The following is a 126,768-nucleotide window of genomic DNA, read 5'->3' as shown; positions in this document are numbered from 1 at the left end:
CATTTCATTAAATCTGCAGAGACCATTTTGGGAAGAAGCAATAACTCTCAATAGTTCATCTTTGAATCCATGAAGATGGTTTGTTTTCTACTTACTTAGCTTCTCAGTGTCTCTCAGCAATGTCTCATAGACGTCTATCTAAAAGCTTTGCACAGCATTGGATTTATTTCTTGCCATTTGATATAATTGTTTTTAACCTTATTTAATGGTTGTTTGCTGCTACTAGGTAGCAAAAGAATTGACGGCTAGGTAGTCAATAGAATTGACTTTTGTGTCTTAACCTGAGCCCAGAGGCATTGGTAAATCAATAAATTAATTCTAATAGTTTATGTATAGATTCGTTTGGATTTTCTATCTATTATATGTCATTTGGAAATTATAATGGTTTTATTGACTCTATGCTAACTCCTATATATTTCATTTCTGTATTTCTTTATATAGTTCATTTCACTAACTTGGGACTTCTAGTACCATGTTTAGTAGCAATGCAAATAGTGAACATGTTTGTCTTATTCTCAATATCAGAGGGGAAAACAATTTTGCCACTTATTACAATGTTTGCTGTATTTTTAATTGGATAAAGTTCCATTCTATTGCTAGCCTAAGAGTTTCTTTTTAAAAATTAAGAGCAAATATTGCGTTTTACAATATACTTTGCTTCTATTGAGGTGAGAATATGATTTTTCTCCATCAAATTAACTTGATTGATTTTCAAACATGAAATTAATCTTGCAACTTGATCTTGACAGATTGCCTGTTATAGATTGCCAGAGCTAAATTCCATTTGCCAAAATTTTGTACAGGGTCTTTGGATGTTCAAATGACTGTCATTCTCCTTTCTCAGTTAGATGGAGAAGATCACTTCCATCTGTTCGGGGACTGAGCAGGTTTAATGCTGGCTACTGTGCTCATGGGTCAGCATCCTGCTCTGCCTTCCTCACTGCCATGATCTGGGGCCAGAGACATGCCAACTGTCTACACAGAAAACTATAAAGGCAGTCTAAAAACTGCATCAATGGAAGAACATACCATATTCGTGGGTTCAAAGACTAAATATGTAGGGTTATTTCTTCTTCCCCAGTCAGTCTGGGGACTTTTTTGTCTTCCTCCCAAAGAACTAGGAGTACAAAGTGGGTGCCCTCCTCATCAACATATCCTGAGCATCAGTCTTTGTCCCCTGGATCCAGAGTGCACCCAAGCCTCCAGAGTGTCTCAGCCCAGCGCCTGCCCTTGGCTCTGGAGCCACTGCGGTTGATGCAGGTATGTACCTGGGTGTACATTGGATGCTGCGATCCCTGCCCCTGGATTTTTTTGTGGTCTTGTCTGTTCTCACTGCCTTGGCCAATATCCTCTCCTGCAAACACATTCTTGTTTTGTCTTCTATTCTGTCCAGATCTTCTAATTGTTTTTGGTGGAAAAATTGGTCCAAAGAGTGCCAGCCAATACTACACCATCCTTCCAACCTACAGCTCCTTCCTCCACCCTCCACCCTTCACCCAAGGTCTCCATGGGGCAGATTAGTGAGGCCTCTCCAGCACCTGACCTCTTTGCTGCTGGTCACGCAGCAAACACACACGAAGTCCTCCTTTGGGGCCAGGCTTCTGCACTGAGCCCCCACACCAGAATAAAAGTCAAAACGGAGCCATGCCTGCCACAGTTCTACGTCATCAAACAGAAAGTAAGCTGTTATCCGACCTGCCAAGAAACAGGAGAAATGAGAGGTAACAGCCAAATTTTCCAAACAGGCCAGTTCTTGTTGGTAAGACAATGAAGTTCCCTGTGTAATCCTTACATAAAAAGATAACCCAAAGTAACCTGATGCCAGCCATGTTTTCTATTTTTCTGACTCCTGGACAGGACAGCAAGAAAGTATCTGAAATGACCACTCTGCTTGTTGATCTCTATCTTTGCTTTCTTCAGCCCTATTCTGCTATAAAACTTACCTCCCTGCTTGGCCATCAGAACCCTCATTCTACTCTGTGGAATGTTGTGTTGCTGCATTCTAGAATCACAAATTAAGCCTACTAAGATCTTTAAGTTGTTGCAATTCTGTTCTTTGAGGACCCCTTTTCCCTACCTACCCACCACAGAGAAGCATCAGGCCCAGGTCATGCTCCTACTGAAAGACTGTGATGATTCCCAACAGCCTGCAGGATCAGCCTCCTTTTCTAAGCCCTGAACTCAAGGGCCTCAAGAAGATGGTGCCCTCCATCCCAATGCTGCCAACCTCTGTCTCCCTGCCACCAGCTCCCTGCAGCAGCCTCTGCTCTGGTTCCTGGGCTTGCATATGAGAGCCATCACCTGGCACCTGGCAGTAGCCAGCAGGACTCACTTCCACAGAGCAGCCTGCAGGGCAGATCTCACCCCACTGCACAGGCCAGGAGGCACTGTTCAGAGAAGGTACCTATGGGCTGGGTTGGGAGACGTTTGGCCCTGGTATTTACAAGCACACACTGGCTAAGATTCCCTTTAAGATTAACTTGTGCAAAACATTATCCAAACAGCAAAATGCTGCTGGCACTGTAAAAATAATATGATGTAATGTGCTTCCCATTCAATCAAAAACACTTTTTTCTCTGTTGTTTTAAATTATCTATTTTAGCCATGGAGTGATCTGCTCCATTTATGAAGCAGAGCTGGGCTGACAGGAGGCAGTGGGGAAGGCCTGCTTCCTCTATCAATGCACTACTGCCCTAGGTCCTCAGGACAGCCAAACCTAGCCCATTGGACCCAGAGGGCACCAGGGGGCTCAAGGCAGAGAAGCTGGGTGGCTGGGGCGGAACCCAGCTCCTCTTGCATCCCTGAGGGACAAGAGCACAGGTACTCCGAGGCAGCACGGAGAGGAGGGGACAAGAGCACAGGTACTCCGAGGCAGCATGGAGAGGAGGGGACAAGAGCACAGGTACCCCGAGGCAGCACGGAGAGGAGGGGAAGGAGGAAATGTGGCTGCCCTCTGATCCCACTAAGCAGAGATGCCTCTGTGCGTGAACTGTGATAGAGAGGACATAGGGAACTCGGGATCAGTATGCACCCAGACAGGAACTCAGCACTCAACTATGAGCCAGGTGGTGTACCCACATCACACAGTACTTACAGACACTCCAGCTCTCCAAGAACTGTGTCCAGGTAGGAGGCCAAACAGGGCCAGATGCAGCTGGTGTCTGCTAGGATAGCACTGTGCACATGGTGCTCAAATGTTAGTGGTCAGAATCCTTAACCCCACCCAGAGTCAGAAGATAATCCCTGCAGGATATGACCCTTGAATTGAATCTGAAGAGACTGGAAAGGTTGAAAGATGAGCAGTGGAGAGGATGTTGGGGTGGACAGTGTTGCCACAGCTGGGGCTTACACCACAGACATTTGTGACTCACGGTCTAGAGGCTAGAGGTGAAGGTGGAGGAGAGCCCAAAGTGGAAGTGTTGCAGGACTGGCTCCTGCTGAGGCTTCTCTTCTTGCCCTGTTTCCCCCCATGGCCGTCCCTCTGTATGTGTGTGCCCTCGTCTCCTCTTATGAAGACCCATCACTATGTGTCAGGCCTACCCTAGTGACTTCAGGCTAACTCAATGACCCTTTTAGAGACCCTGGTTCAGGCATATTCTAGGGCTCAGGATACATGAATTTTGGTGGACACACTCAGTTCAAAACAATCAGGGTGTGAGTGGCTGATGGCTCCAATGGAGCTGATCAGAAGACACAGGTTGCACAGGTCCCCCTATGCCTCACAGGGTGCAGGGGGACCAGAACTTGCTGTGCATGGTAGCAGCCTGGAGGGCCTCAGAGCTCAAACTCAGCCCACATCTGACCATTGTTCAGACCTAGGGGAGCTTCTGTCCCAGTGGGGTTCATTATAAACATGAAGTGGAAATAATTTTAAAGCAAGTCAGGGTCTGGCGAGTGACAGCTCACAAGACGGGTCTGAGAAGGAGAGTGAAGCTGGCACCAGAGCCAGGGAAAGGCTACAAGGCCCTGTGTGGAGGCAGCAGTTGAAATGCAGACCAGGTGCCAGCACTGCCTGGGACAGGCAGCATGTGGACTTCAGCTGAGATCCCCACAGGTGCTGGGCACCACCCTACTTGAGGCAGCACTGCTCTCATGGTCTGTGGTCACCTCTTCAGAATCGTCATACTAAGTGCAGGCTGCCAGGCCTGGCTCAGCCTTCTCATTCTGAACAGGAATCTTCACATAGAAGTCATCCCGGGTCTCAGCCAAAAAACCGCCTGGAGACCACAAAGGAGAAGTGTGGGTCCTAGTGTCCATGCCTCTGATGGGATTCTGTCCCCAAAGGATAGAGAGGAAGCCCCATCTCACTGTGCCTCCTGCTCTGTGAGTTTCAACGTGATGAGTGGAGAAGTCTCAGGTCCTGCTGGGCAGACAGCGGAGCGCCTGTGCTGATGCTGGCAGAACTGTGAACATCGGTGGCAAAGTGGAGCCTTTACTCATAAAGGCTGGCAGCTCCCCAGGAGCCAGATTGTGGGGATCTGCTGGATGCTGGCCTGCTTGTTTGAAGGGTTGCAAGATCACAAGGGACCATGCTAATGTCTCCTTCCAGAAACTTAATGAGCAAACTATTACAATTGGTCCAGCCTAGGTGGCCACCCACTGGTCTGGTCCTTCAGTTAAGCTGCAATATGATGTCCCCAGATGTCTCTCACACAGCAGCATCCACAGGAATTCATTTGCTCTGAGTCATTGACCTACTTCCTTAGTTCTCGGGGAAATGATTCAGATGGGGTGGAGCCTCGCCTTGAATCAAACAGCCACTTCTGTTCAGTGGGGAAAGAAGGAAGGGAAAGGCAAAACCTCTTCTCAAAAAATAAGGGCTGTCATCCCCTCACACACACACACACACACTGGTACACGTGTGCACACACATGTTGACATGCATGCATGGTGCACATGCAGTCACAACCCTGACCAACGCTTGCTTCTCATGGTAGATTTGCAAGGTCTCTAGCTGAACTCTGCAAGCCTGGAGCTGTTCCTGGCTGCTGGGTGCCTTCATGTCACTTGTGAAGAGTGGTGAAAATTACCCCTAACATGCACATGACCAGGGCAGACTGACATGGGACCCAGGATGCTTGTTCTGTGCCTTCCTGTCTGCTGCCCATTGCAAGTGGATTCACATTTTCCACCTCACGCTCCACATGGTGTCCACTCAGCAATGTGTCAGGAGCAAGTCCAGGACAAATGGCATTTCTTAAACAATGGAAATCTTTGTGTCAGAGCCTCCTCATCCAACACCCCTCCCTAGTTTGTTCCTACTGCTCACCACACCTGCTCCTTCCTGGCCATGAGAGGCCTCTGTGCAGTCTGAAGGACTGTGGTCAACCTCACACCACCCAGCATGGCCAAGAGTGTTCTGAGACAGGCAGCTCCAATGCCCAGAGGAAGCAGCTGTGGACCCTGCATAAGACGTAGCCACCTCCATGCAATCACACCCAACTGAGGCATGGCAGGACATCAGCTAAGACTCCTTACACAAGGAGGACAAAATATTTCTATGATTGAAACTATCTTAACGGCCAGAGGTGGGCTGAGCACTGTTAAAAACCTACGGATGAGTCTAGGTTCTGACCTTCAGCAGACAGACAGATAGATACCAAATGGGAGAAAAGCACACAGAAGTGGCAGCTGCCTCAGTGTTGGGCTGGGGCCACCCCAGTAAACACAGAGCAGAAACTGTCCAAGGCAGAGGGTGTAAGATTTTCCTGGAAAGGGCCAGATAGCCACTATTTTAAGCCCCTTGGTCTTTGTCCCAACTCTGACAGTGCAGCCTGAATGCATCATAGGATGACCAAGATCATGTCCCATAAAACTACCAAAACAGCAGTGGGCTGTTGGCTGCCAGTCCCTGAGCTAGATAGACCATTTGTATGGGCTCTGGGCAGTTCTGAAGGAATCTTGAAAATAAATTGTATTACTAGTCTCTCTGCCTCTCTGTTATTACTAATCTACTAAAATAATATTTTTACAATGATCATATTCTTTCCCTTCTTAAAAAATTATGAAAGAAACACATAGTACTATAAAGTTAATAGAAAAGAGAGATAGGCAGAATAAATAGTCAAAGGTGGCTAGTATCCACCTTGCTCTTCCTTTCTCTGCTTACAAACATCCTCACCATCTGACAACTGCCAGCATGGAGACACTCAGTAAATGGAGAAACAGAAGGTGACCTTGGCCCACAGCGAGAATGGATTCCTCTGGTGTAAGAGAGGCTCGTACCTCTGTACTGGGTGCCCCGGGGCTCTGTTCTAGTCCGGGGCTGCCTTCCTCAGCCTGTGCATGGACCCTTGGGTCCCCGGATGTGGGTGCTATTGTCCACGCAGTAGGAATTCCTCCTGAAGCCACTTCAGAAATGGAGCCTGTCCAGTGCCATCCTCCTAATTCATTCAATCACCAAGAGTCTATGGTACCAGGCACTGTGCCCCTTGGCCAACAAGACAGACTGAGGGGACTTTCATTGTTGTTAGGGAGGTCAGTGATAGGCAGACACACACTGCAAAAATGGTTAATCGTGGATGGTAATGGCTGCAGAGCCAAATGGGAGTCCTTTGGCAGAGAGTCAAGTACAGGAGGGAGCAGCCTTTTCCATGAGGTCAAGGAACCCTCTCTGAGGAGGGAATGATAATCTGCTGGCCTTGAAATATCCAGGCAGAACAAAAAGCAACTGCAAAAGTCCTGTGGCGGGATCAGGTTTGTGTGCTCAGAACAGACAGAAGCCCTGTGTATTGGGAGTGATAGGCTCAGGACAAGATGGGCATCAAAAGGCAGGAAAGGCCTCCACACTGTAGTAAGGAGTCAGGATTTTATCTGTCCAGTCTGAGTTACATTTGCAAGATCAACTGTGGGGATGAGAGGCAAAGCAGGAGATGCTGGGCCAGGGCTCCTCTGGGGGAGGTACCGATGGAGAGGAGAGATGGATCCGAGCCCCTGGAGTGAGAGGAGACAGTAGATGTGAGGGAAGATGGTGCTCACTGCAATGGAAAGATGAGGTCAGCCAGCTGGAAGGCCACAGCGTGGATGCTGGACAGGACAAGATGGAGGTGCCTATGAGCATCTGGGGCCAGTCAGGAGGTCCACAGGAGGACCTGGCCAATCTTGATGAACATCAGCACTGTGGTAGGCTTAGGCCCGCCCTGTCCACAGTGTCCAGGCCTCCTGTCTTCCTGTGTGCTGAGCCTGACCCAGCACTGCTTACTGGCCCAAAATTCTCTGCCAGGAGTACCAGCCCTGCAGCTTTCATTGCCTTCAAAGTCCTCCAGCCACCCCAGGCAGGATGTGACACAGTTACAGACCAGCGAGGGAAGGGACTTACAGCTCCTCTGCAGGGCATCTGGGCCCCATGTGGCTCTTGCAGAGGACACTTTGACACTTTGCTCATCAGCAGCAACACCAAAGTCTTGCTCACTGCATTTGCAAGATCAGCGAGTACTTGGGAGCTCCCTGCCTTCTGCATATGCCTGTGTGTTTCTCCTCCACTCCCACAGCTGTGATGGTACCCAAAAGACCTATAAATCATGGGGTGGCTTCTGTGTGGCTACTCTCCTCCCTTCTGGTGTGAGGCCACTCATGGGACAGCTCAGCGCTGCTCCAGAGCCCACTGCTCAGAAGTTGGAGCTGGGGATGGTGGTGGGGAGGGGACCTGGGCAGGGCAGTTTCCACACAAAGTGTGGGGGTTAGGGGTATGTGCCTGCCAATCGGTTCCCATACGGATCTATGGCAGGACAGCAGGCAGGTCTTTCCTAAACTTCACCGGCCTACGAGAGAAAAACTCACCCCTCCTTATGGCCTCTCTCGCTTGCCCTTTCTCCACACTTGGCCCAGACCCTGAGGTTTATGGGCCACATGGCAGGAAGTCACAACTGCCATGCTGACAGAAACCAGAAAAGAGTCATTTTCTGGAAGCTTGCCCTTGTACAGGCCTGACAAGAGGACGTCACACATCACAAAATTCAAGGAACTCACAAGGACTATGGGAATTGGGTTACTCAATGTCTTCATCATGACTGTGATGTTCCCAGAAGAGGGACAAAGGCAAAATGGGACAGCTTCCTGACTCTTCACCACAGACCAAGGTGCAGAGGTCACTTTCAGACTGCACATACTGTCAGAGCCTCCCAGGCCAGGGCTGTCCAGGCTGTATAGGCTATGGCCCTTGGAGGGGTGAATCTTGTCCCCACCACCCTGTGATGAAAACATGAGGCTTCCCTTGAGGAGAACCTGCTCAGGGATGCTACAACCATATGCACCCCAGCAGGGTTCCCAACTTGGGGCGGGAGTTCTACCTGGTGTGCACACCTGTGTACCTCTGTGTGCATACACATGTGTGCCTGTGTGTACATGCACTGTGCACATATAGTCATTCTGTGCATTCATGTTTGCACATATGTTCATGTGTAAGTGATGGAAAAGTATTAGTTTACTCTGCCTAGTGTCTGAGCCATTCTCAGAATCCTTTGTTGATCAAGGAGGCAGAGGAGGACAAAACTCACACATTGTACCCCAATAGAATTGAGTGTCCAGAAGTAAACCTCAACATTTATAGTCAATTGATTTTCCACAAGGGCACCAAGATAATTGTATGGAGACAAGAGTTAAATTTTCAACAAATAGTGATAGATAATTGGATGTCCACAAATAAAAGAGTAAAATTGGCTCTTTACCTCACACCATACACAAAAAATTAGTTCAAAATTCTCATAGACATAAGGAATTTATACTTCCTTATTGTAGAGATTATTTCATGTATCCTTTCTTAGGTGGAGGGAAAGAAAACCACAGAGATCAAATGATTTTCTTGGGTCACATAGAATATTTGCAATAGAGCTGGAATGTGTAATTTAGCTGGACTCACATATCCAAACCTGGAAAAAAGATTGTCTGATTCATATTAGAAATCAGATCAAGTATAAAGAAAACAGAAATATAGGCCAAAGTGCTCCAATTATATTTCATGGAAATTTGACCACTCTCATTAGGTGTCCAAATTCTGAAGCATTAGTTCCAAAAAACCCCCACCCACTCACTGGCAGAGTGGCTCAAGTGGTAGAGTGCCTGCCTAGCAAGCATGAGGCCCTGCCCAGTACCACCACCAAAAATTTAAAAAAAGGGGGCTCCCCAAAATCTAGACCAAGATTTGAGTTTAAGGAGACTTAAGTGGATGCTGAGGAATGCTAATTAAGAAGTGTTAAATAAATTTTTAATAAAAGAGTTACATAGGCAAATATGTTTAGGAAACTCTTGGTAAAAGAATCAATGGGTTCTTTACAGCAGGACTTCTGCAGTGCTGAAAAGCTCACAGCACTGGTGTCCTCCAAGAATAAGGTAAGACGAGAGATTCTGCACTTATTTGCCTCAGAACATTTTTCACCAAATACCTAGTGAACTGGAGGGGTTGCCAAAATGCTCTTCATATTTTTCCAGTGCATCCAAATAACTGTGGTCCCACCAAGTAATGGAAGAGGGGCAGGACCTACAGATCATCAGATTGAGGAGCTCTGTGCATCTGTTCCCCCACAAAATAACCAGAACCTGGGAAAATAGTCAAAATCAATTTCTTCAAAACTCTGGAAACTAAATGAAGGCTTACAACAATCTGGGGAATATTTACATTACATTTACATAAGGAAAGCATATGAAAGCACCAAGATAATTGAATGGGGAAAACAGTTAAATTTTCAACAAATAGTGATAGACAATTGGATGTCACAAATAAAAGAGTAAAATTGGCTCTTTACCTCACACCATACACAAAAATTAGTTCAAAATTCTCATAGATATAAATACACAAGTTAAAGTAATAAAACTCAGAAAAAAAAAAACAGTGAATCTTTGTGACCTTAAGTTAGCAGCAGTTTCTTCATATAACATCAAAGCACAAACAACAAAAGAAAAAAATTAAATAGTTGGACCTTATCGAAACTAAAAATTTTTATGCTGTAAACAACACTACCAAAAAGGGAAAAAAAATAACACACAGAATGAGGGAAACATTAACAAATTCTATATATGATAAAGGACTTGTATCCAGAACACATAAAGAACTTTTAAAAGACAAGCAATCCAATTAAAAGTGGGCGAAGGATTTCAGTAGACAAGACTCCAAAGAAAATATATGAATGGCCAATAAGCACTTGAAAAGATACTCAGTATCACTAATCATCAGGTGATATCAAAACCACAATGAGATGCAACTTCACCTCCACCAGGGTGGCTATCACCAAAAAGACAAATAGTAACAGTATTGCAATGATGGAGAAATGTGCACTATGTGGCTGGTAGGAATGTAAAATGGCACAACTATGGAAAACACTTTTGAGATCTTCAAAATATTCCACACAGCATCATGCATGGCCCAGCTCTCCACTCTTGGGTATATGTGCAAGAGAAATGAAAACCTATTTCCATGTGGAACTAGTACACAAATGTTCACAGCAGTATTACTCATAATAACCAAAAATGAAGACAATCCAAACAAAAGGCAGTAAATCCATGAAATGGAATACTATTCCTCAATTTAAGAAAAAGAGTGAAGTACTGATACATGGACGAACCTTAAAAACATCATGCTGAAAAAAGAAGCCAGACACAGAGATTTACTTTATATCCATTTACAGGAACGGTCCAGAATAGGCAAACCCGAAAAGACGTAGATCAGTAACAAGTGGTTACCAAGACTTGGAGTGCACCGGAGGGGGTGAGCACTAATGGGATGGGGGTTTTTTTTTGGAGTGATGGCAGCAATTTACTTTAGATTGTGCTGGTGGTGCCACAATTGAATATACCAACCACCACTGACTTTTGCACTGTAAGTGGGTAGATTTCATGGCATGTGAATTATGCCTCAAAAAGCTGTTCAAAAGTAACGGAAAGCTTGGTTCAAACCAGCTGGATTGTTCTTTTATCACACGCAACATGTCTGTCCATGGAGAAGAACCTGTTCCCCTTTGACACACCCTCTAAAATCATCATGAACTTGTGACCAGAGTCATTAAGAAAGCAGCCCAGAGCTTCTAAGAGCACAGACTACAAAACCGCACTTTCCCTGGTATTTCTCACTGGCACTCTGTCTTTGGTTTTTTCTTTTTCCTCTTCCAGCACTCTCTTTTTATTTTCATCTCAAGCATATAACTCTATTAGTTCTCACTGAGTATTTCCATAAGTAAGGCCTGCTGGCTTGCCCCAATGAAAATAATCAGCAGCATTTGTAGGAAGTATGTTTCTTGCATCCCTCAAAAAATTACTATAATGAGCCTTCCAGGAAATATCTACATGTTCCCTCTTTGGCCATTGGACATCTTAACTGCCGACGTTCCTTTGTTCAGTACGCCAGCTCATCTGTGCACCGAGGGGTCAGGTTCTGCAGCACACACACTCCACACAAGTCAATAACAAGTGCTACAATGTTCCAGCCCACGGGCTGAACTGTTGGCATTCTATAGATTGTAAGGCAGCACTGTTACAGGAATCTCGAACAGAGACACAGACACCAAGGCTCTTCAGGAAGCAATATTTATTAGTGTGCTGGCAGCAACTCAGTGGATTCACATCCAAAGCCTGAACCCCGAGAACAAAGGGGTCTCACCTTATATACCCTTGCAAGCAGGTTACAGAAGCAAAAAGCAAGGTTTAACCCATATATGGTTTCATGTAACACTTCCAGTGCTACGTGACCTTCTTCACGTTTAGATTTTTTAAGTTTTATCTCTCTGCTATACCATCCCCTCCCTCCTGCTACATTATCAGAACACAGACTTGCTTGTTTCTTTTTTCTTGGCCCTCCTCCCTGCTACAGCCCAACTTTGTGCTCAAATGCATTTGATCTTAGAAGACATTTCTGCGGCCCCAGCAGAAATGGCACAAATCTCATTTCCTGATTTCTTAAGCTCTTCACATGCAGTGATCTGCTCAAGGTGCCAAGGAAGGTGGTGGTTCTAAGGTGGCTGCAAACCTGGTGTTCTTCCTGTGGAGCCCTCACTGGGGAGGGTGGACTGGTGACACTGGGCTTCACTGTCTGGGGCAGAGGTGCAGCTGTGGGCCTCCAAGTGGGTCATAAAAGTCAGGTGGCTTCCACCGTCTCCGTAGGCCTCCCTGTTGGAGCCCTCACTTGCACAGTGGAGGGAGGACTTCCTAAAGACTACAATGCTAAGGAGTCCCCAGTCCATGGAGGGATCATGTGGACAGAGCCAAGCAGCAGGCCAGGCTCAATCCAGGCGTGGCAGCTCTCCAGTTAGAGCTTCAGCCACACAGGGGTCAGAGGGATGAGGGCTCCAGTTCCTGGTCAATTGAGAGCTCAGCCAAGGCCTGAACACACTGGTCACCCTGGTTCAGAGACCAGCCAGCTCATGTCTGTCCTTCCAGATTTGTGAGTAACGGAATTTTCAAGGACAACAAAATGGCTATTGTGTTAAACACTAAGTTGTTTTTCTTTTTGATTTTTGGGTTTTGTTTTGTTTTATTTTTTCTCTTGGGTTAGGGGGAGTCTCTGGACAGCAATGGGTGGCTCGGGGTACTTGGGGAAAGACTTCTCCATGGCAGCATCATAAGGAGGCTGATGCCAACCAAGTTAGCATGCCACTAACTCTCTGGGAGGCCATCAAAGCCCATGTAGAAAGCTATCTTCATAATAGAATTCATGCCCATTTGCTACAAGGAAAGATTCTAGGCTCTTCTTAAAGCTATTTGTACATTGATACAGCTTTTAATTTGCAGAACATTCTTAAATTATTTATGGAAGGCCTCCCAGTTTTTCCAAGTAGATTTTAAGTGCCTGGGAAAGAGGAGCATCTTGTTTCCTATATTCTCCAACACCCTGGTGGATCAACTGCAAAGCCCGACACCCTTGGCTCCTCGCAGGCCCTTGGCCATGGGCTGCCAGACCTTGGGGGATTGTCTTGTGCTCAGTACCCACTGCTGCTGACCTGGGAAGCAGCTTGCAGGCAGGGCAGGAGGCCTAGGGTTAAACCAGGCTCCTGACACCCAACATTTCCCGGTCTTGTCAGGTACCAACATCTTGAAGCCTCATTTCAGCCTAAGAATTGGGGTAATAATTCATCCCAGAGATGTTCTGAAGTTCGAGATATAGGCGAAAAGGCTTCTCAAGTAGAAATCACCGTGCAAATAAAAGTGGAGCAGAATTACTACCTGCTGTGTGCATTTGCATGAATCAAAGTCTCTGGCCTCTGTGGAATGGGGATAATAACAGTTATTACCTCTTACCAGGATTACTGAAACACCCTCCTAACTGGTCTTCTTAGTTCTATTTTTGTGCTTTTAAAAGGCATTCTTCACACAGCAGCTGGGTGATCTTTTTAATATGCAAATTAGACCATATCCTTCTGTCTTGCTGTGGTTAAAATAAACACTAAACTCCAGCTCAGAGCCTCAGCAGTCCCTCTCCATCTGGCCCAGTCATCACTCTGATTCTGCCCTTTGCCCTCTGCCATGAGCACCCCGTGACCTGACATATAGCTTCATCTCCGACCATCAACCTCACCAAGGTCTTCACAGCCCCTGGGGCCTTTGCTCATGCTATCCACTGAGTGGTTCCATCTCAGGCACTGGCCCAGGTGTGTGTCAGCCCTGGAAGAGGCTTTGACCAAGCTCTGAGCAAACTTGTCACATCTGCTGACTTGCTGTCTGTTCCCCACTGCTGAGTGAGTAGCCTTGCCAAGTATAGCACTGGCACACAGTAGACCTTCAATGGTTATCTGTTTTGTGAATGAGTGAATGAGTGAGAAGCTCTGAGGTGCAGAGGTGTCATGGCTCAGCAAATTGTGGAGAAGACAGTGGGAGTGTGATTGTACGAGGAGCTGTAGGTACCAGATGTGAGGGATATGGGACTGACACCAGCCCCCACCTGTTGGCATGGACTGGGGTCACCCTTATCAGCAAGGACAGAGCCCAGCTGGATTTCCTTGACCTGCAGTCCTCTGGGATCCTCAGCTGAGATGCTAACTGCCAAGAGCTTATGCCTCACTGACGTGCTGGCCCACAGGACTCAAAGTGATTCCTCTCGAGATGTTTCTATGGTGATTCATAGTCAGCACAGGGCCCCTGTCCTTAGGCAGGACTTGGATGTGCAACAGGCAGATGAATCAGGAAGTAAATGCTAAGGAGAGGTGGGGAATGGGGCCTCCTGCCATGGCTGGTCCTGTGGTCACCACACCCACAGCCTGGCTTCTCCCCTTGGTGAGAGACACAGCCAAGCTGACATACAAGGGGGTCAAAAACAGAGCATGGGCAAGGCTTCTACAGGCCACAACCCAGGGGCCCAGTGACCCTTCACGAGCCCCCTCACATGAACAGGGAGGGTCAGCCCAGTCCTTCCAAGGACGTAATTCAGATGAGAGGCCTGAGTGGGCTGTGGCAAGCTCTGCTGATGCTTGGTGGCAGGGGGTGGGTGGATTCTGCTGAGGACAGCAAGAGTGAGACTCAGTACAGTCCCTGATGCTCCTCACTTCCAGGCAGCAGCTAACCAAACTCAGAGTGTATTCCGCTTATTCACAAAGTGCTTCGGATGGGCCCAGCTACTAACTACTGCACATCTAAGATTCCTTTGCAAATATATCTCAATATTCAGTTCTAGAAATCTCTGCAATTTTTGGTTTCCTACACAAGCGCTTTTGTTTCCATTCACTGAGACGAATGTTCAGAGAGCTTTCCACAAGAACCCCTGATTCCCTTTTCCTGTTTATCTAAAGTAGGATTCAGATAATGGGTGACTGCGTAGACACAAATGCTAATGGAAAAGCAAGAGGGAGGGGGATGAGGGAAGAAGAAGGAAGCACAGGCTGTGGAGGTGAAAGACACCAGGAGATGAGACAGGAGGTGCAGCTGTGCTCACAGCCTCCTCCAGCAGCCAAGGCCTTTCAGTTCACAGGACGGTGAAGGCGGGTAGGTGAGGGAATGCAGCCTGGCGTCCGCAGAACTTGCTGCAGGCTGGCTTCTGCTTTTATCTCTCAGCTCTCTGTTGAGAAAACATGCTTTTTAAAAGGAAATTAATCTTTGAAAGCAGTGGTGAGGGACTTACTGAATCTCAGAAAGAAAGTCCTTCTCTTTATAAACCCTGAATAAAGCCAAAAATAAGCTGTTCCTCTCAGGAAGCTGTTGCCCTGTCCTGCTGGCCACCATTCTAGTTTTGGAATTTTCTGGACGAGAAAGACTGGAATGGCTCCCAAGATTTGCCTGATCTGCCCATTGCACAGAGGGTCTTTGTCCAGGCTGTACTGAGACCCTGCCAGGATATCACCTGGCTCCCTGCAGCAGATCCATTCCCCCTCTGCAGGTCCAGAAACCCCATTTTACCATTGTCATGCATCTTCCTCTTCCAGCTGCTGCCTCTTCTCTCCAGTGGATCACACACTCCTGTGGGCCAGGCAGGTGTCTAGCCCTCTTTTGCTGTATCCATCTGTCTGTGTAACTCTGAACTGACAAGTGGTGAGCTCTCTTCCTGCTCCTAAGGGGCTATTCTTCATGGGGGCCCTCCACCTCCCTGCTCTCAACCTGTGACTGCATGTATCACAACCCTCCCCAAGGTCTTGCCTTCGTTTGATACTCTCCTGTTGCCAGCTTGAAACTTTTAGCAGCTTCTCCAGCAAGGGCCACACCTTCATGCTGCATTTCTGCCTCCAGACATATGCCCACCTAACTTCTCCATTCCTGTCTTTCCCAATCATAAACAAGCATATGCATCCCAACCACCAAGGCATTCTAATGGCAAGAAGGCACACATTCCAGCACAGGTGCTTTTTCTAAAACGTATGGCTGTGTTAGCTAAAATACATTTTGGTACACTGAGGAAGTCACTCCAAATAGAGGGAGTTAGTGAGCTGGTGATAAAGGCATTGTCAGCTACCCTGCCTTCCACAGGAAGGTCCCTAAGTATAACTGTGTACGCTACATCCTGGCCATTCACATTCACGGATGTCCTCAACATGTGGTTTGCTGAGGGTCAGAGCACCTTCTTGCTGCATCCTCATGTGGGGGAGGGGCTCTCTGGAGCACTTGTGACCTCATCACCTTGAACCATGATTCTCCAGATCTCAGTCTCCCAAGTAGTTTAGGATTACAGATGTGAGCCATCAGTGGCCAAGTTTTTTATTGTTGTTCTTAATCGTGCTCCTTGTACTTACTGAAAATAAAAAATGTTTATTACTTAACAGGGTTCCATGTAACTCACACAGCAGCCTTGCACATATCTGTTCACCAAGCCTCTTCATTCATGGACAGGCCTTGTCCAGTCACCAAACTGCATCACCTAGGTGTGTGGGGATGCCCACCACAAAGCATACAGTGATAAAACCGCCCAAGTATGGGTGCCCTCCATGATGTTTGTACAGCACTGAAATTGCCCAAGACTGCATTTCTCAGAACTGTCCCATTGCAAAGGATCACATTTGACTCAAGATTTGAAGAGAGCTGCATGCTGAGATTGGTTGAAGTGTCTATGAAGTTCTTTAAAGCCACACACCCTTCTATTTCCCCCAAATTCTCAGTGAAGACCCAGGAGCGAAAAGCCAGGTTATTTGCTCAATGAGTCCCCAAGGTCCAGTTTGCCAGGGGCTCCTTGGTGTCAGTTAACATGTTCTTCTGACCTTGAGTTTTAAAAAACTGGCCTGAAATATAAAACAGGTCATGTTAATGGGCACTAGTGGGAGGGAGAGAGCAAATGAAGAGGGTAATGGTTGAGGTGCTTTCTACACATGTATGAAAACAAAACATTGAAACCTATTGAAGTTATTCTAAGAACGGAGAATAATGGAGGGGATGAAACAAACCAAACTGGGGTGTATGTATATATGGAAATGTCACAATGAAACTCCCTGTATAACTATCACTTACTAATAAATTGCTTAAAAAAAAAAAAACTGGCCTGAGACTGAAGATCTCGGTCACACTCAACAGTGGGTCTCTCCACCAGGACAGCCCTCAGCTCTTCAGACTCTCCCGTGAAGACAATCCCAGGACAGACTCCCCTTGGGGCCTGTTAAAGGGAGTCCCAGGCTAGGATGTCAATAGACCCCGGTTCTGTCTGTGTGTGACTCTGACCGTGACTCATTCCACTGGCCTGAGTCAGGCTGGAATGGACTGTGTGACAAATCAGCTCTGTAGAGAGCAGTTTTTGTGAGAAGTGCCCAGCACCACAGCAACAGGAGGCCAGCTTCATGCATATTTGCAGCTTGCCACACAGGGGCATTGTGCCAGGTGAGAAGCAGAGAGCACAACTTACGTTTCACTTATGTGAGGTCTATTTCACATGTCAATGTGACATTCCTAGAAGCTATAGAAGGAGTCCTGGGAACACCACTCCAGAATATGACACTCTGGTTATTCCAGAGGTCCTTGGAGGTCATGGAGCTGAGGAGGCACTGCTGGGATGCTCGCAGCTCTGCCCAAGAACAAGCATTCCACAGAGAAGAACAATGACCTGGCGCCAGCCCTGAGGTTTCATTAACTGTCTCAGAAGGGGAACCAGGACTGTTACTCACCTGAAAGACATCGTCACAGGGATTGTCTGTCCCAGGCCCAAGCAGTTTCAAGGAGAATCACTTATGAACAATTGCCCATTCAGTCCCTCAAACCTCGTACTGCCCCTCAAGGTTGCCTGTGCTCTCTGTGGTCCACTCCTATGAGAAAGGACTTTTTGGGGTCTCAGCCTGGCAAGTGCTCTGAGCACAAGGGGAGACCTGCACACCTGTCCTGCTGTCAGTCTGTCCACAGTCAGTTATCAGAGGAACTGAGAGGCCCCTCTACCCCTTCAGAGCCATTAGGAGTCACCCATGCGGGTGGTGAGGTTTCACTCACAGAAGACCCTCCTGGATAGACATCACAGAGCCTCACAGGCCTTAGCATCAGAGGGACAGGGGTTCAAATCCAGCTTCTGCCACCTTCTAGCTGGGTAACTTTAGACAAAAGCCTTGGTCTTGTCATCAGAAATATGGAGATACTGTCTTTTACCTGTTGGGTTGTTGTGAACAATAGAGAAAACATCCATATGGTGCCTCTCAGTGAACACAGATGTGTCTTGGTGCCTGGGTCCTCATGGGTCACAGCTCCAAGATTTGATGGCATCAATGTGGGCTTCCTGCTGGGCTTGGGCAGGGTTAGGAATAAGAATGCTGGAACCACCCAGATATACCAAGTTATCAAAGGTGAGGGGTAATTGGCCATCCTGAGAACTGAGTGAGTTCCCCCCACTCCATTCCTCCTCTCTTCTATCCATCTGTGCAGTCAGCTGATGGGATGGGGTATCCAGTGCATGCTGCCCACACACACACTGAGTGAGGACCCAGAGGAGGATGGGAGGCTCACTTCTCCCTGTGATGACTGTCTGGCCTCTGGTAGCAGGCAGCAATTGTGAGGCTGTTAGCAGGAAGGGAGGAGCTGACTGGTTCTCTTGGACAAGTGCTGCTCCAGGGAACTGTAACATGGGTACACATGTCATCTCAGGCTTTCCACTAACTACACTAAACAAAGAGAAAAGAAACAGAAGAAACTAACCAGTGATGTTCTGTTTAACTATACTTTAAAAACAGTATCATTCCAACATGTAATCAATATAAAACTATTAAGATTTTTGCATTTCTTTTTATGGTAGTGAGCATTTGAAATCTAGCATGTATCTCAGGTCAGCCCCACCACAGTCAAAGCCCTCAATAGCCAAGTGAGCCTGTGGCTGTCATTAGAGCAGCCATTCCAGTTTTTCACCAGCCTTGGACTGATAGACCAGGCTGGAGGCTAGGCTCAGAAGAAGCCACTCTGTGCCACCCATAGCCCTTACTTGCTGTCCCTTACGGTGACTGGTAAGGGGAGATAAATGTAGAGGAACTGGAAGGAACAGACCAGGACTGAACATATGAGCAGCAGTCAGGCCACATGGCTGCCCTGGTGGAGCCCAGGCTGACCACATGCAGGGCCTGACCCCATTACCTGCAGAGAGCCACACAGGAAGTCTCCTTGTAAACACTGCTGGGCCAGTGGGTCAGCGACAGCTGAGTTAAATCACCCTGGATATGGCCCACAATGCAGCCACAAAGGCAGTCTCCGAGGCACCCAGCCTCTGCCCTGGGACAGCAGACTGCGGATTGACAATTCAATACAAGCGCATTTCATTAAGAGCAATCAGCCATATGGCACTTTGTGACGAGCAGACGTGTATAGCCCACTCTGCCCTCCCTTAGAAGAACCCACTTAACTCCTGCAAGAGAGTCAGCTTTCACGTCAGGGACACCTGTGAGCAAAGCATAGACCAGCTGTCACTGCGAGTATGGAGTTCAGCTCCAGAACCCGAGAGCTGGGAGAGCCTGGGTTCTCTCTTAATCTGAGGTTTTGAACACTTGCTTCCCAGTCCAAACCTTTCAAAGGAAAGCTGATGGGAGCCCTGGTGAGAGCAGGTTCTTCTGCAGGGGCTAAAGGGAGTTCAGTGCTTTCCCTCCCTCCCATCCCCTCTGTAGCCAGGCTCCCTGGAAAGTCACAGCTTGAGTCAGCCACCATGGCATAGGTCAAAAGGCAGAGCACACAGCGGCTGTGCCTGACCAATCACACTACCTGATGAAAGCAGTGCCAGAGTCCTGTCCTCAGTTTCAGAACCATATTGTTTTCCCACAGAGTTCTATGGAAGACCTTTACAAATTCATGAGTGATCTGGTCTTCTAAAGGATTGTTGGAGCTTGTTGAGCACTACCTAGGATGGCCATGTGGTGGACTCACATATGTCCTCTGATCCTCATAACGATCCCGTAACTTGGCTGGCTTCATTTCCAGATGAGGGCCTGAGGCTCAGTCCTGCAGTCCTGAGAGTCCAGTAGACAAATTGAGCTCCTCTGACATAAGCCCTCAGCAGCTGTGCTGCTGCCTCCCTCACATCCCTAAGCATAGATCAGGTGAATAAAGCACAGCATATTTTCTCATAGGAAGGTATTCTTAGTGGTAGCTAGATTCCACACCAGCATACAAGAATCAAAATGCAACCAGAATGGTGTTATAGCCCCAGCCCAAACACGCTTGTCTGCAGCGGCCCTCAGGACCAGGAGCTGCTGTAAGCTCCAAGCCTCTGTACCCAAAAGGCCCAGGCACAGAGGGCTCCCAAGTTGAGCTCTGCAACCCCAGCCTGCAGAGCTCTGCAATGGCTCTGCTGCTGGGGCTGGAAAGGAGACAATGGGAAATGACAAGCAGAAGCCCCAGGGCCTGCAGCAGAGGAGGGTTCTGGACAGGGTGCACATGTCAGGGAAGATGCAGGTTAGGTGGAAGGGCAGATTCCAGCAAATGGAGCAGACTCATGACAGTCAGTGCCAAATTGGGGAGCCAATGCATTGGGTGAGAAGTGGGGTGTGGCAAAGGCCTGGTCAGAAACCTGGATATGGCCACAACATCAGCTCAGAGAGACTTTCAAGGACTTGTCACCTCTTCAGTCTGCCTCTCATCTGCTCAGACCCTCTCTGACCCAGCTGCCCCTGCTGTCACAGTTCAGTAGAAGAGCAGAAGCCAACAACAAAGACCCAGAGATGCAAACCAGGGCTAGCGCAGGACCAGCAGGCGTTGCTAGACTCCCCCTGGGAGCTGCCCAAGCCTGGGGCCAGCTGGCCAACTCTTTAAAAGGCGTGGGACTGGGTTGTGCTTCCCCTCTACTCTCCTGGACAGACCTGGGAGATTAGCCCCTGGTCCGGGTCAGGGGATGGAGCCAAGACCAATGTACATGAGCTCACTGGCCTGAGGCACAGATCAGAGGTGCAATCAAACATGAGGGTTTGGACTGGGGTCCTAACTGAAAAAAACAAGCATGAAATACTGAACTGAAAGAAAATGCTAACTGGAACCATTTCAGGTATTATTTAAAGCTGTTCAGCCCCCAAACACTGCTGATGGCAAAGCCAAGATTTAAATGGGTCCTTTGGGAGCAAAGTAGAAGGGAGGGATTCCCAGAGATAGATGAGGAGGTTAGAGTCTGCAGAACATTAGCATTTTAAGGAGATAGAAGATAAAACCAGTCCCTGGGGTCACTGTGACCTCTGACATGCAGCCCACAGTCCCTCCCCTCTGTAGTTCCAGGTTTCCAGGGCTCAATCTCCCTCCAAATGTTGCATTTTCTTTCTGTCTTTGTGGCATGGGATGGTTTGGAAGGTGGGAGGCAGGAGTTAGAGAGAAAGGACTAGAGAAAGTAGGGAGACTAGTGCTAAGTGGGGCAGCAAATACCCTGTCCCCAAAGAAAGTGGCTCAGAGAGGGGCTCATCAGAGCCAGGGCCAAGGCCAGGGCACCAGCAGGGTGAGCCTTTCAGGGTAGTGTTCATGTTCTCGCTACTCTGTGCATCTTTCCCTGTCTAGGGAGATGGCAGCTAGGGGCACAAGTACCCAGGTGAGCAGTGAGGCTGGAAGGTGAGTTGAGCCACAGAGGTTGGGAGGCTGTGAGAGTTTGGACCTCATCCTGTAGGTGAACATGCTGATCACAGACAGATGTACGTACAGCAGTCCTCAGGGAGTTTGTATTTCAAGAGACAAGGGCGGTTCCCTAAGCAACCGCCCTTAACAGCAATTCAGCCCCAACAGGACAGGTGTGACCTGCTGCTTTGACACACTTAACAGGACAGACTGCCTCTGTGGAGACAAAAGGAGAAGCCTCCAATTTGGGAAGGAGCAGCATGTACTTAGTTCTGAAAATGCTGACCTTGAGTGGCTCTGAGGACACCAAGTGGCCAAGTTCAGCCTCTAGAAGAGCCCAGGAAAGAAGCAAGAGTACAGAGGGTGAAGCCCCAGACACTAATAGGTGAGATCAGAAAGAAGAGGTATAGAATGATCTTCTTTGATAACACTGAGAAGGTCGAACAGGAAGAGTCACAAACGAGCCAAGGAAGGCCTGCATCTGATTCGTTGACCACAGGCTGAGCATCCCAACCCAAAAGCCCAAAATAAAAAGTGGTCCACTTAGTTCTGGGATCTGGACCATTTTGGATTTCAGACTAGGAATGTTCAACCCCTGAGGTCTATGCAAATATCCCCAAATCTGAAAACCTCTGAAATCTGAAGGACTTCTGGTCCCAAGCATCTTGAATAAGGAAACCCTGTACTGTGTACCCGGGGCAGGTCTGGTGCATCACACATAGTGAGAATCAGTAAATACTGAGTTGATGCATAACCTATCCTGGCCATCTTCCATGTGAATGAGCTGTTGCTGGGATGGAGCTGGGTAACAATGGCCCAGAGCTCAAGACTCAGTGTCCTACTGGGGCTGAGTCTAAGGGGCAGCCTTACTCCTTCTTGCTCACGGAAGAGCTTGCAGAAAAGCACCACCAGGACATGTCCCTACCCATATCCCATGGCGGAGCAGTAGCCAAGCTCAAAGCCAGGGGGCAGTTGGTAAGGAGAGAGCTCTCCAGCTCCACAGTGTGGGGTTTGGGCTCAAATTCTGGTTCTAAGCCAGGCATGGTGGTGCCACACATATAATCTCAACACCCAGGAGGCTGAGACAGGAAGACTGTGAGTTCAGGGACAGCCTGGGCTATATAGTAAGACTGTTTCCAAAAAAAAAAAAAAGTACTGGTTCTACTGCTAATAAATACATGAACTGAGTCAAGTTACTTACCCCATCTGCACCTCACTCTCCTCACCTTTAACACGGGTATAACAATGGATTCTCCCAGCACCCTTGCAGAGTGGCAACAGAACCCACCCAACCTCACTGAGACACACATGGGACAGGAAGGAGCCCTGGAGGGGTGTGGTGCCACTCCTTCAGTTACCAAACACCTCCCAGATTTGATGGGATTGATGCTCAGTCTCCATCCAGTCCAGGCCCTCGTTCTTGCCAGGGCTGTCCTCACAAGAAGTCCTCTCATTGTCCATGCCTGCCTGTGGCTCTGCATGTGTTTTGAGTGAGACCAAACTATTAATCATGAATAAAATTCTTCAGGCATCATCTTTTTCTAGTAGGTCTTTTCCAGATTACATTTGAACTAGACCTCAGCCTGAAAGCATTAGCCAGAGCTCATCATAGCTGGCCTGGTAGCTGGCCAGGCTTTTTCCCTGAGTTTATGTGGAGATGAAGGGTTTACCAAAGCTAATGAGTGTCTGGCACCCATCCACTGTGGCCGTTTCTCTTCTCTGTATCCACTGTTCAATGGATTGTCCAAGTGGCTGCCAGGAAGTAGATGCTGAGTGCTGTTGTAGTCATCCTGATTCCTAACGACCACTCAGTATTTGCCTCTAACCATCAAGAGAAGTATCTCTACAGTTCAGCATTCTCCATTAGATCTCAGGCAGCAGGTTTTACTTGGCATTAATTCATTCATTCTGTGAGTATCTACTGAGCACCTGCATGTGTCAGGAGTCATGCTGGGGGCAGGGCTTAGCAGTATATAAACATGCAGCCATGGTCACGTGAGAGAAAGAGGCCTCAATTGACACAGTCATGCCACATGTGTGACTGGAAGTGGAGTCACATCTTGAAGGCACCAGCTACACTTGCAAATCCTCACGACAGGTGAGAACAGGCAGCACTTACTCAAAACTTACCAAGAATTTCAAGACAGCAACAGCCAAGTACCAAACTCCTCCCAGAGTCCTTCTGTCCCTTTCCCACAGCACTGGCCCTGCTCCCAGAGCCCTTGTGGTTTTCTTCCAATTCCACAGTTCAAGGAGTGTGGAGGAGAATGGTGCACGGTGAGGATGGAATCCCCTGGCGCCTGAGTGAAAAGCAAGCAGGAAGTTCATGTGTGGAAATTCACATATGGCCTTCTGTTGGCCAGCGCGTTGTCAGCTAAGTGTTAGAGCCCATCAGGTAACCTTTAGCAGCAGACACCCCGCCTCAAGCTCCCCAAACTCCTCTCACACACAGAGGAGCAAGGATTTTTGAAACACACTTGTCCACACTTGGATTCTGGGGAAGACGTGAACAGCCAGTGGCCTTTGTCTTTCCATCTGTGGAAAGGATGTCAAGTCCTCTGAACCAATCTTCCAGTGACCCTGGGCAAGTGTCATTGCTCCCAGGAAAACCAGGCACAGGTATCCTTCATACATACAGCAGGTTGGTTCCTGGACCGTCTTGGATACCAAAACCCAAGAGTGCTTAAGCCCCTGATATAAAATGGCACAATATTTGCCTATAAACTGTGCACATCCTCCATATACTTTAAGCACCTCTAAATTACTTATGCCTGGCACAGTGGATCCTTGCAAATTGTTAAGCTATATTGATTTTTTTTTTGTGTATTACTTTTTATTGCTGTATTGTCACTTTTTAAAAAATTTTTAGAATGCTTTAGATCCATGGACGGTTGGATGCAGAGATGTGGAAGTCCCAGACACTGAATGCTGAATACCCAAGATCTGATGAAGCAGGATTCAGTTGTATAACAGAGCCAACTGTTGAATGCGGTAGTGATCCAATAAAACTTTATTTGCAAAACAGGTGTTGGGCCAGATTTCCCCCACTGTTCAGAGTTTGTGGACCCTGTGCTCTGTAACCCTAAATAAAACCAGTGGGAATGCTCTGCAAACACAGCCATAGGACAAGTCGCTCCTAACCCTCTGTGTAAATGCTGCCTTGGTCCTGCAGAACAACCCTAGCACCAGCTGAGGCCTCTGCACCTCACTCAGGGCATCCCTTGAGCAGGGGCAGCAGGGGCCAGTCCTGAAGACAGCCAGAGGGCACAGTGGCAGCTACTCAGAGAGGAAATCAGTTTCCTGGTCTTTCTCCAGAAAAGTGCATGGATAATAAGCAGATTAAAGCCAATTAAAACAGGAAGGAATTGCTGGCTCCATCCCAGTGACGAGCTGGGGCAAGATGTCCTGACTGGAAACCACCGGCTGTGTCTCCCCACTGTCTGTGCAAGGGGAGAGGAGGGTGTCAGGCCACCAGGACCGTCCACACCAGGACTGCACTAGACAGGAAGGTTATGGAGGAATTTTGTCTCAGGATGCTTGGTTTCGGGAAAGGGCTACACAGTCTCACTTTCTTGAAATTTTCAGGAAAACCCAGGTTTTCACTGTGTAGGAGGAGTGATGGGAACAAGAGGCCCTTTAATACTGTGACCACCATCAGGGCCTAATGGAGGCTACTTTGTAATTTATTATGAGCTTCCTAAGTGCAGACCCTGAGCCAGATGTATGATCTCCAGGAAACTGAGAAGGAAGCAAAGCTTTGGGACAGCTTGTCCAAATCTCCCAATAGATTGAAGGGCTGGGGTTTGAACACAGACAAACAGAACTCAGAAGATGTGTGTGTGTGTGCATTTTGTGTAATATAATATGATTACACATATTGTAACATATTATAGTAATATAACCACATTATGATAGATATTTTACTTACATATTCAAAGGGAAGGACAGAACTTATTTTAAAGAATTCGCCTATATGCCAGTGTAGACAGGAGGAAATTTGCAGGAAAGGCCGGCAGCCTGGAGACACAGGGAAGAGTTGATGCTGCAGTTCAAATGCTGGTCCACAGCACCCACTTCAATCTGTTAGTATCAAAGATTGGACAGATTAGCTTTCATCAGTATTAAATTCACTGTAGTTCTCTTGGCCTCTAGGTACCAAAGAAAAGAAAAACAGAAAAATAGGCCCAAGGCCAAAGCACAGGCTTAGAGCTGTGCAAGGAGTTCATGCTCTGCAACACAGAAGGCTGACAGAGAGGACACGGTATTCAGTGAATTTCTACCCAGTTGGGATCTTAGTACTTTTCTGAAATGGGTCATCTAAACCAAAATGTGGTGTCTGGAGGGCTGGGGGTCCTGCCTGATGAGATACTATGTGTGAGAACCCACTGCTCACCACTGGGCTTTCATGAACAAGAAAAACAGTGTTCACTGGAAGGAAATCCAGGAGATGGTTCAGGTTCTCACTTTGAAGATCAAGTTCTAAACACCTGTTCACTAGCTGATGACTATATTGCAAAAGCTCCAGCAAGCCAGCTAGGAAAATGGCTCTTCCTATAAGAGTGGTCCCTTGAGGAGTCAATCCTGCCTTGATCAGTGGTCTGCTCTCTGATCTGAGCGCTCTGTGGAAGCACCAATGTCAGGCCAGTGTCCTATGCTTTTAGTTAGTTTGTTTGGTCTTGGTTTTTATGACAGAGTCTTGCTATGTGGTCCAGGCTAAAACTCAAGATCCTCCTGCCTCAGGAGGTCTCCTGGGTGCTGAGCTTTTAGGAGTATGCCATCATACCCCATTTCTTTGCTTTTATGTTCAAAGCCAGAGAAGACCTAGTCAGGATCTCCAGCAAAGAGGCTGCAGCCCCATCAGAGATGCCCACTGTGCCCCTGAAGACAGGGTAAGGTGGGCAGCTCCAATCACTGATACCCCTTTTGGGTAGGTGAGAAAGAGTCCAGGAGGAAGCACTAGACAGATGCTGGAGAGAGTGTGGGGTGGAGTCAGGGAGGCAGAAATGAGGCCAGCATGGAGGCACCACCCGAGAGCGTGTCCTAATAGGCGGTAGAAGGGGCTGTGCACAGAAGGTGCAGGGGCTCAGCTCTGCCTTTTTTGGTGCCGCCCAAGCTTAGCAGCATATGGAAGGATTTGGTTTCATCTCGAATGCTGATGCTAATTTTGAAATCTTTCTAACAAGACATCAAACTATATAACAGGAGAGTTCGCAGATTGTTACCCAAGTAGCAGCTTTCAAGAGCAGTGCCTGTGTGCTCTGCGTTATGCTGTTCTAAAAGCAAGTGCCGGGTGGGATGGGAGCTGCCTAGGCTGCCATAGGCTGCAGCCTGGGCTCACCCCAAATCTTTATGCCCTTCCATCCAAACACCTACACCAGGTAGGAAACCAAATTGTAGCATCTTCTGAACAGCAGGACCAAAGCAACACCTCTCCTTTGCTGATGCTCTAGGGAAATCCCTGAGTGTCCGGCAGCCGAGCAGCAGTGCAGGGAACGTCACAAGATGACCCTTGATCACCATGAATTGCACTGGGTGTCAGCATTGTGCACAGGATGAGGGGTGAAAATAGGTAGAACTTGTCAGAGCCTCCTGGTTGAAGAGCTGGTCTCCCCTCCATACACACTTCCTTCCCCGGTGTGTCCTGATAGTGTCAGTTTGCAGTTTTACACACAAAATGAATTTTCTTCTTCAATTATAAGGTGGCCACCCTCATAGATCAGAGAAGGCCTGCCTGGACATTGCTGTCATCCACAGAGTAAGGTGCCTTCAATTGCAGAGTCCACCTCGGGCAACCTCCACCCCTTGGGCCTCCAGGTACAGCTGAGATTGTGAACATAGCTTGCGGATGCCTCTCAGTGTGGCCAGGCCTCCAGTCCATCCTTCCCTTTCCAATCAAACCTTCACCCAAACTCACAGCGCTCTTCCCCCAACCTGGGCAACTTTCCCTGAGTTGCTGGACATGAACAGCTGAACCACACAAGCCTCTCCACAGAAGCAAAGTTGCCTGCTCTCCAGAGGAGCTGACCAGGACAGAACCCTCTCCAGCCTCACCAGTCTCCAGAGGCCGAGACTGAGCCTCAACGAAAGCAAGCAGGAGGTGCTCTCTAGCACCCGCCCCAGGAAGAAGTCTCCTGGTCTGGGAGCCAGCTGGTGGCTTCCCTTTTTCCCACCCAACTTGTTCTAGGAAGACCCTCATGCCCCACTTCCAGGCACTGCCTAGATAGGCTTTGTAAGAATAAATATCATCACAGCTGAGGCCTGTTCATCATCCCTGTGCAGCCCTGTCCTCAGCTCTCTGACCACATCTGCTACAGACTTGCCACCAACAAGGAGGTGAACAGCACCATCCTGCAGAAGAACTAGCTCAGGACCTTATATAACACCTGAGATGTCGAGGTAGTGGAGCAGAAGTGTCTCAAACCCAGAGCTCCAGATCCTCCACCCTGCATTAACCCTTGGGGAGCAAGCCCCGCCACCCCACACATAGAGCCTCCCCACTGTTGGCATCCCACACCATGATGGTTCATTTGCTACAACTGACCGGCTCACACATTGTCACCACCCAGAGTCTGTGGTTCCCCTGAGTGTCACTCTTGCTGCTGTACATTCTATGGATTTTGACAAATGCATAAGACACAAACCCATCATTGAAATACCATATGGAGCAGCTTCACTGCACTGAAAGCTTCTGTGCTTCACCTGGTCATTCCTTCCCTCCTCCAGCCTCTGGCAACCACCAATTATTTTCTGTCTCCACAATTCTGCCTTTTCCTGGATATCATAGAATCACAAGGTGTGTGAACTTTTCAGATCAGATTCTTTCACTTGGTACTACGCATTCAGGGTTCCTCTGTGTCTTTTCATGACTTGATGGCTCATTTCTTTGTATTAAAAATAAGATCCCATTGCCTGGATGGACTGCAGTTCATTTATCCAGTCTCCTACTGAAGGACATTTTGGTTATTTCCAAGTTTTGGCAATGATGAATAAAACCACCATAAACATTTTTGTGCAGGTTTTTGTGTGGACATGAGTTTTCAATTCCTTTGGGAAAATACCAAGGCATGCAACTGCTGGATTGTAGGATTGTACAGTAAGAGTGTGTTTGGTTTAATAAGAATCAGAAAAACTGCCTTCCAAAGTGGCTGGTCTATCTTGCATTCCTGCCAGCTATGAACAAGAGTTCCTTTGCTCACATCCTCACCATTATTAGGTGTTGTCAATGTTCTGGATTTTGGCCATTCTGACAAGCGTGTATCTGCCAGTCCCTGATGGTGTGGAGTGGCACATCTTCCATCTCTACATAATCCTGGTGAGGTGTTGTGCAAGTCTTTTGCACACTATTTAATTGAGCTGTTCATTTTCTTATTGACTTTTAGGAGTTCTTTGTATATGTTAGACACTGGACCTTTATCACAAATGTATTGGGCAAAGATTCTTCCTGGTCTGTGGATTGCGTTTGCATTCTCTCAAAGCAGAAGTTTTACATTTCAGTGAAATCCAACTTACCAATTTTTCTGTCATGGATGGTACTTTTGGTTATTGCTAAACCCAAAGTCACCAACTTTTTCTCCTGTGTTACCTGCTAGGAGTCTTTGCCTCTGACATTTAAGTTTATGATACTCCTCAAGCTAATTTTTGTGAAGGATATTTGATCTGTCTAGACTCTTTATATAATTTTTTTTCCATGTAGCTGTCCAACTGTTCTGGTACCATTTGTTGAAAAGTCTGTCCTTCTTCTGCTAAACTAAATCTGGCCTAAAGCTGCTGCCTCACGTGGTAAAGAGCAATCTAACTCAGAATGCAAACAAACCACAACCTAAGAGAGCACCCTGGTATAAAGAGCTGAGTCTCAGCCAATCACAGACCATGTCCACAGAGGAGGCACCTGCAGAAGGTGACCAGTCTATCTGGTCCTGTGAGTCACATAACTCACTTACAAGTTTGAATTTACAGCTCAAATTTTACTAAGCAATCAGGATAGAGGACATTGATACCATGGGGCCATCTTATGTCATGATGTCACCATACCAGCTGAAATGGGGGTGCCTAGAAGAAGCAGCATCTCTCCCATGCACTTGGAGCTCTTGGATGCACTTGGGAATCTGTGGGCACAGTGAGGTGTGGCCCTTGAAATGAGATTCTGCTGGTCATGTGTGCACACAGGTGCTTTTGGGAACATTCTCCATAGTACTATGTGCACAAGTTTAAAAATGGGTGAACAAGCTGATGCCAGTAGCTCACACCTGTAATCCTAGCTACTCAGGAGGCGGAGATCAGAAGGATCGCGGTTCAAAGCCAGTCCAGGCAAATAGTTTGAGAAACCCTATCTGAAAAAAAAAATCACAAAAAAAGACTGGTGGAGTGGCTCAAAGTGTAGGCCCTGAGTTCAAGCTCCTGGACTGCACACACACACACACACACACACACACACACACACACACACACAAAAATGGATAAACAACTCATGGAGAATATTAGGAGAGGTTTCCATCAGCAGTGATGGCTTGGCCACCTACAGCTACTGGTGCTGACACAGATAAATCTCAATACAAAATAAGTTTAAAGAGCAGGTTGCATCCACCATATAGAGAAACCAACTCAAAATGAGTTAAAGACTTGAAAGTATAAACTTCATACACAAGGGAAAAGCTTCATGATGTCAGATTTGGCAAGGGATTTCTTGGATGTGACACCAAAAGCACAGGCAACACAAGCAAAAATAGACAAATGGGATTTCATCAAATTACAAAACTGTGAAACAATCAACAGAGTGAAAAGACAGCCTATGGAAGGGAGAAAGTATTTGCAACCACATCTGATGACAGGTGGATATTCAGACAATACAAAGAACTACCACCCGGTGACAAAAATCAAGTAAGTAACCTGACTTTAAAAGGCAACGGACTTAATAGATGTTTCTCCAAAGGATGCATAAAGTGGTCAATAAGCACAAAAAGAAACTCAAACACGACCTATCATTAGGCAAATGCAAATCAAAGCACAAGGAGATACCGCCTCAGATGGCTGCTATAAAAAGAAAATAACAAGTGTTGGTGATGTGAAGAAGCTGGAACCCTTGTGCACTGTTGGTAGAAATGCAAGCGCAATGGTGATTATGCAAGCAGTATGGCAGTCCCTCAAAAAATAAAAATAAAACCCCATGACTCAGAAACCCCTCTTCTAAGCACATACTCAAAAGGTCTGGAATCAGGGACTCCAGATGGTATTTGTGCACCATGTCCCAGCTGCCTCAGTTGCGAACTTCACTGGGGCCAAGAGGACAAAAGCCAAGTGTCATCGACAGCTGAATAGATAAACAAGATGGGGTCCATCTTCAACGAAATATTATCCAGCCTTTAAAAAGGAAAGCCTGTCACATGCAACCAAGTGGATGAATCTTGAGGACATAATGTTAAGTGAAGCCAGCCACAAAAGGACAAATCCTAAATGACGCACTCAAGAAGCATTGAGAGCAAGTCACAGGCACAGAGAGTGGTGGTGGGGCTGGGAGGGGCCCAGGAGCTGTTTTCCCAGGTGGTGTGGAGTTTCCATCCTGCAGGATGTGAAGTTGCAGGACCTGTTGCACAACAGAGCTCCTGTTGTTGATAACATCATATAGCACATTAGGAGTGTTGGGAGGGTGAATTTTCTGTTGTATTTTTGCTTGTTTGTTTGTTTATTTGTTTGGGACAGTCTTGCTATGCCAGCAAGATTCTCCTGCTTCAGCCTCCAGAGTGTTGGGATTTCAGATGTGCACCGCTATATACAGCTTTATGTTATGCTTTTTGCCAGGACTTTAAAAAAAAAAACCCACAATTTGCAGAAATATATGCACACTAGAAAAATCATTTAAAGAAAGTTTAAAACAATGTCATATCTGGTTTATTTGCAGATGTTTACCTCTGTGGCCAAGCAGTAAAGCAAGCATGAGAAAGACAAACACAAACTTCCCTGGGGAGAGAATTGTAGCATGTGGATCCAGCTTCTGGCATAACAATAATGTTTTATTTTTATTTCCTAAGACCTGGAGTGACGTGGGCAAATATCTTTAAGATTCATTTTTAAGATTATTCTTTTTGTATTTGTTTGAAGGGTTTGATGATTTAAAATAAAAATCTGGCTCCTCCTTCCTATTACCTGTTGCCCTGACTTTCCCGCCTACTCCCTCACACAGGGACTAGCAGGGGCTGCTAGCTCCTTCTGCCTTTGTCACTGCAGCTCTGCAAGCTGGCACGCGCTTGTGTTTCTTGGACCTGGTACTGGTTTTATTTATGCCACAGGCATACTTATCTCCCTTCCTGGGAGACAAGACATGGCTCCAGAATGATTTGGGAAGACAGGCATTTGGGGCACAGAGCGGTCCCTCCTTCTGCAGACGATCCCAGTGGAGAAGGGGAAGACAAATAAGAACAATGGAAAGACACAGGCTCAGCCAGGTCTGAGCTGGGGGAGTTGTGGCCAGAGTCAAACCAATCCAGAACACCTACCCTATCATCTCTGTTTCCCCCATGGACTTCACACTAGGTGAAACAACTCTAGGTAATTGTAGGTGAGGTTCAGGATACAGGGCCTGGCATTCCTAACATTCCTGTCCTCCTCACCTGGCTGTGGGGTCATCATCCTTGCTGTGACACTGGGCTCCCAGGCAGCTCTGGATAGATCAACCAGGCTCCAGGACCTGACCCCCACCTTAAGTTTCCATCCTAGGCCAGCCCCTCCCACTGTAGGTCAGGGGACAGAGGAGACAGACCCCACAGCTACCACATCCACTGACTGTGCCAATGTCTGTCAGCTATCCCAGAGACTATGGTGCCCTGGTTTTCCCACGCAGAGCTGATGGCCCTGAAGTCCTGGGCCCAGCCTCACTGCTCCCCCTCATCCATACCCTTCTCCTGCATACTTGGGAGGTCACCCCAATTCTCTTGATCTCTACTTGGCACCCCTGGCGTGCTCCTCGGACACCTGCAGGTTGGAATGAAAGGCTCTGGCCACCTCCCAGCCCAGACTTTGGCCTAGTTTCCCCTGGAGGACTCACAGGAACCAGTTTGCACATGAAGACCCTCCTGCTCAGCTGTGTCCAGGTATAAAAACAGCCACTGGCCCAGATCCCAGATGTGAAAGGAATCAGAATAGCTTTGGAGAAGGAGGGAGAGGACTAAACACAGAAATAAAGCCATTAGAAGGATATTTTGCCAAAAAGCAGATAAGGAGAGGAGGAGGGAGCCATTTTTATAGGGGGTATTGGGCAAGGCCTCTCTGGTTACCTGTCATTAGAGCAGAGACCTGAAGGAGGTGAGGGACCTCCTGGGGGTTGGGGTGTGGATGGTGGATGCTGTGCATTGCAGCCAGCTGCACAGGCCTAAGGCTGGCAGTGCAGCTACCCAGGTCTGGAATGAGGGGGCCATAAACCAGACTGCAGTAGTGAGGCTGCTGGGTGGCTCTCCCTCCTACGAAATCTCCCTCTGCAACTCTGAGTTCAGGGCATGCACAGAGGTGTCTGGGGACAGCCTGGGGGGTGGAGCTATCACTCTAGAAACCAGCTTTGACAATACAACTCAGTATAAGTATTTATTGAGTGCCTATGGTGTGCAAGGCCCCCTCCTGGGAAGCTGCATGGCTCACACTGTATTGTAGCAGCTTTTTAGCAGGGAGTGGAACCCCAGGAAAATATTGACATTCCCAGTCTGCTGATTGCTCATGGCCTCCCCACCCCTTCCTCATCAGACTCAATTCTCCACCCACTTTGTCTTCTGGGTCACCTAAAGCCTCATTCCATTTTACAGTCACTATTTTCCAGGCCGTCTCTGCCAGCAGATGTGACTGGAGCACATCTATTTTTCAGATTGAATTGTCCAGGAAGGATATTTGACACACAAAGGGTTGTTTGTTCTCTCCAACCCCACACACCCCAGTTCACTCTAAGCTCTTATATTTTGTTTATTAAGCCAGTCCTCAAAAATCCTGATGACAACTCAGGCAGTAGGTCATTTCCCACTTGGGAGTTTGAGCTCTTGTGTGCTGTTACCAAGCCAGGCCTAGGCTGTCTCTGCACAGTCTCTCCATGTGCTTCTCTGGTGCTGTTATCCTGTGGAGACACCAGGAAATAAGCTGGCTCTTCTGGGGCAGGAATGAGGTGGTCCTGGTGTGCAGACCGGCTTGTAGATAGTTATCCATGGGTGGAGATGGCTGATTGTGCCTCTTCCCAGTGGGACTCCCAGCTCTTTCATTCCTGGCTGCTCTCTGGCCCTCCTGGAGATTCTGCAAATTCCCTGGAACAATGCAAGGAATCCACACACACACACACTTAACCAGACAGGACTGTTGGGATAGGCAGGAAGATTCAGCCAATTCCAGTTAATCTTATGTTCAATTGTCCATCAGAACAATGGACAACATTTCACCAAAAAGGGCCTTGAAAAGATGAGGGCATCTGTAGCCACTTTGAGACTTGTGGTTTTAGCTTGGGTATTACTTGAAAATTTTTTTTCTTTATCTGTAAAACTTCACTTACTACATATATATATATTATATATATATATATATATAGAGAGAGAGAGAGAGAGAGAGGAGAGTATATATATATAGTACCTGTATATATATATATATATATATATATATATATGTACAGGTAGCCGCAGGAACAATTCACTCTGAGGTAGACCCTCCCTTTCAACCTTTCAATCACTCAAAAACAAACCCAAAGGCTGGGCATGGTGGCTCACAGTAACAATCCCAGTCTCAGGAGCCTGAGGCAGAATGATTGTGAGTTCCAAGCCAACCTGGGCTACGTACGAAACCCATGTCTTAAAAAAAAAAAGAAAGAAAGAAAGAAACAACTAATGGGCTGCTTCCTGAGTTGTGCATTACTGACTCCCAGTCCAGTTTACTTGCCACGGTTGGTCCATGAGTAGGCAGAGAGCCAGGTGTCTGCTGAGCACAGGGAGGCAGGTAGGAGACTGAGGCAGGGCACTCAGTCCAGCCCCCCTGAACTTGGACCCTCCCATCCCTTTCCAGCCTGCTGCCTGTCCAGTATCCTTCAGCAAGGCCTGTGGGATTGGTGGTACAGGAGGGTTGGGGGCAATCTGGAGCCTGTAAGTTTGGCCTCTCCCTTGGAGGGAATGTGGTTCAGGGAGCTGATTGGTGTGAGGAGACAGTGGCCCATGTCACAAAAAAGTCCACGTGACTAGTGGCCGGTTTTTAGCACAGCATTACAAGAAGCCCTTATTGCCTCCCCACCCCCACTCAGGGATCTGTTGGTCAGTGAACAGGCATATGAGTCCACAGAACTTTCCAAGAACATTGTAAGAGTTTGTCCATTAAAGTAACACATTCATTAGTAGCTAGAATATTCAGGAAAACCCAAAGAAGAACAGTAGGAAATTGCATCGCACAAAACCTCTTCTTGTCCTCTCACTGCTGATGAATCTCTCCAGACACACAGAGAAGACAGGGCTGCATCGTGTGGGCACTGCAATGCTAGAGGTTTGACCCAGCGGGCTGTCTGCACTGGTCCATGTGTCAAGAAAATGAGCCCTGCCTTCCACCCTGGAGAGCCCTAGACAGCTGAGTGCCTCACTACAGGGGGCAGCCAGGCTGGCAGAGCTGGGCTTCTGAAGCACATAATGGGTCTCTGATCCCTATGGACAAGTCACAAGTTGGAGGGGGGAACTTTGCATCACATTTGCCATATGGTGCTACCAGGCATTCACCCCCCACACTCCCTACACTCCTTACACATGCTGTACCAGTTTCTCATCAGGGTGCCATGCAAGGGCAACATTCAGTTTGGGGCAGCAGGAACTGACTGGCAGGTGGCCTTCCTTAGCCAGGACATGCAGGACCCCATGAAGAGCAGGACACCCAAGTTCTGAAATGCTGCCCTGGAAAGGGGCCCGAGCACCACCCATGTCCAGGGCCACGACATGTGGCTAAGAGACTTCGGGAGCCCTGTCAAAAGTACCACAAAACTGCTGAGTGTGAAAACACCCCAGAGATGGATTCAAACACAGATCCCCAGGTCTCCCAGAAAGTCTAGCTGAGGGCTGTGGGGCTGTGAATCTGGTTTCCTTACAAATCTCACCTGAGGAGTTCTGTGGGCAGCCAGGAGTGGAGACCACAGTGTGGTCCAAGAAGCCTCAGCCCAGGAAGGGACAGTTGGTCAGACTGGACACTTCAGCATGCTCCTCTCTCTATTTATTTCTCCTTCCCTCCATACATGCAAACGATACCCTCTAGAAAGGACAACATGGAGTTCCTGGAGCAGGAACTGCTGCTCACACCCAGCTTGGCCCAGCTCTCTCAGTGCCTCTGCACGGAGGCTGGAACCATTTCTCAGGGCCCCTGAGGTCAGCAGAACAGCCTGGGAGAGGCAGGGCTGGCCTGGGGCCACAAAGGAGCCCCGAGCTCCACCCACCCAGCTCCCACAGTGAAGATGGGGCAGTCAGCTCAGAGCAGGGGCCGAAGACAGTGATGACCAAGCCTGGTGCCTGCAGGATACAACACTGAGGGCTCCCTTCAAGGAGCCCTAAAAAGCTTTAGCAAGTCTGAGAGCTGGGGTGCCACAGCACAACCACCAAAGAACTGGGACTCATCTGAGAAGGCCATGCAGCATCCTCTGTCCTGAGCCCCCAGGGGCCCGAGCCATCCTCAGAGAGAACAATTCATGAAAATGAAGCCACCTGGCAGGGAGGGTTAGGAGCTCCTAAGATCTTTAAGCTGAAGTGATTCCTACCCTTTACCTCTTAAAGCACCTTTCCAGAGCAGTGCACACCCCACAGCCCGCAGCAACTTGGCCATCTGACCTGTTAGCCCTCCCAGCTGAAAAGGCCCACTACTGGGAAGTGCTCAGAACACTGAAGTTACAAGTCAGGCCCAGTAAAGGGAAGCTCAAGGGGTCCAATTAACCCTTTCAGGCAGGAAATGGGCAAATGACCTGAGCTCTGGCTGCCCTGGCCCTGCCTGGTTCAGACAGTTCAGGCCAGCTGAATTTCCAAGCACAAGAGATTCATCCCTGGCCACTTGGGTATAAACCACACAGTGATAATCACAGATTTGATATTCAGTCAGTGAGACCAACTGCAAGGCCATTATCAGCCACCCCTCCTCAGGGTTACCCACCTTGCCAGCCCTGGGCAATGTAGGGCATACAGTCCTGTATCCAGGTCAGCCAATAGGGAACACAAGGTATGGGCACCTCAGCCCCCTCCACCAAATGGGTGTGTTTCCACCATGAAACTCATGGTCCCTTCCAGGCCTGACATCCAGTAACTAAACCCAAGAGAAAACAGAGTGGAGGCTGCATAAGGATACCAAACAGGGACCAATCCTCCCCAGAGACCTAGCTGTAGCATTTCAGTCATTTCCACAAGCTGCCTTAATGCTTCCCTCACATCTACAAACTGTCAAGTTTCAGGTAGAGACTTGTGTTTACCACAGTTCTTAGCCACAGGCAACTAGAATCAACACTAGCTGGTTAAAGCACACATTTATTAAGAAGTCTAGCAGCTCAAAGCATTATCAGGAGGATTAAACAGGCCATGGGTGGAGCTTTCTGGAAGACGGCTCCCCCGTGGCCAGGCCCCACTGCTCCTGCAGACACGGATGAGGCTTGCATACCATGGACAGAAAATGCTTTCCCGGGCCACTGTTATTTGAGACTTTATGTTACTCTCAGCTATGCATATTCCTAAATAATTGCCAGTGTGTTTGGCTTCTCCCAGTAACCCAAACCCTAAGAGTCTATTACCTCTAATGCACCTGTCTGCTAGTTTAACGTGGCTGATCAAATGATGTCTGTGTGATTTGGTCCTCGAGTCTGATCAGTCCTCCAGCGCCTGAGGAAGACCCAGTGAGGAGTCACAAGTGCAAAGTGAGACGGTCCTGGAAGGACGCGTGGGCCTTTTGTGAGGGACTGGACCAGGAAGCTCCCACTGAAGGCATCTTGAGCAATTCCTAGAGGGCGGAGAGGCTGGTAACTGAGGACAAACCACACCAGCCTCGGGGGCGCAGAGGGACACAGCTTCTGAGAGCTGGAAGGAACTCACCAGGGCCTGATTATGGAGAGCCGTGGGAGAGATTTGGATTTTACTCTGTGGATAATGAACTAGAGTAAAATTTAGAAAAATCGACCCTATTTGCAGACTAGAAAGCCTGCAGCTCCAGGGTGTATGGTAGATCATGTGGGGTAGACATGGGCTGGCTTACAAGTGACTCTGTGAATTGTGTAGGGGTAGACATAGGTCTGGCTTATGAGTGACACTGTGGAGCTGGCCTGCATGGAGACTGGACAGGAGGTTGCATCTCTGCAAGAAGTGGCTGGGGAAGGGGGCCACGCCTGCTTCCTGGCTTAGTTCTGACAATGGAGTGAGGGATTTTGTGTGGAAAGTAAACACATGGGCCCCTGAGTGGAACATGTTCCCTTCCTTGTCTGGAGATAATAATGGCTCTGGCTCCCGGGCAGCCTTTCTGTTTGCTTGTGTCATCAGAGGCCTCCGGATAAGAGATGTGCTGCTGTATTATGTATTCATGGTTTGAAAACATTTTGACACATTGTTTAAACAGTAAGCGCTGAGAATGGTGAGATTAGATCCTGGTGGCTGGAGCAGGGTGGTGCAGCAATGCTCACCCCCCACCTGTGATGGACAGCTGAGGGACACTGCAGCGGGAGGAGTGGCCCCTGCCCCCAGTCTTCTTCCAGTCACATCCACAGGAACCGGCCTTTCTCATAGGAAGGGAAAGGCACTTGCAGTAAGTAGGCTGTCAGAACAAACGACCTTCAAATTCTCTGGGCCTGGAGCATGTCGTGGCTATGGGGACCACTGCCCAGGGAACTATCCTGGCCCAGTCCTGTCCTTTCTCTCTTTGACTCCCAAGTCTGGGCTAAGGGTTTTCTGCTCTCTCCTATAGTGCCCTTCCACAGTCTTCATCAAAGCACTTACTGCCCTGCAGGAAGGGGACGCCTGTTTCACCCTGGGGACTGGACCTATTATTGCATTTCACTTTTTATCCCGATACCCTGGCACACACCTAGCATAAAACTGTTATTTAATAAACACTGTCAGAATAAACTGTGGAATATCTGCTCTTCATGTACGGTTGCTCAGGTTGTATACTGGGCATCCTGCACAACCCTGAGAAACAGTCCTGAAAAAGACAGGAGTTTCTTGGCTGGGTTTTTGGATAGCAGTGAAAATCATGTGAACATTTCATACTTTGAACCCAGCAAATCATTTGTCCCAACAGCACTGACCTAGGCATCACTGCCTGCTCCATGAGGTAAATCACAGCAACTCTAGCTCTCCCATGTGTCTGAAAGGTCACAGTACTAGAAGCACACCAATCCTCCCTTGCCTTTTGCCAGCCTATTCTAAACATGCCTTGATGGTCTCTTTCACCCCATCAGAGAGTGCAGATCACGGTCCTGTTTCCAGGATGGTGACATATTCTACCATGCAGGCAAGAGGCAAGCTTAGAGAATATTTGGCGTTATTCTGGTTTGCAGGTGGTGACTACTGAGAAACCCAGTGACATCACCAGGGAGTGACACCCCATTCACTAAAGGGTACAGGGCACAGAGACAAGGCTCATGAGAGCCTGACTAGAAAAGCCTAACTCAGGGACTACACCTTTCCTTGAAGAGCCCTCCCTCCAAACAGCTGGCTGGGGTCCTTTTGCTCTACTCATAGAGAACTCGCAAGTAGGTGGGGAGAAACTACTCCAGCATTGGCAGTCCTGGGCTGGGCTGACAGACTCAGAGGCTCACAGCTCTAAGTCATGAGAACTAGAGGCCAGAGACTTAGGCCTCTAGGTGCTGGGGTTGGAGGCTTATTCCTCTGAACTTTGATTGCCAGTGACCTGGCACTCAGCAACTGGTGTGTGATCCTCAGCTCTTAGCAGTAGCTAGTGGCAGCAGCAGTCAGCACCAGCTAAGGTTATAGATCCCAAGCCGCAGTTATTGGACCATTGGCCCTTGTGTTACAGCTCTTGGGCCTTGGGTGTTGGAACCCTCAGTTCTTAGATATGGCAGCTTTCTGAAACTCTCCATCCATTGAGGCTACAGTCTCTCATCTTCAGCTCTCTGTACTTCCATTGCCCTTGGTCATCTCTGCTGCCTCTGATCCCCACTGTCTCTGCCCTCTTCTCTGTCTCCAGGCACTCTCTGGAATTCCTCAGTGGCCCTCTTGCTGATACTGCCACCACCACTGCTGCCCTGCCACCATTGTCACTTTTGCTGCTGCTTCATACTCTCCTGTCTCCTCTTCATACTAGCTCAGCCCACTATGCTCATGATAGAAATCAAAAGTAGGCAAAGAAAAGACCACTTAAGAGAAGCCCTCTATTGGGCCTAATGTTGCAACACCAGGGGCAGCACAGGAGGGTGTCCCCAGCTACTGGAAAAGTGAGCCAAACAGCTTCACTTTGCATATATGACAAAGGGCAAGAGTGTTTGAATCAGTCACAGGCCCTCTGCTGGGCCACAGTGGAAGTACTCCCAGTCTGGGTTGGGTGGAAATGACTGCAGGGTCTCTAGAGCTCACAAGGCTCATGGTGGCAAAAATCTAATGCAAGCAGTTTGAAACAGTCATGGCTGTGACATGCCTTTGAGAGGCAGAGGTGTGCTGCATCACACGCTGCTGTGTGTGGTTGCCGTATAGCTTCCTCAAGGTGTCTGTGAAGTGTTCGTAGCAGCAGGGCTGGCCTGGATGCAGCCCAACTGGCTGCTTGGTTGATGATTCTTAGCAGTATAGGGAAAAGGCCTAACAGCTGTCAATTAGGGAGTTAACTTGCCCTGTCCCCAATACCTTAGCTTATTTAAAGGAAAAGTAAACATTGAAAGGGCACTTACAACAAAGGCCTATCATTAACTTTAACAGTATTCAACAATGCTTAACAGCATTTAACAATGCTTAACAGAGCTCAACCCCTGCCCTGAGCCCTAGAGAGACTTCAGTCCCTGTGATCTGTCTTCCAGTTGCCAGTCACTCCCTGAAGTCCCTACAGTCCACACAGACAACTGAGCCATTGAGCATGCATCCCCTCCCACACCTCCGTCTCCTTCCCCTGCCACATCTATTTCCTTTGAGGACCAGATTTAGTGCCACCTCTGAGAGGGGCCTCCATACTCAGTGCCTTCCCCTAGGTCTGCAGAGTGGCTCACTCCCTCCTGTGCTCCCCAGCCAATAGGACATTCTTGAGAGCTGCATTTCCACTGGATCACCTAAGTCTTCAGGCCATTATCTCCTCCTTGTCCTTCTGTGTGGGGTCAGATGCTGCCTCCTCCAGCAGCCTTCTCTCACTGTTTCCCATCAAACTCTCTTCCTGTAAGCCTGCTTATTTTCTTATAGACCTCACCACCAGTGGGAGGCTAAAATAAGACCGGGAGTTTCAAACCACGTTGAGCTACAAAGTGAGACCCTGTCTCAAAAAAAAAAACAATTTTCTGCAGTCTTGCTACATGCCAGACACTTTTAGATGCAACAGTAAGCAAAACAGATGAGATGTCACAGCCTGGTAGTTGGGGGAGAGGCGACTCAGCCAAACACACTAGGACATGGGTGAACTGTGGCAGTAGTAACAGATGACAGGCGAGGCAGTCAATCCCCCAGTGAGGAGCTAAGGATAGTTTGTCTAGTCTTTCTTCTGCTCAGCCCCTGGACAATATGTTCCAAGGAACATACCTGTACACTGGGCAGCTCTGGTCCCTGAAAGGCCAGAGCAGTCATCCTCTCTACTTGGCTTACTGACAATGCTTGGCACACTGCCACAGTGTGGCTCGGTTACTGACCCTACAAATATGAATGCCAGCCGCACACTATTTCTGCTGCTCCTCCGGAGAGCATTGTCCCTGCCTCCCTCGCTGGGCTCTCAGGAAGCACATCTCACCTACTGCTGACATGTGGCCTCAACAAGGCACAACCTTGCCTGCCAGGGACATCTCGGTCTCCAGCTCCCACAGCAGGGGCTCAGGCAAGGCTTTGTGAGTAAATATGGCCCATTTACAGACTCTGGGGTCAAATGGTGCCACAGGAGGATCTGGTAGGAAAAGCAGGGGCACCTGGGTCTACCAGACCAGAACACCAACCAAGGTGCTATGTATGAGTGACCATTCGTATCCTCTGCCCCAGCTTAAGTCACTGCACTGTGACTGGGTCCTACATCCCACCAAGGCCCCTCATGCAGAACCTCTGTGGGGAAACCCAGCAAAGCCAGAGAGACACAGGCAGAACCAACAGTGGTGCATGTCCTGTGTCAGGACCACAGCAGGAAGACTGCAGGACTCTCAGTTCCAGGGGAGGGCTGTGTGCTACTGCTATGTAATGGAAAGTCAAAATCTGGCCTCTGCCCCTGCTCCTAGCAGATGTCACTCCTACCCAAGTCCTAGCCACAGCGACTTCTCCGGAGACCCTGGTCTAAGAGCAAGAACCATGTCTGTGCACTGCGTCCTGAGCGTCAGCATTCCCTCACTGCACTGGAACCCACTCCTGCCCCCCCTTCATTATCATGCTCCAGCCATGGCCCACCTGGAAACTTGCTCAAGCTACACCCATGCAACTGATCTCTCCTGCCCTGTCTCCATCCTCCTTCAGTGCCAAGATCCGCCCACCTCAGTGCTCTGCAAAGCCTTCCCAGACGTGTCCAGTTCAAAGTGGTTTGGAACTGAGTTTCAGTCAGAGTCATCACAGTGTCCTGTCTGCACCTGCAAAAGAGGTGCACCTGTTCACCGCCCTCTGCTGCCCTTTGGGGGTGTTAGTCCCACTTCAGCAAAGGCCCTGAGTCCAAGCTGTCATGTTATGGGTCCTGGGGGGGTCGGGGCTTCAGCATGTGAATTCTGGGGACACAGTTTAGCCTACACCAGACAGTAAGTATGACTGGAACTCACTGTGGCAGGCCCCTCTACCCTTGTACCCCCACTTCCTGCTCATTGATGTTGACCTTGGGCAGGTAGGACCTGAATCTGCCTTTGTATCTAGCTTAGGATACACACTTGGTGTTAGGGTGAACAAAAGAAAGCCATGTTAGGATTGGACCCCTCTACCACTGGAAGGACCACATCTAGTCTCAAGGAAATGACAAGGTGCCACGTCACCAGGGGGTCTGGAGCTGAGCAACTTATCTACCTTATCACCATTTATCTCCTCTAGTTTCCCCTAGCAATCATTAACTTCACTCCAAAGAAATCTTCCCACTCAGCAAAATTTCCCCTTCATACCACTCCCCTCCAAGTAGAGACCACTCTTCTCCAAGTCTGTAAGTGATTGTGGGCTGCTCTCTTGCTAGGGACCCCACCTGCAGAGTTTCTTCCCAAATAAATCCTGTGCTGGTGTTTGAGCCATCTCCTGCCTATCTATTCTGTACCTCTTTCAGTCTAAGATTTGGGAGTCCATTTGTCCTTCCTAGGCCTCAGGTTCCTAGTCTGTGCAGTCACCATGATACACTGTGTCTTAGTCCCAAGGAGATGTGGGCCAGTGCAGATGTTGCAGTGCCTGCATTTCTCCCCAGGTAGACTTGCAAGCCCTACAATGCCCGACCCTTACAAGTATCTTACAGGACTCAATTAGCCTGCAATTCCTAACATGAGCTTTCTTGGGGTTTTAAAATCCAGGAGACTGGGCTCGCATATGCCTGAGTCTCCTGGTAGACAAAAGAGTGACTCCATTAGGGAAGGGACATGCAGACTCTGGTCCTTGCTCCTTATTTCTGGTCACCAGGGTGTATCTCAGCAGCCACAGACATCCCAGGGAGATTGCCCAGGCCCCTTGCTCGGGTCACCTGCCTTAGTCCTTCAAACAAAGCCCTTGCTGCCCTGGAGGCTCCATTTTTATCAAGGGCTGTGCTGAGAAACACTTACCTGTCCACATACAGACCCACTTACTCAGCCTCCAGCCTTGCATCTTCTTGGCCTCTGCCTCCTGTCCCTGCTTTTCCCCAGGGCACAGAGCTCTGCTTCACTCCATTGTTCTGATGCTCAGTCATCCCAGACTCAGCTGTCCATTTGTACTAGCAGTGCTCTAAGGAGAGAGACAGGCAACCAGAGCACTGGTGGCCTTACTGTAATACAGGGCATCCTTGTGTCACCTGTGTCCTCAAGAAAGACATGGGAGCAAAGACCAGAGAACACATCCCTCCTTGTGTGCTGGTCATGGAGAATCCACAGTGCTGTTTCCTCGGAAGTCAGATGCCACTTACCCCAGTGATATCTCCCACCACATGCTCTGCACAGAGGGACAGTAGGTGACAGCCCCAGCCCCAGGGCCAATCTTGCACTGACACCAGCTGAACACCTCAGGCCCATGTGTCACACAGTGTCAAACATAGCATTGCGTATGTGTCACACACAGCATCTCAGTGTCACATACAGCACCTCACAGCCCTGTGAAGTATTGATGCCCCTCTTCCACAGATAAGGAAACTGAGGTGATTACCTGCCCTCAGCAGAGCTGATGTCCACCCTGTTCTGGTCACAAGTCATGGCTCTGAGTATCACACTCATCGTGTGGAGATGGGGCAGCTGGACTTGTGTCCCCATGCTGAGCACCTGAGGACTGGAGCCCCTGCAGGATCATGTTTGGGGAGGGTCTCAGAAGTCTGTTCTTCTGGAGCTTGTAAGTAGTTCTAATGCCTTTCCAAGTTTGAGCCTCCAAACTGATGATCCCACAGCTCCAGCTACCCTGGAACTCTCTGGCTCTGAGGGACTCTCTTTGTCAGATGCTCCCTCCTCTCCTGGGTGTCACCCCTGAGTCTTGCTCATTCAAAAGCATCTGGCATCACAAAAGATGATTGGAAACCTCAAGGGAGGCAGGTCAAGAGCCGCTAGTGCCTCCTTCTGAAGTTCTTCAGAGCCAGGGATGGTCCAGGGGGAAGCAGCCTCAGCTGCCCTGTGGCTGAACCTGGAAGCCAAAGGAGCAGAGAGAAGGCTGGAAATGCAACACGGCAAGAGCCGGGTCCCTCCAGCCTCGGTCCAGAGCTCTTCTTACAGCATCAATTCAACACCTAGGCCCAAAATAAGGGCAGGTTTGTGCCCACAGCCCACATCTCTGCATCTCTGATTGGTTCCTGGCCCTTCCAGAACTGGATCTGAAGATAAAATGGGAGCCTGGGGAGATGCCTTTTCCATCTTGTAGTTCGTACCCAACAATCATGCTTCTATGTGCACTGTCCAGAAGAAAGTCTGTTAAGCTCCTGGCCAGCAGGGTCCCTGCAGGAGTCCCCTGGGGTCCTCAGCCTTAAGAGACCCTGTGAACACAGCTGGTGAGTCCTTAGGATCCTCCTTCCCAGGTCTATGTGCCATAAATGTACCAGCATGGCCTGCCCTGTTCTGGGCCATGTTCTTCCAGAACACAACACTGAGAGGAAGATGCAACCTCACCCTCAGGTGAGTCCACCTAGTCTTGTGCTTCTCCTCTAGAACCCCTCCCAGGAGCAGTAGTGTTGGCCCTACAATGGCTTCAGATCCCTTCCCAGTGCCAAAGCACCCACCACAGAAGCGTGGAAGCTGGTGCCAGGTACACACACTCTCTGGGGATGAAGAAGGGAAGTAGAGGAGGACACCAAGCTTGCATCAGCCTCACACCTGTGCACTCTCATGCCTGCCTAGGTTGCTCCCATGCTCACTCACTTGCTCCCCACTCACCCTCCCTCTGCCACTTTTCTTTGTAGATTGGGCTCTGAGCCCTCTCTCTTCACTCTGCAGGAAGCCAAGAGAACCCCAAAAGTGACTTGGAGAGAGACTGCTTAAACTAAAGAGTCCGTGCAAAGGACACCTCCTCTCCACAACTTGGCAAAGTTCTTGAGAACACTGGGGCCAGCGCCAGACTTCTGCTGTGGCAAAGTGCTCTGTGCCTGGAACTGCTCTCTGGCTCTTCTCCCTGAGGAGGCCCAGTGTGTCACCTATTAACAGAGAATTCTGGTTCCCACGCTGTCAGGAATTGTTCCCTCCTATTTCCCAACACATGGAAAGGAATTTCTTATAACTCATGACCTTGCAAAGTAACAATATAAGATGAACAGAAACAAATTCATACCATGGCATGAAACATCAGCAGATTGTTAAACAATTAAGTTGGACATAAATATAGACAATTATAGACACACATTAGCCTCAGCTCCCACAGGTACAAAATTACATTGTGAGCTTGTTGCTAACTTAGGCCCTGGTTTGTCCAGGCATGTCTTTTGTCACCAAACTCTGTCCTCCAATTGTTCCTCCCAAACTAGTGCAGAATAGCCCAGATCAGCCTCATCTCCTCCCTGTGTCTCAGGGACAGGCTAGCAGCAGAGGCTATTCAGGTCTCTGTTCTCCCAGCTCAAAGTCTAGCTGTAACAATACAGAACCTTCCCACAGCACATCATGTCACTGAAGCTGGACTGAAGGTTAGAGGGGTCTGCATGCCTGCACAGGGGAGCACACGCCTGTGCTCCCCCATGTGTGCATTTCCACCAGCCTCCTGTGGCAGTCCCACCTCCAGAGGAAAGCCTATGGTTGACACCAAGTGATGGACAGATTTCTAGACCCATGGATGCTGAGAATGTGGAACATCCTGACAGGGCTCCTGGAAGAGGACCCACCCAGGACAAGCAGGAGTCCCTCCCAGATCAGTTTCCTGTCCCTCCCCAGTATCAGTACCCCCTACCCCAGTCCTAACCACACAACTAAGAAGCAGCCACTCAGGACAAAATGCTTCCTGGCCCAGGCTGTGGGTTTACCATGCTAACTCTCGTGTAGAGTGCCCAAAGGTACAGGGGACAGCAGTGCTCACCAGAGCACCTGGGCAAAATGCTGGAGAGCCCTATGTCCCCACCATCTGGTGCTCAACGAAATAACACTTTCTGTTTTGTTTTCATAGTTGTATTTTTCCTAATCTTTCCAGAATAGCAGCAAGCAGCACTGTGCAAGCAAAGCAAACAGGCTTTGGAGTTTGAGGCAGAATACATGTTTCAGCTGTGGCAATTAACCAGCCTGTACCCCAGCACAAGTGTGTCTGGGCTGAGTCTTCTTGGCATCAAAGCCAGGCACTGGATGGGGGCCCTCAGTGACAGGAGCCTGTAGTTCACTTTCCAGCAGAGGACAGTTGGCCTTCCTTTGGCCCATGAAGGCTGCACAATGCTCTTGAAAGGGGCCAGAGCCCTGGGCCAAAAAGAAAGGGGCAGGCAATGGAGCTCCAGCAGAGAGAGGGGATGCAGGTAGGAGGGGGACTGAGCCCAAAGGCTGGATCTCTGGATTGCCCCTACTTCAACCAGAGCAGCCCCGCTCACAGTTTTATGTAGCAGGATGCAATACCAGACTCCTTTAATGAGAAGTTCCCCTGATATAGACATTGTGGAAGGATGCCTGTGTTAGAGACCATCGGGACTCAGCTGAGACCCTAAAGCCCCTCTCCCTTTCTCCACTTACTAAAAGCATAATGAGTTGGTTTTCTTGTCAGTTTCTCTCCAATGCAAAAAATGTGTAGTGCAAAAATTTCTATGTGGTAGCAATTCCAGCACCCATGCTTGGTGTACCAGAGCCCTCAGCCTACAAGGCCTGACTACTTCCAGTTTCTGCACTGGTCAGCTTCCTGCTCTTCATTCTTTTCAACAAAATGGATAGGAGGAAATGACTTCTGTGTCTGCATGGTGCTCTGTTATGCCTTTGTCTACTGTTACTGGTCATTCACTGCCTGGACTGCCCAGCATTTTATTCCAACTGGGATTCCCCAGGAACATAAGACTCACTAAATCATGTACAAAGATTTTGCTGATGTATTGACACTTCCCTGTCACTCCCTCTTTCTCCTCCACCCCTTCTGTCCTCTGACTGTGTGTGGCTCTTCTGCAGGGCCCAGACTTCAAGAACAACATAACAAAGCCTCATGAGCCACCTGATACAAGACACCTCTACTGCTTCTCTGAAGCTGGACTGTTATAGGATGGGTGGTCCAAAAAGACTCTGGTCAGAAGACTTCTAAGCACTTGTGTCCCTTGAGAAAAGAATTCTGGTGAGACATGAAAATACAGTAAAGTTTATCAACGGTGAGGGGAAGACACCACAAGAGAAAGTAGTGGTGGCCCTGGCCAAGTAGGATAGAAGCACAAGCCCTTATGGATTGAAAGGGCAAACAACAAAAATTAGGATGATGGCTCCTTCCCTGTCCTCTCAGAAAACATGCCTTGGGGATCTACAGGGTGGCAGACTGACAAACACATGCATGCTCATTTCCTGCAATGAAGCTCATTTTAATGTTGTGGGGAGACAGATAACACAATTGAGTTTGATGAATGCTGAGCTGTGGAGGCCATAGGGCAGGACCCCAAGAAGGGACTCCAGCCAACACAGAGACAGGCATCCAACTCCCACTGAGTCACCTCACTGCATCCTGAGAAATTGACTGTCACTTCTCTTAGGCGGGGACAGTGACCTGTGTACTGTGCAACTGGCCAGGGGACTCAGGGTTGTCACTCTGCCCCAAACACCCCATCCAACTGTCTACACTTTGCCTGGGAAGCTGACATTCCACGAATCTGGTAGTGACTCATCCCAACAACTCTAGAAAAGGTTAATGTCACCATGAAATCATTTGTCCTCTCTGACCACTGGCCTTCCCTTCCTCAGGCTGAGTTCTGGAGGCTAAGAAGGCCAAGGAATGAACTGCTTATGTCAAGACTTCCAAGAGCTGTGTTACCAGGTGGACTGGGAGCACTGCAGTCAGCCAGGAAAGAGCTCCATGGGGCAAGTTGTTTAATCTCTCACTTCAGTGTCTCAGCTCTGTCATCCCTCACTCAGGAAACCATCCCATGCTATTATTCCATGAGACAATTTAAGGGAAATGACTGCACAGGGTTTGAGGAAAGCTATCAACAGTGAAAACTGAAAACACTGAACACTTCCTGGGGTGGAGGGCAGCTCTCAGAGACCGGGGTCTTTGAGCACAGTCCAGACTCTCTGACAAGCATTTTGTTGACAAAGGTTGGTCTTTACTCTCTCTGTGGAAATTAGAAGCCACTCTCTGTTCTGTCACAATAACTCTGGTGCAGAGGTATGTCCTTTAAGTGTAGAGATTCACAGGATAAAGGAGAAAGCCTCTGATTCCCTGATCCACCATGTCGATGGACTGATCCCCAGGGACCTGAGTAGAGGCTCTGCTGTCCAAGAAGGAAGAAGTGACACTGGGGAAAGATTTCCACAGATCTGGAGTGGGGAGGTTGGATTGAGCAGCCTAGGTTAGAACAGTAGGCTTGGCACAGGCCAGATAGGAGTGTTCCTTAAAGCAAAGGGATTCTGTGACCATTTGAAGTACAGCAAGTTTGTAGGAGCCACACACCCTAACCTCTACTGAAGGCTGTGCAGCCTCCACCTGGCCCCTGAAGTCCTTGTCTTTGGGTCTCCACATCATAATGCAAGGGAAAGAGACAGAGTGTGGCAGTGTTGCTGGCGGGTGGAGTCTGCAATAAGAAGACTTCCAAATTCTTTGAGTACTACAGGGAAGAATCCATCACAGGACATGTGGGTATAAATTGAGTTTATTTAAAATTAGGGCAGGGAAATACAAGTGGAAGCTGGGAAGCAGATAGCATGCATCTCTTTTTTTTTTTTTTTTTTTTTTTTTTTGGTGCTTTAAAAACTCATAATCTATGGGCAGGAAGGAACCAGGTGGTTCCCATCCAATAATCAGTGAGTGAGGAGGGGCATGGATGGCCCCTGGGCCAGGTGAGGGCGATCTGAGTTGTCTCTGTTCAGGACCTGGTCAATCCGAAACGTGATATGAAGTTTCTATGAGTCCTGAACTTTCCCTAATTTTAACCTACCTCAGCAGGGCCCAGTTTGCAGCAGGAGTGTGCAAGGCAGCTGGGAGTAAGGAGTGTCAGGAGCTGGTGGAGAGTCACAGCCAGAGTGCAGTAGGAAGGTCAGGCTTGCTGGGATGAGGCAGGGGTGCTGTAGAGAAGTCTCGCCATTAGCAAAGCTACATCTCTCCCTGAGTGTGGACGCATGTGGACACCAGCCCGTGACAGAAGCAAGTGTAGGATAAACACTTACCTAACTTGATGTGAAAACTCAGATCCTGTTGTCTCTTTTCCTGCCTGAGATTCAGCCCATTTTGGTTGCACACAGACAGAGAACTGCTTGATGTGCTTGATGTGTAGAGGAGCTAATATAGTAACCTTAAACTGACAGCAGTCCCAGGAAGGTGACCGGGAAGTAGTGAAGAGGTCTGGTAGTGATTAATAAATTTGGGTTGTAATACACTTGTGCATGGAAGCAATGCTAGGAATCTCTCTGTATAGCTATCCTTATCTCAACTAGCAAAAATGCTATGTCATTCTTATTATTGCTTATGTCTTCTCTTTAACAAAATTGGAAATGAGAGCAGAACAGGTTCTGCCTGGAAGCGAGGGGGGTGGGGGGAGGGGAAGGAAGCGGGGGGGGGGGGGCAGGGGGGAAAGTTGGCCCAAACAATGTGTGCACATATGAATAAATGAATAAATAGACCAAAAAAAAAAAAAGAGGGTGAACTGCCTTCCCCAGAGGGACTGTAGGTCATGTGGTCATGAAGAGCCTTCTTGCCAGCCCAGTGGGGAGCAAAGCTCTGACCCAGAATCCTGACCACAAGTTCTTTCTGAGTGGACCATAGAAGCTGCTTGTGAGACAAAATCCAGGAACCTGGTTTTATGTGGAGGAGAAATCGTGCAGGGCAGTGGGAAATAAGAAAGAGATGAGAAGTAAAGAGAAACTCCAAAGCAGAGACCCAGTGACTTCCACATACAGTGGACCAAGCACAGCACTGACTCAGTGGTGCAACACGGGAACAACCACCCAGAGTTGCCTGGGGCTCCCACAGCCTCCACCAGGCCTGCACAGTGTTGTCCACCAGCCTCACATCACAATCCTGGCTCACATACTCACATATGCACATGCCCGCCCCCACACACACACCCCACACGTGCACACACACAACACACCAAGAACTCTTTGGTCAGGCATCAACTTGCCCTGGAGTGGGGAGGTTGGATTGAGCAGCCTGGGTTAGAACAGTAGGCTCGCCATAGGCCAGGTAGGAGCATTCCTTTAAAGCAAAGGAATTTTGTGACCATCTGAGGTACAGCAAGTTTGGGAGAGCCACACACCCTAACCTCTACTGAAGGCTATTCAGTCTCCACCTGGCCCCTGAAGTCCTTGTCTCTGAGCCTCTTACACAACAGTAGAATCCCCCATATGGATGCAAGTTTGGTTAGGGTGACACTTGTAGGATCTGGGTCTCGCTCTGACTGGCATCCCAGCTTCTGCCTTGTTCTGGACAAACCCTCAAGGCAGCTCTGTGGAAAGGGGCCCACAGAAAATCCAGTTCCCTCCAAAGCCCCCCAGAGAAGCACCTCAGTTGCAGCTCCTCCAGCCCCAGCCGGGCCAGCAGGCAAGGCAGCCCCAGTTACACCCCAACTGCAGCTGTTGGGAGACCCTGAGCCAGAACCACAAGACCCACCCAAATATGGATGCCTGAGACACAGAGACAGTGAGTGGCATGGATGTCTATTGCTATTTTTAGCCACTAGGTTTCAGGATAATTTGTTATATAGCAACAAACAGCTGATACATATATACTAGTACAGAGAAATCTAGGATGGCACCCTGCAGGGAAATGTATTTGACTTTGTTTGACTCTGTGTTTCTTATATACCCCAGTTATACAGCGCTTCTCCTAAGAATACCTTATCTTGGGGTATGGATGGTGCACAGAATATACTTTGGGAAGATCTGAGGCATTTGTTGTTAAAAAATTATAACTCATTCACTCTATCTAGTAGCTCAATATTAGATAAATTATACCAAAATACATTTGAATAAAAACTTTAGAAACATAACCACGCGATGTGCATTTCTGTAGTCCCCCATTTGAAGGAATACTGAAGGCAGTCTTCTGTTGAGTTAGCATTTTGTTCTTCCCACCATTATCTTTAACATATTGGTTTTAGTAAATCTGAAGCTCATTTTCTTGGCTGTATTTAAAGCATTTGTTTTAAAAAAAAAAAAAAGAAGTCCATGCTCATTAAGAACTTTAAACCCAGCTGCTGGTTAAAAAGAAACTGAGCTGTTGGCTGCTCTAAGCCAACTAAGCTGTCTTAGTGCACAGCCTTCCTTCATCCTGGTCAGAAAAGTAAGGGGCACCCGGCAGAGCTAGGAGGAAAACACAGCTTCTGCCCAGTAGGCTGCACTGGGGTGACCATGGGAACCTCACTCCTCCAGAGAGACCATCTTCTTCCTTAAAGGATCAGGGACCTGACTCTGAGAACAGCTTCAAAGAACTGCAAGTGACCTGAAAATCTGGAGCCAACATCAGCCCTGAGGCTGATTCCTGTGAAAACCTGGGTTGGTGGAGCTGTGAGCACCTGCGCCTCCGCCCAGTCCTGCATGGTGAGTGCCACAGACTGACAGCTGGCAGGGCTCTCCCTGCTGTCCAGACTGGTACCTCTCACCCTCTTGCTAGCCCCACTTTGCTCTCCTGCAGACTGGGATTGAGGACGTGGGCTTCACAGGACCCAGGGGCAATTCCTGAGAGTAGGGAGCACCAGACATTAAGTCCACCTGGACTGCCCTCCTCCCCAAAGTCCTGCTTTACCCCAGGTGTGGGTAACTTTGGGACAGGTAGTCCACAGCACTGAAGACTGAACACAACCACAGCAGAAGGACTGTTTTGAGATGATTTTTCTTCAGGAGAAAGAATGTTATGCTTTACAAAGAGGTTCACTTAACTAGCCTAGGGCTTTAAGCAGAAAGAGCCATCCCACGGAATCTACAGAAAGAGGAAGCCAAGGGCATTTCACCATCAGTCAGAGAGCAACACCGCTACATGGAAGTGCAGCCGAAGGTAAACGTTTATGAAAACACCTTTCTGCACAATTTCTCGGGAATGTCCTCAATTCAGCAGGTGCTCCAATGGTGTGTGCTCCAACTGCAGATAGCTGCTCAGACAGAGGCAGCCACAGGCCAACCATACAGAGCCACCCCTGGCTGCCGACTCAACCTAGTGGTGAAAAATGGCTGCAATTATGTTGTCAAGAAGGCTGTTTGTATGATCTCTCCAGCTCATGTCTCCTTTTCCTCAATAAGCAGGACACACGCATGTTTCATAAAACGTCTGTTTCTTGTCCCAGTATGTTGTAGGTGGGATCCCCACAGAGTCCATAGAGATCCTGGGCCCACCACTGTATCACCCTTACTGTCCAGGGCCTTTGAGAAGCTTGGATCAGAAGACCTGGAATTGCTGTGGAAGAAGAAAATCTTAGTGATGGCACAGAATTTATAAATGCTGTGAGCATATAAAAGGAATAAGTAGAAAAACCAGTCTACTCCCCAACTTGTCTGAAAGATACATCTAACACAGCCACCACATGGAGGATAACTCAACAGGTACAGCAGGCACAAAACAGAAGTCAGACTGTCTGAACATGGTGTGTCTGCCAGCTTCAAGAGTTCTGACTGCATCTTGACTGTTAAAATCACAGGCATCCAAAAATCTGTTCAGGAATCAAGTTATTGGTCACAAGGAGGAAATTATGTTCTGAAGGTAGGTGGGAAGATGACCAGGGAGTCACCAATGATTCAAGGAGGGGACAGTAACACACCCCATCCAGCCCACCCACAGCAAAACAGGAGCTAGGAGCATAGAAAATCAGCTCTTCCTCCAAGATGCCTCCCAGAATAAGCAAGACTTATGAAGCAGCACCAGAACCAGTTTAACCATTGTGTTGTTAGCAACGTGGCTGGGTGGGTCACTGTGCCTGAGAGTTCCCCTGTCCATTCTTATTCCAGCTTTGCAGGAGAAACAAAGTAGGGACCTCTTTTCTAACTTCAATTTTCAACTATGTGAGTACATTATCTGCTCAAGAATAAATGTTAAATAGAAATAAGCAAATCAGAAACAAATGCAGCCTTTTCTGGGAAGGAGATGAGCCACTGAAGTCTTGTCTGCATGGTGATATCAATGGGGAGTTTGATGGGTGTCACTCACCCCCAGAGTGACAGCAGTGACCTGGTTATTCCCAGGGCACCGAAACTTCTGCAAACACCTTATTGGGTGATTTTGTCATTGTGCAAACAACAAAAAGTCACTTACATATACTAAGACAGCTATATCATCACCAGGAAATAGAATCTCATGGACCACCATCATCTATGCAGCTCATGTTGATGGAGGTCATCAGTATGTGACTTATGACTGTATTTTATTCATGAAAGTTTCAAACAAAAGCTTATTATATTTTCCTTATTTGGAGGCCTAACTTTTATCTGCAGAAGAAATGCATTCCTTATAGTCAAGAATTCTGTCCACATACAGGAGGAATAGGGAAAGGTAGGAAACCTAAAACTTGAAAGTGTTTGATGTGCCCACTGTAGAGGAGTTAATATAGCAACCTTAAAATGACAGAGGCCACTACGGAAAGGTGACCGGGAAGTAGTGAAGAAGTCTAATAGAGATGAATCAATTCAGGTTGTAATACACCTGTGCATGGAAGCAATGCTAGGAATCTCTCTGTATAGCTATCCTTATCTCAAATTAGCAAAAACGCTATGTCTGTCTTATTATTGCTTATGTCTTCTCTTCAACAAAATTGGAGAAAAGGGAAGAATGGGTTCTGCCTGGAAGCGAGGAGGGTGAGGGGGAGATGGAGGGGGCAGGAGGCAGGGGGGAGAAAGGGCCCAAACAATGTATGCACATATGAATAAATGAATAAAAAAAAACAATTCAGTCCACACCCCATCACCTGGAGCCAAACTTTCTAAGCACAGCATTTCCTGTTTCCTCCTCCCTTCATGGAAGCATTAGGACAGTATAAGGCTGTCTTCCCATCCCAGCAGACCATGAGGTTCAGCCCAAGCCCAGGGCCACAAGAAGGAGCTATATCTATTCTTACACTTGAGACCTCACAGAACATCTGGCATACAGAGGCATCCAGAAAATATTTCTTGAAAAAATGAATTCATAATCTCAAACACAGTGTGTGTTTCACCCTCCCACCTAGTTGCCATTTGTCCTTTTATGGAGTGCTCATTAGACACACATCCTGACTCTTTGTAAGCAGTTCTTTTAGGTGTGGAGGCACCACAGAAGTCTCAGCAGCAGCATCACCGTTGTCACCTCCATCAGTTACAGACATCTCCCTTTCTGTCTATAACATACCTCTGGCTCCTGGAATGATTGGTTGACTATGAGGTTGTCTTTGGGTGCTTCATCCACCATCTACCACCCATCCCCCACATCCCACTACCCACTGTCCACCATCCAATCCATCACCCACCATCTACCCCCACACGTACTAACCACCAAACTATTGCCCACCATCACCACTCACCCACCGCCTCCAGCCTCACCATTCCCATCCACTGCCCACCACCTACTACCCACAATCCATCACCTACCACCCATCTACAACCTGCAATCTAATACCCACAATCCACCACCCACCACCTACTATTCACAACTACCCAGAATCCACCACCATGATCCACCCCCATACTAACCACCAACCAACCTTCCACTATCCATCTTCCACCACAAACCTACCATTCACCATAAACCATAACCATCCATCCCCATAAACCCACAATCCACCACTCACTAACTGCCTTCCCACTAACCATCAACCACTATTCACCACCACCCATTGCTCACAAACTACCACTCACCACCTGTCACATGCCATATAGCACCCATTGGTGAAGAGCATCCATTCTTGCTGTGGGCACTCAGAGAAACCAAGTGTCCTGGAAGGGTTGATACAGCTTTCCCAGGAAATCTAGTTACAACTGGAGACTAACCCTCTAGCCTAAATTAGTTGTCACGTGGCACAGTTAGTAGTTATTTGACTACAACATGGAATGGAATTTGAACCCAGAACTTACAAAACCAGAGTGAATTCTAAGAATTCCTCAGTCATCTCTTGATATCCCAGATGCCGGTTGGGAGGCAGCTGCCAGCCAGTCGCCCCAATTGATTTTTCTCCTGGGCATATTGCCTCAGCCCCCTCTGGCTGTCATGGGAAGGTGTCATAGGGCAAAGAAGCAAAGGGAAACAGAATCATCAGAAAGCAGCAGGAACATCTTGTCTCTGATGAAACAGTGCTGGCTATTTACAACATGATTATCTTCAAAAGCCCCAGGACAGGCACCGGTGATATTGTGTGTTTACCTTGACTGAGGCAAAGTCCTGGTCCTAGTGCAGTGGTGACTGAGGTCCCTCCCTGCATTCCCCCAGCACAGCCTGTTCCTGCTGTGCCACCAGGTGCCTGAGGGAGGAAGTAGCTGGGGCCTGACTAATCTCAAGACAGCCTCCCACCACATCACAGCCATCACTGTGTAAGCTGAAAAATGAAAGAGGGGACAGTCACCAGAGAAGGCAGAAAGCAACATTACAGAGCCTCCAATCCAGAAGCCCAGGTGCACAAAGTCCTTAGGTTCCAGTCACTGCTAGTTCCTCTGAGAGTGTGATGCTTGCCTAACTGGAAAAGAGACCTCATTTGACTGTGCGCAGTGCCTGCTCATGAAGGGGAGGGATGGAGGGTCTTGGAGCTGGCCACACTTCTACAATTTATGTCAGAAAACAGACCAGCACCCAGAGTCAGTGACTAGCTATGGCAATGGTCCTGTTTGTTTCTGGAAAGGAAGGAAGGAGGGGAATAAATAACCCTTCTTAAATGTGGCCACTCTGACCCAGCAGGTACCAACCAAACACTTAAGATGACCCATTGGAGAAGGCATATTTTACTGCAGCCCAGTGCATACACATGCACACACATTCATACTCAAATGCACACATGCACACATGTGCACTCGTCCACATTCACACACTCCCATGCATGCACACACATGCACCCACACTCACATGCACACATGCACACATGCACCCACATTCACACTCACATTCACACATGCACACATATGCACACTCACACATTCACACATGCACACTCACACATTCACACACTCACATGCAAGCACACGTGTGCACATTCAATTCACTCTTGAGCATGCATGCATTTGTACACATATATTTCAGGAAATGTTTCCCTTTACTACACAGGTGATACTCTGTTCTGTTTTTCTATTTTATTTTTCTATTGCGGTCCACATCCTATAATAAAGTTTACAAATCCTGAATGTAGGGGCTGATGGGGGGTTTTTAGGACTAATTTTTTAAGAACAAATTCATTGAGGTATGATTTATATGGCACAAAATTCACCCCTTTAAAATTTACAACTCATTTTCTAGTTTATTTCCAAAATAGTCAACAATCATCAAATCTATTGTAGAAGATTTTCCCCCAAAATGTAGAATATTTACTCCAAAAAGAAACCTCATACCCAATATCTATTCTATTTTATTTAAATTTTAAAATACTGGTCCCAACCCACCACATTTATTTCACTAATGGATCACAACTGCAGACTGTACCTAGTGCCCTGTTTCCTCCCCCACAACCATGCCCAGGTCCAGGAGGCCAAGGGCAGAGAGAGAGAGACTGAGTCCCCTGAGGTCACACACTCCGAGAGGCGGGTCCCCAGGGACTGCAGAGGCCACCCTTGATCCCTGAAGCTAAAACCTGTAGTCCAGGGTGAGCCAACCCCATACAAATCCTTCTGCTGAAGATGCTGGTCCTGGCCAGCAAAGTGACTTCAGGGTGTAAGACTGAAGTTGCCAGTGGACTCCTGAGTGAGCCACAGCCAGACCTTAGGACACAGACCTGCCTCAGCAGAGAAACTCATAGCCAGGATGGGCTGTGCTGATCCTTGCCAGGCCAAGAGTCTCAGAAGCCAACTCAAGGCAGCATTGCCTCACATGCCTCAAACCCACATGGAGCAGATGACCGGGAGTCCAAAGCTGCAGGTGACCAGGTGTCCAAAGCTGCAAGCTATAGAAGGTGTGTGTATCTTCATAGCAGTGAATTTTCATTGTGAAGTAAAACCTAGAGCCGTTTCAATCAGACATCTGCTGAAAACTCCTAGGAAATAATTACTGTAAAGGATGTAATGATTAAGTATGGGTGAAAAGTTCACATCTTCCCTCATTTCCCAACCCTCCACTTTTGGTGAAGTGTGCGTGTGTGCATGTCTGTGTGTTTGTATGCTGCTGTGTGTGTGAGATTGTGTGTACATGTTTATGCATGTATGTGTTGGGGAAGAGGGAGCAATTGGTCCTCTTGTAGCCTGGATGCTCTGGATCCTGGAAATGAGGCTGAAACTCCACCATCACCACCACCACCATCATCACCATCACCACCACCATCATCACCATCACCACCACCACCATCACCACCCCATCACCACCATCACCACCACCATTACCACCAACACCAACATCATCACCACCATCACCCCCACACACCACCACCATCACCACCACCACAAAGGCCTCAGCTCCTCTCATAGTGGCAGTCACACAGGCCCCAGCTGCAGAAGGAGAGGGAAATCAGGGGGCCTGAGCCTGGATCCCTGGGGAAGCCAAGCTGCACGGAGGCTATTCATCCCTGCGTGCTGAGGCAGAACATAGGGGACAGAGCAGGCACTGGCCAGCCTTCTCTGCCTGGCAAGAACCCGTAGTGAGCACCTTATTCTTCCCATTTGCCCAGATGGGTGGCATCAGGAGGAGAAAGAGAACTGGAAGTGTCTCCCATCCCTTCTAGACCTCCCCTTCCAAGACCCCCTAAGTCCCTAAGCAGGTTCCTCTTCTGTTAATAGAAGTGATTTGTCCCTTCAATAAGCATTTACTGAGCACCTGGGACAGAGGAACCTGGTCCCAAAAGAGAACAGAGCTGGTCCCATTGGGGTTGGACCTCCCTAGAGCAAGGGATAACAACTCTGAAAAGCAGTGACAGGACAGGATGCAAAGCAGGGCAGCAGGGCCTCAGCCAGAGACAGCAGCACCCGTAGACTCAGGTGTCCTTGCTGCCACCAATCCCCAGGATGTTAGAGTTCAGCCACCAGCAGAAGCCTCTGTGTGCAAAGGAAGCAAGCCTGCTGCAGCCACTGGGCCCAGCTTCAGCACCCTGCTCCAATGGTCAGGATAGAACAAGGGCTACTGGTCAGAGCCCCTAAGACACTCCAGGCACCACATTTGAGACAAGCCCATTTGGACAGTGCTGGTTGTGGTTGGCCTGTTACTGTTCCTCTGCTGGTCTGAGGAACAAATAAATAAATCAACCTGAGTGATGCCAGCATCAGTTCTGGGGTGGGCGGAGGTGGCTGGTTCTTTGGTGGTAGTTCCCATCACAGCCTAGAGCCACACACCCAAGATTAACACCTCTCGTGCTACACCCTGTGAGGCAGCCAACCCTCCTCATGCCTGGGATTAACAGGCTTTCTGGGACACAAAACATTTTGGAGCTACAATAAGGACCTGCTTAATGGTCCTTGTCCCTCCACTAGAATACCCAGGCTTTCACAGATAAACCACCAGTGGACAGGTAGCATCCAAACCAGCCCTCTATTTGCAGGATAGACCGAGCCAGGTTTGAGGAAGAGGGGCTTCCAGGCCTGTCCCCAACAAACCACAGGTGTGAACCAGAATCCAAATATGAGCAGAGCCTGGCCCATGAGCCAAGGTTGGCCCTGAGCCTGGCTGTCCTCAGACCAGCTGAGGTGGTGTTTCACCCACTCCCTTGGGTCTCCAGGTCCCTGGAGTGGCCAGTGACAGCTGCCAGGTAGGTGTCCAGGCATGGCGAGAATGATGCACCTGGGCAATGTTCGCCCAACAGGGCAGTTCTGTGCACAGGATTATAAGAACACAGTTGGGGTTTTATTCTTGTCCACATCCTCTGCCTGGCCTGCAGAGTGGGGTCGGTGGGGTAGGTTCTGAGGAGCTTGTGGCTATTGTGCTTCAAGTGACCCAGAGCCCAGGTGAGGTCGTAGAACACATCTGACACCTGAGTGGAGTGGGAAGGAGTGTCTGTGGCTCTGTTTACCCCTATGATCACTCAGCTTCCCCTTGGCTCTCCCAGCCCTCATCTGGAGGCCCTTCACACCTGCAGGAGAGCCTCAGACCTCTAAGATAGGGAGATGAACACAGGGAAGGCAAGGAGAGCACAAAGAGGGAAAAGGACATGGTGGAAGAAGAGAGAAAGGGGAAGTGAGAGGCTGGGGTGCCTTAAAGTTGCCTGAATGACCACTGAGTCCCCTGTTTCCGACACCACATGACTGGGATCTCCATGGATGTCAGCAGGCCATGACCCCAGCAGGCAGCTGGGCTCCTTATAAAAACAGTGCCTAAGTGTGTTTCACAGCTAGATCCACATGGCGCTTTCTACCTCGCAAGTTCCTGTTTGCCTCCCACCCAGGTCTGTCTCCCAGCCTGAAGGGGACTGTCCTCCAGAGGAGCAGCTCAGTCCCGCCCCCTGCTGGCTGCTCTCAGGATGACTTATCCCATGTGCTGCACAAAGGAGAGGCTGCGGCCATGCTGGAGCGCAGTTCTCAGTGCCCACCTTTCTGGGGGTGTGAGAGGAAGGAGGGGCAACTCAGAGCCATCGACTCCCTGAAGAAATGCAAATGAGCTCAGAGAGAAAGCTGCAGTGGCAGGTGGAGTGCGGTTACACTGCCTGAGAGCAAAATACAGAGAAGTAGCAAGAAAGGAGACCTAATTCCTGACTAAAGTGAAAACAATGGGAAAACCACACATGGATACACAGAAAATGTTAATGAAATAATTTGTGTGTCCCACAATGTCCCAGACTTTGGAAGTCACCTTTGTTGGATCACATGTTCTTTGGCAATCCGGGACAATAAATACTGTTCCTCAAAATTTTAAAAAAAAATTACAATTTAAAATAAAAATAAATACTGTTCCTCAGATGAGGAAAATGGCTGCAGAGTTGGGCAGACACCATGAGAAAAAGGCATATGGAGACAGATTACATGTTGCTGTTCTCTGCAGTGTGTGACACATGACATGACCTTGTCTCAAGAGTAATGAGGTACCTGGCTCTCTAGGTCCCTTCCTTATCCCTCCTCCCCTGGACCCAAAACAAATTGCTGATAAATTCAGTGTTTAAGGCTGCTATGCCACTACAGTGAAGAGAAAGCCCAGCCTGCCCCCCTCCCTGGGGTGAAACTTCTGGCCCCTGCACAGGAACACATCACCCCACCCTAAGCTGAGCAATCATGAGACAGCTGCAAACCCATGGCTGGGGCTGTTTCACTGTAAGTCACCTTTCTGGGTTTTAAAAGGTATTTAGCATTCCAAGGACAAGAAGGAAAGTTGGCAGAGGTACAGAGGCACCCGAATCTTATCCCAGGTCCGGAGAGCAGCTGAAAAGTGACATTTCATGCTCTGCTCTTTCCTGCGGGGGGGAGGAGGGAAGCTCTGTGCCACTTACTGACTGAGAACCAGAGAAGAGAATGAGCTCACGGCAAAATCAGCAAGGACCAGCCTGGGCAACTTGCCCTTCCACTGGAGCCAGGCACCAAAGAGATGCCAAGAGTCACCATAGCTCCTGGTGATTTGGGACACAGCAGGTGCCATTGCTGTGTACGGGTCACCAAGGCTACATGGGCTCAGGTCCCCATCCCAGCCAGAGGGAGGAGGTGATGACCTGAAGTGTGGTGGGGGTGGCCAAGAAGAATGAGTTTGAACCTGAAAATTAAAAGGGCCCTGGGGACCCTGGCAGGTCCAGCCACACACCTGCCTTCAGAAGAAGGAGCTGCTGGCTTCTGATGGTGCCCAGCATTAGGTAGAGCCAAGGTGAGCATTGCACAGGCTGGAGCACAGTGTGCCAGGCACATTCCATTAACAAAACACAAGGGGCAGAAGGAGAACAAGTCATGCTTGTCCCTGCTGAGACTGGCCCCATTGTGCTACCTCGCAGGACAGAATTTGCCTTGTTGAAAGTTCCCATTGCCACCACTGTCAAGTCAAATCCCTCCAAAGTGCAGACTGGAGCCTCTGCAAGCTCTGGGCAGCTGTGCTGGAGGAAGCCCAATGTTGCAGCAAAATCCCGGCTGCTGAATGGCCAGTGAGCAGGGCAGCCATGTGGCCCCTGAGAGTCACTTCTTCCACTTGTCTGAGCAGACAGAGGGAGGCCTTGGGGACCAGCTGGAAGGGAGTCTGCTGGGGCTCCATTGAGGCTAGTTTCTGAAGGCCTCTCAAGGCCAGGGGACACCAGGTACCTCCCTCCTGCTAATTCACATTCTTGGAGCCTTCAGTAGCAGTGGCCATCTGCTGGGCACTCTGGGCCCTGGCAGCTGCTCCTGCCCACAGTGGCCCTGCCCCACAGACCACATCCCCAGTTTCTGCTGCTCCCAACTCTGCTCAGATGATCCAAAGAGATGACTTACCAAATCAAAAAACACCGCAACAGGAAAAAAAAAAAAAAACAGAAAAAGATGACTGGCAGAAATGACTTACCTACCCTGACCTATTGCTAAGCTTCAAAGTAAACACCTGCTACTGCAAACAGAATAAATGCTAAGTCACTTCAAGACCCAAGTTCATCTTTTAAACAAATTCTGCCACCACTTGAAACCTGCTGGGCCAGAGGAATTTTCCACCTGCCCGGATCATTATTAGATCCCCATCTTCACATGTCAGACCAATATTTGATGTCTACTGCCACTTGCAAAAGGAAGAAAGGAAGAAAGAAAGAGGAAAGGAAAGGAAAAGAGAAAAGAAAAACCAGCACAACAGAAAGTTATATTTAGGAGCCCCAAAGTAGCTTGCTCTCCATACAGTAGCTACAGTCAAAGGCACAAATAACAAAACAGGTGGACACAGAAATAAGGCAGGAAATGAAAACCAGGCTGGCTAGAAACTGGAGGAGTCTTTAGGAAGCAATGTGAGGGCAAAAGGAAGCTTGAGGGTGACTTCTTCGATCAGAGTTACGATCCACAGCCAAAGTCGAGGTGAACATGCAGTTGTCAGAGGGCATTTACCAAGCTCCCATTGTGTGCCTGGCTTTGTGTTTGGAGGTCACCCCCCAAGTTACTTCAGCCTTTCGAGATACTGGGTTCCTTCAGCATCCATACCATCTGATGCTGTGTGGCTTTTCCTTTCCATTTTTCTTGGAATGTGGGAAATTCTGAGTCTGAGCAGGGAGGCCAAAGACACACTGCAACCCATGGGCTCAGCAGAACCAGGAGCTCAGCTCTTTGACCCATGGGATCAACAGAACCAGAAGTTTGGATCCAGGGTGGGGCATGTGTCCTCTGTCCTGTGTGCACAGTGCCCTGTCACTTGACTGTTTTCTTCAACTCTCCGAGCAGGAGGTGAGGCGGGGCTGCTCCCTAGGACACTGCTAACCACACTGGCAGAAGGCTACATGGGGACACCAGTTGCATGTGGCACTTGATCACCCCATGGGAAGTTGAGTGTGGGCTTTGTTCTAGTATTAGCTCAGCAGAAGTTAGGATGAGGGAAGCAATGTAAAAAGGGAGTCCAATAGGACAAGCTGAATTTGTATTCTAGTTGTGAAATAGATGTGTGAATTATCTATATATACAAAAACTGTAATGAGTCTATGGACTATTGCAATTAGCACGAGACACCCTGAACCAAGAATAACTTAGTGACCTCTGTGGGCAGTGCAAGATAGCAGAGTTCAATGTGGAAAGACATGGGTTTCACTGTGGGAGGACAGGGCCACTTTAGACAGGAAAAGGCAAAGTCACCACTCTGGGAAGTATTGTGAGGAAAGTTGCCCAGGTGCATGCATACAGCCTTCGGGTTCCCAAGAACTATGTGATGGACTCAGGATGAGCAGAGCTCCCAGAGGGAGCAGGAGAAGATGAGGTCAGCTGAGGTCATCCATGGGGACACACAAGGAGCCAATCAAGACACTGTAGTAATTCTCTCAGAAAGATCACCTAGCATCAAAGTATGGGAAGGATGAAGATAGCCATGGTGTGACTCAGACAGAATCCCTGCAAGTTGGAGACTCAGGAGGGGAACTCAAGAGCTGCCTCATTATCTGGAGAGGCAAGACTAGGGGCAATGATCATGAAACACAGAAAGCGGGGGAGATGAGTGGATGCATAGGAGCCTCTGTGTGTCCATCTCACATGCTGGGATCCTCTCTGTTGCATTCCTAGTCACCTCCATCATGGTCATACCCAAATTCTGCCTAAGTCAGAGTCTGATTCTCCAGGAGGAGGGCCTCTGAGCCACCACCACTGGAGGGCTTGGGCAAACAAGGCCTCTCTTGGGGCCATCTCCACTAGGATAAGTTTTGGGTGCTCTAACAGAGAGACCACAATAACCATGGTTAAGTGAGGCAGAGAGCTCTGCTGTCTACAGAGGCAGTCCAGGCACATGACAGCCGGAGACTGCACAGTTGCTAACATGCCGCCTCCCCCTTTCTGACTGCTCCATTGGTGCAGCCCTTGCTGACAATTTCCTAATGGGCTCCTCCTCACCCTGCATGTTCCAGGCAACAGGATGGGGAAGGGGTGGAAAGGGATCAGTCCCCTTCCCTTTTAGGGTGTAGTCTAGAAGCTACATCCATTAACCCCACTCACCCAGGACTTAGTGTGTCATCCAGAGCACAGAAACTTAAGAAATAGCAGCCCAGATGCAAATCCTATCACCATGAGCAATACGCCCCCCTCCCCACCCTACACCCGTGGTCACCATGAGCAAAAGGATTAGTGGATATGAAGCCCACCTGTGGTCATCCTGAACAAAGAAACTGGTGATATGGGGCCCTGCAGTCACCACTATGAACGACTTGACCCAAAGCAATAGCCACACTGTTTGTGAGCAGAGTGGAAAGAATAGCTCAAGGAAATGGTGGCCTCACTAGCAGAAATGGGAGGAACAGGGACAAGAGCCAGCACCAGAGGCAGACATTAGTTCATTTAGAATATATGATGGGCTCCCAAGGACATTGGCCACCTATATTTAATGTTTTTGCATCAATAAATAGGATCGGGGTCAAGAGGACTGGTCTTAAGCACATTAACCCTGGTGACAGGGATGGATCTTGGCCACTGGGAGTAAAAGTCTTTCCACAGAATAACATGGACCCTGTCCCAGAGTTGCTTGGTAAATAAAGCCTGGCTAATGCAGAGGGCAGCAGCCTCCTCAAGACAGACCTAAGTGTCACGTGCTGAATGATGAGCACTATTAAAGGGCTTAACTATGAAGTATCTCCCATAGGCTCATGTATTAAATACTTGGTACCCAGCTGGTGGTGCCATTTTAGGAGGTTCCGGAAACTTAACTGGAGGAAGCATGTCACTGGGGGCGGGTCCATGGAGTATCTTATCCCTGACCCCCTTCTTTTCTTATTTTGGCAGTACTGGGGTTTGAACTCAGGACCTCATGCTTCCTAGGCAGGAATTCAGCCACTTGAGCCACACATCCACTTTCTCCCCTTCTCTCTCTCTCTCTCTCTCTCTCTCTCTCTCTCTCTCTCTCTCTGCTTCTTGCCTACCATGGGGTTAACAATCTCCTCCACCACATCACCACATGCTCCTGCCTACCATGAGGTTCTCCCCAAGCACTTAGGGCCAAGTGACTATGGACTGAGCCCTCTGAAACTGTGAACCCCTTAAGTTTTTACATCAAGTATTCAGCCACAGTGACACAAAAGTAACTAATACATAAAATATGGCAAAAAGGTAGATTCTGCCACAAACCTGCAGAAGGTTCTCAAAGTCACAACTGTAAGAGCACTGTTTTGGCAGGCAATATCTGACCATCAAAAGACTGACCTGAACTGGGCACCAGTGGCTCACGCCTATAATCCCAGCTACTCAGGAGGCAGAGATCAGGAAGATCGTGAGTCAAAGTCAGTCCAGGCAAATAGTTCTTGAGACCCTATCTCAAAAAAACCCTTCACAAAAATAGAGCAGGTGGAGTGGCTCAAGGTGAAGACCCTGAGTTCAAGCCGCAGTACCACAAAAAAAAAAAAAAGTAAAACAAAAAAGACGGAATTCATATTGAACTGTGTCTGTCCTGGAGCAGGATCAGGAATGTCATGTTTACTCATGCTGCAGTAAAATGAAGCCAAATCGATGCATGATAGTTTGGTTTCCTGACAATCTACTAAATGCAGCAGTGCCTGGTTTTCAGTAGTTTTGTGAACTAAGGAGGCAAATGTGGTAAAGAGGCACCCAGCGCCTTTGCTTCAAGCATGGAAGGGAACTGGCATTTACTGAGTTCTGGTTCCAGGCCAGGGACTTTGCACATGCAACCTCACATATCATCCCAGCAGTGAGGTTTTGGTTGCTTCCCTTTTGAGAGGAGGCACCTGAGTGCTGATCCACCCAGGGCAGCACTGGAAAGTCCTGGGCCAGTCCTGCAAAGTCATGCTCTACATTGTAGCTCACTTCTGAAGAAAGGAGAGAATCTGTATCTGCTGAATGTTATGTGGTGAGACAAAACTCTGGAGTGAGTGAGGACTGGGACCCCCTTCTCATTCACCCTTTCACAGGCTGAATGGAAGAACACACAGTCAGGAAGATAAGAGGGCAAAATTGTCGAGAAGACAATTTACACAGAATTTTTTTTATTAGAAAGTATCATATAAGATCTTCAAAGTCAGGAATTTCTATAAAATCTAGTATCAATAGATCAAAAAAGATATCAAAAGATGTATTTGTAAAATTAAACAAAATAAAATAGAAAAAGAAAGTATAATACTATATATGGAATCAAATTACTTTATTAAAAAGAAATACAAAAAACAACAGAATGACCAAAGCTAGAATGAAAATATCAAATGTCAGTGAAGTTTAAAGAAACTGGCTGGAGGTGAAACCAGAGTTTTAAGACCTAAGGCTCCTTTAGATCCCAAACTCCTGGGATTCCAGATGTCAGGTCTGGCCACTCTGTCCTATACACCAAATAAAGAGGCATGGTGAAGGGCAGAGAAAGGTTTATTATACGGCACAGGCAGCCAGGGGAAGACAGCATTTCAGTTCATCATTAGCCATCTTCAGGGTGCAGTCAGGAGCGTCAGGTTTAAATAGAGAAATGGGGCCGGGGGAAAGGTGTGCGTAATTACTTAAGAGTCCTGGTCAAAGCACAGCCCGGCTGATCATTATGGAGGGTTGTGGAGAAGGGCTTAGCACTGTCATCACCTGAGGGGAGCAAATGAGGCACTGCTGCCGGGCAGTGGTGTGTCCTGAGAAGGTCCTGCTGTTCCCTTCATTTGGGGCAGTTTCCTTCACCCTTCTGGGTAAACATGTTATTCATAAGTTCCATCCTTCCTGGAACCCAAGATAATTCAAAGTGACTGCAGAGAAAATGGCTCACAGCAAAGATACACAAAATGGAGGCAGGGATACCAAGCTTTCCTCCTGCTTTTAGTTAATTCATAAATCCACATAAGGAGTCAAGGCTTTTCAGCAAAAGCAGTTTAAGTACCTCTTACAGAGGGTTAATTCCTTTCCGTTTTGTTTTTGTTTTTTGGGTTTTTTTTTTTTTTTTTCTGGAAAACTGTTTGACATTATCTACTAAAGTTAAACACATGCCTACACTCTGACCCAGAATTCCACTTCTGGGTAAATACCCAGGACAAACACATATGACCCTGAGCAGTCACCCCAAGCTTATTTCCTATGGCTAAATCCAAATCCCATTAAGGTGGATGGACATGTCCATCTCCAGCTTCCAGGCCCTTCTCAATTTCCTATTGCTTTTCTGGTCCAGTTTTACTCCCATTTCTGTTAACCTGAAGCTGCAAGCAGGTGAGACTGCTCTGCCTTTCCTCTAGCCTGCCAGGTGTTGCAGGGAAGGGGGTGTTTAAGGTTCTGCTGCTTCAGCCTAGCAAAGGAATGGTGGACAAACCTTGGGGATTAGAGTTAATTACACTGGGAAGGTCTGCAGTTTTATCTGCAGGAACCAGGCGTTTACATTTCAAAGGGTAATGAATCCTGGATCCGTTCACTTCCTTGCAAAGGGCTGTAGCAACTCAGGGACTCCAGTGTTGCTGTTTAAAAGAGGAAGTAATAATTAATGAAAGAACTAACAAACACTTCAAAATGACCAAACTCACCAATACAAAAAAAAATATGCAATAAAACCCATTACAATTTTTTGTTTATCAACTTGGCAAAGATTTTTTTTTTTTAATTTTAAATAGCCAGTGTTGGAAAGGTAGAGGTGCATCCCCTCCCACACAGGGGAAGAAGTAGGTAATAAACTACTTCATATAGTTCATATACTTTGCCCCTTTTCAGAATTATCCAGAGGAAATGTGGCCCTAAGCGAAGAGTGCAAGTTCACCGGGCTCCTACCAGTCCAACAAAGGAAGTTTATTTAAGTAGATTCTGGTACCTTTATCCACTTGGAAATGCTGTGAAAAATATTTAATGACATGAAAAATGGTCACAATACATTGCTAAATAAAGTGCAATTTATACACACTATGCAAAGTGTGTGAAATGTAAATGTAGGTACACGTGCATACATAGTGTCGAAGACAAAATTACAACAAACCTAGGTATCAAACTTGCTGTTGGAGAACAGGTCAGCCTCCTCCTCGGTGTTCTTCTGGCAAAGGCAGAGGTTTTGTAAAGCGGGGAAGAAGAGGGGGAAGCTGATTGGTTAACACAGTGACCTCAGGTGACCTGGGGTGGAATTAAAGTAGAAGGATTTCCTTACTATGCTAACTCTGGCACTAGAATCTTCTGTTCAGGAATCACTGGCCTGCTGGGGGAAATGCCTGCTTCCCTAAAGGTTTGGTTTGATGATGTGGCATTTGGCATCAGTGACTCCATTCTGACCTGATCTGCCTTGGGGGACCCAGGGCAGGAGCTCAGCCCAAATGCTGGCCTCTGGTAATCTTCATTTAACAATGGGAAAACCCAGGAAATCCTATTACCAGATTGTGGGAACATGGCTGTTAAATTTTCTTCCTAATGCTTATCTGTATTTTCTTTTTTTTAATCTTTTATTTTATTGTTTTTACATTTACTTACATGTGTATACACTGTGCCACCTCCCCCCTGCCCCCTTCCTCCCCCCTCCCCTGTATTTTCTAAGCTTTATAAAATGAGTGCTCAGCAATGGTGGGTTAAGAAAAACAATAAACTTCATTGCATTTGGTAATATAAAGGAACCAGCTGGAAGCTGGACATAGATAGGCAGTCACTGGGCAGGCTCACCTCAGCTCAGCTCCACATCTACACCCTTGGAGCTGGCCCTTCCACCTCCTTAGACCCACCCCAGCTTCTCAGGCCTTACAAGTCTCCTGCAGCGGGAACAGAGCAGGAAGGAAGGCTCTGATGCCCCTGTGGGTGGTTGGGGTTAGATCCTAGCCCTGTCTGCCCCTAGCTGGCTCTGTAGCTAGTCAGTTCACTGCATTAGACAGTGTGTAGGCCAGAGCCTCCCTACCCACAGGTGACACTCTGTCTATGAGAGGACACCCCAGTCTCCAGACTGACTTGTGGCCCCTAACACAGGATGCCTTAGGAGCTGCCTGTGCACAGCATTCAGAGGCCAGAAGGTGTCCAAGCCTCAAAGAAGAGCCTTGCTCCAAGGTCTCGCTGTCAACAGTCGCCTCTGGCTGCTGCCCCTAGTGCTGCCCCCATGAAAGAGCCCAAGAGCCATGAAGGAGAAAACCCACTACAGTGGCCGACCTCACCCTTTGAGATAAGTGACACAGGAGGACTCCTAGGGACTTAACTCTCCCTAGGTCACTGCTTGGTCAGTCACTCTCTATAGTAGGACACATAGGACCCCACTGGGGCTATGTCTTGGGGGACCTCGAGCATTGGCCAAAGAAGCCATCTGAAGGTCAGGGCCAGAGTGAGAGTTGAGGGAGCTAAGTGAGTCCATTGACCTTCAGCCCTGGCCACTCCTGCCAAGCTGCAACAGATGCCTGGCTGCTGGCTCCCAACACCACCTCCCTCCTCCACAGGTGTTCCTCCAGGACTACATACCCACAGGAAAACAGACATTTAAATATTTTAAATCTTTTCTCCAAAGAGAGAATGTGGAAATGAAAGTGGGCAGCAGAGTTAGGAACAAGACAGAAGAGAGGTCTTCCCAGGGGTGTTCCGCAGTATGTGTTGGATGTGTGGTGAGCCAGGCACCTCCACCTTCTTTCCCACTGACACTTGCTGCCTGGAATCTCTTGACTTTGTTTGACAGTGAGCAAACCTGTCCCCATCTCACATCATCCCAAGAAAACCCAGTTTACCAAAAGAGATGGTGCTCAGCCCCTGAGGAAGGGTGCTAGAGCCTCCTCCAGGTTGACTTCACATGAGAACCCAGGACAGACCTGAGCAGTCCTTGGACTCAGAACACAGCAAATGACAGCCCCAGAGCCTTTTTATAAACAAAACTTTATCAAAACAGAAACTCATTTATTAACAATCATCACTATTGTTTGCTGCCGCTTCTTGCATTGCAGAGACAGATGTGAGTATTGCCACAAATCTGGAAAACCAAAAACATTTGCTCCCTAGTGCGTCACAGAAAAAAGCAGCCAACCCTGCTTTAGACAGGGAGCAGCTGGGCTCACCTTGTACCGCAGTAGATTCCTGAGCCCCACGATATTCGATGGTTTTCAAGGAGATGGGCAGTGAGGTGAGGGGTGAGGGGTGGGCGGAACTTGGCAGGAACAAGTGAGAGGCAAAGATCTTCAGAAAAAGAGAAGTGTCAAAAGCACACACATCCACATCAACATATCATTAGATGTACAAAACTATGGCTCTAACAAAGTGTTACATAAGGCCAAAATCAGAGTGTGTGTCACAGGCCAACAGATACAACCAAACTACAGTACCTGGAGTCTCTGCCATTCTATCTTCTGGTAAGTGTACAGCATGTCCTTCTAACCTTTCACGTCTTCATAATACTTACAAGATCTGTTCTCCATCAACAGGTGAGAAAACAGGTTAACAACTGTTAACAAAACTGAATCTGGGGTCTTTTTAACTTCAGATGCCCATATAATGTTTCATCTAATAAACCAGTACCCCTTTGGTGAGTGAATGGGGTACAATTCAGTCACCCTCAGACACCAGGTGAAACCCAGAACATCCCAGGCACACATTGGTTTCCACTTTGGAACCCCACAATCCAGAGGCTGGGTGTAACTCAGTGGTACAGTGCTTGCATAGCATGTGGGCAGCCCTAGGTTTATCCCCAGCACCAAATCGGGGAAGGAGGAGGCTGCATTCCAGACAGAAACTAGAATGAAGAAAGTACCATCTATGTGATTTTCAGCAAATCAAACAGCTACAGACTGACTTCCTGGGACTTAGGAGTGTAGAAAACAGAGAAAAAAGGACATTATATGGAAAACTTACAAGCTTAGAAGCCTAGCAGAACTGTTGGCCACAGGCATGATATCACAGGCTTTAGCCCATTGACCTGTTGCCAGGATTCTGAAGTATGACACACTGTGAGGAGCACAGGTGAAGCAGGAAAGCCATGCTGCAATCACAGGCACAGCTCCTCACCTCGTACAGCCAGGCCCAGAGTGCACAACCTGCATTCTTCCATGAGAAGGTGCAGTGCTAAAAACTGATCCCTCAAATTCTTCCTGCAAGGTGGCAGAGAGGGGAAGAAGGGAGACAAGAAGGGAGGGTCATCACCCTTGTTTGCGCTTTATCTTTCTGCCGTACAACACCCATAAATGTTTGATGAATGAGTGAGTGAGTGAATGCATTTCCCTGAAACATACATAAGCAATGGACTTACAGCTTCAGTACTATAACCCATCTGTAGTCATAGACCAAAGCTTCAGAGCTCCACAGCTTATACTCTTTCCTCCACTTTATTACAGATACTGTTCCCAAATCCTGCAAAATTAGGATAATAGCAATACATACAATTATATTGTAGGGTTGATGTGATTACTGAAAAAGGATATATATATATAACTTAGAATAAATTCTGCCTTGTTGTAAACATTATGTAAGTGGATATAATGGTGGTGATGTGGTGGTGGTGTTGTAGGTGATGATAGTGGTAGAGGAAGTGGTGGTGGAGGAAGTGATGGTGGAGGAACTGGTGGTGATGGAGGTGAGGGTGGTGGTGGTGATGGTGGTGATGGAGATGATGGTGGTGATGGAGCTGAGGAGGATGATGGTGGTGATGGAGGAAGTGATGGTCATGGTGGTGATGGGGATGAGAGTGGTGTTGGGTTGGAGGAAGTAATGGTGGTGGTATTCGTGGTGGTGGTGAAGTAGTGGTAAAATTCAAGCACCATAGGACAATTTCAAATAGCCTGTAAGTGGAGTCCCAGAGGAGCAAAGGGAAATCATACAGCAGAAGAGATATCTGAGACCTAGTGCTCAAGAATTTTCTAAGATTACAAAAAACCATAGATTCTAGAAGTTCATGAAAACTTCAGGGAAGATTGACCTGAGAAATGCACACCTGATTCATCATGTCACACAGCTGAAAATTCAGATAGAAATCTTGATGGCAGCCAGAAATGTGTACTTAGTACACAGGGTACAAAGTAGTAATAATTACAGCTGGCTTCTTGACAGGAGCCTTGGAAACCAGTGGCCACAAGTTGACATCTTTACAATATTGAAAGAAAACCTGTGGACCTAAGAATTCTAGGCCAAAAACTCATCTTTCAAAATGAACACAGAATAGCTGACAGAGTGGCTCAAGTGGTAGAGCGCCTGCCCAGCAAGCATGAGGCCCTGAGTTCAAGCCCCACTACTACCAAAATGAACACAAAATAGATTTCTTAAGGACTTAAGGGCTGAGACATGCATGATTGGCATCCTTGCTGTACAGAAATGTTCAACAAGGTCCCTTAAGTCAGAAGAAGAGTGCCAGATATGGGAATGAGGTGGGTAAATTTTTAGAGTTCGTGGTCTCAGAGTCTTAGCAAGAATATATCCTGCCTGCTGTCTGCTTCTGTACAGAAAGCTTTATTTTTGTGTTGTTTTCATTGCTTTTGTGCCCCCATGGCGGGTTTGAGTATCACAACAGACACTGGGTGGCCCTCAAGGCCTGGAGTATTTACCATCTGGGTCTTATAGAAAGTGTGCCACTGGTCTAAAGCAAGACCCAGAGTACTGTGAGGCATACAGCACGTACAGGTACTGATTGTGTGGCACAGTAGTGCACAGGACGGGAAGCAGAAATAAAATATACTGTGTGCAGTTCTTATGCTGGACCTGAAGGCAAATAGTGAGTGATAAGTTAGAAATGTCCACTGCAATCACACAGCCACCACAAACAACAGCAGAGCAAAGAGGTATAGCTGGAGAGCCAAGGGCAGAGATAAAGCACGACTGTGAAAGTACTCAATCCAAAATTTAAAAAAAGAGAGAGAAAAACAAAGACAGCTCGGACAATAGGAGGACAAAAGTCAACTGTAACCTGATCATGGTGAATAAACAGTCCATACACTGCAGCTAAAGGTGAGAATGCCAGGTTAGAGTTTATTGTTTTTTGCTTGAATAGCAGCAACACAAAAAGTAGACACAATCTATGCTGCCTGTAAAGAACCTACTTTAAATATAAGACATAAACAGGTTAAAAGTAAAAGGCTAGGGAAAGAGAAGCAATACAGGCACTAAGAATTTTTTTAAGTTGGAGAAGCTATATTTGTAGCAGGCCTAGCAGACATGACAGAAGATAGTGATGAGGATAAGGATGGACAGTGCCTAGCCAAGGCAATACTCAGTCAAAAGAACAATGCAGGAGGTATCACAATACCTGACTTCAAACTATATTACAAAGCAATAACAATAAAAACAGCATGGTACTGGCACAAAAACAGACATGAAGACCAGTGGAATAGAATAGAGGATCCAGATACGAAGCCACACAACTATAAGCAACTTATCTTTGACAAAGGAGCTAAAAATATACGATGGAGAAATAGCAGCCTCTTCAACAAAAACTGCTGGGAAAACTGGTTAGCAGTCTGCAAAAAACTGAAACTAGATCCATGCATATCACCCTACACCAAGATTAACTCAAAATGGATCAAGGATCTTAATATCAGACCCCAAACTCTTAAGTTGATACAAGAAAGAGTAGGAAATACTCTGGAGTTAGTAGGTATAGGTAAGAACTTTCTCAATGAAACCCCAGCAGCACAGCAACTAAGAGATAGCATAGATAAATGGGACCTCATAAAACTAAAAAGCTTCTGTACATCAAAAGAAATGGTCTCTAAACTGAAAAGAACACCCACAGAGTGGGAGAAAATATTTGCCAACTATACATCAGACAAAGGACTGATAACCAGAATATACAGGGAACTTAAAAAACTAAATTCTCCCAAAACTAATGAACCAATAAAGAAATGGGCACGTGAACTAAACAGAACTTTCTCAAAAGAAGAAATTCAAATGGCCAGAAAACACATGAAAAAATGCTCACCATCTCTAGCAATAAAGGAAATGCAAATTAAAACCACACTAAGATTCCACCTCACCCCTGTTAGAACAGCCATCATCAGCAACACCACCAACAACAGGTGTTGTCGAGGATGGGGGGGGGGGGAAAGGAACCCTCTTACACTGCTGGTGGGAATGTAAACTAGTACAACCACTCTGGAAAAAAATTTGGAGGCTCCTTAAAAAGCTGGACATCGATCTACCATTTGATCCAGCAATACCACTCTTGGGGATATACCCAAAAGACTGTTACTCCAGAGGCACCTGCACATCCATGTTTATTGCGGCACTATTCACAATAGCCAAGTTATGGAAACAGCCAAGATGCCCCACCACTGATGAATGGATTAAGAAAATGTGGTATCTATACACAATGGAATTTTATGCAGCCATGAAGAAGAATGAAATGTTATCATTCGCTGGTAAATGGATGGAATTGGAGAACATCATTCTGAGTGAGGTTAGCCTGGCCCAAAAGACCAAAAATCGTATGTTCTCCCTCATATGTGGACATTAGATCAAGGGCAAACACAACAAGGGGATTGGACTTTGAGCACATGATAAAATCGAGAGCACACAAGGGAGGGGTGAGGATAGGTAAGACACCTAAAAAACTAGCTAGCATTTGTTGCCCTTAACGCAGAGAAACTAAAGCAGATACCTTAAAGCAACTGAGGCCAATAGGAAAAAGGGGAACAGGTACTAGAGAAAAGGTGAGATCAAAAAGAATTAACCTAGAAGGTAACACCCACGCACAGGAAATCAATGTGAGTCAATGCCCTGTATAGCTATCCTTATCTCAACCAGCAAAAACCCTTGTTTCTTCCTATTATTGCTTATACTCTCTCTACAACAAAATTAGAAATAAGGGCAAAATAGTTTCTGCTGGGTATTGAGGGGGGGGAGAGGGAGGGGGCGGAGTGGGTGGTAAGGGAGGGAGTTGGGGCAGGGGGGAGAAATGAACCAAGCCTTGTATGCACATATGAATAATAAAAGAAAAATGAAAAACAAAACAAAAAAAAAAGGATGGACAGTGCCTTACAATAGCAGGTCAGTGCTTCAAGGGTACACAACAAAGTTCAATGTGAGCCTCCAGACACAGGAAGCAAAAGCTGATGGGGAGGGAAAATAATTGGGAGATTCCAACCTCTCTCTCATAATAGATAGAACATGTGTACAGGAAGTCAGCAGGGATGTAGAAGACTTAAGATACCTGTGACCAGAACCTGCAGGCCCGCCATGGCAGAATGCACAGAAAGTTCCCACGGCAGACAGACTGCTCCATGCTGATCTGTAAAACAGCATCAATAGATTTAAAAGGAATGACTTCAAACAAAATATGTTTTGTGATCACAACAGAATTAAATTAAAAATCAGTGACAGAGAAAAACGACGCTGGCCAGTGTTGCATGACTGGAGATACCCTGCTGGTGAGAAGGGAATTCAGCACAACCTTTCTGAAGATCACCAGACTCCAAGAGGGGAAAACGAGCATCCTTTAATCCAGCCATCTGTGCTGAGGGATTTAGGCTGAGGAAGTAGCAAGGACGTGGATAATGATTTGGGTACCACAGGGCTGAAGGAGTGGCTCAAATGGTAGAGCACTTGCTTGCTTAATAAGCATGAGGCCCTGAGTTCAAACCCCAGTATCACCAAAAAAGAAAAAAAAAAAGGATTTAGGTACCACCATGTTCAACATTATGCCTGCTGCTAATGGAAAAACAATTTTTGAAATACCTTAAATGCCTGAGAGGAGATTAAATAAATTTTTACATATTTATATAGTAGAAATTTAAAATATGTAGTAATTAAAATGTTATAAAATACTGGAAATGCTCACCATAAAATGTGAATGTGAAAAAAGCAGATTATTGAATATTATGTACAGTCTCTACCAGTACTGACTGGGGTGTATGTGTGCCACACGTGTGCAAAAGACTAATGGGGCCGGGCACCAGTGGCTCACGCCTGTAATCATACCTACTCAGGAGGCAGAGATAAGGATGATCTAAGTTCAAAGCCAGCCAGGGCAAGTAGTTTGCAAGACCCTATCTTGAAAAAACCCATCACAAAAAAAGGGCTGGTGGAGTGGCTCAAGGTGTAGGCCCTGAGTTCAAACCCTAGTACCACAAAAAAAGACTAATAGGAACATGTCCTAAAGTTGATTTCAGTCATCTCTGGTCATAGAATAGCATACTTATAATTTTTTCTTTGTGCTTCTCTATAAAAAGACACTTGAGTCATGTCCCCATTCCTTTTTGCTTTAGTTATTTTTTCTAAATTTTTGCCCAGAGTTGGCCTGGGACAGAGTTCCTCCCATGGATGCCTTCCACATAGCTGACATCACAGATGTGCCCCACCATGTCCAGCTTATTTGTTGAGATGAGATCTCGTTAACTTTGTGCTCAGGCTGGCCTTGAACCTTCATAGATCCTCCTGATCTCTGCCTCCCAAGAAACTAATATTACAATTTTGGTGGCCTGAGTCCACCAAAACAAAATGTTTCTATTATACAGTGTTTGGGATACATTTTATTTAAACCAAGTCTACTTACTTTACACAGAGGTCAGGTTTCAGTTTCTTCTGTTTGTTTTAACAGAACAAGTAACCATTCAGCAATCTGCTAATATCCTTTGGGGGTAGAAGTTAGGGAGGGAAAAAGAGAAAGGAGCTACTCAGAACCAAAAAAGGAGGCCACAGTAACCAGATGCAAAACTGCAGAGAGAGAGAAACAGGAATGTGCAGTGGGAGAGCACAAGGTCTCCCATCCTCTTCTGGCCCTCCTCCAGGGTCAGTCAAATCTGGCAGGACCAGCCCAGTGCTGCCCCACCCTATGCCCCCAAAACCCTCCCAGCAGAGTCCCCTTTGGTCAGAGCTATTCTCTATGGTGGCCACCCCTGTCCCTTTTGAAACGTGAGGCACAGTTGCCTGGTAAGCTGAGGCGCCTCTGTGCTTTGGTGTGAATTAATCAAATTAATGTGATTAGGGAACAGGGATTTGAGGGAAGGACGTCGGGATCCTTGGCCCAAGAGACTTTGGGAAGCTTGCAATTCCCTTTAGAATAAGTTGGGTACATACTTAACTTAGGAACAGGAAGAGGGGGAAGGGAGAATCTCTGACACAAAGCCTGAGAAGACACCTGCCTTCAAGAGGGGATCTGACCACCCTCCTCTGGGGTGTGAGTGGAGGGAGCCACTGCTAAGGAAAAGCACAGGGGGAGGGGAGTGTGCAGGGGCTGGCAGAGTTACTCAAGTAGTAAAGCACCTGCCTAGCAAGTGTGAGGCCCTGAGTTCAAACCCCAGTACTGAAAAAAAAAAATCTCAAGGAATAGCACAGGTAAAAGAAAAGTGACTGCCAGATCATAAAAAGCAGTGATTCATATTCTCTCTCTCTATATATAGATAGATAGATATAGATATAGATTTCCTCATTCTTCTCTCCCACTCCCACCCCATCTCTCAACTTGGCCTCCTGAGGGACCTTGACCCAGGGCCACCCCACTGAGCTGCTCCTGGACCCCTCACCCTCCAAAGCTGTGGGACAATACTGGCTGTTTCAAACTGCTACACTTTGGGGTAAAGTGTTGTTCAGCAAAACACCAAGACAGGAAGGGAGAAAACATGGGGGTGTATTTTCCTTTAGCCTTACTTCCATATGCACCTTCTCCCCACATGGTTGCCGTAGCCAACAATTAACAAAATGACTCCATACACACAGGAGCCCTGGACCATATGCACAACCACACTTTCCCCTCACAGGAGCCCAGCCAGCAGAAAACTTTTTTTCCTATTTCTCCATGGCCCAGTTCATAAAACTGAGGCTCAGAGAGATTGACATGATTTGCCCAAGGTTGCACAGGTATGAAGTAGCAGCCAGGACTAAACCAATCCTCTGAGCCACAATCCCAGACTCTCTTCTTGTTAGTCCACCCGGGTTGCCATAGCAAAGTTTCTTAAACAACAAATATTGTCTCACAGTTCTGGAGGCTGAAGTCCAAAACCAAAGTGTGAGCAGGGCTGGTTCCTTCTGAGAGCTGTGAGGAACAGACTGGTCCAGGCCCCTCTCCAGGCTCCTGTGGCCGCTGGTCATCAGCATGCAGATGTGTCACTCCTAACAGGGCTTCCCCTCCCTGTGCATTTCCTCTTCCTATAAGGAAACAAGTCACTTTGGATGAAGGGCCCTAACCACTGCATCTTCCCTTCTTAATTGCATATGTAAAGACCTTTTTTCCAGATAAGGTCACATCTTTGGGGGGCACAATCAAACCCACAGCACTTTCATAAATTACACCCTCCCTCAGCAGACAAGACAGAGCCTCAGCAGAGGACAGGCGCCATCAGTCTGGGTGCCTGCTGGCTCTGGGCAGTCTCTGAACAACCCTCTGGAAGGGCACATCAGTGGGCCACTAGGGGGAGCCACATCACTGGACAATAACTCAAAAACACTGCCGTTTTAAATCACAGTCCCTGGATAAATTTGCTCCTTCGCAGTATCTCTGAAAAGATCTTCAAATTTGATAACCTGGAGAGATTCAAGGATTTCCTGGCTTCTCAATCACAGGTTCTGAGTAGCTTTTAAATTCCTGTGTCTGGTAGACTGCAGGGAGGTGAACCTGTAACAAGAGGAGTCTGAACTCCCTGTGGGGTCCAAAGTTTGAGGAAAATCATATGACTATCTGATAATATGGACAGTTTGGAGAGTGGACAGCCAGTCTGGGGGTGAAGGGAGGTCTAGCCCCATTCTGCTTTGCAGCAAGCAGGGGTTTGGGAGGGGACATCTGATACGATGGCCACTCTATCACTCCCTCTCCTTCTGCTCAGACATGGGTCCCTCGAACTTGCCCCCAGCCCAGATTCCAAAGAGTCCCCAAGTCCTAAAACCACTTCTCCTTCAAACCATATTTCCACGTCCCTTGGAGTCAGCAGTAAAGCATGGCCCCTCCTTATATAGATGAACACAACATGCTCTCTGGCCTCCAGAAGCAGAAGTAAACCTTCCTACCCCTCAGACAGGCATCCCTGAACCATCCATGGGAATCTGTGCCATGGTATTTGGCCTTGGCCTTGACACAGACCTTGGGCTCCTGGGAGGGGAGCCTCTGCTCTCTGCATTCTTATGGCTGGTGAGGCACTCACTCTTTCATTCATTCCACACATATTCACTAGACACCTGAAATGTGCCTGGCACTGGGGAATGTGCTAGAGGAGGAAAAAGAACAACAAAGACCAGGTCTCTGTCCTCAGAGCTTGCATCTAGGGTAAGAGGCTGTGAACTCCTTGCCTGGCAAAAACAGAACTGTCTTAGAGGCAGGGCAGAGGTAAAAGGGAGAAGAAACTGGGTGGATGTACTCTAGGAAGGAAAGGTTGCCATCTAAAGGGGGGACCACGGACATCCAGAGCCAAGACCCTTCCTAGGAGTGGGAGGGAACACAGGAGGATGGATTCTGGATGAAAAGCTGCACAGCCTTTCCCATCAGCTCCTGCAGGCAGCTTCTGTCTGCTGAATCCTGAGTCCTCTGGGTGGAAAAATAGTTCTGACTGACTTGAATACGTAAGTGCTCCTATGGAAGAAGGAGCAGCCCCCACAAAATAAATACAGTTTGAAATACAGCCCATAGCATCTTTCTAACATATCTGGGAGAGCCCCAAGCAGGTGTTCTCACTGCTTGGACACACAGCTATCCTCACCACATTAACACTCTACTCCATTTTACCTCTCTCCACCCCTGGGTCCTTCAGTGACAAACCACTTCCCCAGTGCAGCAGGATATCACAGGTGAGGGATTCCTGGCCCAGACAGGTGAGTCAGGCCCTCTGGAGATGGAATCCATGAGACTGTGTCTAACAGCCCCACATACAGACCACAGTGTGAGAATCTTACAAGTTCGTGAGACCCCAGGGCTCATCAATGCAAGGTACCACTATTGCACTGTTTTTGTGGAGAGTATGAGTAAGGGAAAGTGCATGGGTTGAATTGTGCCCCTTCCAACTCATGGGTTGGAGTCCTAACCCTTGGTACCTCAGAAAGTGACCTCATTGGTAAACAGGGTCTTTTCAGGTGTCATGGTTAAGGTGAGGTCATTAAAGAAGCCTCATCACTATGACTGATGGGAAAAAGGGACCCTTGGATATGGGCACACTCAGCAAGAATGTCATGTGAGTATGAAGACAGAACATCAAAGACAGCAGTGAAGCCCCAGGAGCCAGGACAGAGGCCTGGAGATGACCCTCCCTCAGCCTCAGGAGGAACCAGCCCCACGACACCTGACCCCAGCCTTCTGGCTTCCAGAGGTGATAACACATGTCACTATGTAAGTCTCCCAAGCTGTGGGCTCTGTCCTGGCAGCCCAACAAAGGACAATGTACCACAAAACCACCTACATGTATGTGCCAGGCCAAGGCCAGTCCATTCGAGTTCAGGAAAGGAAGATAAAAGTCAGTGACTCTGACTGGATCTCTGTCTCCTGCATGTTGTGGAGACATCAATAAACCAGGGTAGCTCCTTCTGTTAGAACACATTAATCTTCCATTAAAAAGCACTTTCCACACAAGAGGCCACGAATAGCCAAGGCAATACTCAGTCAAAAGAACAATGCAGGAGGTATCACAATACCTGACTTCAAACTATATTACAAAGCAATAACAATAAAAACAGCATGGTACTGGCACAAAAACAAACATGAAGACCAGTGGAACAGAATAGAGGATCCAGATATAAAGCCACACAACTATAAGCAACTTATCTTTGACAAAGGAGCTAAAAATATACGATGGAGAAATAGCAGCCTCTTCAACAAAAACTGCTGGGAAAACTGGTTAGCAGTCTGCAAAAAACTAGAAACTAGATCCATGTATATCACCCTATACCAAGATTAACTCAAAATGGATCAAGGATCTTAATATCAGACCCCAAACTCTTAAGTTGATACAAGAAAGAGTAGGAAATACTCTGGAGTTAGTAGGTATAGGTAAGAACTTTCTCAATGAAACCCCAGCAGCACAGCAACTAAGAGATAGCATAGATAAATGGGACCTCATAAAACTAAAAAGCTTCTGTTCATCAAAAGAAATGGTCTCTAAACTGAAGAGAACACCCACAGAGTGGGAGAAAATATTTGCCAACTATACATCAGACAAAGGACTGATAACCAGAATATACAGGGAACTTAAAAAACTAAATTCTCCCAAAACTAATGAACCAATAAAGAAATGGGCACGTGAACTAAACAGAACTTTCTCAAAAGAAGAAATTCAAATGGCCAGAAAACACATGAAAAAATGCTCACCATCTCTAGCAATAAAGGAAATGCAAATTAAAACCACACTAAGATTCCACCTCACCCCTGTTAGAATAGCCATCATCAGCAACACCACCAACAACAGGTGTTGGCGAGGATGCAGGGAAAAAGGAACCCTCTTACACTGTTGGTGGGAATGTAGACTAGTACAACCACTCTGGAAAAAAATTTGGAGGCTACTTAAAAAGCTGGACATCGATCTACCATTTGATCCAGCAATACCACTCTTGGGGATATACCCAAAAGACTGTTACTCCAGAGGCACCTGCACATCCATGTTTATTGCGGCACTATTCACAATAGCCAAGTTATGGAAACAGCCAAGATGCCCCAGCACTGACGAATGGATTAAGAAAATGTGGTATCTATACACAATGGAATTTTATGCAGCCATGAAGAAGAACGAAATGTTATCATTCGCTGGTAAATGGATGGAATTGGAGAACATCATTCTGAGTGAGGTTAGCCTGGCCCAAAAGACCAAAAATCGTACGTTCTCCCTCATATGTGGACATTAGATCATGGGCAAACACAACAAGGGGATTGGACTATGAGCACATGATAAAAGTGAGAGCACACAAGGGAGGGGTGAGGATAGGTAAGACACCTAAAAAACTAGCTAGCATTTGTTGCCCTTAATGCAGAGAAACTAAAGCAGATACCTTAAAGCAACTGAGGCCAATAGGAAAAGGGGACCAGGAACTAGAGAAAAGGTTAGATTAAAAAGAATTAACCTAGAAGGTAACACCCACGCACAGGAAATCAATGTGAGTCAATGCCCTGTATAGCTATCCTTATCTCAACCAGCAAAACCCCTTGTTCCTTCCTATTATTGCTTATACTCTCTCTACAACAAAATTAGAGATAAGGGCAAAATAGTTTCTGCTGGGTATTGAGGGGGGGAGCGGGAGGGGGTGGAGTGGGTGGTAAGGGAGGGGGTGGGGGCAGGGGGGAGAAATAAACCAAGCCTTGTATGCACATATGAATAATAAAAGAAAAATGAAAAAAAAAAAAAAAAAAAAGCACTTTCCAGAGCCAGGCATGGCGACTCAAGTCTATAATCCTAGCAACACAGGAAACAGCAATCTGGGAGAAGCAAGTTTAAGGGCAGCCTGGGCAAAAAGTTCACAAGATCCCATCTCAACCAATGACTGGGCTCAATGGCCCATGCCTGTCATTCTAGCTATGCAGGGAAGTACAAGTAGGAAGAACGAAATCCAGGTTGGCCTGGGCTTAAAGCAAGATGCTATCTCAAAAATAACTAAAGCAAAAAGCTGGGGTGTGGCTCAAGTGGTAGAGCACCTGCCTAGCAAGTGTAAGGCTCTGAGTACAAGCCCTAGTACTGAAAAAAAAAAAAAAAAAAGCACTTTTCACCAAGCTTGTGGGTAGGGATGGGCGTGGCTACTGTCTGGACCAAATAAAGGGCTGGCAGAATATGGATGGTGGCATTTCAGGGAATGAGGAGGACAGTTGCCAAAAGGCCTGAGTTGGAATGTATGGAAGAATCCCCACCCCAGCCTCATGGGGCTCATCAGAGATTCCCATGGAGGCCAGACATCCTCTATTGAAACTTGTTAGGACAGCACGGACAGGGATGCAAAGGGGCATGAAAACTTGGGAGTGATAGATGAGGACAGTAGCGAGCCTGATGGTTCTGGTTGTTGCCTAACCATGAACATGTGTCAGAATACACAGCACTTACTTGATTGTCTGCCTCTCTTCTAAACTGTAAATGCTATGTGTGCAAAGTGTGTTTGGTGCTATGGAAAAGGAAAGAGAACAAGACAGGAGCCATATGACATGCAGGAAAGGGGAGGGGTTGCTACCTGACACAGAACAGGGACAGACTCCCTGATGAGGCAAACACAAGAGCCAGACATAAAGGCTGTGGAGCACTGTGTGGGACCTGGGATGAGAGCATCTGGAGAGAAGAAGCATGTGCCCAGACTCTGAGCACAAAATCAGCTTGAAAGAACAATCTCCACTTATGCATGGCCCAGGGAATTCCCAGGCAGGCCCTTAAGCAGGTGGTAGCCTGCCCATAGTCCCACCTACTCAGGAGGTAGAGGCAGGAGAATCAAAAGTTTGTGGCCACATAGAGAGTTCAGCAAACAAAAACAAACAAATAAGGGTTAGGAGTGTAGCTGTGTGGTAGAGCATATGCCTAGCAAGGCTCTGGGTTCAATCCCCAGCACCAAAAAGAGAATTTCTAGTCCCACTATTCATGGTGAAATACCTCACAGTTCAAGGACATTGTGTTAAGTAGAATGCTTTGGGAACCCACAAAAATAAGCTTTAGAAAAAAGACCTGAAAGCACCAAGTTCTTTCTAAGGAACTTATCTGCATTTCGGAACAAAGCTGAAATATACTATATACATTCCAATATAAATATCTCCATGTCTGGTGTCCAATAAAAAAATGAGTTGCCCTAAAAAGTAGAAAAATACTAGCCACAATGAGGAGAAAAGTTAAAAGTACCTTAGAAATCACTCAGATGATAAAATTAGTAGAAAATGTGCAAAAAGCTGGACAGCAAATTGAGAACTAAGTACCAACAATTGAAGATGCGGTCACAGGTAAGCACACCATGGGAACCACAATGATGCAAATACAGTGTTCGGTAAAGGAGGGGGTATACCAGGGGATCAACAGCAGAAAAGCTTCATGAGCTTAAGGACAGAACAATGGGAATTATACAAAATGAAACCCTAAGAGAATAGATGGACCATAAGTCAGCAAAGCATTGGTTATGTGAAACAAAATCGAGTGGCCCAATATACAATGGAGTCACCAAAGAAAGGACAGGAAAGGTGAGAAACATCTGATGAAATGATGGTTGAAAACATTCCAAATCAAATAAAAACTATAAGCTCGAAGACCAAAGAAGTTTCATGAAAATCAAGGACAAGAACCATGGAAAGTTTTCCAAGGCACATCACAATCAAATTGCTTAAAGCCAAAGAAAAAGGTAAAAATCTTAAAAGCAGACAGAGATAAAGGACACATTGGGCTGGTGGCAGTGGCTTATACCTGTAATCCTAGATACTCAGAGGCTAGTTCAAAGCCAGCCCAGGCAAATAGATCATGAGACCTATCTAAAAAATACTTAACACAAAACAGGGCTGGCAGAGTGATTCATGTGCCTGCCTAGCAAGCATGAGGCCTTGAGTTCAAACCCAGTGCTGCCAAAAAAAAAAGACACATTGCACATTGCCTACAAAGAGTAAAAAGACAACAGCAAACTCTTCCTCTCCTTGTGGAAACACAATAAGCCAAACAATAGTCAACAATATCCTTGTATGCATGAGAGTAGGGGATGAAAACCCTACCTAGAACTGTAAACTGAGCAAAAATACTATTCCAAAAGAAACATGAAATAAAGACATTTTTAGATATAAAAGCTGAAGGAATTCATCTCCAGCAGATACAGATTCAAGATCTATTAAGGGAAGTCCTTTAGGCAAAAAAAAAAGACACTCCAAAATCTAACTGTACAAGGCAATGAGGAGCCCGGATATGGGACTGTGAATAAATATAAAATACTTTTTCTTATTGCTTAAATCTACTTTAAAGTATCAGCTAAAAATATACTACATAATACAACATATTGAATATTATTAGGCCTTAAAAAGAAATTCTGATATGTGCTACAACACAGATGAACCCTGAGTTCACAGAAGGACAAATGCTATCCGATTCCAGTTATGTGAGGTCCCTAGAGTGGTCATAGTCATAGAGACAAAGTAGACTGGGTGCAGGCTGGGAAGGGGAATGGGAAGTCAGTGTTCAATGGAACGGAGTTTGGGTTTTGTAGCATGCAAGTTCTGCACGTGGTTGTATCAGAGCCACGGCAATGCTCAAGCAGGATAGATAGGGTAAGGTGACAAGGAAAGTATAAAGCTATACCCCCAATCCTCATTTGTTTGTTTTTCTTTTTGTTTTTTGTTTGTTGAACTCTCTATGTAGACAAGGCTGGTTGCAAACTTGCGATCCTTCTGCCTCAGCCTCCTAAATAGCAGCAGCAGCAGTAGTAGTAGTAGTAAGAAGGAGGAAAGAAAAGGAAAAGGAAGGAGGAAGAGGGAGGAAGGAGAAGGAAGGAGGAAGAGGGAGGAAGGAGAAAGGGGGAGGAAGGAGGAGGAGGGAGGAAAAGGAGGAGGAGACAAAGAAGAAGGAAGAAGAGGAAGGAGAAGAAAGAAGAAAGAAGAAGGAGGAGGAGGAGGAGGAGGAGGAGGAAGAAGGAGGAGGAGGAGGAGGAGGAGGAGGAGGAGGAAGAAGGAGGAGGAGGAGGAGGAGAAAAAAGAAGAAAGAAGAAGAAGGAGGAGGAGGAGGAGGAGGAGGAGGGAAAAGAAGAAGAAACTGCCAGGTCAAGGAACTGAGACAGAAACAGGATGTAAGGTTGAAAACTACCAAATGCCATCCTAGATACTCAATGCCACTGAACTGTGCACTTAAAGATGGTTGACTTGGGGTTATTTTGGTGGTAATGGGTTAGAACTTAAAGATGGTTGAGACAGTAAATTTTGTTATGTATATTTTGTGACAATTTGAGAGAGACAGAACTGACTGCTTAGATCAGAAATAGTAACAAGATATAAGAGTTCACCACAACGAAGGCACAACATGCCCAGCACAGGGCTGCAAGGAGGGAGATCACTGCTGTGAAGTTCTTATACTCTGCATGGCTGTGATGAGATGAAGACCTATACCACAGACCCCAAAACCACCACTAAGCTAACACCACAAGAAGTCATTCCTGAGAAAAAACACAGGAGGCCAAAAGATCACAAAACATGCCTATGTCCACTAAATACGTCTAACACAGATTTACATAAATGCAAAATGTTCCAAGTGTATGCTTTAAATACTGGCAGTTATGACCACCCAAGCTTCATTAAAGCTGTTTCAAGAAAAAGCAGAAAGAGCTGCCTGGACAGGCAGAAAGTCTAGTGTGATCAGAATGGCTTCCCACTCATGTTTTCTTCTCCTTTCCTTGGGACAAACTATCTCACTTCCTGTCTGTCCTCTTTGGAGTCAACTGTGGCCACTGACTTGGTCTGGCCCATGGAATGCAAATGGCAGTGAGTCCATCTATTCCTGGGGAGATCTTCCCCAGATGGTGCACAAGGGTCCCACTTCCTCCCCCTGCCTAAGCAACTGGGAGATGTGTTCCAATGAACCTGCTCAGCCCAGGGCTGCGAGGGTCACAGCGACACAAGTGGGCAGGTTGTCTGAGTAAGAACTGCACTTCATTGTGTCAGGCACAGGGGAATTGGGACAACCCTGTTCCTGCAGCTCATTTAGCTGCTCCAGACTGAACATTCCCAGAGAGCAGGTTCATTTCATCACAGACACTGTTTCTATTTGGTGGCACAGAAGGCAAATGGACCAACAGCCTCCGGGGGTCTCTTCCAGCTTGAAGACATGAATTCATGTCATAGGTTCCACTAGCCTGGGTATTAACTGAGCTCACATTTCAAGCATGTGCAGAGCCTGGTTCCCTCTCAAAGTAACCCCCAGGTGTCCCCAGGTGTTGTACTCAGGTTCACTTGTATTGTTCAGCTTAGCTATTGAGGAAAGTCCACAAGGCACTGAGACCATGACCAGAAACCTCCACCGAGCCTGGCCCAAAGGATCCACATCACTAAGCCCCAAGCACCTGGTTACCATCCTTAGGCACTGTCAGGGAATAAGGAGCAAAGCATTAGAGGATCCACTGCTCTGAGAAAGTGAGCAAAACTAGTTTCCTTGGAAGAAACCCTCCTCTCTCCATTTTCCCTTAGACAAACTCCATCTCACAGGCTTTGGACACGCACCTACTTTCACTCTGCAAAAACCTCCACAAAAGAGAAAGACAATAACCAGAGAAAGCCACAAGTTAATTTTACAGTAAATCTTCTACATGATTGACACTACCTCAGAACCAAAGTCTCCAAGAGCACCTGGGAGAGATTTCTTTCCTCTCAGACCCAAGTTACACACTTTTCACACTACATTCAGGGAAGTTTGGCTCTGTCAGATCCAAGCTCATTGTAGGAACCAGCCCTTCCTGTTCTAATTGTGACATTGACTTTACCTTTGTGAACTGAAGGATCTTGTCACCAGGAGTCTCTCACAAAGGCCTCTTTAAGTTGTCGTTTACCACAAAATCGAAACTGTTTGCATGTTTGAAATGAAAGTATGGCTTTTATTTTGTACCCACCTGCACAGGCCTCACGGGTCACTGGGTCCAGTTTGTGTCAACAATGCAAACTATTACATACCCAGTGATTTCTTTCTGGCCCACAGGAGCCTCTGGTGGGAAGGAAATTTAGATCTAAAGAAGAGGTCTGATCTTTAAGTGACACTGGCCCCTTTCCCTTCCCAGGACCAGTCTTTCCTCTGAAATCCTTTAATCAGAAACAGTAGCTCTGCTCAGGAGTCTAAATCAAGCCAAATAAGAAAGCAACAAAGTATCTAAACCATGGAAAGAGAAGTAAATACAAAATAATTCTAGGAAATGACAACTCTCACAGCATTTGGAGGTAAGGTCTGCTCTGAGATTTAAAATCAAGGACGTTTGTTTGCTGTTAGGATCAGACAAGAGTGAAGTGTGGAGCCAAATAACACTGGGGAAGAAGGAAGGTCTGATGCCAATCATGTTGGGGATGAAGCCAAATGACTGGGGGTAAATGTATGGACTGGTCTCTGGGGGAGCTGGCCAGAAGATTTTTTGCATGCTGCTTCTACTATGAGCACCTCAGGTCTTAAGGCCCTGGTCATGCACAAGTGGACCAAACTCACGATCCAAATTCTCTTTCGAGTAAATGTTTCCCTGTACCTTTCCATAAGAAGGGGTTCTGAACTTAAACCAAATACCTAGCCTCCTAACCTTGCAATTCTACAGTCGCAGCTGAGGGCCAGGTGGGGCTCCGTCCTCCTCCGCCCCCCATGCGGTGTTGAGGGCCCTGTCTTCCCTGACTCCTCAGCCCTGCGCCCCAAGCTCCAGACACCTATCGCAGCCTGGACAGGACCTGGTGGGGCTGGACTGAGAGCTGGGCTGAGAGCTGGGTTTCCCACAGGTACCCCCGCCTCAGCGCACAGGCGGACCGGAACTATCTCCTGTTCGCGAGTTAGCTGGATGTGACTTCGACCGGGCTGGGAGAGGCGCTGAGGCTGACGACACCTGTGCTGCGGCGCCATTCGGCACAAAGATCGACCCCGGGCAAGCGCCCGGCCTCCGCCGCCGCTCGTTCGGTCCTCGCCAATCTGGCGACGGCGGTGCTCCGCGCTGTTAGCGCACGTGCTCCCCCGCCCGGCGCCGCCCTAATCCCCTCCTCTTCCCTTTCCCCTCCCTTCCCTCCTCCCCCTCCCGGACTTCCTCCTCCCCAACCGGGCCTGGTTGCTCGCTGAGCACAGGGTCGGCGCGCGCGTGCGCGGAGGAGAGGCCAGCAGGGCCGCAGACCAGTGTCCCGCGCTAGCGGTGGGCACCGCTGGGCGCTTGCTGCTTGGTCCCCGCCCCGCGCTGCCCGGACGGGGACAGACCCCGGCCGAGACTCGAGGCTGCAGGATGGCGCAGACGGCCATGTCCGAGACCTATGGTAGGCGCGGGGCTCGTGCCGGGCCGCGGGGATTCGGAGTGGTGGGGCTGGATCGCCGCGCTCCAGGAGGTCCGTGCGGGGCTGGGGTATCGGGGACGGGATCTCGGAGGTGTCGGGGCGCTGGCGCTGCGCCGGGCCTGGATTTCGGGGTCTCCGGAACCCGGCCGGGTCTCGAGAGTCTCTGAGACCTAGCGGACCGGGTAGAGGTCTCTGGATGTCAGGTGCTCGGCCAGGGTGTCGGGGGCCGGGCGGGGAGTCTCTGGGTGTCGGGAGCTGGTCGTGGTCTCGGGATGTCGGTATCGGGCCGAGGTCTCGGGGTGTCGTGAGCTGGGCCCGGCTCTTGGGGTGTCGGGGGCTGGATGGGGTCTCGGGGTGTCGAGGACTGGGCGGAGGTCTTGGGGTATCGGGAACTCGGGTCTCCGAGTGCCAAGAGTTGAGCCCGGGTTTCAGGGTATCGGGAGCTGGTCGGGGTGTCTGGGGCCGGGCTGGGGTCTCGGGGTAGTGTAGGGGCGTCGGCGGCGCACAGCGCTGACGTGACCTGCTTTTTCAAGTTTCATCCTGCGTTTGCCCTGAGCTCCAACCTTATGTTTTCCCTACTGCATTTAATTTCAGTATCTCAAGGCCTGGGAGCTAGTATGAGGTCTGATTTCCACCGCATGCATCCACAGCCAGGGATGAAGGCGCTAGGCCACGCCTGCACTTCAGGGTGCTCCTCGGACAGTTGTTTGCCTTTAACTGGCTTGCAATTCCTTTATTTGTATTGGGATTACAATGAGTTGTAGATAAATGAACCCATCTCTCTTCCTCTGGAGACCTTTGGCTTCATCTCTCTCTCTCTCTCTCTCTCTCTCTCTCTCTCTCTCTCACTCTCTCGATATATAGATATAGATATCTCGATATATATGCTGGGCAGATTTATAAATAAATAAATGTTTTCCCAATGCATATGATGGCTTGCTTCTTTCCCCTTGTGTGGTAAAAACAAACACCTTGGTGTCAGGGTTGTGTCCCTATCTGCCAGTCCCTGATCGCTCCTTCACATGTGTGCATCCTTAGATTGAGACTTTGATTTGCAGTGTGACAGTCCCAAAAAGGATCAGTCCACCTTCCTTCCTGTCCCAGTATGGAGCCAGTTCTTCCAGGAGGGCTCCAAGGACTGTGAAGCACCACAGAGACCCTGGCCTCATGGAGCTCACAGTCTAGAGAGGAGTATACTCTTAATTCAATTAACTAATGAATGAATAATTAAAAATCAGGCATAGGTTCTGACAGAATGTGGTCTGGGCTAGTGTGTGAGAAAGGACAGCTGATGGGTCAGGAAGGTCAACTGGGCAGGCAGAAACGATCCCTAGGTCTGTGGGGTGGTTTGGGCACTATGGTCAGGGAGGGTGATAAAGTGGTGGAGGGACCTTGGAGGTTTGAACTTTGAGAGGGTGGGACTCAGGGAAGGGTGCAGGGCCAGGAAACCATGCATGGGGTCCACTGCCGCTATCTCCTGTGACTTTCAATGACCTCTCCCATGATACTGAGGCATGATGTTCGTCCACAGATGTTTCGGACCATGTTGTCAGCACTGCCTGTGCCCCCCTAGTGGTTCCATGTGGTCTGGTTCTGCACAGAACCACAGTCAGAAATATCACCAGCTACTTTTTTTTTTTAATCTCAGTCTTGCACTTCTTGTCCTTAACCTGGTTTAACGAGCACTAGGGAGGGGTGCAAAGTTCACCTAAGAGAACCAAGTAGGGTCCTGGACTAGGAAGGAGGAGCAGGCGCTCTGGAGGGAGCTTTGCACCTCTCAGCCTTCTCTCAGGAAATGATAAAGGTTTCTTGTTTCACCTCAGATGTAGTTCCTTAAGGTTTTGAACATCATAGACCTGTCGGCTAAACTCTGATGGTGAGACTATAGCCATTGATATTTTTATTTCATGGTACCTTCCCAAATATGCCTTTACTTTTTACTAACTCTTAATTTAATCTTTTCTTTAGATAGAGGAAAATAAAGGAAACTAATTAAACTAATAAAAACTAATAAGTAAAAACTTAGCCTTAGAAAAGTATGACTGTTGAAGTTGCCAGCCTAAAATAAAAGTCACCCAAAACCAAGGTTAAGGCTGTCACCTTCACTTGTCATTGGCCATATTTGCACAGCACTGTTCTCCAAAATAAAATAATCAGGTCCTCTCTTTCCGGACATATGCCTCTTGGTTGGTAAAGGAATGTTTGCCTGACCTTTACGTTCCCTTGTGCTCTGGCTTGGTCTCTCTTCTCAGTGAAAGCAGGCTCTGTGTGACTTGATTGGGATGTGTTGACAGATAAGGAGCCAGTGATTACGGTGTGCTGCTCCCAGGCCCCCTGCGTGCGTGCTAGTATATTAGAGCTATTCCTCTTTCCACAGGACAAGTGGTGTCCAACTCTTTCCTGCTCTGAAGCCCCTAACGAGATGTATACTGGGCTTTAGATCACATATTGTAATGCTAGTTGAAATGTAAAGATGCAGATATGCTTCAGATTGAAACCTATGATGGTTAATTGTGACTGTCAACTTGTATAGGTGAATGCCTAGACAATCAGTAAAGCACACATCTGGGGTGTCTGTGAGGGCATTTCCAGAGATGATTAGACCATCAGGGCTCCAACCTAATGAAGGGATGAATCCCTTGATGGATTTGTGTATGATGGCATTGGTTAAAAAGTAGGAGGTGGGGCCTGGTTGGAGGAAGTAGTTACTGGGGGTGTGGACTTGAGTCTATATCTTGCCCTGGCCCTTCCTATATCCCCTTTACTCTGCTTCCTGGCCTCCGTGATATGAGCTGTTTTGCTCTGCCATGCCCTCCTCACCATGATGGACTGATACCTTTGAAACCATAAGTCAAAATAAATATTTCCTCCTTTAGGTTTTTCTCAGACAGTTTGGTCACAGCTATGCAAAAGTAACTAACATAAACCTCTCAGTCTGAGTAACAGTAACCTGAAATTCTCCCGGATTTCATCCGAGTCACAACATCCTTACATCCCTGTTCCGTTAGCATTTCCTGGGCCTTCCATGCCCTCGTGTCAGCAGCCTGAGACCTGGAGCTCAGGAACCATCCTAAGTGATTCCTGATGCCAAGCAGTGATGTTTAGAGGAGCTAAACAGTACATGTGGGGAAATGTCAGACATCTCTCTAAAAATCAAGCATAGGGAAGCTTGACAGTGAGGAAGCATCTAAGACAAATCTCTAGGTGTTAGCATTTATGTCATCTGCAGAGGGAACAACTTTGAAACAGAACTCTCCTCAATTGCTGGTGCTATGCTTATCTTATATGCTCTTTTTGGGGGTGGTACTGGGGTTTGAACTCAAGGCCTTGCACTTGCTATGCAGGCATTCTACCACTTGAGCCATGCTTCAAGCCCCCTAAAATATTCTCTTAATAGTTTCATTTTGTGCTTCATTTTGAAAATAACACAGCATTATGCTATTTCACATTTTGATATTGTCAGAATATTTTTTGTCAAATATATATACTTGTCATATGCAGTGGGTTGAAATGTGTCTTCCAAAGGTTATGCTCAAGTCCCAGCCCCTGGACCTGTAAATGTGGCCTCACTTGGACACAGGATCTTTGCTGATGTAAGGAATAAGATGGCGTCCTATTGGAGTAGTGTGAGCCCTAATTCAATAGCTCGTGTCCAAATGAGGGAAGGGAAACTTGAGTAAAGACACATGCAGGGAGAATCAGGTGTGATGATGAAGCTGAGATTGGAGCGGCAGTCTGGGAATCCAAGAAGCCCTGTGGATGTCTGGCAACCACCAGACAGTAGGAACAGACAAGGAGAACCTTACCCTAGAGCCTTCAGACAACTTGACCCTGTTCATACATCATATAAGACTCCAGCCACCAGACAACAAATTTCTGCTGTTTTAAGCCACCTGGTTTGTGGCACTTTGTGATGGAAGCCCTAGGGAGCCAACCCACAGATCTGCCATCAAAATATGCTTCTTGGAGAAATTTACACTTGATAAGGCAATTTGGTCTGAGGAGAATAACCTAAGTAAAGGAAGCAGTCTCAAAGTTTCCTGTTTGCAATAAAGTATAAAATAACTTGCTGTTAGGAAAATCACCTAAAGTGCCATTTCCTTAGTTTCACAAATGACAGGAGATGCAAACAGTGTCAATAAATGGAGCATGCAGTATCAGAAAAAAAGAATATTTCTTTGGGCTGAGTAAGCTTGTGACTGATTATACACATTGGTATTTTCTTTTTCTTGTTCACTAAGAACTTGTAAGCATTTCAAAAGCTAAGGACTGAAGATTCCACCTCACCCCTGTTAGAATAGCCATCATCAGCAACACCACCACCAACAAGTGTTGGCGAGGATGCGGGGAAAAAGGAACCCTCTTACACTGTTGGTGGGAATGTAAACTAGTGCAACCACTCTGGAAAAAAATTTGGAGGCTACTTAAAAATCTAAACATTGATCTACCATTTGATCCAGCAATACCACTCCTGGGGATATACCCAAAAGACTGTGACACAGGTTACTCCAGAGGCACCTGCACATCCATGTTTATTGCGGCACTATTCACAATAGCCAAGTTATGGAAACAGCCAAGATGCCCCAGCACTGACGAATGGATTAAGAAAATGTGGTATCTATACACAATGGAATTTTATGCAGCCATGAAGAAGAACGAAATGTTATCATTCGCTGGTAAATGGATGGAATTGGAGAACATCATTCTGAGTGAGGTTAGCCTGGCCCAAAAGACCAAAAATCGTATGTTCTCCCTCATATGTGGACATTAGATCAAGGGCAAACACAACAATGGGATTGGACTTTGATCATATGATAAAGCAAGAGCACACAAGGGAGGGGTGAGGATAGGTAAGACACCTAAAAAACTAGCTAGCATTTGTTGCCCTTAACGCAGAGAAACTAAAGCAGATACCTTAAAAGTAACTGAGGCCAATAGGAAAAGGGGACCAGGAACTAGAGAAAAAGTTAGATCAAAAAGAATTAACCTAGAAGGCAACACACGCACAGGAAATTAATGTGAGTCAACTCCCTGTATAGCTATCCTTATCGCAACTAGCAAAAACCCTTGTTCCTTCCTATTATTGCTTATACTCTCTCTACAACAAAATTAGAAATAAGGGCAAAATAGTTTCTGCTGGGTATCGAGAGAGTGGGGGGGAGAGGGCGGGGACAGAGTGGGTGGTAAGGGAGGAGGTCAGGGCAGGGGGGAGAAATGACCCAAGCTTTGTATGCACATATGAATAATAAAATAATAATTAAAAAAATGGAATAGAGGAATTGGTACAGAATATTAAAAAAAAAAAAGCTAAGGACTGGGGGCGAGCACCAGTGCTTCACAAACCAATGCATCCTGAGCCCCCAAGAGGTCACCTGCAGGTCCTGGTCAGTGAGGGGACGGAGACTCTGCACCTGATACCTGGGGACATGCAGATGCTATTGGTCCAGGGACCACATTTGAGTAGACAGCTACTGTATTAAGATCAGAGCTTATGCCAGAAAACTTTGAAAATGTGGTTCTTTGGAAAAACAAAAGTTTACAAGGGCCTTAACAGTCTTTGAGCAATAAAGCCAGTGACTGCCTCTGAGGCTGGGATGTCGTCTAAGCCTCCCAGTTCCATCATTCACTCAAGCTAAGAAACTTATTCTCAACTTCCTCTCTAACCACTGCACCCACTGCCCTTGAGGAGCCAAACCCACTGCATTCCAAACCCGACAATGACTGTCCTACTCACCAGGCTTCTCTGTCTCCTCTGTACCCATTTGCCTCGGAGAGAAAATTAGAACCCACTTTTTTTCTTGGCGGTACTGGGGTTTCCTCCAGAGTGCTTATTGCAGTGATGGTCAGGCCTATGGCTGTCCTGCAGCTTGCTACTCCCTGTCCTTCCACCAGCCCTCAGGCAGCTTCTGCAGGCCTGTGTCACAGAACTGAGGCTTCCAGAGCCTTGACAAGGATGTTTCCGGTTAGGTTAGGCTAGAAGGAAGCTTGGGAATTTTATGTTGGGGTCTCGACTACTAATAACTCATACTGGTGTTACAGGAAACTCATGATGATTTGAGTAAATATTTCCAAAGTTTTTTGACTCCTTGAAGAACAGCTTCATGCTGGTCATGGTAATCCATGCCTGTAATCCCAGCACTGGAGAGATTCAGGCCGGACAATGAGTTTAAGACCAGCCTGGGCTAATAGCAAGACACTGCCTAAGAAAGAAAAAATGAGAAAGAAAGAAAAACAACTTCATATAAGTATAAGTTTGAATTTCTCTTCTACGTACAACAATATTGCTTCTGTTAAAGACCATGTCACCTTTTTTTTAAGAATTTCACACTTTGGGCCACTTTGTATAGAATTATTCAAAATATAATTCTTCTCAAGATTCAATATTATAGGGCTGGGGTGTAGCTCAGTGATAGACCCCCTTACCTGAATTTAAAAAAGCATCAGCTTATAGAATCACTCTTACCATGTAGTCAGGCAAGTTTGTTGGTGATCTTTGCTGCAAACATTTCTTTGGGATGAGAAGAAAGTTGATTGACTTGTTTAATTTCTTCTCTCAAGTCCTCCTGCAGAGATTGGCCAGTCTGATGCAGTAGACTTCTCCCCATTCCTAGTTTTCGGGAAGACTCTGGCTTCTTCTACCTTGGTCTACTTTCTGTTGTTATAACGGAATGCCTGAGATGGGGCAATTGTTTTTGAGGTTTAGTTTGGTCCAGAGTTCTGGAAGCTGGGACACTGGTGCTGCTATGTGCCTCCTCCATTCACGGTGGGAAGCAGAGGGCACCTAGGCATGTGTGAAGAGACAGAATGTGAGGAAAGCCTCCCCTCATAACCCCCGCTCTTAAAATTCTAGTCCAGAGCAAGGACTTGCTCAGTCCTACGAGAATTGACCTAGTTCTGTGATGGCTCCATGACAGTGGAGCCCCCATGACTTCATCACCTCCTGAAGGTCATGGTCCTGCCATTTCTCAGTAGCATTATTATCAGGGTACAAAATTCAACAGCTTTGGAGAGGACAAACCACACTCAAACCTTTGCACTCATCTTTGAAGGTCATCGTGCTTTCTGCCAGTCTTATTTCAGTAATGTGCTGGGTTCTGTACACTTGAAGGATATTTGACATTTACTGCTCAATGACTGAATATGGATTAATGTCTGAAATGATGAACTGTTACTTAAAGGATAAATGAAATAAATCTAAAGGATCTGCACCACAGCAGAGTATAAGTCAAATAAACATTGGATAGCTACACATTTTCTTCCTCTGAATCCCCTTCCAAGCATCATAGACAAAGGTAAGTTTGTGTTCAGAGAGATTTGACCAACACAAGCACATGTGTGGTGATGAATAGGATACCCAGAAAGCCATGTGCTGTAGCCGTATGACAGCAGAGGACAGGCCTAGCATTCCTGTGACAGTCCATCATGGTCTGGGTCTTCTGACTCTCCAGCTCTCTTAGGTGGTCTGTGTTTGGCATTTAAGAAGTTTTAAGAAGGAGAGAACAATATTTAGATTTGGGAAGAAGGGATGCTATTCAGAAAGTGCTGATGAATTATGAATGCAAAATCTATTTTAGAGGGAGGGTTGTTTTCTTCACAATATAAAATTTTAATAATACAGAAAAGCAGTAGGAAACTTGACACAAAGCCTTCGCCTTTGTCACACTGGGGATATTATATGTGGAGTGAACACTTAGTGCCGCCCTCATTTTCTCGCTTACCCGCCTACACCGGTATGGGAAGGATCACAACACAAATGTGCACATGTGTGCTGCCTGTGGCCTCTTTACAGGTCTGTGCTGCAGCTCAGTCAGTGCTTGCTTGTGAGCAAAGCAAATCTTTCTTTCAAGATCACATGCTAAACTGTTTGGGAGCAGAGGACAGCCCAGGTGACCTGGGCTTTGTGCCGTCCTGAACGTGGTCAGACCTCAGGAAATAGTGAAAGGCTTTAGTTGATTCTGTTTGAAAGGCAATGTATTTTCCTCTCAGTGATAGAATATGAAATGAAAGACCAAAATAAGTAGAAAACCTGACTTCAAGGCATAGTTTTGTTATGTTCTTTATGGTAGAAGTCAGTTACATTGTATTAGTATAACTGCAACTCTAATTAAACCTCTTCTATAGCTTACATTGTCCAGGCTAAAGGATTGTCCACACGAGGCAATGTCTGAGCTTGAAAATAAGGACAACAATGTCCCTTCTGAGAATTCAGATCCAAAACCAGCTCTCCAGGTTCCAGAGCAGAGCATTGTGGAGGGGACCTGGTCCTTCAGCTGCAGACGTGTCACCAGAGAGCACCGTGTCAGTGGAGACTGGTCGGCCATGGAAATGACGAGGAATGATTGGAGTCAAAGGCAGGCCTCACAGGGTCCATCCAGGCACCACCAGGAGTGGCCATGCCTGGAATGTGGCCTGGAGCGATAAAGAGATGTGCCCTCCTGTGATCTGAGTCTAGGTCACTGCACACTGAGATGTCTGGTTTTATAGCTATTAAGTAAATGTTTGTTGAATAAACTTGCCTTGCTCTAAATCCATGCCTACTCAGCAGCCTTCTGATCATACTTACCCCCAAATAATTTTTTTTTAATTGTGATTAACAAGTTTTCTATTTAGTAGATGACGAATCATTTCATCAGGTAGAATTCATCCTTCTGCAAGTGGTAGAAAACCCAACTCTAATTCCTGAAATAATGAGAGGATATATTATTTGAAATAACTGGAGAGGAGGTTTCAGAGCTGTTTGGTTCAGAAACTCCACTGTATCATCGAGGAACTAAATTCCTCTCATCTCTCTTCTCATGGTCGTAAAATGGCTGCTATGTGTTATCAGGCTATGCTTCTTCTTTACACCCATAGAAAACAGGGGTCTTGCTTGCATTCATGAAATGAATGCCCTCCTCCCCATCCGGGGGGGCTGTGCAGGTCAGGTACTCACTCAGGACCAAGCAGATGGCCGGTCTCTAGCAGGACACTGGGATCGATCACCATTGGTTGAGAAAGCACAGCCTGTGCTGGAGCACAGTTACTCTGGATCTTTGGGGAAGGTCTGCTAGGGAGACATGGGCAGCATACGGTCACTCAGCAGAGTGGACTGCCACTGCACTTCAGCGCTTGCTTGAGCTGTGCTTTGTCCATTTTCTGTGACACTCAGTGAGTGCTCTTCCTGAACTAAAGGACTGCATAATGTGCCTTTGCAGGTGACATGGAAGTGAGCCATTTTCCCAGATGTGGTAGAATCCTTGTCTGCTTGGAAAGACCCAAATTTCTCTTGTTTTTTTGCAAATAACATGCACCTGCCTTTGATCTCAGTACTTAATGTCTGTGTGAAACTGCTAAAAATCTTTTGGCATTTGACATTTCTCTTTAGAGCTACTTTGCTGTGATACTACTTGTAGAAACGGATGTAGAACACTGTGTCTGTTGTAACCTTTGTAAGAATGAGGTCTGTATTCCAGATCAGCTTTAATATTAAAATCCCTGGAGGCTACATAGTGTGGACATTGGTAAAACCTTACTGGTAAAATAATATCGTAGTATATATCATTGTACAAGTTTCAGTTATAAAAGCATCAGGAGTTAAAAGAGACATGCGTGTTTCTTCTGATTGTTACTTAGTAATGCAGTTCTCTTTCCCTGGTTACACGTTCCCACCATGGTGCAATTTCTGGCTGTGTGGACTGATTTTCAGGTCAGCCCCTTGGATTTCTGACTGACGATCCTCCCTGCTCCAGGGATCTTCCCACATAGAGGAGCAGGTGTGCACCCAAGCTTAGATGTGGCTTCATTGCAGAGGAAGGGGGGGTTAGTCTGTGCCCCATGTGTGTGGTGCCCCATCCTCATGCCCACTAGAAAGTGGTCTGGGACTCCTGCAGGTGGAGACAATAAGGGGCTGATGTCTCAGCACCCATGCTCATATGACCCAGATTCTATTGTCTAGCCATGTTCTAGACCATCACTGGACTTCTTAAATATAGATGAAATCGATCTCTGAACCCAGAGCAGACTGGGAGTGTAGGGTGGGCTGAATCTGCTCTGCTCGGGTAATACAGAAGGTTATTGCTATGCAGGAGGGTGACGCCGCAGACTGGGCGGTCTGTAGATCACAGGTGCCTGTGTCTGCAAGGCATGCAGGGGTTGCCTTTAGGAAATCCCACATTTACCATGTTATCTGCCATGACCTGAATGCCCCCCACACTCATGTTGGAACCTAGCCGTCACTGTGGTGGCACTGGGAGGTGGGACCTTCAAGAGTGGTGTGGCCACAGACTCTGACGTCAGAGTGGATCAAAGCTGACATCCCAGGAGTCACTCCTGATAAAGGAAGAGCCAGCCTTATCCCAGAAGACTGTCCCCAGATGCAGCCACAAGTAAAAAATAAAATAAAAGTCTCTGTCTCTGCATCTCTTGTCCCCCCATTCCCCGCCATCTAGTTGGACTATTCTGCAAACCATCTTGACAAACTACCATATTTCTTTACAGAGTGTCTGGCAGGCATTGTTCCTCTGTAAATCTAATCAAATTCAACAGTCTGCTCTTTAATGCACCCAAAGCCTGTTCCTGATTGAGTGAGGGTAGCTGTTCTTATTAGGCCTCTCTTTCTCTTCTGTGTCCTGTGCTGGCAGCTGACTTTCCTTTCTGGGCCACCTTCCACTTAGGAGGTAATTGCATTTAGATTTATTTTTGTATCAAGTAAAAAGCAACTAAGAAATTGTGATTTCCACACTGGGTGACTGACCAGGCTCACTGCTTCCCACGCCAGCCTCCAGTGCATGTGATTCCAGCAAACACGTCCCCACATCACAAGCCTGGCCTATCATCAGAGAGTCCATGCTGTAGATGTTAAATCCATAGACACCCCAATTCCACTTTCGTGATGTTTGATTCAGGCTCCAACAAACCCTTGCTGCTCTGACCATGCTGCAGGCAACACAGGGGTCCTCACTTCTTCCCATGTGTCTGCACAGGCACCCTGCTGCTGCTCAAACCCCCCAGCTCTCCTGAGCCATCGCTTCTGTCACCCATTTCTCTCTGGCCATTGCACCAGGACTTTGAGTCCTCTGGGCACTGCCTTTCAGCTCCTTCTCATCGCTGCTTTCTGACAACCTTGAGTCTAGTCTTCATGAAAGATCAGCTCGTGTGCTTCTCACTGTGCCTCCAACTCCTGACTGACTGGTGCCTGCAGAGTCCATGCAGAGGGCTGCTCAGCATCTCAGCCTCACAGCTTCTCCATGTCCCTCTAGTCACCTCCCTCCTTCCAATGGGTCAGGTACTTGCTTCTGAGCTGCTCCCTGGGTATCTGTTTTCTGTTCCCATCACTGCAACCCTGTCAACCTGCACTCAGCTTTCTGCTCCTCCACATGAAAGCTCCTGTGATGTTAGAGCCCAGGCATCGAAAGCTTGAGACAGACGCACCTCCTGAGCACCACCCCCCACCAGTTCTCCACTCCTTCTCTGTCCCAGGCATTGAAGATTTCCTGTTCTTTCCAAAAAGCTCGGCTTTTATGGCACATTTTATCCAGCATTCCTAAGTATTTGACCCAAAATGTTTTCCAAATAAAGGGTTCTGTATTAACTATGCATTCTTAACTTTTTGAGCTTCAAGATTTAGAGCATGAGGCTGGGCGCCAGTAGCTCAAGCCTGTGGTCCCAGCTACTCAGGAGGCAGAGATCAGGAGGATTGAGGTTCAAGACCAGCCTGGAAAATAGTTCCTGAGACCCTAGGTCAAAAATACCTAACATAGAAAGGGCTGGTGGAGTGACTCAAGTGGTAGGGTGCCTGCCTAGCAAGGGTGAGACCCTGAGTTCAAACCCCAGTACTACCAAAAAAAAAAAAAAATTGTGAGCATGAGGTGTTTGTTGGGGTAACTGAATATTTTTCTATGTAGAAATTGAACAGCTTGCTTTTCTTTTATTCAGCAAGTTATGGTTGATTGATGGACCACTCTTTGGCCAAGTGTGGCAATGGTGCAGTCTGACAGCAGTTAGCATGTGAAGGACAGCCAAGCAAAACTGTGCCAAAGCCCCTCTCAGCAATGTGAGATTTGGTCCCTGGATCACATAATTTGAGAAGCCTGTTTTTCTGTGCTCCCATGTGCAGAAACATTTCCTTCTGTATTAGACATAATCTCCAATCTCTCTCTCTCTCTCTCTCTCTCTCTCTCTCTCTCTCTCTCTCTCCCCCTCCCTCCCCCCCACCCCCCCCCCCCCGCCTCCCTCCTGTCTCTCTTTGATGGTTCTAGGGTTTGAACTCAGGGCCTTGTGCTTTCCTAGTTAAGTGCTCTACTACTTGAGCCATGCCTCCAGACTTGCTGCTTATTTTTATTGTAAAATATACATAACAAAAATGTACATTTTGTACATCTTGTTCAATGACATCAAGTTCATTCACAGTTTTTGCTGGTGCGATGGCTCACGCTTGTAATCCCAGCTACTTGGGGAAGCATAAATAGGAGGCATAAACCTGAGGCTGTGTTTGAAAAGTAAGTAATGCCTTGGACTGCGGGCATGGCTCAAGTGGTAGAGCCCCTGTCTAGCTCAGTACCACCAAAAAAAAAAGTACATTCACATTTCTAATACAACTGTTACCACCATCCATCTCTTGAACTCTTTCATCTTTTCAAAGTGATACTCATTGCCATAAAACAGTAGTTCAGCACCACCCCTAGCCCCTGGCAATACCCACCCTACTTTCTGTCTGTAATCCAGCTATTCTAGGGACCTCTCATAAATGGAATCATCAATATTTGGTCTTTTGTGATCAGCTTTTGTCACTTTCCTCATGATTCATCTGCTGTAGCAGGTGTCAAATTCCTTTTTAACACTGAGTAATATTGCATTGTATGGATGGACCACATTTTGTTTAACCATCCATCCATCGGTGGACCCTTGGGTTGCTTCCCACTTTAGCTGCTGTGAATAAGGAATGATGCTGGTGTGAACATGGATATTGCATGCTTTGAAAAATGCAGCAAGAAGCATAAAACCATTGGTCTTTTAAATGCTGACTTAATTCTAATAGCACTATTGTATGAGTTTAATTGCCCATAATGTTTGTATATTATGAAGGAATCAACAGGCTTAGTCTCTGAGTGGTGGTTGTAGTTCTTAGAAAGGGGGATAGCGCTAAGCCAGCACCAGCAGCTGTCTCAGCTTAACTGGGAGAAGGAGGTGCTTGATCTGATCTGAGAGGTTATGTGGAGGTGCAGATGACAGAGCCAGGAGTACAGAGCAGGGCCTTATATGGCCACAGAATGATGGCAGCCCCAGGCTGGCTGTTGGGACCAATGCAAGGAGGGGCTCATAAGTTGAGTCCAGGGTGGGGAGCTGGCAGTGAGCTGCTCCCAGGCTGAGGAGAGCGATCATTCTAGCTAAAGAGGGTAATGTGGGGTCCCCAGTGCTACCTTACTCATTCACAAATTCCATCTTGGAAATAATACTGAGTTACATGCATGACTGCGAATAAAGAAGAAATAAAGGACGCCTTCCATACTGAATCAGACTAATTTCGCAGTCAACCCACCTGAGCATGGCCTGAGCTGTACTCCCAGAAGTTACAATTGGGGGAAGAGACTCAACCCTGCAGATCTTCTGTGCAGGAACTCACCTGTGTTTAGAAAGAAGAAAGAGGCAATCTCTCAGGGTCTTCCAGGCCTACTCTTTTCAAAGAAATCACTTGAAATTTCTAGGCTTATTTTGCCAGTGACTGTTTGCAGAGTGGCTAGCAGGGATAAGTGTTACTCATTACAAGAGTGTTTCCAGCCTTCCAGCTTCAAAGGGTGTCCAAACAGCACAGTTTAGAAATCTTCTGAATTAGCATATAAGTGAAATAGCAGAAATACTTAAATGTGGAAAGTAAGTCAAGTGTATCATTTTCACAGACTGTTCAGTGACCTGTTATGTTAATAACTAAGGTTTCATTAAATTTTATAATTGTAGTCTGAGTAAATTCATAGCATCCATTTTAAAGTACTTCTCACAGTATCTCTTTGTCTTTCAGATTTCTTATTCAAGTTCTTGGTTATCGGAAATGCAGGAACTGGCAAATCTTGCTTACTTCATCAATTTATTGAAAAGAAATGTAAGTGATACCAAATGGCCACTCATTCTTTCATGACGTCTATGAACACACTCAGGGCTCAGATTTGCTGAGATTCGAACTCGGGTCCTCCCGCCCACCAGCACACCTGCCCAGCGCCCTAGGCCTTGAGCTACCCCACCCGATAGGGCTCAGATTTGCTTCCTGGAAAACATCTGAATTTTTTTCCAGGGAAGAAAGTTGTAGCTTAGTTGTGTGATTGAGTTTCAATTTTAGCAGTTCAGAACTCAGTGAATTTTCCAGATGCTGCGAGATATTAAGATGATGGCAAACAAGCAGCAGGCACCCTGTTTCCTGGCGGAGCAGCCAGGTGTGTCCTTGATAATAGCCACTCCTGCCCATGGTGGCCTCATAGTGCTATGGAGGCCATTGCTGCCCTCGGTCCTGGCTCACCAGCGGGGCAGTCAGTGGCCCTTGGGGAAAAGGAGTCACTTTGCCATGGTTGCTGTGGATCACAGTGCCTGCATGTCGATGTCAGCGACTACCGTTTGGGAAAGAGGGGCTGGATCTTTCTTTCAAGCTGTTTGGGACCTTGGAAGACTAGAAGTCTTCTAGGTTCAAAAGGCCCTGAAAATCAGCAGTGCTGGGATCATAATGTAGAGAAATGTGCAGACTGACCTGCCAAGAAGGGGGTGAATCTAATTAAGATATATAAGCATTTTTGCAAATGTCAAAATGTATCCCCCCGTACAACTATAATATGCTAATTTAACAAAAAAAGAAAACAGAATGACCTGCCAACTCAGTAGCAGTCGGGTGATGGCTCAACGCAGAATGGACTTGATTTAATGAAGCATACCTCACACAGCTCCTTAGTTGCTGGTAAAGGGGGAAGTACATGGTCCAGAACATCTGGCAGAGCATGGCGGGGGAAGAAGAGAACCCTGGAAATTTCTTCTGCTGCTTCTCTCTCATCAGTGGTTCTCCTTCGAAGCCTCTGGAGGCCCCTGACCACTCCCACTGCTGTAAGGGGAAGGCTCCTTTCCCTGTGATGTGTCACAGCCAGGATGTCCCTGGCCTTTAGTTGTCACATCTGTCCCCAGGGCAGCTGGATGGTCAGTGCAGCCTCTCATCCCTCGCCCCAGCAGACATTGTTGCCAAGTGGCATTTCTGAATTCTGTAGCAATTAAACTTTGTTCCCCAGTTATGAAACATGAACCTGTCCATGGCCATGTGGCCATGGTATTGATTTCAGTTCATCCCTCATCATCATGGAAACTTCCTGCAGATGGTGTGTTCCAGCTGGGTTTAGAATAGACAGTATTAATTTCTTCAACAAATTCATTCCAGGTTTTTGCAGTGCAACGCTAGAATTCATGAACACTCAGCACCTGTAATACACATAGGAAAGGAGGATAAAACAGAGCTCCCAAACCCCCAAACAAATCCCAAAACAAAACCCCAGGGTATTATAGGAGATCTTTGGTGTCTCTGTACCTCCTGGCTGGCCACAGTGCTCTTCTTCCTCTGCTCTCATTTCTTCAGAGTAACTAACTGTCCACTCCAGTAATTGGAACGGTGACCACATCATTACTGACCTAGCACCTGGCCTCTTGCCAGGCACCACACCTTGCAGAATGGTGCGCTGGTATCATATGTCACCAGCGAGTCCTTGAAGTTGATCGTCAGATGCCTCTGGTTTAGGACAGGCACCTCTGTCAGATATGCCATGTGTTCAAGGGCTTGGAAGAAAATCTTTAGAGTGTGCCTGAGAATAGGGACTGTGTTTTACCTGAAAGCAAGTGGTTCTCATCAGCAGCTGGGAAGAAGTGAACGTCAAAGCAAATCATGTTTTCTGTTGGCATAACCCTTGATTTTATTGTTACCTATTTAACATGAGTCTGTTACCTAATGTTCTAAAATGAAATACCTTGTTCTTTGCTTTTCCTTTTTAGTCAAAGATGACTCTAATCACACAATAGGAGTGGAATTTGGTTCAAAGATAATAAATGTTGGTGGTAAATATGTCAAGTTACAGATCTGGGACACAGCAGGACAAGAGCGATTCAGGTAGCCTTTTCTCTTAGTTAATAAAAGTATTTAAAATGGATTCCAAATAATTGATTGTGTTCTCTTACTGTGTAGACTGTCACCTCCCCTAACCTGCACTGAGTTCAGAAACTCCACCTCACAAGACAGCACTGATGAACTGCAGACTCTGAGTGAGGCCGACTTGCAGTCGGGGATGTGTCCACATGTGCTTTTAGCTGAAATCAAGTCAAAGCAGTGGCGCAAATGATTTTTTATGTATCTCCCTTCTGAAGAGGAGTTTTAAACCCTCTTCTGTGTTGTGTTCTGCTTATTTACACTAACTGGGTCATGGTCTGGTAGCCGACGTGCATCCTACAGGACATTCTGTCCTCCACGCTCTGCTAACGGTTCAGTCACAGTTGGTGCTCAGAGTGGGGACTGCAGATCATGCAAACGAGGTTGCCTGGTGGCCTCCTGTTGCCGTGAAAGCAAGACAGCACCAAGTCAAAGCAAATGCCTTGGTTTCACCCCACTTCAGACTTTTCATGTTTTAATTAAAGTTGGGTATAGCCAGGTGCAGTGATGTGCGCCTGTAGTCCTGTATACTCAGGAGGTTGAGGCAGGAGGATCACTTGAGTCCAGCCTGAGCGATGCAGCAAGACCCCATCTCACAAAAAAAAAAGGGGGGTGTGTATTATATATTAATGTTCATTAATAGCTTCAAAAACACCACAGCAACCTCAGCCCCCACTGCTCTGGAAGTGCTGGCTAAGCATGAGACATCTGTATCCTCCCCCACCCCAGAGCTCCTGAGTGACCAGAGTGACAGAGACAGCACTAGCTCAGAAGGCTGAAGTTGATGGCCAAGGTTTCAGGAGTGCTAGGACAGGAAGTGGGGCTGTGGTCAATCCACCTACAGTGCTGTGATGGGCCCTTCCTCCTACTGAGGCTAAGCAGGATGATACCCTGCTAGGGTATCTGAAGGCAGCAGTGCCACAGACACCATGAGAGGTTCAGCCTCCCAGTCAAGCAGGTCTGCACCAAAGGGGATGGGGGAAGAAAAGAGGGGGCAAAAGGTGGCCAAAAGAGAAATGAGAGTGAGTCTTTGGACCCTAGGCTTGGTCCCCACATCTTCCCTGGCTGCTAGCACCCAGGTGAGAAAGTTCCAAGACTCTGCAGAAAAATGCACAGAGAGGGAAAGCTGGAGGATTCTGATACTGATTTCCCAGTAAAACCCACTGTTGGGCATCCGTCCACTCAGCTCAGTTCTGACACCAGCTACCAGGAGTCAGCTCAGATTCACAGGTAAAGGGCAACCAGGGTCTCAAAGGCCTTGGCCAGTCACTGCTTTGGAGAGGACAGAGAGACATGATGGCCAGGGGGATGGCGGCTGTGGATGCCACAATGTTAGCACGTGAGACAACTCTGCAGATGGATGGCAGGTTGAAGATGACAGGAGGAGGTGAGGATAAGCACCCAGACAATCTGCTTTGGGAGCCACCAGCAATGCCCTCCCCAGACCAGGAGAGACCTGAAGGGGCCAAAGAGTTCTGCCTCACAGGTCAAATACAACATGTGCATTGGGCAGGCACAGGAGGTGTTGGGACAATCCTGGATGTAATAGAAGTAGTCCGAGTTGAGATAAACTTTGAGTCAGATGTTAAGGCCCCAGTGCCTATGGGCAGATTCACTGGAGGTGGTGAGAGAGGAGAGCTCAAGTTGCAGGCACCCGGAGGCGGGGGGGGGGGGGGGGGGGGGGCTCCCACTGAGAGTGACAGGCGAGGCAGGGCTGGGGCAAGGAAATGACCACTAGACTTGGATACACAGGGGTGAAGGTCCTGGACAAGCTGTACAGGGAGCAGCTGAGGTGGATGCCAGGCTGGGAGTGAGGAAATGGCCAGTAAAGACAGCTCTGAGAGGGGATCTGGGTGTGAGAAGAGTGCGGCAGGTTAGGAACAGAGGGGACCATGAGGTGTATTCTGTAGTTTAAGGTGGAAGGCACGAGACAAATGTTACTTTGCTAGTGGGAAAATCCAGCCAAGAAGGAGAAGCTGATAGTACAGGGGAAAGTGTATTACTGGAAAAAAGTCCTTGAGAATGTGAAGTGGACATGAGCTTGGGCCCTCAGTGAAGGCAGGTGAAGCCAGGAGTAAAAGAAGATGTGTGGGGGGCAGGGTGACCATGCAGGACAGGTGACCATGGGCTCCTGATTGAAGACCAGGCTGTTTCATCTGGGATTTCCCTTATCCCTGGAAGAGGTAGAGGGAGCAGCCCAGGCACAAGAAAATGGTGGCCCACAGAGAAGTGACAGGCTTATTGAGCACTTAATACATGCCTAGGGTTGGGAACAGCACCCAGGCATCTGCAGACACCTGAGCCTCCTTGGGCCTTCTCAAAGGGGCTTCCCACTCAAAGAGCTACCCCCACTTGGTAGAGAGCATCTGACCCCTCCTACCATCACCCCTGTAACATGACTTCCCCCAGAATAACCTCACACTAGGTTCAGGTGTCCCAAGTCATTTCTCTTTTGAAGCAATACCTATCCCTGTGTTATGGCTCTCAAAGAAAATACAGGGTTTTATGGGTGTTTGGTAGTAAAAGTCTGGAAGTAAAACTGTCATTCTTTCAGGTCTGTGACAAGAAGCTATTACAGAGGTGCGGCCGGGGCACTCCTTGTCTATGACATCACCAGGTAATGCCACCTGCCTGTTGCAGAGGCCACTTAGCACTCTGTCCCAAGGCCGTCTTGGGGAGATGTCCTGTGTACTGTGTGTTTTGTGTTCAGGTGGGTGGTGTGACTGGCCCTTCCTTGGGGTGTGTTAGAGGTCCTTATCTAGCCCTGACCACTATTATTCCAGTACAAAAGTGCTGTGAGGTCTCGGGTGGATAAAGCAATCCTCCTTCCTTACTCTTCTTAATACCATGCCGGCCTCTTTCCTCAAGGTCCACAGAGATCTGTGAGTTATCAGAAGTGAATTCAGAGTCAGGACACGGACCCTGGGCTTGGATTGCCTGGGTTCAGATCCCAGCTCCAGCCACTGGCTCCATGACTCCTGCAGGCTGGGACCTCAGCTGTCTGGACCTTAGTTTCTTCATTTGTAAGATGAGAATAAGCATGGACTCTTCAGGAGGGCTGTCAGAGGTTTAAGTTCATTAATATAAAGCGCTCATGGTAGATGTTGGCCTCATATGGCAACTTCATTGAAACTAAATAAGATTAAATTTCACTCCTTGATTACTCTGGCCATGTATTCAGTGTTCCATGACTCCAGGTGGCTGTGGCGATGAGACTGGCCATCACAGGTCATATTGCATTCCTGTCCTCTGGGTTTGTGGCACCATCCTGGAAATGTGTGGTCCAGGGCTCCAGGGTCCTTCCCAGAAGGGATCTGCTCAAGGAAAGGACAACATGTGGCCATCTCCCTTTCGAGCCCCCAAAAGGGGCAGCTGCTCTTGACAAACCCCCCACCCCACCCACTGTGAGAGCCCTGATGGGCCCAGGTGTGAAGCCCACAGTACCGCCTGTGCTTGTCTTTAGACGTGGGAGGCAGAGCAGCAGGTCTGAGAGTCGTCCTGGAGTAGACAGACCAGGCCAGGTCCTGCTTTGCCCAGCCTTGCTGTGCAGTTTTGAACATTGTAGTCTCTTTGGGCCATAGCTTCTCGCAGCAGGAGGTCACAGCAGTCTCTGTCACAGAGTCCTTGGGAAGTCAGTGTGGTAAATTCTGTGGTGCAAGGTGGCAGCAATTAGTGTTGTGTCTTGGTGGGCAGAGTCCAGCACTGACCTCACGCGTACTCAGAGCTCAGGTGTTTGTGAAGTGAGTGAAGTCTCCGTCGCTTTTCGAACCCTGGCTGGGCAAATGAAAAACAGAATATGTGACTTACTGAATGTGAGGCACACCCTGTGGGTCTGGAGTGTCATGGTGCGTCAGGTTGCCCTCATTACTACCTTCAAGCCATCGTCACCCTTACCAGGAATATTGAAAAGCTGTGTACATACTGAGGATGACTGGAAAGAGTTGCTAGTTTTATAAAATTCGTGTATTATTTCCACAATCTTATGTTACGCAGCCGAGAAACCTACAATGCGCTTACTAATTGGTTAACAGATGCCAGAATGCTGGCGAGCCAGAGTATCGTCATCATCCTATGTGGGAACAAGAAGGATCTGGACGCAGACCGTGAAGTCACCTTCCTCGAAGCCTCCAGGTTCGCGCAAGAGAACGGCAAGTGACCTCCTCCCTCCTATGACTTCTCCAAAGGGCAGACGTGGGTGCAGTGACATGGCATTCAGTTTAAAACATCTACTGGTTTGGAAATGTGGAATTTCCACCATCAGTTTAGGTTTAGTTAGCGTATTTCGGTATATTGCATTCTACCTACAAAAGTTAAGATACTAGGGGCTGGCAGAGTGGCTCATGCGGTAAAAGCACCTGCTAGCAGGCGTGAGGCCCTGAGTTCAAACCCCAGTGCTTCCCAAAACAAAGAAAGAGAAATTACAATACTCATTTTAAATATATATACATATATTTCCAGATGGAAAAGTCATTATATATAAAAATGACTTTCCCATCTGGGGTCTCTGGATATTAGATTTGGTCTAGAGCCCTTTTTATGTATTTTGAAACAAAGTTGGTGAAATATTCATTCTAAATAGAAAGGGAAGCCATAGAAGACACACTTGGCTTGCTGGCTTTATTTTTCTTACACTAAGTGTAAGTCATTTGGTTTTAAGTGACTTTGAAGCCTCTCAATCACCATATAAAGTATACAAGACCACCACATAAATCCAGTTACTTATGGATACAGTAATAAAAATTTGGATGTTTTGACTAATTTTGAGATTCACAAGAAGTAGAATATCCTAGTCAGTATTTGATTGCACTCCAAGACACAACTGTTCTTACAACTCAAGAAGGGTTTTCTGCTAAGAGAGCGGGAATAGCCAGTGCACCATGAGGGCATGTGCGAAGGAGACATCCAGAACAGGAGACAGTTCTGAGACAGTCGGGAAGGGGTGTCCTCCATCAGACAGGACCAGAGGCCAGGAGGCCGCCATTCACCTCAGAACAGGCTTTTCCACTGGGATCAGCCCCTGCTGTGGGGATAAAAGAAGCATTCACTCATATAAGACCATTCTGCTCTGGATGGTATATTGCAGCATAGCCCCCTAGTGAGCATAGACACCTGCAGATCATACTTGTGGTGACAGACAGGTCATTTGGAGAAGGAAATTGCTGCTTCCACATAAATGGAGGCTGTAAGTCACCCTTTGGGCATTGGCCTCCTTCCTAATGGGTGCTGGCTCGCTCATCTTGTCAGTAGATTAGGGCCAGCACGATAGTTACTGTTCAGAAAAGACTAGATTCCCTCTAACATTTTAAAAGACATTGACATGTATCAAATCTGTCTTTACAGAAATAGATGGGTTTAGGTTGTGAATTACATTTTGCCACTATCATAAGAGAATTCTAAGCAGCCCGTTAGGAGTTAAAAAGTTTGATTGTCTTCTAAACATGGCTCCATGTGTCATCCTCTGTCACTTTCAGAGCTGATGTTCCTGGAAACAAGCGCACTGACAGGGGAAAACGTAGAAGAGGCTTTCGTGCAGTGCGCAAGGAAAATACTTAACAAAATCGAGTCAGGTAAAGACATTCCTGGGCAGCGTCTCTTTGGCTCACCTTTGGGCTCAGTGGTGTGTGTCACCTTTAGTGTTTAGGCATCACTAGCAAAGGGGCTCCCCTCACACTGGGCATCCTGAAGTTGCACTGATGGGTCTGAAAGTCCCGTGGCTGGTGTGTGAGCCTCCCTTGCCAGGACCAGGGGGAGTTGGCACTGCTAACTGGAGGACAGCTGGTCCTGACAGAGGGTTCACTTTTATACCCATGGCTTTGGGGGTCATCACTTGAGGAGAAGGCCTCTGAGCTCAGCAATGGCACGCTAATCCTGTTGGTGGACCAGTCAGCTGTGGGAGGCAGGGAGCTGCTGGGCAATGGGCAGGAAGGGCAAGAACATCGTGTGCTGTTAGTCGCTGCAGACCAGGCATCACAGAGCATGTGAGCCACAGTAGCCATACTGCATAAGCTAGCCAAGTGGTCAGTTGACACCTGCCTCGCTATAAGGGTAATTTTATACAGTGCAGCTGGCACAGCACTACATAGTTGTCATTTACTAAAGTAGGCTTTTATTTAAATAGCACCCAAGTTATATGTGGATTCACCTTTTAATTAATGTACTCAAGTATCTGAGCCCTCCTGGGCATTGGTTGGCACCCATGGTCCCAACCATGGATGTGCTACTCAGGAGGCTGAAGCAGGAGGATTGCTTGAGCCCGGGCATTATAAGCCAGCCTCAGCCACACATCAAGACCCTGTCTCAAAATAAGCAAGTATCCAAGTACCTATTCTTTGTCATGAACAAATCACAACTTTTGCTCTCAGGAAACCATCTTCCATAGGAAGGAGACAATCACACAATATCTTTAATGACATGGTGTCTGAGAGGCACGTAGGCTGGCAAGGGTGACTGGCAGATGACGTGAGAAGGGGGCCTTCCCCAGCTTGAGGACAGAAGTCTCCAGAGGAGGTGACTGAGCCCAGGGAAGAGTGAGCAGCCAAGCAAGATGGGATGGAGCAGCACCAGGGATGCTGGGAAAGCAGGAGCAGCCTTGGTCCTCACCAAGGCCCGGAAGTCACCTTCTGTGTCACATTTTGAGCCTGTCGTGTGCAGTCACTGGGTGCTTTGAGAGCTTTGGTCCCAGGTGGCCCCTCTGTAAAAGCCACCAAGCCAGCTGGGCTGGAGAGCAACATGGACATCAATGTTTCTAGACATTCCCTCTTACAAGTCTGATGTCCACCCAGGACAGGCAAGGGATGTGGTCAGGCTGTGACGTGAATAGCCATGTAGAGGCTCTGTGAGGACCAGCAGAAGCAGGGGCAGGTATCTGTGAGGTATCCAAGTGAGGATAACTGACTGACACTTCAGTAGGGTGCAAAGCAGAGGCAGGATATGCAAAGCGTCCCTCACAGGGGGCAGGCACAGTCACACACTGAGTGGCAGGACAGGTAGCTGACTTTGGGATCAGGGAGAGTGAAGAGGAGAGTCAGGGTAGAGGACAAGGATGACTTCTCCCTGTCATATGTCCCCAGACAAGAAGGATGTGGAATCTGGAGGAACAGGACTCTGTGGGAGTCAAGGTGGCTCCACGCTGGAGGTGTCACACTGACAGCAGTGCTGGGCATACATGGAGGACCGGGCAAGCTCGCTGGCACTGTCCACCTGGGAGCCATGACACAGGGAGAGCTGAAATCAAGGAACGTACTCTCAGGGAGGAAGCAGTATCAGGACTGCTGTGGAGAGGAAGGAAGAGGAGAGCAAGAGCCACCTACAGAACCAGGATAGGACATAGTCAGAGGCTGTGAAAAGAACAGGGGACACAGGTGTCCCTCAACCAGATCATGAACACAAGATGGGAGCTCATGCTGACTCAGTAGCAAACAGTCTCAGCTGAGTACTTTGTGAAAGCCCGATTGGGTGGGCAGCTTGAGGGACCCAGCACTTTCATCAACAGTTCAGGAGGCTCCTGAGCAGCAGACGGCATCAGCTAGGATGGCCCCAGATGAAAGGCAGCTCCTTTCTTGAGGGAGGTGGCTACAACAGGGTTCCAAGAGTCAACTTAAGTCAGGGGCTGAGGTGATGGGAGAAATTGCAGCATGTGTAAATACAGAAAGAAATAGGAGGGAGGTGAGGGAGAGAGGGCCAGAAAAGGAGGGCACAAGGGAAGAACAAGGGACATGGGAAATTGTTGGGTCAGGGTGGAGGGACTAAAGAGGGATTGAGTTTCAAGACACAAAAGACACTCCATCCCTTTGTGTGCTTTTGACCAGGAAATAAATGAAAATTTGCCAAACTTGGTACAAAAACTCATTTTTTAAAGACTCTGTAAGACAAATATTTATGGTTGCAATTTGCTTTGTGTTGAGGTTATGAAGCTCACCATGAGTCTTTATTCAAATGGCCTTGCCACTTCAACAGTGTGTCACTAGGTGTAACTAGATGCATACAAATCTTTCACAATGCATTTCTTCCCAGACCATAAAACTCATTATTACGTCCAGATGGAGAAAATATGAGGATACAAATTCAGATTCTTCAGCAATACTTTGTATTTTTTTTAAATGGGAAATACATTCATATGGTTCAAAAACCATTGCTCCCTCCCCTTCTTTACACAGAAGTGAGCACAGGGCAAACTGCATCCTGCTCTTTTCTCATACCTGCTATCAGTAGAATTTCCATATACCTGTGTATATGTGATATTGGTACTGGCACTCTGCGCCATGTGTGTGTTACTGTGTTTATACAAACACCACTTTGCTAAGGACCTCTGGGTTGTTGCCAGCATCTTGTTGTTATGAAGGGTGCTGCAGTAAAAAAAAACCTTTTAATCATCCTTTCGCATGTGCCCGGGGTACATGGGAGACAAGCTCCCGAGGTGGAGTTGCTGGGTCAGGATCGGAGCACAGAAGGGCAGGTGGCGGCTCTCACAAGCTCTCTGTCCATAGCTGCTTCATTGCTGTGCACAGCGTGTGTCATCAGCCTTGGGTTTTTACCAGAGTTGTAAACGAACAGTAGAATCGCTGTAGTTTAATTTTACATTGACTTGTTTTTGTATACATAATATATTCACATAATTCCAACTTCAAGCAGTACAGAAGAGAATACAGAGGAAGGCTCTCTCCATTACACCCTGTTCTGTCCCCACCATCTGAAATTCCTTGAAGTCAGCTGTGTCTTCAGTCCTTTGATCCCTCTAGATATTTAATGCCTGTGTACACACATCTATGTTCTGCTTCTTTCTTCAAAATGGGTGTATATGTCTGGTGCTCTGCACTTTGCTTTTTTCATTTAATATGTTTGGGGACCACAGAACATAGTCATTGTTTCTAAAGAAGACTTGCTTGGTCCCCAGGTGAGCTGGACCCAGAAAGAATGGGCTCTGGCATCCAGTATGGAGACGCTGCCCTGAGACAGCTGCGGTCACCACGGCGCACACAGGCTCCGAGTGCACAGGAGTGCGGTTGCTAGGCGTCCAGGGATGCAGGTGGGTGCCTGAGACCCTGCATGCTTGACCATAAAGGGAGGGCCGGGAAGCCACTGTGCGGAAAGATGACCTTCGAGTCACAGACAGTGCTCTGACCTCCCTGTGCAAGAGGAAAGGCAGGCGGTGTCCTCAGCAGGAGGGGCTGAGATAGAAACCTCCCTTCCATCAGGGAGGAGATGCCCTAAGCTTAACTGAATGCACATTTCTAAACTCGGCAAGCTGTCCATTCAACTTTCGTTTTTTTTGTTTTGTTTTGTTTATGGAGGAACTGGGGTTTGAACTCTAGGCTTCGAGCTCATAAAGCAGGTGCTCTTATGGCTTGAGCTACACCTCCAGTCCATCTTGCTCTGGTTATTTTGGAGATGGGGTCTTTCAAAATCTTTGTCCAGGCTGTACTCAAAGTGAGATCCTCCCAATCTCAGCCTCCTAAGTAGCCAGAATTATAGGCATGAGCCACCAGTGACCAGCTCCCTTTAACTTTTTAAAGCTTCCTCTTTTCCATTTACCATAGTGGATTCCTTTTTATAGTTTGCATTATCCAGGAGGTAGAAGTAAGCATTAAACAAAGGGGAAGACACTAACTCTTCCAGACTCTGGGCTGTATTTATTTTTGCATTTGCAATTGTTCAGATTTCTAACTGTTCTTAACGTTTTTCAGATTTACTGTGGCATCTGGGACATGGCTGCTGGAGCCTGAAGAGCCAGAAGGTTTTTTTCACTGTCGTCTTTTTCCACTCTGCAGAAGTGGATCTTTGTGAAGAAACAACAATGCCAGTGGTGGACATGGTTGAGTAGTCACGTGATAGATCTAGTGAAATGGACAAAACCCCAGACGCATACACGTATGTGAAAACTCTGGACAGTAGCCCAGACGTGTCCATGTGTGTAACATGTATAGAAAGCTCCTGTTCACATCCCCTTCGCCTTCGGTTTAAGTCTTGGCTTTGCTCTGTGCAGAGCCCAGGCATTTCCATAGCATGTACCTGGTGTATGAGGTGATATGATAGACATTGCACTAAATGAAGTTTAATTTTTTTTAATCACAGCAACTGAAGTTGGTGAACATGAGGTGTGTTTTTCTCACTGTGTGGTTATATCTATGACCCAATGCTCAAGGTCTATGGTGCCAATAGCCAGTACACTACTTATTTCATTCTGCTTACCACATCCTACACTGTGCTATGTGAGCCACACTCAAAATGCTAGATCAGAAGTCATTCACTAACACCCGAAATAAAATGAGAAGTGGAGTGTTCCATGAGCTGTCCACTGTCCTGCTCTCTGTTGGCATTGAGGCTTCTTCACAAGCTCAGTTCAGGAATCTCACATGGAGAGCCTGGTGCTGTGAGCCATGTGATCCATTGGCCCACCCGCCCAGGCCATGAGTTCCCCTCAGCCTCAGGAGCAGAACCTACTGCCACACTGCCTCCTGTCTGGTCCTCCCCAGAAAGCTCTTTGTCATTATGCTTTTTCTGGAGACGTCATTGCCTCTTTTTAAATCTTTGTTTTGTCTTCATTTTAAGAAGACCAGCTAACTCCAGTTCATGTTCGAAGGATGCTACTTACTAAGAAATTTCAGACTGGGAGGAAGCTCAGCGGTAGACTGCTTTGTATTTCCCATTCCACCCCCAGCACCATAAAGAAAAGTTATCTTTCTCTTACCAGGTGTGGTGGTGCATGTCTGTAATCCCAGCACTCAGGAGGCTGAGGCAGGAGGATCATGAGGTCAGGGCCTGCCTGACTACTCAAAAACCATAAAAAAGAAAGAAAGGAAGAGATTTCTTTGCAGCTTTAGCTGAATGCTTAAATGCCTTACTAGTTATCAAACTGACCAATTTTTAATTCACATAAGGTACAGTGAATATAATGAATATCATATTGCAAAGATTGCTCTTAGATTTTAAAGTGCTGGTACAAAAATATATGTAATAGAACTTTCTTTAAAGTCAAAATTCAAGCCTGGTGCCAGCGGCTCTCACATGTAATCCTAGCTACTTGGGAGGCTAAGATTGGAAGGATCACAGTTCATGGCTACCCCTGCAAATAGTTCTCGAGACCCCATCTCCAAAATAACTAGAGAAAAGGGCTGGAGGTGTGGCTGAGGTAGTAGAGTGCTGCTTTGTAAGTGTGAAGCTCTGAGTTCAAACCCCAGTCCCATCAGAGAAAACAAATGGAATCACATTTAAGTCAGAAAGGTGAAAACACATCTTTGCCACATCTATGTCCTTCCATAGGTTTAAGATTTAATTAATTTTTATTTGGGAACTGTCCACTGCTCTTGTTTTATTTTAATCAATAGACAAGCACTGTCTTGAACAGGACTTTGTCCTTGTCCCCACTAGGGGGAGTTCGCGATGTCCTGAACCCAGGCCAATCTCCCTATGGTGGGATTGGGATACGGCCCAAAGCCGACTTAGAGTAGAGGCAAGGAAAGCACAGCAATGCCCCTCACAGACCACTCAGACACCCGGGTCAAGGCAACAACATTTATCCGCACTTTGAATGCACGCTTACAAGGTCCAAGAGGAATTCACGGCACAAGGTCAGTTGCCTCGCAGGGCACTGCAGCAGGCAAGGCTTGTGCGCCTCAGGACGGAGCCCACCAAGCAATCAGTTCGTTCAGGATGAGACTTGGCAGGCAGAGCCAGCGCCCCACAGGGGAGCCCCGCGAGCAGTCAGCAGTCTGCTCATTTGGGCTGAGATTGCTGGAAGCTCGGTCCACTGGGGAGGGAGAGCTATCACACGGCAGGGCCTCTCTTACTCGGGAGAGAGAGTCCCTCTGGCAAGGAGAGGTGCATGCAGGAGAGAGTCCCTTGATGCTAGTGTATGTTGCTGGTGAGCATCGGAGGACTTTGCTGTGCCCTCAGCAGGTGTCCTTTCTATGTGATTTTCTCCCCCTGGATGTTCCCCTCTGATGTCACTTAGTCCTCTGCTGATTGGTTACACCCAAAAGTAACCAATCAGCAGACTGGCACACTGGCACACTGCTCTAGACATCACGTCTTAGCATTAGGGTAGCCATACTGGATGCCATATTGGTTGCATGCCTTATCAGTCCTGTCCATATAGACGGTGTCCTGGTGTTGGCGACAGCTATTTATCTACAGTCCAGAGACTGGTTAGCTCACTGATTCTAAACTGCACTACAACCAAAAGTTCAGACAAACTTTGCAGCTTGTTAAGGCTTTATGTTCTCTACAAGCACAAAGACACAAACTCTGTGAAGTGATTTGACTAAAAGCATCAGTATGTGCCTGTAATAGTATTTTAAATTTGGGGCTTTTTATCCCTTGAATATTCCATTTGAAAAATCAGATTCTGGGCTGGCCAAGTGCTCAAGTGGTAGAGCACCTGCCCAGCAAGTGTAAGACCGTGAGTTCAAACCCCAGTACCATCAAAAAAAAGAAGAAGAAAAGTCAGACTCTGGAGCAAGTTCTTACTGCACAGCTCTGGGGTCATGGGGAGAGCATTTGTTTAGGGTCTCTCATTTCTGAGGGCCCGCCGCTGCTGACATGGGACAGGAGTGTGTCCATCCAACTCAAGTTCATCCAAAGTAGGGTCTCTTAAGGTAAATTTAGAGCTACTCTATAAGCCAGTCGGTAATCAAATCACAGATACCATATACTGTGTCATCTCCATCCTGTGACAAATAACCTCTGCTGGAGACCAGACTGGGTGCCATTAACGACAGGCCTTCCTGGAAACTGGAGAGGGAGGTGATTTGGTTCTGGTCAAGCCGTTGTTTTCAGGAAGCTCTTCCTGGGAAAGGGTCATAAAGATCGTAAGGATTTGGGATTGCGATTCCGTTGCCGCCCTGCACATATGTGAAAACGAGAACAGCCCCATTTGGAATCTGCTCTGGTTTTGTGGACAATGTGTTTGTGGCTTGTTGAGTTGTTGAAATCCTTGAGAACATTGATTCCCAGCAGGTCAGTAGCTGTTTAAAGAATCTGATGCTGAAATTCGAGACTTAGATGGGTTGTGACTCGCTGTGCAGATCATGGCTCATTTTTTGGAGGGGACAAAGAGAGGCTTACGAACACCTGTGAACATTTTCCCCCATGTAGTGGAGATTGAACCCAAAGCCATGCGTATTAGCCAAGCCCTAAGCCATGTTCCCAGCCCTTTTGTTTGTAGTTTTGTTTTCCTGGGTTTTTTGTGGTACTGGGGCTTGAACTCAGGGCCTACACCTTGAGCCACTCCGTCAGCCCTTTTTGTGGTGGTTTTTTCGAAATAGGGTCTTTCGAACTATTTGCCCAGGCTGACTTCGAACCACGATCATCCTGATCCCTGCATCCTGAGTAGTTAAGATTACAGGTGTGGGCCACCATCACCCAGCTTGTAGTTTCGTTTTTGAGATAAGGTGTTGCTAAAATTTGCCTGGGCTGGCCTTGAACTAACTGGTGAACCTCTTGCCTCCACCTCCCAAGTAACTGGGATTATAGGCGTGCAACACCACACCTGGCTACCCATGAATGTTTCTTAACTTTTGTGTGGTACTTGTGATGTGTCTCTTCCCTAATCCCTCTCTCACTGATCAGGTAAATACAACCTGAGCTTGTCTCTTGGTTACATCCTGACCATATTAGCTCCTTTAAGGACTATTTTTAGACTTTTGGGGGAATTTGTCTGAGAACATTAGCCTTACTCAGAAAATAAGCATAAGACAAGCAGCCAGACTGTCAACCCTAACTCCAGGTTTGAAATAATGTGACCAGGACAGCTCCTTTTTTCTTTTAAAATAGCATTTATGAGCTGGGCACTGGTGGCTCACACCTGTAATACTAGCTACTCGGGGAGATCAGGAGGATTTCAGTTTCAAAGCCAGACGCTGCAAATAGTTCTTGAGACCCTATCTCAGAAAATATCCACCAAAAGGACTGGCAGAATGGCTCAAGTGGTAGAGTGCCTGCCTAGTAAGCGTGAGACCCTGAGTTCAAACCCCAGTACCACCAAAATATAGCATTTATGTACTTCTACCTTTCTTACTGTGGAGGCCTCCAGTGTGCAGGAGCTGCATGGTGACCCACTCACTGTCTCAACTGGCCACCTCAACCCTGTCTTCATCTCTGCCCCCCCACTTTATGCTGTAATTGTGTGGAAACTGTCAAAGAATCTGTTATATCCCCAGAAATAACTCAGCACACACTTTCTTTATTTTAGGGACTCCTTACACCACCAGGGACCCATGGGCAAGGAAAATGGGGGTTTTTCTTACATGCAATTATATAAAATTGGCTTTCTGGTCTATGTTGAAAAGGCAAGATTCTCTTTTTTTCTGGTGTGTTGTGGGGACTTCCCAGCATGAGACCACTTGTACTAGGAGGGCTGCGCCCTGGCCTGGGGCATCTGTGCCCTCATGGACTCTGGGACAGAGCCTGCTACCCACAGCCAGGCTGCCGCACCGTCACCCCAGCCTGTGGAGTTGGCTCCACAGTCTGAATCCTGTCCTGAAGTCTGTGCTGTGCTGTGTTGTGAGGAAGACATTCCACTCTGGCGGTCACCTGCCTGGTCAGGTGCTAATGTGTCTAGCGTGAGTTCACCACCTCTTAACTTCTGTGGTCTTGCTGCATTCCTGTTAAGGACCAGGCATGAACCCTGGACTGGGAAATAATGGAGCTTACATAGTTTCTCCATGCTAGGAACTTGCAGTCTCTCCTCATTCTTCCCAGCACCTGGTGTCTTGACCTTTGTTCTCACATCTCCTTGAAGAATACAACCTGCTGTGTCGCATACCAGCCCCCGATGCAAAAATAAAGTACTAGAACTGTTAGGAGATTCCCTGATGCCTGATTAATCAATACCTTAGGTAAGGTGTCCTGTGTGCTTGATGATCCAGAACTGATGTGTTGTAACTAAGCTTCTATAGCCTTAGGAAAATTAGCCCACCAGACCTCATTCCTTTTACCTTGTATCAAAGAATCACTGAAGCTTGATTTTTACCTGAGTCTTTTCCTTGTACTGACCTATAAAATAAACACTGTGGCTCAGGTAGGTGCTCACGTATCCCACCAGGAATGTGCAGCCCTCCCATCCCCAGCTTTTCTGTTGTAAGTCTGTATATCTGTGTGTGTCTTATTTCTCATTCCCGACCACTCTTAGTCAGGTTCACGTAGCATACCCACGCGGGTCGCGGGCACATCCCTTCCTGCCATTGAACTTCTCTGAGAACCTGAATGAAAATGGGACATGCCCGTCCTATGGCACCTCCTTCCTCTGACTCCAGAGATGTGTGAAGACCGCAGTGGAGGGAGTGACAGTGGAGAGGACAGACTTGCTAAGCTTAGGTGTTCTACATCCCAAAGTATCATGGAAGTGATCATGTCCACTACATGAGAACCACGCAGCCATGTCTGATGGGAGGACACTGGTTCTGTACATTTGGTAGGGAGCCCTCAACTCATTGTAAGTTGAATGGTAAACTGTATAATATGATTTAACACAGGACAGCTCTACATCCTTATCCCCTTTTCCATGAGAGTCACTTGGTTGGACTCTGTGGCCCTGGAGGTCACACTGTGTCTCATCCCACTCCTGACTCAAGGACAGAGGCACCGCCACAGGACACCGGGGTGGCACCTAAGTTTGCTTGCCTTCCCTTGGTTCCCATGTGTCCTTGTCCCCGCCTCAGGCCATCAAAACAAGGGGCTGAAGTCCTGCCATCCCCAGGATACAGCTCAGGGTCTCTCTGTAAGGAGGCAAATGCCATCTCCCACTAGTCTCTTTCCTGACCTCCCTTTGGTATCAATCACCTTGACTTGCACAAGGTCCTCATTTGTCCTGAGATGGGGCAGCCATCTGTGTGTCCCATGCCTGGCGCACAGGGGACATGTGCTCATGGAGAGAACAGATGGCCACACAGCCATTGTGTCTCCAAGTCCTCAACGTGCCTGGAAGTCACCAGCGTAGCCTGTCCATCACAAGGTCCCTTTTGGCAAAGTCCCCTAAAGGACCTCCTCCTTCTCAAGGCAGCATGCTCCCTTTGCAAGCTGGCTGCAGAACATGCTTCCTAGGTATCTTTATTTTTAATTATTAGCACATATTAATTGTACAAGTTGGTGGGTTTCACTGTGACATCTCCACACTTGCATATATCAGGCATTGGTTGTGTCCCTCCACCCTCTTTTGCCCTCCCTTCTCTCCCCTCTCCTCCCATCTCCCTTCCCATTCCCTAGTCTGAACTTTCTGGTCATCTTGTTTTGTCTGGTTTTTGCTGTTGTTACTTCCACATATGAAAGAAAAAGTGATTTTTGTTTTTCTAACTCTGACTTATTTCGCTTAACATGATGATCCCCAGTTCCATCCATTTTCCTACAAATGACATGACTTCTTTCTTCTTTGTGGCTGAGTAATATTCCATTGCGTAAATGTTCCACCTTTTCTTTTCCATTCATTAGTTGCTGGGCACCTAGGCTAATTCCATATGATTGACTATGTGAACAGCACTGCAATAAATATGGGTGTGCAGGTATTTCTGCTGTATGTGGACATGGTATAGCAGGGTCCTAGTTTTAGTTTTTTGAGTCTTCATCATGATTTCCATAGTGTCTGTACTAATTTACATCCCCATTCCTAGTGTATAAGGATTTCTTTTCCCTGCGTCCCCACCAGCATTTGTTGCTGTTTTCTTATTCTTCTTTTTTTTTTTTTTTGGCTGTACTGGGGTTTGAACTCAGGGCTTCACACTAGGCAGATGCTTTGCCAGCCCTTTTTTGCATGAGGTATTTTCAAGATAGAGTCGTGTGAACTATTTGCCCTGGCTGGCTTCAAACTGTGATCCTCCTGATCTCTGCCTCCTGAGTAGCTAGGATTACAGGTATGAGCCACCAGCACCTGGTTTGTTGCTGTTTTCTTGATATTAACCATTTTGACTAGGGTGAGGTGGAATCTCAATGTCGTTTTCATTTTCATTTCCCTAGTGGCTAAAGATATTGAGCTTTTTTGTCATATATTTTTTGGGCAGTTGTAATTCTTCTTTTAAGAAGCACTTATTCAGATCATCTGCTCATTTAATTTTGCATCCTGGGTTTGAGAATGTTGAACATTTGCTCTTAGGATTTACATTTCTGGAGAATTCTGTCTGTGTACCCTGACTTGGCTCATGGCACCTCTTGTGAGCAGGCAAGTGTGAACTTCCCTGTTTTCCATCCCAGTGTTCTGAGATCAGGGAGCTTCAGCTGTGCTGTGAAGGAGCAGTCGGGGATCTGATGATCTGCACACCACTGCCCTAAGGCCAAGGAGACTGTGCCAGCCTCTCGACTGCCAGTCACACTCGATCATGGCTGAGAAGTCCTCGTGGTGAGTCCAGCCAAAGCTACAGTTAGATCAAGAAGCTTGGTGACTCTGCCACCTCCTCACAGAACTAGAGGAATGGCAACTGTACATTTTCCTACCCTGATTTTAAGATTGTATAACTTTACCTGAAACCTGGACTTCGTGTTCCGCTGAGCTGGTGAATACAGGTTCTCATCTGTCTGAGTCTTTGAAAAGAGGAGAAAGATTTCATTATTCACCCACAGATTTTCCTTTCACCTCTAGCCGCCTGATTATTTTACGTCAGCCATTGCTTTTCCTCTTTTCATTTCCAGGAGTGATTTTGGCTTTACACAGTAGCCTGTTGCTTCAGACTTTTACCACACATGGTGACAATTCAGGAACTCTTTCAAGGCCTGAAGTTGAGGCAGAGTTTGATGTTTGTCCATATGATCTTCCATGGAGAGGATGTTTTCCCTGATGTCAGGTTTGTCCATAGCTGTATGATGGTGTACAGTGCAGTATATGTCAGTCAGAACTCCAGGAAACATCTGGACAAAGGGACCCAGCAGGTGCAGGTGAGCACAAACCATGAGAGCCAAGCCAGGTTGCCAGGCCTGATGTGGACAGCCAGGAAGGCTGTGGAGGGAGGCTATAGCAGGACATATGTGCTCAGCCCAGGCATCATCTCAAAAACCAAACAGCGATCAGAGACGACAAAGTACCCCAACACTCCTGAAATCCTGAAGCTCTAAAACAACAAAGCAGATAGGTAAGTCATGAGAACAATGAAACACCAATTAACAGAGGCTAAGTCTCACAAAACAGTCTTCAATAGTTAAACCACCTTCCATAGTAAATAAAACCAGGGTTTTAATGGCAAACTAAAAGCACGTCCATGTGACAGAGACACCAAGTACCATTGTCCTCAGCCAGGCCTTCTGCACACTTCTCACCTGGGCATCACTGGAGAAGACTTCTCCCATCTGTGTCCAGTCTGCACACTTCTTACCTGGGCACCAATGGAGCAGTGTCCTCCATTGAGGTGTCTGTGTTTAACATGCCGGAAGTCTGAGCCATGCTTTCCATTGCTTTAATTTCTCCCCTTTGAGATCTAGCTCATCACTAGATGCAGTCTGTCCTTATCCTGAACTGTGTGAACACTTGTTGATGCCTCTGCTCACATGGATGTACCAGAAGACATCCAGAAGCACAACTACTATATCAAAGACACTCCTTTTTACTATCAATAAAGCCAAATTGCCCTCCACAGAACTTGTGCCAACTTATACACCACTTGTAAAACAGGCTTCACAGCCATTTCAACCCACACCACTTTTTTTTTAAAAAAAAGATTAATGCTTGTATCTTGTGTCTTTATTAAACTTTAACATTGGCTGTCAATCTTGTAGCCATCAGAAGTTGTCCTTTCCTGCAGCAGACAGCAGCCACACAGCTGTTAGGAACATCAGTGTTGCCAAAGAGAATGGAAGAGCTCCAGCCACCTTCTGGAAATGTGAATTTATCTTTGGTGTAACAGATTGTTGTCAAATTTTTTTCCTAGAAAAGGTTCACTTTTTTAGGGAATCCAGCATCTATACCTTCCATCCAGAAACCTCAAGAGTTTTGAATATCATGATGTCCCAGGTATTGTCCCAGCCCATCAGGACCTGGAGTGGCCTGCTCTCCACCCTCCCCAATAGTAGCCTCCCACAGGGGACCCTGTAGTCAGTCTAGCTGAAGAATCTCAACTTGGAGGGTGAGTCTCTGAAGAGTGGGCACCGAGATGTGTGTTTCTTCTACATTTTCTTTGATGGAGAGTACACTGTTACGGCTCAATGTCAAAGCCATGTGAAAAGGCCATCACTGCAGCCTCCCATCCCACTCCTCCAGCCATGGCTCTGCATGGGTTCATGATGCAGACACAAGTATTTTCACTACCCTTCCATCTTCAACTAAAGGCAATACACCATCCTTTGTACACCTACAGCTTCCTTCCACCCCTCAGCACACTGAGCGCTTTCTTGTTCTTATGAAGTGTAGGTCATGGTCCATGGGACTTTATCTCCTTTAACCAGGGCCTTGTGGATGAACAACTGGTCACTTCCAAAGTGATGTGGCTGATGACAGCACTGCTAATTTTCTCCTATTTTCCTAGCATTTATCAGAAAGTCTTCTTTTTTGCCAGTCCAGCCCCTTTCCTGTGTAGAGATAAGAGCCAGTTTGCACAACAAATGTGCAAGTGCTTGATGAAAACCTTAAGCCTCACTGAAATATATACAGGGAAACCAACCTAAATAGAGATGTCTGTACTTGGAGACAAAATGACTTAATTGGTTTTACCGAGTAAAACCAGTATGGTTGATGAGCTCATTTTAAAGTGCATAGAAAAAGAAAATAGCCAAGAAAAGGGAAGAACAAGGTGAGGAGAGGGAGACTGGCCTTGCTGGATATTAAAATACACAACAGAACAAACAAAATTAAATAAAGCTGGGAGTTCTTTGTTCCGTATTTTGCTCCTCTGCCTCCCCTTACCTGCTTTTTGTGTGTGTTATTTGAGCGTTTTTAGTATATTAAGATTCTGACTGAATCTCTTCGTATAACTTTTTGAAGGAAAAAAAATGTACAGCCTATTTAGAGCCATTTTTTATTATTTTGATTGGAATGTGGAAACCTGACCACCAAATGGGTCCCTTTATCTACCCCCTTTCTGGGAACACCCTTTTGTTTTGGTGGTGGTGCTGCTACTGAGGTTTGAACTCAGGGCCTTATGCTTCCTAGGCACGTGCTTTACCACTTGAGCCACTCTACCAGCCTGGAAAGCTCTTATTATTGCTTCCACACATTGAAATTTCCACTGTGTTGCATTTTTTTAGTTCAACCACAGCACACACTTTAAAGAACTCAAGAGAATAATCTATTTTATTGACTCCAGTGTTTACCTTTTCTGCTGCTTTCTTCCATGTCCTCTGGGTGCTCTTTTCCTTCTGTGGGAATAACTTCCCGTAGCACATCCTGTGGAGTAGGACTATTGGCTACGTGCACTTAGCTTTCTTTCTTCTGAGGCTGGACCTGATAGACATTTCACTAGATACAGAATTGAGTTGATGGTTATTTTCTTCCAGTACTTTAAGAAATGGGCCACTTCCTTCTGGTCTCCATGGTTTCTATAAATAAATAAATAAATAAAAACTGTCATTCAAACTGTTTCCCTGTGGGCAATGTATCCATTTTTCTCCGGCTACATTCATGGTGTCCTTTAGTTCTCAGCAGTTTGAGAATAATATCTGGCTGGGTTTCTTTTTTGTTGGTTTGAAACAGGCTCTTTCTATATAGCCCAGACTAGCCTTGAACTCTTGATCCTCCTGCCCCTGCCTCCTGGCGTGCTGGAGTTACAGGTTTGTTTGGGCTTATCCTGCTTGGGGTTTGCTCAACGTCTTGAACCTACAAGGTTTGTATCTTTCACAAAACCTGGGATTTTTCCAGCCATTATTTACTGAGGTGTTTTCAAAGCACTACATTCTTCATCTTACCTACCTGTGGCTGCTGTAGCGTGACCCTCACAATCATGAACCCCCACAGCCTTTTATGGTCATCCAGCAGGTCAAGAAACTGCTCCTTTGTTTTCATTCTTTCTTCTCAGTTGTCTGGCTGGATGAGTTCTCTTTCATCATCTTCATTCAAGTCAATCCTGTGAGTTTTTAACTTTCAGTTGCTGTATCATTGAACTCTACTATTTTCATTGAGTCCTTTTTATCATCTATTTGTTTATTGATAATTCTATTTTAATATTTGTTTCAAGTGTCTGATTACATAGGAAAAACATTGTACATTCACTGTGAAAGGCCTCAAGCAAAAATGTCTAGCTGAGGGGGGGGAGGAAGAATAAGTTTCAGTGGAGGCACGTGACATGCTACCTCAGCCAGGTAATTGAGGTCAACATCACATTGCTTTATTATGTGACCTTGATATGATGTGATAAAAAAGGCATGTGATCTTTCTCTTAAAAAAAAATCATACCCTAAGCTGGACACTAGTGGCTCATGCCTATAATCTTAGCTACTGGGAGGCTGAGATCAGGAGAATCTAACCAAAGCAAAATAGACTAGAGGTGAGGCTAAAGTGGTACAGTGCCTGCTTTGCAAATGTGAAGCCCTCAGTTCAAACTCCAGTTCTGCCAAAACAAAAACCTCATGAGGAAAACAAAACAAAACAAAACAAAAGTCTAGCTGAGTATATGGTTAACTTTGAAATCCTATGCATATATAGAAAGTAGGAAAGTTTTTCTGGAACACCATGGATCAGGAATGAACCCATATTGACACAATGGTAGCAGGAAATCCCTTGCCCTCAAGGTGCCAGTTCGTATTAAAGAGAAATTGCTGGAGAACAGTGAATATGTCAGGGTCTTTGGTGGTGAAATCATAGAAAAAAACACTGTGAACATACTAACTGGAGTGCCCTTAACAAAATTTTAAAGTGCTCTTGAAAAAAAGAAGACCTGTAAAAGTTAAAAAAAAAAAAAAAAAAAAAAAAGGTGTTTGCTTATTTGTCCTTCATTTGGAGGGCTCCACCAGCATCGCCTCTCCGCCTCAGAGACTTGTGGGTCCTTGTATGCTGAGTTACATGGTTCACAGCCCAGTATCATGACTATTGTGTTTAAATCCTGAGGGGAACATTGCTTTTCTTTCAGCAGGCAGTTTATCTGGCTGGGTTTGGGTCCCAGTTCCAGCTTGCCTTCTATAGGTCTCAGGCTGGCTCCTTCCAGAGCCCTGGTGAGCTATCTGTGCCTGTCCCAC

At 47.2% G+C, this 126,768-nt stretch overlaps 1 protein-coding gene and 2 long non-coding RNA genes across 10 annotated transcripts; 1 reads left to right on the top strand and 2 right to left on the bottom strand.

The window, feature by feature from the left end:
• Positions 1-52,033: 52,033 nt before the first annotated feature.
• On the bottom strand, positions 52,034-55,183 carry LOC141417582 (uncharacterized). Its single transcript, XR_012442251.1, has 2 exons — positions 55,034-55,183; positions 52,034-52,610 (listed from the first exon to the last, which is right to left on the bottom strand). It is a non-coding gene; the product is annotated as an uncharacterized lncRNA (long non-coding RNA).
• A 10,783-nt stretch (positions 55,184-65,966) lies between these two features.
• On the bottom strand, positions 65,967-78,021 carry LOC141417581 (uncharacterized). Of its 7 annotated transcripts, none has more exons than XR_012442249.1 (8): positions 77,636-78,021; positions 76,215-76,291; positions 74,874-74,951; positions 69,802-70,827; positions 67,773-67,903; positions 67,122-67,263; positions 66,413-66,541; positions 65,967-66,165 (listed from the first exon to the last, which is right to left on the bottom strand). It is a non-coding gene; the product is annotated as an uncharacterized lncRNA (long non-coding RNA). The 7 variants fall into 7 exon arrangements; XR_012442250.1 differs by having other exon boundaries at positions 65,967-66,541; positions 69,802-69,919; positions 70,745-70,827; XR_012442245.1 differs by having other exon boundaries at positions 65,967-66,541; positions 77,636-77,806; positions 77,883-78,021.
• Positions 78,022-88,297: 10,276 nt separating this feature from the next.
• Rab4a (RAB4A, member RAS oncogene family) lies at positions 88,298-118,966 on the top strand. 2 transcript variants are annotated; one of them, XM_074056919.1, is made up of 8 exons: positions 88,298-88,535; positions 102,547-102,627; positions 104,541-104,655; positions 107,246-107,308; positions 108,685-108,839; positions 110,163-110,258; positions 113,585-113,716; positions 114,375-118,966. In XM_074056919.1, exons 1-7 carry the CDS (start codon positions 88,505-88,507, stop codon positions 113,698-113,700), a joined length of 657 nt encoding a protein of 218 aa, XP_073913020.1. In that variant the 5' UTR covers positions 88,298-88,504; the 3' UTR covers positions 113,701-113,716; positions 114,375-118,966. The 2 variants fall into 2 exon arrangements, with proteins under 2 accessions (XP_073913020.1, XP_073913019.1); XM_074056918.1 differs by lacking the exons at positions 88,298-88,535; positions 102,547-102,627 and having other exon boundaries at positions 108,723-108,839.
• The last annotated feature ends 7,802 nt before the right edge of the window (positions 118,967-126,768 follow it).

Source organism: Castor canadensis, chromosome 15 (assembly GCF_047511655.1).
Source record: "Castor canadensis chromosome 15, mCasCan1.hap1v2, whole genome shotgun sequence".
In the NCBI taxonomy this organism is placed as follows: domain Eukaryota; kingdom Metazoa; phylum Chordata; class Mammalia; order Rodentia; family Castoridae; genus Castor; species Castor canadensis.
Note: the sequence above shows the minus strand (reverse complement) of the source record. Positions and strands in the feature narration are given on the sequence as shown.

Excerpts from the sequence above, each read along its gene's own strand:
- Rab4a (XM_074056919.1), top strand. The coding sequence starts at position 88,505 with ATGGCGCAGACGGCCATGTCCGAGACCTATG. Across the intron at positions 102,628-104,540 it reads TCAATTTATTGAAAAGAAAT|TCAAAGATGACTCTAATCAC; the intron begins GTAAGTGATACC and ends TTTCCTTTTTAG. Across the intron at positions 104,656-107,245 it reads GCAGGACAAGAGCGATTCAG|GTCTGTGACAAGAAGCTATT; the intron begins GTAGCCTTTTCT and ends TCATTCTTTCAG.